Source organism: Eschrichtius robustus, chromosome 1 (assembly GCF_028021215.1).
Source record: "Eschrichtius robustus isolate mEscRob2 chromosome 1, mEscRob2.pri, whole genome shotgun sequence".
NCBI lineage: Eukaryota > Metazoa > Chordata > Mammalia > Artiodactyla > Eschrichtiidae > Eschrichtius > Eschrichtius robustus.
In genome coordinates, this window is record NC_090824.1 from 49,235,247 (window position 1) to 49,345,645 (window position 110,399).

Here is a 110,399-nt window from a genome sequence, read left to right on the forward strand (position 1 = left end):
TCTTTGTCTGCCTTCTCTCAGGAATTATAACCCTACACTGTCTGTTATCTAGTGTCTGACAATAGTTGATTCCTATAGTTAATCCTGCTTTTTAGTCATTTATGGAAGGAGGATTATTCCCATATGGCCAAAAGAGGGAATTTTGCCCCTTTAATTTTTCATGTAATAATTTGTGTTGATAGTTTACCTGACACTCAACTGTACTAAGATTCCTGGGGAAATCCTAAAATCCTAATCTTTTGCTACAGTGTTGAAATCTGTTTGCTAATATCCTACTTAGCGTCTTTACATCTATTACTTAGGTGGTTTAGGTCTATAGTTTTTGATTTATTGCATTCTCTGTTAAGTATATTATTATTATTATATTGTGTTATTAAACTTATGATGGCTTTATAAAGTGGACTAGGGAACATTCTATATTTTTCTTTAATTTAGGTTATTTCAATAACATTAAAATTACTTGCTCTTAAAAAGTTAACTAGAGCTCATCTGTACAACCATGCTATCCTTTTTAATGATAAATCAAAACTTAACCTTTCAAATCTCTTTAATGGAGGTTGGTCTATTTAAGCTTTCTACTTTGAAGGATTAATTCAGTTAATATATTATTTTGCCAGGAAAATATCCATTTCTTTAAGTTTTAAAATTTGTTGTGATTGAGTTTCACATAGTACTGCCCCCAGGTTTGTTAATTGTGAGTTATATTGTACTTTCCATTATATTAATAGTTATATTTCCTTTCCCAGGCCTCATAATGCATGCATATATTTACTCTTAAGTGAAAAAGAAAAGATAATAAGTAATCTCTCCAACAAAAATATTCTATTTCTCACCTATCCTTTCACATTTTTTCTCTCTCCCCAATTCTGAGGTCCTCAGAATACTTCTACTTTCCCATCAGCTCCTTACGCATCTTGTGGACTCTAAGATTCATTTGTTATTTAGTTTAAAATCCTTCTCAAGTATTTTTCTTAGATGGAATATGTGAGCGCTGTATTCTCTAAATTCTTGCAAAATCTTTTTTTAACCTGACAATCAAGTGATCTCTTGGCTGGCTATAAAATACTTAGACGTCTTCTTTTACTTCTAGTAGGCTGTAGACTTTATTTCACATTCTTTGTGCCTTCAAGGCTGCAAAATAGAAATCCAATGCCAATCTGATTCTTTTCTTTTTATAATTAAGTTGTTTCTGTCTGAGAGCTTGTAGATGTTCTTTTTTCCTTGGAGTTCAAGAATTGTATCTGTATGTGCTTGGGTCTTTTTTTAAAATCAATGTCACATATAATTCTAAAATCCTTTCAATCTGTAATCTTATATCTTTATTTGATTCAGGAAAATTATTTTTTTCAGTTGTGATCTTTCCTCCATCTGTGCCTTTTCCTCTTTCTAGGATTCCTATTATTCACAAGTTGGGTCTCCTGGATTTATTCTCCAGCTGTTTTACCTTAATATAAGATTCATTAGATTTCCATCTTCCCAGATTCTCCTGTCTACCCTTTCCAAAGTACTAGTCCCATATTACTTGTAGTTAGAAACAGAATTTGAATAAGGTCATGTTCCAGTAGTACTAAATGGGCAAAACACTCTTAATTTACTGTAATTATTGCATAATTAAAAAGAAAAAAGAATACCAACAATAAATAAATATGTAAGTTATTAAAGGATGGCACAAACATTACAAGTTTAAAATTAAATATTAATGGATTAAGTTACCCCATCAAAAAAAAAAGTTTCCTCAAAATTTCTTTTGAAATAGAACATCACCTCCATTACTTTCAAATAATGCAATTTTTACAAACCACATTCAGCAATATCCTTAATCACAAAATAAATACAGAATATTTTTATCTATTTGTCAGAGAATCTTAAAGTGCCAGAGCCTTTAATCAGCTCCTTTCATTGATTTTTTTTTCCCCCCTGTAACTAAGGATTGATGGCTCTAGAAGAGAACGTGGGGGGAAGAGAGAGAATTCTTTCTCCTCTGAGTGTTCATTCTTTATAATCAGAGACAGTTATGTTAATAATCAAGCATTGTAGTCAAAAGTAAATAGGAAAGCACCTAAATTTTTCATTGGAAAACACTTTTTAAAAAATGGAAAAGCCGCTAGTACATTTTAAATTTGCTCAACTTATTGCTAAAGAACATCATTTGGGTGAATAGTAAGTTTCAGAGGCACTTTACACAAATGAGAACATCTGCAGTCACCCCAGGAATGATAAAATTACAGGGCTATCAATCCTCGTGCTTCAGGGCATGGGCTGATCACCAGCTGGAAGAGAGAAGATAGTCCCTATAGTATTTCTATAGTATCAACTACATTCAGATTTTTATTTCCTTTAAATACAACTCATTGGAGGGTTGTAAAGTACATTATGGCCAAATACTGCAACATGAGGGGAAAATATAAAATATTTTAGAGAAACAAATTCAAGAAAATGCTGAACTATCAGAGAAGGTAAGCAGAATAAGCATGGAAGTTAAAAAAGATCACTTGGGGTATTTATCACACACAGAGCCTGACAGAGAGTAGAGCTCAGCAGTTGTTGAATGAATGAATGAATGAACAAAGAAAGAAAGAAGTCCCAGCCTCACCAATATTTGACCTTCAGAACTTTGCTTATCCTCAGTTTACGCATCTTTAAAATGGGGATAATTATACCCATCTCTTCTTGTTATTACAGAGATTGAACTAGGTATGCATGTAAGTAAATTAACTTACTTCCTGGAACAGTGTGAACACTAAACAAATGATAGTCATTTAAATCTCCTGGGTTTGATTTAGCTAATCCTGACCAAATAGACCTAACAAATCATCTCAATATATTTCATATTTCATAGATTTCATATATATCTGTCACAGGTCTAGAGACTGGGAAGTACAAGATCAAGGTGTTGGCAAATTTGGTAACTGGTGAAGATCCTCACAGTGGTGGTCTTCTCATGGTAACCTCACATGATGGAGGGGGCAAGGGAGATTTCTTGGGCTATTTTTATAAGAGCACTAATCCCATTCATGAAGGCTCTGCCAAGGGCCACACCTCCTGATACCATCACCTTGGGAGTTAGGATTTCAAGATAGGGATTTTGGGGCGACACTTTCAATCCATAGCAGATGTTATACTGTGATAAGCAAAGTTCAAACTCTTAAAAAGAGTAACAGCTGCACACCTTGAAATGTCCAAAGCACTGGCCCAAGGCTACTACAATCAGCCAAACGCATATAAAAGTCATTTGAAGGATTGTAAATTATGAGTGGTACTGACGCTCCTTTCTAACAATTTATTAATTATTAACTACTTGTTATTAGCAAATTCTCTTGGGACCTATTAATTAGATGTATCCTGCAAATAGATAATGTTCCAACCTCGAAGAAGTTCAATGTCTATAAACAGAGTACATATGCCTTTGGATGCTCTGGACTCAACTAGTTAAAAGCTAGGTTAAAAATAAATCACATAGAAATCAACTATACTCCAATAAATTCTTTTTAAAAAATCACATAGCATTTGTAATTACCATAACTTAAAAAACAATGAAAACTTTTTTCCCCAAACAATGATCACATTCTGTTTTTACTGCAATTGAAGGTGGGAAAGATAACCTAGTTTACGGACTATTTCTCCAAGGGCAGGGTTATAAAAAGTCCTTTTTTTTTTTTTTTTCCTGCACAGTAGTGTGATTTAAATGAGCTGCATATAATCAAGTTATCTCTTTTTTGGAAGGCGGAAAATTGGAAGATTTGTTAAAACTTGGAAAGAAATTTTGTCATTTACTTCATGAATCACTCAGCAAAACAGCCATGTGCAACTTCAAATAAGTTATTACCTCAGAATATCACTAAGTCACTTAACCTAAATATGAGTTTTTTGTTTTTTTGGATTTTCTTGTTCGCCATCATCAAATCAACAGTTCAGCAGGCAAGGGGCAGGACCAATTATCTCCAGCGATGTCTGGGGAGAGGGAGAAGAGTGGAGCTTAATATATGAGTACTAACACTAGAACTAGGCCCTCACCATCACCAGCACCTCTCGCACTTCACTAGAAGAAACAGAACCCATCCTTCTGAAAGCTGTGGTAGATGCTCGGGCCACATAACATTCAATAAAGCTATTTGGAGTCACACACTGAGACTCTACAGTGACACAGTGATTCATCTACAGAGCTAGTTTACTAAACTATGGGCACTCAGAAATAAGCAACCCGTTCCTGCCTCAACTGAACCAAAGGTTCTACTGGCCTTGTGAAAGCTCAGCCAGGTGCTGAGCGCCCCGGTGAGAGGACAGCTTTGGGGGGAGGGGGACTGAAGAGGGGACAGAAGCTCTTTTACATGAAGAGGAGATATAGAGACACGTTCACACCACAGGGTAAGAAGCCTCTGGGCCGAGCCTGAATTGAAAGCGTGAAATGAAGGGGGCATAGATTTTAACGAATATACTGAGCCTTTACGTGGGTCGCGTAATTTAAATCTCACAGCAACACTAGGAAATCGATATTGTCAATCCCCTTTTAGACACCAGAACTGGGAGAAAAAGAAGCGAGAAGGCTCCTGCCAGGCCTGCGCCGTCAGACCCCCGGGATGCAGGAGCGCAGGGGCCGGCTTCCGCGGGTTCCTGAGCGGGAGAATAGCCCGGCTGGGGTACAGAAACCTAGGCCTGGGTGAGGCGCCAGCAGCGGAAGAAGGGGGGGGGGGGTCTCCCGCGCGGCGCAGCACGGGCGAGCGGAGATCGGCGCGGAGACTACAGCTGCAAGCCAAACGCAGACGCCGTCGACAGGCGCCAGCCCCCTCGCTGCGGGGAGGGGTTTCTCACGCCCCGCTCTTGGGCGACTGAGCCGGAGGTCGGAAGGAAGCGGGGCGAGGGATGAGTCATCCCGCCTAATCCCTCCTTCCCGGTCCCCTCGCTTCCGCACGCCGGCCCCCTCCCGAGATGATGCAGCCCGAAGCGAAGACTCCCCTCATCCTCAGAATCCTCCACCAAACCCCCTGTGGCCTGCGGAGGAGAGGAGAAGGACGGGACTTGTGGCCAATGAGAGCTTCGCTCTCTCGCCCGCCGTCCAATAAGCCGCTGCTTACAGGCTGGGGCGGGACTAGAGGGGCAGGAGGGGGCGGTCCCGGGTTGGCGCTCGGCGCCGCGGTTCGGTGGCTCACAGAGAGAGCGCCTCACAGGGAGTCGGCGCCTAAGCGACGCGGGAAGGCGCCACTGCCAACGCCACCGCCGCCGCTGCTGGCCAAGGTGCTGGACACGACAGGCCGGCGGCCACCTCGTCAGTTCAGGCTCCGGTTGCAGCCGCCTCTGCTTCGCTCCCAGCCAGGTCCCCATGGAAGAGATGGAAGAAGAGTTAAAATGCCCCGTGTGCGGCTCCTTCTATCGGGAGCCCATCATCCTGCCCTGCTCTCACAATATATGTCAGGCGTGCGCCCGCAACATCCTGGTGCAGACCCCGGAGTCGGAGTCCCCCCAGAGCCGACGGGCCTCGGGCTCCGGGGTCTCCGACTATGATTATCTGGACCTTGACAAGATGAGCCTGTACAGCGAGGCGGACAGCGGCTATGGCTCCTACGGGGGGTTCGCCAGCGCCCCCACTACCCCGTGCCAGAAGTCCCCCAACGGCGTCCGTGTGTTCCCCCCGGCTATGCCGCCACCGGCCACCCACCTGTCACCGGCCTTGGCCCCGGTGCCCCGCAACTCCTGTATCACCTGCCCCCAGTGCCACCGCAGCCTCATCCTGGATGACCGGGGGCTCCGCGGCTTCCCCAAGAACCGCGTCCTGGAAGGGGTAATTGACCGCTACCAGCAGAGCAAAGCTGCGGCCCTTAAGTGCCAGCTTTGCGAGAAGGCACCCAAGGAGGCCACCGTCATGTGCGAACAGTGCGATGTCTTCTACTGTGATCCGTGCCGCCTGCGCTGCCACCCGCCCCGGGGGCCCCTAGCCAAGCACCGCCTGGTGCCCCCGGCCCAGGGCCGCGTGAGCCGGCGGCTGAGCCCAAGAAAGGTCTCCACCTGCACAGACCACGAGCTGGAGAACCACAGCATGTACTGCGTGCAGTGCAAGATGCCCGTGTGCTACCAGTGCTTGGAGGAGGGCAAACACTCCAGCCACGAAGTCAAGGCTCTAGGAGCCATGTGGAAACTGCACAAGGTGAGTCCTAAGAAAACCCACCCCTAACTCCCCGCGCCTCCGATCCTCCGGTTTTGCAGCAGACGATCCCCCTCTTCTACGCACACTGCCTCCCAACTGGGGCGCAGTGCAGGTGCCTCCAATATCTACTTCCCCCGTCTGGTGCATCGCAGGAAGCGCAGGGGACCGTAAACGGCGCACAGGGGAGTTGAACCTCTCCAGAGAGTTGAACCTCTCCAGAGAGTTGTTTCGGGGATGCGTAGAGCGGGTCTCCCGGTGCACGCTGCCTGCGAGCCAGGCTTAGGGCGCCCCCTCCCCGCCGCGGACGTGCAGCTCTCGGCGGCCGCCAGCGTGCGGGAAGGCGATGAGTAGCTGGGCCGATCCGCGGCTGTGCTCAGGGCCGCCAGGGAAGCTCCAGGGCAGAGCCGGTTGTGGGGCTCCGGCCGTGGTCCCGCGGGGAGGAGGTGGGCGCGGCTGGGCGGCGCGGACCGAGGGGTGCTGGAGCTGCTGGATAGGCTGGAGCCTGGAGTCGCAGCGGGGGCGGGGAACACGCCGCGAGCTGAATGCTGATAAGTCGGCGCTGGCCTAAGCCCAGCGGCAGCGCGGTAAGGATGCGGGTCCGGGTGCTTTGCGCACAAGAGGTTTGCGAATGTGGAGTGGGGTGGAGGAAAAAAAAAAAAAAAAAGAAAATCCTGTAGTCGCCATGGCAACACGGCCTGAAGGCTGCGGCCCTGACCCTCGCGGAGGGGATCTGGGCTGGAGTAGCAGGACTGGAGGTTTCTGCGCGGTCGCGGCCTGAAAGCTAGGCAGGTGCATCTCCCAGTCTCCCAGGGTAACCCCTTCCTATCGATCACCCACACACCCATTTGCCCAGAGTTCAACCATTTTCCTCACAGTCAGTAGTTGTCTGTGAAAATTTGGGGACACCTGTTACCAAATTTATCTTTCTGATGTCATTTGATGGTACCTCCGCCAGAGCTAGCCTCAAGAACAGGGCCTTTAACGACTTGTTAGGTGATGCCACTCCTCTGTTCAAAATCCTCCAATTGCCCCCCGCATTTCTTAGATGGTCCTTAGGATAGTCCACCAGGACCTCAGATGGCCTGTTCCCGTTTGGCTTCATCGCCCTCATTTCCTCCCATTCCCTCTGCTTCAGGCACGCAGACCCTCTTGCTGTTCCTCCACCAACACCGGGCCCCTTCTGGACCCGTGGCCTTTGCATCTGATGTTCCTTCAGCCTGCATCTGAACAGTTCACTCTCTTGCCTCCTTCAGATCATTACTCAGATGTCACCCTTGCAGTGAGACCTTTCTGAACCCCTTGGTTCCCTCCCCGCTTTATTTTCCTCGGTAGTACTTAACCACTAACTGGGACGCTATATATTTTAACTATCATGTTACTTTTGTATTTATCTATTGCCCCCCCCCCAACATACACACACAAAATAAGCTTCGTGAGGAAAGAGATCTTTATAATGTTATTGCCCACACTGCTTAGAAGGAAGGAAACCACTCTTGAGGAGATGTACATGAATTGGACTTTTACTTTTTAAATAATCCACTTAGTTGGGGGTGCAATGGGCAAGGCAGGGGTTCAGGACTGTTGTAGGGAGGTTTTCTTCACATCATTGAGTTGCAAGCCCCAGGATGAGGCAGGGCAGTAGGGATGGTGTTCAGGCATCAGCTCTGCCCCACTCAGGGTTTCCTGGCATTCCTTGGAGACCAGAAAGGCTAGCCTTTGAGAGAGGCCTTGGGGTTAAGGAGGGGAACATTGATATTTTATTTGCAACAAGAAAAAATAAAATAAAACATCACCATATTCAGCAATCAGGGAGCTCAACTCAATACTGAATACTGAATGGGATCCATGTTTACAGTCATTTATGTTCTCACATATAGTCTATTAAACTGTATTAGTACTGATGGAGAGACTTAATTCAGCACAAATTTGAGCTCCCCTCCTAGGCACATGCCACTATTTTTTAAACACTTCAATTTAAGTTGTTTAAATGATGTTTAATTTTGAAAGTTTTCAGAACTTTAGTTCATGGCCAATTTTTTCTTCATATTATGATTTCACTCTTAAACTGCTAACTATAGCCTATGTTAAATTGCCCTACAAAACTCTCCTTGGAACTAGGAAACTAATCACCTGTCTGGAAAAAGAACTTAGAGGCACATGCTAATTAGGATGGTCAAACCACTGCATTATTCTTCTGTGAAGAAGAGCCTGTACTTTATCCATTAAGACCAAAGGCAGTCTTTAAATCTCCGCCAAGCCCCATGTAGATTTGAAATGTTAAACCATTTGTTTTATCGGTAATGGACATTGTGAGTAGACACTGTGGCGTGGACAGGGTTGAAATTCGGATGTCTGCTAAAAAAGAATAATGTAAAGCCCTTCAGACATGACATAAGTAGGCTAGGAAGGGAATATTGGTTCATTTTTTAAAAAGACCATTTCTTCTCTGATCTTTTGCACATTTTTTCAAAAGAGTAAATAGTTATATTTTTTGTTCAGTCAATGTCAAGATTATTAAACTGCCAATAAATATAAGGCAGAAGGATAACAGATTTTAACATTCACTTATCATCTGTTAGCTGAACAACAAACATTATTCCACCTTATCTCCTTAATAAGGTAATGTGATAACGTGCGATTTTCTCCTATGTCTATTTATCTTCCATCCTCACAAAAAGCTTATGGGCCAGAATTTCTATGTCCTTCAAAACATAGGAGAGCAAAGAATTACACTAAGTAGTTCTCCCAAAGTTGGGCAGTTAGTTATCCACACAAGTTATCACTAGACCTGAAAGTTTTCATTAATATTTAGTCATTTCCAGTGATAAAGAAAACCCTGTGAATAACTGTTCCCCTCAGAAAGTCATCATCTTACACATTTAAGACAAAATGGCTGAAGTTTATCTTTTTAATGGTATTAAAAACAACTGGTTGAAATTCATTAGTTGTCAATTGACTAAATTAAAATATGTTTCAGATATAGATGGCCTTCAAAATCCATGAAAAATAATGCAGGAAGTGGCCTTATAGGGCAAATATCTGGTGACACTTTTTATTTAGTATCAGCACTTGCTCTATTCCTTATCAAACTTAGGTTGGTATAAAGAATTGCTACTCACACAAAAAAAGATTTTGTAGATATTTTCATATAGGCAATTGGAACCATTATTATTACTTTATAATTTTAGCAATTCATATTTCTAAATCTAACATTATCCTTGAATTCTTGGTGTATTTTATCAATCAATGAATCAGGAATATATTTGTAACCGTTCCTTTGTGTTTGTACTGTTGAGCAAGAATTTTCTTTTCCTTTGTACTCTAAACACTGACTATTCATTCTGAATCTTGTCTCAAATGTTATTTCTCTCTTACCTTCTTTGTTTTAAACAAAGATTTGCAAGTTAAACATTTTAAAATAAACCATCAGTTATTATGCTTTCACCTTCAAAGCCTTCTGGAAAAAATACCTGCTTTGTAGTATGGTGGCATCTCATCAAATATTTGTGTAGTAAATGTGTTATTTAATGTAACCAAAGTGGTGTTCAGTTTTATATATATATATTTAAGAATATATAATATATTATATATATTATAATTATAATTATATATTATATTATAATATATATAATATACATATTATTATATATATTATAATATATTACATATATTATAATATATTATATATATATATATATATCAGTAGTAAATACAATATAATCTAGATGTCCGTATGGTAAATGTAACAGGTAACATATGTTCATGTTTTTAAATTCTTAAAAATTTACTTTTCGTATAATCAGAACATTCTGTGAGCAATGTAAATATGCTTACAGGTTATTAAGGAGAATGTTACAGAGGAATGAATTGTTCCTCTTTGTACTGAGGCAAAAATAGAAGGAACTAGATGAGGTTCTGGGTGCCAGACCTGATGCTGCCACTTACTCGCTGGTTATTTTAAGCAAGTCTATAACTTCTCTGTGCTTCCTACACACAGGATGTAAAGAACCTAAAACTATATTTGTGAAAATATTTTGAAAAAGTAATTTAGATGTTTATAACTTACTAATTTCAGTTTGGCAAAATAGAAAGTTTTTGCGTAAAACGGAAGTTATTGTCTCACTAGTCAACAGTTACTGCATAAAAATCTCATCCCCCAACTTGGGATAATTTGCTTGCTCCTTATAGAGCCCAAGGTGCCGTACAAAGGCTACTCTTAAAGGTGGCCTAAAAGAGTGAGCCAGATCCTCATGGGTCCTCCGAGAATAGTCAGTTGAATTAATCCCAAGGAACAAGGACACACACAAAGATTTGCTTGTATATTAAACAAAGATATTTTGTTTTTCAATTACAAAGCTAAAATGATAACTGATATAATTCAGTTTTGAAGATATTATCACTTTTGAAGCAGCAGAAATTGTTCTTCCTGTATATACCATGAAAAGATGCTATTAACTGGCATTTCAGATCAAATCACAGTTTCCATAAAGTTAGAGAAAACTGTCACAGCCATCTGTCATTGAGTAATAAATATAATGCACAGGCAAAAATTATCCTTACCATGAGTACAATAAATTGCACCTCTCTCACCTAAGCACCTTTCAAAGTGTGTGTATTCGTATAACTTAGCCTTGGCACAGAGGAGGCTAGAACCTATTATATGATAAATGTGTAAGAAAAAAATAGTTCTAAATAATATTGTTTTTTATCAGTTTTATCAGAGATTGTTGGTGGTAAGGAACAGAAACCCACTTAGGGGATCTCAGAGGATTTCATGGGAAATAAAATCAACTCACAAGGAGACTGGACCTGGAAAGCTAGAGATTAAATTCACTTCTGTGTATCAGTCAGCTTGGACTAAGTTATGCTGCAGTAACAAACAATTTTTTGTTTTAAAAAAACAAAAAATTAATTTTTTAATTAAAAAATTAATTTTTTAAATTCTCAGTGAATTACAACAATACCATATAATTTCTTACAATAATACCCACTGAAAGTCAGCTCTGGCCCGTCTCCACATCCTCCTTGTTCTTGAACTTAGGCTGAAAGAGCATGTTTGGAACACGCCAACCTTAACGGCAGAGAGAAGGGAGCAGAGCAGAACCACTCAATAGCACTTAAAGTTTCCACTCAGACATTGCGTGTCTCTTCTGCTTACATTCCATTGGCTAAAACAAACCATGTGGCCAAGACTGACATCTGTGCTACAGGAAATTCGCTCTTCCAACAGAGAAAGGCACTGAGAAGAGCCTTGTAGAGGAGGACAGAGTATTTTGAACAACTAATACAGTCTGGCATATGCCTAACTCTCTCATGCCTGCTCCTCTCTCTGGATGGGCTTCCTTGGGCTGCACAAGGCCTGACATGATTCCTCCAGCCCCAGTGCAGCATGACATTTCAGTTCAAGTATCCACTCTCATCTAATTAGTGTCTCTGTGTCTCTTAGGCCACATTTTGAAGTTTAGAGAAAGAATGTGATTGGCCCAGCTTGAGTCAGGGGTTTACTGATGACTGCCTAGGTCACAAGCCCACCCCTTTAGTGAGGTGTATGCAGTAGACTTGGGTGAGACAAGTGAGGCACTCACCTTGGGTGAAAAACATAAGGGGGTACCAAAAACTCAGTAATCAGGATAAAAAATATTATAAGGCAATATCTTAAAAAACAAAGATGAATACAAAAATTCCATGATGAGCAGAATATCAACGTTTTAAATGTTGATCACTTACAGTGCCATACTGAGCCATATTGGAGCCTGAGTCAGAAGGGAAAATCAGTAGTATTGATCCTATCTTTGTTTAAGATTTTGCTCTTTTGTTCATCATGTATTTTGGGGCATTCATTTTTATTTTTAAAAATACTCCATTAAAATATTAATGTTGACTACTGAGGTTTTTTGGCACCCTTTTAAATTCTGCGTCCAAGGAGAGTGCCTTACTCCCCTCACCCTAGTCCTGGCCCTAATGAACAGACACTTGATACAAACCTGGCTCCTGGTTTCACTGTTCAGCTGGAGGAAAGCCCAGGGCAGAATGCCTTTGTGAGCAGCAGGGGCAGGGAGGCACTGACCGGCGCCTCTTGTACAGTCTAAGAGGAAACCATTCTGAGTGCAGAAGAAAGCCCTTTTGCTCTCCCTGGATCTTCTTCATTTTAAATACAGCACTAATTTCTTGAGATGCTTCAAAAGTGGAGCAACAGAGTTGATGAAGAAAAAGAAGACAGAAAAGGGTACAGAACACTGACAGCTATAGCTCAGTGCTTCCTCTCCCCAGTAATGCTCCACCACCAAGCAGTTTGTGTGGTTATTCCTACTGCTATTATATATTATGGTAAATGTGGCCACCTACGAGCAAAGTGATCCCTCACTTGGCTTGTGTATGAGTGGAGGAAGGAGGACAGAAGGTGCCAAAACACAATTTTGCACTAACTTCAGGTGCCTCTTTAAAAGTATGTGATCGGGTTGGAAGTGGGGGGGAACCATATAGTTTCATTTCAATAATTCCATCTATTTGTTAGAAGAAAAGAGTGTATAGCAACCATAGAGTTTAGTGTTTTGTGTTGTTTATGTTTTGGTCTCATAACGGCAGTATTCTTCTTACTTAGTTAAGTGCTTCCCCACACCACCACATTCCTGCCTCTGCCCAGCCCTTGTGATTCTGGTGGGCTGCCAATCCAGTGCTCTGCCTTACCTGGCCAAGTGGGAGGGCATGTGACATAGGCCTGGCCAATCGTCACACCCTATCCCACTGGCCAAAGTGATTAATTCAAAAAATGAGCACATGAAGCAAGCCAGTCCAATCAGAGTCCTCTTCTGAGGTTTATAGATACTGAATCAGGGACAGAAGAGCATTGCTTTCCTCTGGGCTTGGTGCAGCTAGAATAAAAGCCAGAGGTGTCTGTGTCCCTGCCTCTTCCTCTTCCTCTTACATTAGTAGAAGAAAGTAAGGCAATCCCCAGAGTTACAGAGATAAGAAACAGAGACTTCTGAGAACACTGTTGAGTCCCTGGAACCCTTCATAACCCCCTTCTACCCCCTCCTGCCTTTCCAGTTATGTAAGTCAGCAAACCTCCCCCTCCTTTTTCTCTTTGGCTAGTTTGTATTGGTTTTCTGTCACTTTCAACTGAGATTTAGCACATATAAACATTTGTATCTGAAGATACTAATTCTTATTCATTCTAGGTATCATCTCTAGAATACTATAGTTGGAAGGCTGCGTTCTGATGCCATAAATACAAAAAAAGTAGTTTTGATTCAATGAAGCAGAAATTATATAATATTTAATCTAACTCTGTCTACTCGTTGACCACTGTGTAATCTTCACTAGTTTTTGGCTAGTCTCCTCTATTCTTATTGAGAGATTGCTTACAAAGAAGCCTCAGGGATTTTTTTTTAACCAATTCTAAATTACTCGGCATATATGGCGATGTTACGGTTAAGACCAACAGGCTAGACAGGGAGGTTCTGAAATCAAACTTCTGCCCAAAATCAATTTTCTTTGTTTTCAAAGGCAAGAAACTTCTGAAGACATGCATGTTGTTTTGACCCATTCTCTAGGTTGGAATTTTTTTAAGTGTGTTCCCACGAAGTTTCCATAATTAAATAAGTTTGAGACTCTCTACTCTACACATGCTCTTGGTGGTCCACATTCTGCATTGTTATATCCATATACCGATCGATCCTGAGACAGAGAAACCTGCTTGGTTCAACCTAGAATTTTCCAAGCTTATTTGACTTTGGAAACTCTTTTCTGTTTGTTCGTTTCCTTTTGTTTCAGCTTTCTTGAGACGTTATTGATGTATATATAAATTTAAGGTGTACAACATGATGATCTGATACATGTATATACTGTAAAATGATTACCACAGTAAGATTAGTTAACACTTCCATCCCCTCACATAATTATCTTTCTTTCTTTACAGTGATAACTTTTAAGATTTACCCTCTTAACTTTCAAGTATATAATACAGCATTTTGAATTATAGTCACCATGCTGTACGTTAGATCCCCATAACGTTTATCCTATAGCTGGAAATTTGTACCCTTGGGCCAACATCTCTCCACTTCCCCCCACCACCACCCCACCCCCAGCCCCTGGCAACCACCATTCTACTCTCTACTTCTTTGGGTTCAGATTTTTTAGATTCCACATATAAGTGAGAGCATACAGTATTTGTCTTTCTCTGTCTGACTTACTTTACTTAGCATAATACCTTCGAGGTCCATCCATATTGCCACAAATGGCAGGATTTCCTTCTTTTTATGACTGAATAATATTCCATTGTATGTGTGTGTGGGGGTGTATATATATATATATGTATATATATATACCACATTTTCTTTATCCATTCATCTGTTGATGGACACTTAGGTTGTGGAGGCTCTCTTTGCTTCCACACAAGTTTGGGAGACATCATTCCAGGCAATGACTAGCCAGTAAGTCAGTAAGGAGGTCAGTGTTCTTAATTTCTTGTGTGTGCAGAGTAGACTACTCTAAAACTCCACCCTGCGCATAAATGTCCCTAATTAGCCTATCCTTAAATCTTACGTTAAATCTAAAATATTAAAAGTTAAATTTATGTTATTCCTTAAATATTAAAGTCAGACAAAGAGGTAAAGTAATTATATAAATTTTGTAGTATGTATGTACATATATTTAATATATGTTGCTTCTCTTTCTATTATAAATAACTGAAAAATGATTTTGGACGTCAATAATACTAATGTAATATAATTAAAAATAACTGCTTTGATCTACTTCTGACTACTTTTACACTTTGTATACACGATGTCAAATGACTGACTTGATTGAGTTGGGGGTTTTTTGTTGTTTTTTATTTATTTATTTATTTATTTATTTATTTATCTTTGGCTGTGTCGGGTCTTCGTTTCTGTGCGAGGGCTTTCTCTAGTTGCGGCGAGCGGGGGCCACTCTTCATCGCGGTGCGCGGGCCTCTCACCGTCGCGGCCTCTCTTGTTGCGGAGCACAGGCTCCAGACGCGCAGGCTCAGTAGTTGTGGCTCACGGGCCTAGTTGCTCCGCGGCATGTGGGATCCTCCCAGACCAGGGAGGGCTCGAACACGTGTCCCCTGCACTGGCAGGCAGACTCTGAACCACTGTGCCACCAGGGAAGCCCTTGATTGAGTTTTTCATTAAACTGTGATAGATAGAAATAGATTGTTTTAAACGTTCTTTTATAAAGCAAAAAAGGACAATATTAAAAGGTCCAAACTGGTGCTGCTCCTGTGACAACAGAGCAGAACAATGTGTGAAAGTTAAGAGTAGTACTTTGCCTGTTACATCCCAGCCTTTCTAATATTTTCATATTGACATTCAGGATCAATTTTTAACCTTGGAAAAGGAGTTAGTATAAAATGGCCACCAGCAGAGAACCTAGATTATCAGAGACCATCCATCTAGGTTTTGTCAACAGCATGTCTAATTCATCCCCCAAAACATCTCAAAGCCAAAAACCACTGTCCTGGGGTGTTCTCACGGCAGTTTTATCCCTAACCTGAAACTGCGCCCCTGTCTTAAACTGAGAACTATCTCAGAGTAAGATCACTCGGAAAAACCCAAGCAGAATGCACGGAAGGCACTTGACATCATTGTCAGGGAAATTGTCATTTCACTTCTGTTTAGCCCTGACTTTGCCATCTTCTTAACTTTTCCGGTTTATGTTACAGATACAGCCGTAGTCCCACCTGCCTGTCTAAGTTACCTCTTCCTTCTTGACCTTCATGGCCTTCCAGCTTCCCCACCAGCCCTCTCCCGGTCCACCAGGCCTCCCTCCACCATTTTCTTAGACTAGACCTTCAAATCACCCCACTAAGCTTGCCAGGCCCAGCTCACAGGAGCCAGCCTCAGTAGCCTTGCCCCAGAGCGGCGTGCCCGCCGGGAACCTGGGTGCAGCTCTGCGTTCCAGCAGAGCCTCTCCTGCGCCAGCAGAACTCCCACCCCAGCTGGGTTTAATTACAGACACTTTTTTTCCATAGCTGTAGAAAGAGTTTTCTTCATTTTGACTGATTGATTTTAAGCTGAAAGAGCAAGAAAACTCGTCTTGAATTTCTAGTCATGAATAAAGAAACATCACTGACTTTTCTGTTCTCAACACACCTGTCTCTAGAGACTCATCTACCCCATGGCTTCAACTCCCACATGTACCTACCTGCATGTCTGGAACAGAACCGGTCATTTCAGTGCCCTGCCGCTTCACAGTGTGGTCCCAAACTCTGTTCTACCTTCTGTCCACCCCACCCATTCACCCCCGCAGAGCTCCCATCTTTGTGTTCTAACACTGAACGTCCTCCCACTGTATTATAATTGCATGTTTTAGAATCTCGCATGGGACCCTAATAACTCAAAGTCATAGACTTTTCCTGTATATCTCTGTTTCCCCCCATTTCTGCACTCAGAAGATGTTTTAAAAAGGTTTGTTTAACGAAAAAAAGAATCAGTACGAAAAAGATTAATGATTAGCAACATATCCTAATATTTTGTTTCTCATATGAGCCTGACTGTAATAATTAGACTTGAAAACCTGTATTTCACACTTTTTGTTAAAAATGTACTGAACACTGGGACTTCCCTGGTGGTCCCGTGGTAAAGAATCCGCCTTACAATGCAGGGGACATGGGTTCGATCCCTGGTCAGGGAACTAAGATCCCACATGCCGCCGGGCAACTAAGCCCGCGTGCCACAACTACTGAGCTCTTGCACCTCAACTAGAGAGCCTGCGTGCCGCAAACTACAGAACCCACGTGCTCTGGAACCCGCGTGCCACAACTAGAGAGAGAAAACCTGCAGGCCGCAACTAGAGAGAAGCCCACACGCCGCAATGAAGAGCCCGCGTGCCGCAACTAAGACCCAATGCAGCCTAAAATAAAATAAATAAATTATTCTTTTAAAAAAAGATGTATTGAGCACTTACTACATGCGAGGCACTGTTCTAAGCCCTTTCTAGCCACTTTCTCATTTAATCTCCAGAATTCACATATTTTCCTCTGAGAAAACTGGGGCACTGAGACTTTAAAGGTTACAAAGTTGTACCGGTTGTAAGAGGCAGAGCCAGAGTTTGAATCCAGGCTGACTCCAGAGCTCCTGTGTCGAACTGCTCTTCTGTCCTACCTTCTGATAATCCCAGGAAACATATGACTGCAAAGCACAGTTTTACGGTCTTATAAATTCAATGACATAACTGAGATCTTTTAGTTCTCATGTATGAAAATTAGTGAGAAATTAAAAGTCATTTGTCTCCTAAGTCCCCTTGTGACAAAATAAATTTAAAGAGGAAAATAGGGGGTAGAGGGAAGGGAGAGACAAGTATGTTGAGTGTTCCATAGACCAGATCATCGGAAGTGTGCTGGATACCTCGGCCTTGTCAGAACCAAGCAAGCGACAGATAGGCAGTAAGGTTCTATCAGCTCAGCCAAGGATTCATTGTCCTCTTCTAACAAAATAATCGTCTTAAAATCTATAGGCAGAAATGATATAAAAGAACAAGTAGATTTTTTTTGGCATTTTAAGTATATTTCTGTAAATCTAAAACATTTATAAGTCTATCCTGGAAAACATAAAAATGCATTCAAACCTGTAAGCAGTTATTAATTCTGTTTACTTTCAGTTTTTTCTTGCACCTTTTGCCAAGATGGTTAAAAAAAATTATGTGTATTCCTGTTCAGGAAAAGACCTAACCTGCCTTTTACCGTAAATATAAAAAGGAATATGTGACCTGGAAAAGCCTATTGTTTAAGAATGGATTAAAGCACAACCAAATAAAATGGTTTTTCATAAGCCTTGTATAGAACCAGAACTGCACATTTTATCCTAATAGCTCTGATCAAAGAAGAAACTGTTCCTTAAAAAATTAGCTTGGGAAGTAGAATGCTGATCCTTGTGCTTTGGTGTGCGAATAACTACCTTCTGTCATTAGGCAGTACACATAGATGGTTAATCCTCATCTACTGCTCATTTATTCATTGAAGCTGACTTTCCAGCCAGATAGCATCTATTCAGCCTTACTGAGATTTTTCTTTATTCTCTCTTTACTCTTACTTTCCTTGCAGCTTGCATGTTAAGAAGCAACTGTTTGACACCAAACACTTATCACTCTCTGCCACGCTCCAGGAAGAGCCTGTGAGAAGGCCGTGCTGTTCTGACCTGTGCTGTATATCAGTCTAAGACATTACCTAGTCTCTGAACAAAGCCAGTTGCAGAAAGAAGTAAATGTGAACGTGGGGGATTAAACAATTTCTACCTAAGGCAGGTCTTCATAACAGGCTTTTTGCTTTTGTAAGGAGCAAATGCTCAGAAGGTCAAATATACACAGATTCAGTAGTAATTATAACTCACCCAAAGCCAAAGGGAAGTGACTTTATAACATAATCTACCAGTTTTGATCATCTGTACTTCAATTTCTTTTCATCAGTGCAAGTAATCAATAGCTGATTTTACTATAGATGTGTGTCCGTTACATAGTGCTGCTTACTGAGCGTATTTATGCCATCACCCAGACACACGAATTCATGAACTTGAGAAGATGGTGTCACTTGTGCCATGCCATCCCTACCCCCACGTCTATGAAATGTTATCCCAAGCGCATTAGTCACATAAAATCAAATGTAATATAGGACTTCCATCCAATCTAATAAATCTTAACACGGCACAGGTCAATCTGTGGTGCTTTTAACAAGCAGTTATTATTGATTTTGTTGACCATCAATCATCTGGCCCAGACTCAGCAGGGAAATACGATAAACAGCTTTTAGCACACAGTCAGTGCAGTGTAAAGAAGCTCCATGTTTACATTCAGCTCATGTTATCTGGCCACCTTCTGCCATGATGGAAGCAAATCTGCCGTTGGTGGAGCTAAAATATGATTCAGAATTTAATAAAATTGTCTCTACATTCTACTTGGAGGAGCAAAAAACACGGAATATAGGAACTTGTATGAGCAATGAATTTCCAGGCTAGCTTCAACAAACATGATAAGCAAGTGTACAGAGTGTAACTACCATTCCCTTACCATTCAAAAACGGCACCTTTCCACCTGAACTAAGAGTGGTTGCTCTGGTCACTGTATATAGACATTTTGTGGGAAATGTTTGACTTGACAGTAAGGTCCTGCTATGTAGGTTAAAAAACATATTAATAAATATTGGTATTAATTGGCAAATCAACACACAAATACTTTACATTAATTAAAAAAAACAGCAAGCCAAAGAGAAAATTAGTGCTTCCAGCATCGAGAATATCCTTGATTCTTGTTTTCCAAAGAGGCTGCATCATCTTACATTCCTACCAGCAATGGATGAGGGTTCCAATTTCTCCATAGCCTCACCAACACTTGTAATTGCCTGGCTTTTTGACTAGAGCCATCCTAGTTGATGTGAACGGGTGTCTCATTGTGGTTTTGATTTGCAATTCCCTAATGACTAGTGATGTTGAACATCTTTCCATGTGTTTACTGGCTATCTTTATATCTTTTTTAGAGAAATGTCTATTCAAAGCGTTTACCCATTTTGAAATTGGGTTACTTCTCTTTTATCGTTGAGTTGTAAGAATTCTTTATATATTCTGAAGTTTACTCACTTTTTGAATGACAGGAACAGAGATGTGAGCCTCTCATCTCTCAGAGACACAGGAAATAAAAAGCTGACACAGATATGAGTGGGAGAAAGAACTTGTCAAGACTGGCCTACCAGGACCTACTGCTGCTTCCTTACCCAGTAACCTCTATCAGCCAGTTCTGAAGCAGAGCTCGGATAAGCTCTACCAGGATTGGCTCACGACAAATAGGAAACATGGAAAAATCCAAAAACAGGGGGAGGAAATAATTTCGTTATCAAAATCCCTGAATATGATGGCTGTGCTTCCTCTTTACCTCAAGTTCCACTCCTCCTGACTTTAGTGATGGAGTTCACTTTAGTACAATATTATAAAGTTCCAGTGGTTCTGTGGTTTCTGTTACTTACAGGTTACCATTGTGGTATTCAAAAAAGTCACTTCAGGGTGTCAAAGTGGTGGACGTTTCCCCTACATTTGAGAGTTATAAAATGATAGAATTGGGATCATTCGCCCAACCCCCTCAAAAGTCAGAGAAATAAATCCCAGAGCACTTCAGTAAATTATGTACAGTATGTATTACCAAAAATGCCTTTCATTTCTCAGAACTTATATTAATTATTCTGAACAACCAAGGACCTATTTTCAGTTGCTTCTGTGTGTATGTGTGTGTGTGTGTGTGTGTGTTTGCACGCACATGCTTGTGAAGCTCAATTGAAACACCTTTTCTCTCTTTTGGAGGCCTTCTCGTGCCCCCAGACAAGCATAATCACGGTTTTTTTTTCCACACTCCATGACTACAACTATCAAAGTTTACCTTAACCTTGTTGTTCTGTCTTTAAGGGGAAATTATATATGTCTATACTATTGAATAATGTTCCTTCATTATAAATGATAGTCTTTTTTTAACATTTGCCTTCAGTAGATAGTGCCTTTGCTCAAAGCATCGATCTAATGGTAGGAATTTCAGCATAAAGGCTGGAAAAGGAAGAATTTGTAGGCAACAGGCTTTCCTTTGTCCCTCTCGCGGGGAGAACTGCTGCATTGCAGCATGGCTGTCCCCTGATTGGCTCCCGCCCTGGCCAAAAGCACAAAAGAAGTTTATGAGATGACGCAAAAGAGTCTCCTGTTGCTCCTCTCCCCCCTTCTGGTGCACTGCTTGCCAGCTTTGTTGGCACCTTACTGGCCGCCACCCCTTTCTACTCCTACCCCCCCTCCCCCCGCCCCTGGCTGTGGTCTCCTCTGAATCTCCTCGTTTCTGCTCACCTGTCTGCGGACCCAGCTTTGGTTTCAATGTATGTACCTTCCCTCCAGCCATCTGCATGCCTTGCTCTGACCAGTGTGTTTCCAGTCTGCTCATCTAGCTTCAGACCCTTGATAGCAACTTCCGGGGAGTCTCTCTGCCCAGCCCATCTGGCCTGTGCACCCTCTGCCTCCAACCTAACACTGACTTTCCCAGCCCTGGCTTCCTTCCCAGTAAACGTCCCAGTGCTGACAGCTCCTCAGCTCATACCACGTGGGTAGCAGCTGCAGGGCCGGCACTGATCCGAGCAAAAGATTACTGTAATGTACTTGGCCAATCACCTGTAATGTTAAAATAAGATTCCAACATATATATCTGGGTTGTATAAAAATGAACTCACATAACACTTTTCTTTTGAAACGTGTCATAAAATGATTTAACTAAATACAAACACAGAATCCATTGACTTATAGCCACCACCGAAATGAAATATGGCAGCTATTTAGTAGAACCTGGAAGCTCTGCTTACATTGAAGGCAGGAATTAAAGAATAATTTATAAATTTTATCTGCAAAACTGGGAAGGAATGAATTAGTAGGTAGAAGATTATTACCCAGTTTGGAGGCTAGCCAAAGACTGGTCAATTACTCTCTTCTGAGTGGAGCCAAATAGTTCAATTATATTACAATTTCACTCCCTTAGGTCTTATATTTACTTTTATAAGAACAAAGTCATCAATTTACAATTTACATTATTTAATTTGCATGTTATGAGGGCTTTTGGGTTATGGTCAATTATTAGGTTTTCTAAAACTATGTATAAAAGGTTATTATTGTGAGATGCAGCCATCAAAAATTAATCCAGTGTTTTTAGAGAAATTCTATAGTTAGTATATCTGAAGGGACTGGTATTAAATTTGCATAAATATTAGATTTGAAAACTAATTTCATTTAGTATTTGTTCGTATCACATGATTTTCTGCAGGGATTAAATCGTGTTTATCAGTGGTCTACTAAACCCACTACGTTCCTACTGTTCTTTAATCTTCCCAGCCATGCTAAGGAATTTAGATGGTCTGTATTCAGAGCTCAATCCTCACTGTAACTTCCTCAAGGCCCAGTGTGGGCTGAGTGAGGACCTTACTGCTGTTGAATCAAGTTCAGGATACTGATGGTGTAGCGTGAGACCACTGGCTGTTTAGCCAGCACTGAGATCCGGGTTTATTCAGCTGCTCAACTGGGGAAATTCATACAATGAGGGAGATTTTCAGTTTGATCATAGAAACAAAGCACTTTTATACACCCAGAAAGAGGAGTGGATAATGGTTACACAGATAATGGCGTGTGACCATTTTGACTCCCAAGCACCTCTGAGAAGAATTGGTTCTTGTAATGTATTAAAACAAAGGTCACGGAACAGTTGTTGCTAGAACAGGATTTGCTGTGTGAACTGTGCTATGAGATGTGATGTCGCATCAGTGTCTTTTCCACCATGAACTATTTCCTTGATTTAACAGTGGTCATCATTATAACTGGGTTAGGAGGGCTTCATGCATGTTGAAGTTGAGACTCAGGGCCAGGACTAAAGCCTGGCAGCTCATGATCACCTTACCTCAAACCTTAAAATACCCTATTGAGGCCACCATGTCACCTACCAGAAACATGAGACTCCTTCCTCCCCACTCCTAAAAGCAGTTGATCATGTATGCCATTGTGAAGTTGCCACATCAATGCCTTGTTGGCTGAGAGCAAATGATGGCAAGCATTTTAAAACTATATATAAGCTAGAAGAATCTGAGATGCACAGCAGGAATTCAGGTAACAGACAATAAAATAGGAGAAACAGGAAATAGAATGAGCATGGCGGAATGTAAAAACTAGTCTCTGGTTAAGCCCTTTTATAGCAAGCACTGTAACGAGAGTTAGAACCAAAGGGCTAGAGCCCAGCTGAAGAGGCCTTTTCATGATAAAGCTGTAGTGGAACTGCCTGCATGGTACTGGGCCAGAAAAGTTAGTATAGGGCCAGAAGAGCTGTGTTCTGTTCTTGGGTCTGCTATTATTCAGGCAACACAATGGAGGAGTTAAGAACACGGACCTTGAAGCAGACTGCCTGGGTTTAAACCCTAGATTTTCTACCATTTAACTGCATGAACTTGGGTAAGTTACTTGACCTCTCTGTGCCTTGGTTTTCTCATCTGTAAAATGGAGATAATAATCAGATCGATCTCCAAGGATTGTTGTGAGGATGAAAGGAATGGTAGATACAACACCCTTGGAACAGAGCCTGACCAGAATAAGTGCATGATTAATGTGAGCTATTGTTACCTGTTAAATAGGACAGGAAATAATAATAAGTCATATATGTATATGACTTATTTTTAGGAATTGGCTCGCACAGTTGGAGGCTGAGAAATCCCATGATCTGCCAGCTACAAGCTGGAGACACAGGCAAGCTGGTGATGGAGTTCACTCTGAGTCTGAAGGCCTTAGAACCAGGGGAGTTGATGGTGTAATTCCCAGTCTGAGGGCAGGGGAAGAGCAAGGTCCCAGCTCAAGCAGTCAGTCATAGAGAGCAAATCCTCCTTGCCTCCACCTTTTTGTTCTATTCAGGCCCTCAGGCTGATGCCTGCTCACACTGGGAAGGGCAATCTGCTTTACTCAGTCTACCAATCCAAATGCTAATCTCATCCCACAACATTCTCACGGACACACCCAGAAATAATGTGTAGCCAAATACCTGTGATCCAGTCATGCTGACACATAAAATTAATCATCACATTGGGTTAGTCAGAAGCTGGCCAAGAGCAGTGAGAAATTCAGATAGATCGGACCCCTCTCCCCAAAGGCTTGAGAGTGAGGGTAGCGCAGCCATCCACATTGCCGTCTGCTCTTCCCCAGTGGCTGCTCCAAGGATTCCTGACTCTCACTCACCTCTGGGTGTTTGTGAGGAATTCGGGCCATGACTTCACGGAGAACAGCAAAAATGGAAAAAAAGATTGACAGGCAACAAGGTGCTAAGGACTGCTTCCAAAATGCAGCCCCAAGTGGGCATGTGTTCCTGAAAACTTCATGTAAACAAAACCATATTTTTTTAAATTTTTTTAATTAATTAGTTTTATTTTATTTTATTTTTGGCTGTGTTGGGTCTTTGTTGCTGCACGCGGGCTTTTCTCTAGTTGCGGCGAGCAGGGGCTACTCTTCATTGCGATGCACGGGCTTCTCATTGTGGTGGCTTCTCTTGTTGCGGAGCACGGGCTCTAGGCATGCGGGCTTCAGTAGTTGTGGCACGCAGGCTTCAGTAATTGTGGCACGCAGGTTCACTAGTTGTGGCTCGCGGGCTCTAGAGCGCAGGCTCAGTCGTTGTGGCACACGGGCTTAGTTGCTTCGCGGCATGTGGGGTCTTCCCAGACCAGGGCTCGAACCTGTGTCCCCTGCATTGGCAGGCGGATTCTTAACCACTGAGCCACCAGGGAAGCCCAACAAAATCATATTTTAAATGTACTAGAAACATTTCCTACAAAGAAATCTCCGGTATATATTTTTCAAATGTAACTATCTGTTGTAAATCTACATTGCCTAGATTCCAGGACACCAACAAGTTAATAACAGGCTTTAATTTATTTCTAGGAAAAAAATGATAAACAAGAAAAAGAACTTTAAAAAGAATTACAAGGTACATCCCAAATTCAGAAACATTAACATGGAGTAAGAGTGGGGGAAAGAGTTGGGGAGGGGTCCATCAGGAATTTATGAAAGTGGCAACCAAGTACCAATATGAATAGAAAAAGCAAGAGACACAGAGTTAGAGGCCCCTGTTCTGACCTTGGGTCTACCTCTTGGGCAACCCACTTGGCTTCTCTGGACATCCAGCTTCTTATGTATAGAATAAGGATGTAAGATTAGATGAGAGCTAGAGTCACCCTCAGTGCCAAATTTAATTGGGATCTAGATTTATTGATGTTTTTCTGGCTCATTTCCTGACAAGAGTTTCTTGGATAAAACCGTCTGCTGCCTGCTGCTTGTGCCTTTGTGAAGAGACCCTTTAATTTTCCTAGTGTTTCAAGTTTCTCAGTTGGGGCTTCAATATTTGTGGATCAAAAGAAGATGGACCGGGTAGCTGCAGCATCTTCCGTTCCCCTCCTATTACCCTGGCCTTGGAAGTGCCCCAGGGGTTCCAGAGCCGTGTGAGAGGGAGGCTGACAGCACAGGATGGAATGGGCAGAGGCAGCTAGGTGGGGAGAGGGGAGCACGTGCCCCCCAGCTTTGACCTCTGCTTCTCTGTCCTGGGCGGGACAACCCACTGGCGGGTCTGTAATGACCCCTGTCTACAGATGACACTCATTGTCACCTCCTTGCCGAGAAAGAAAAGGGCAGGGCGGAGGGGGGTGGTCAAAAAGGAATAAAAAAGCTGCTTTGATTATTTACTTCATAAAATGAGAAGATTTGATTGAGAGAGATAAAAGGTGAAAACAAAATGGGTAAATGTGCTTTTGCCTTCTCCCTTACCCACCATGAGGATTTTGAAGTTTGAGTCTTGATGTGGAGTTCCTTATCTCAGTGCAAGAGCCAGTCTGGTGCTAATCTTCTAAGGGGAATGTTCATTTTAGATGCCAAATTTCTTCAATTTCAAGTGATTATTATTTATGCAGAAGAAATTTATCACTGCTGTGATTCAGTGGCACACTGGAAAAAAAAAATGTAAAGCCCTGATTTGTAGGATTTGCCATATCTGACTTCAAGCTATCCTGATGTGAAAGCAATGACCTTGGAGCTGGGATGAGAGTCAGAACAAGCCAGCTCCAGCACACCACCACTCATTGTTAATGCTTTTGCTTTATGTCAGACCCAGGAAGTGCCAGATTGCAAGTTTTCTGAAATTACTTCTAAAATTATTTGAGCCTGCAGCTGCAAAAAAAAAAAAAAAAAAGGAAACGTTACAGCAAGTTTTAGTGGAGAAATCGTGAATGTACAACTCAATGAATTTTCACAAACTGATCACACCTGTGTAATTAGCACCTGCCCCTGCCAAGGGTACAAGTATCCTGGCTTCTAACAGCATATTAATTGTGCCTGGTTTTGTATTTCACGTGAATGTAATCAGACAGCACACACTCCAGCATGGCTTTTTTTTTTTTTTTTTTGCTTATCTTTATGTTTGTTGGATTCATTCGTATTGTTGCATGTAGTTTTAAATCATTCATTTTCATTGTTTTATAGTATTCCGTTTTAGGAATATTCCACAATGTATCCATTCTACCATTGGTGGACATCTGGGCAGTTTCCAGGTATTGGCTATTACGAGTAGTGCAGCTGTAAACATTATAGTACATGTCTTTGGGTGTACGCTCGTAAGCAGTTCTGTGTGTTATATCTCTAGGAAGGGAGCTGCTGGGTCATAGGGTACACGTAAGCTCACCATTAGTCCATGCTGCCAAACAGTGTTACCAGGTGGCGGTGCCGTAGTGCGTTCCCACCAGCAGCACCCCTCATTCTCACCAACACTTGCTATTAATTGTGTTTGCATTTATAGCGGTATCACAGTGTTGTGATAGCCAATGGTATTGAGAAGGTTTTCATATGTTTTTCTGGTCATTTTAATATCTTCTTTTACATGTAGTCAGCTAAGTAATTTGCCCACTCTTCCATTGAGTTGTCTGCCTTCTTATTACTCACTTGTCTTTTTTTTTTTTTTTTAAGTATTTATTTACTTATTTATTTTTGGCTGTGTTGGGTCTTCGTTTCTGCGCGAGGGCTTTCTCCAGCTGCGGCAAGCGGGGACTACTCTTCATCGCGGTGCGCGGGCCTCTCATTATCGCGGCCTCTCTTGTTGCGGAGCACAGGCTCCAGACGCGCAGGCTCAGTAGTTGTGGCTCACGGGCCTAGTTGCTCCGCGGCATGTGGGATCTTCCCAGACCAGGGCTCGAACCCGTGTCCCCTGCATTGGCAGGCAGACTCTCAACCATTGCGCCACCAGGGAAACCCTACTCACTTGTCTTTTAAATTTCTTTTCTTTCTTTCTTTCTTTTTTTTTTTTACTCACAGATACTAAAAACTCCCTAATTCTGAAATAAGCTGCTTTTCCTTGGGGCCCAGAGGTGCTAATTAGAAAAGATTTGCCACCTCTGCTTTCTCTACACTGTACATCCGCCTATCAAGTCATCAGATTTTGTGCATATTTCATAGTGTCACTTGGCAGTATTGTGAAGCAATTTAGGGAAAAGGGCTTTTTAAGAGCAAACAGTGCAAATGCAAATACATTTTCAAAAGAGAACAATTCTTTCTTAAATGAAAGTAAGAGCTGTTCAAATACTCTGTTAGAAAAAAATGAGTTGAAACCTAAGTAATCTCAAAAAAGTAATTCTGATTCCATATTAAATATGAATTTTTTAAAGTTTCCAGAGGTAAGGCTTCTTTTTCCTTTCAATTATCTCAATAGAAAAGCTTTGTTCCGTATCCTCCGTCTTTTTTTTTAGAACCTTGTCCACTAAAAATTGAATTCCTCTTGCATATTGTGTGAGCTGTCTTATTTTTTAAATCCTTATTTAGATATGGGAGTGCAATCTATTCATCTATAAGTGATTCTTTGGCAAGAATATAGAAAATTATAAAGAATAGTTCACTATTTCAGAGCTTAGGGAACTTTCCTTGGATGGCTGGATGTGGGTCAGATACACCAACAGGTTTGCCGTAGAAGCCTAATTACTTTATCCTCCTTCAGTATTTTTTCTCATGTAATAAGACAAAGTATGAAGACAACTATTTTGGGATTGAGAATTAAGTTTCCCTATGAGAAGGCAGAAATAAATTTCTTGAAATATTTCAGAAAGAATTGGGGATATTCCCAGTAATTTGAATTGGATCATAGACCTAAAAGTATAAGTTGGAACCGTAAAGCTTCTAGAAGAAAACATAGAAGAATATATTTTCAGTTTTGAAAAAGCAAAAATTTCTTAAAGAGGACACAAAAAGTGCTAACCATACAAGAAAAAATATATAAATTAATGTCATCAAAATTTTAAATTTTTCTACAAATCAAAAGGCATCAAGATGTAGACTAGGAAAAAATAAAACATATATCAAAGAACTTGAATCTGGTATATATATTCCTGCAACAAAAAGCAAACAATCCAATTTTAAAATGACAAAATACTTTAATAGACACTTTACCAAAGAAAATAGAGGAATGGCCATTAAGCACATGAAAAAGTACTCAACATCATTAATCATTAAATAAATGTGAATTAAAACCACAATAAGATACCATTTTATATTATATTATACATTATAATTATTTTTTACATTATATTATATTTTATATAATTTTTATATAATTAAAAAGACTGACAATACCAAATACTAGCAAAGGTATGAAGCAATTAGAAATTTCATCCATCACTGGTGGGTGAATAAATGATTTTTGGAAAGCTGACAATTTCTCATAGATTTAAACATGAATCAATAATGAATTGATCACTATTACACTATGAATCAATAATACCACTCTTAGGCATTTACCCAAGAATAATGAAAACATATGTCTACAAAAGACTTGTGCAAGAATATTCATAGTAGTCATATTCATAATAACCTAAAACTGGACACAACTCAAATGTCTATGAATAGGAGCATGGATAAACAATTGTAGAATATCCACATAGTGGAATACTACTCATCAACACAAAGGAATGAACATGCAACAGAACGAATGAATCTCAAAAACTTGATGTTGAGGAAAAGCAACTGACACAAAAGAACATATACTGTATGGTTCTATAAAAAATAAGAAAAGTATGATATGTGCAGAGAATGTTATGATGTTGACCTAAGAAGTAATGAAGGAATAAAGAGGTTGGCAAGGTGGTAACAGGAAGATTGGCTGATACAGGACTTCGAAGGGTAGTCTAGAGAATGAGAATTGACCAAACAAAATAATAATATTTAGACTCTTGACAGGTAAGTAATATGATAAAAATGCTTTCTGAAGACTATCCTGCCAGTCAAGTGCATTTTTCTTTATAGAAGAAAGAAACAGAAAGCTAGAAAACCCATTACAAATTCTGAAGTTTTCCAGGCAGGAGGTGATTCACCTGTGTATTCCAGTTTAGTGGAATTTTTTTTTGAGTGAAAGAGCCATAAAAATCTTGAAACTGGGACAAAACATTTCTTTTACAGAATTTATTCCACATTTTCCGCTTAATGAATTATTTGGAACCTGGTTTTAGAGCCTTGCTAGTAACCAGTATTCTAAAGAAACTGCACTGATATCTGTAGCTAGAGGAATATTAAAGTCCCTAGTAAAGCTGTATTTTTTCCCATTCTTCTCATTGTGCCCCCAATTCTATGTCCCCAATTTGTGGTGAACAATCGAAAGTAAATGTTGAAAGACAAGACTACCCCATCATGTATTTTTAGCAGATGGCCTGTAATTTCCTATTACTAACGAAGGCACCTGGGTAAACGCTATGCTTACGGTGTCCACAACTGCTCTTTCTGTAGAACTTAATTCAAAAGTCATGTGGTAACCATGGTAACATCAGGCAGAGTTATAGAAGTAGTGTTTAGGGGAAATGAAAAACCCCAGCCCTTCTTCTCATCTCTGATCTTCTGTGCTCCACTGTTTCCCTCCTTGGAGGAAAGAGCTGATTTCCCAAAAACCATTATGGGGAGGATGGGCTTTGGGCTAATATTGGGCTGGTCCTAGGCCTAGCCAACTTAGCCTCCATTTCATCACTTCTTCCTTAAAAACACATTCTGGGGGACTTCCCTAGTGGCTCAGTGGTTAAGAATCTGCCTGCCAGTGCAGGGGACATGGGTTCGAGCCCTGGTCCGGGAAGATCCCACATGCCGCGGAGCAACTAAGCCCGTGTGCCACAACTACTGAGCCTGCACTTTAGAACCCACGAGCCACAACTACTGAGCCCATGTGCCACAACTACTGAAGCCCATGCTCCTAGAGCCCATGCTCCGTGAAAAGAGAAGCCACCGCAATGAGAAGCCCGTGCACCACAACGAAGAGTAGCCCCCGCTCGCCGCAACTAGAGAAAGCCCGCGGGCAGCAATGAAGACCCAACGCAGCCAAAAATAAATAAATAAAATAAATACATTTATTAAAAAAACAAACAAACACATTCTGACCTGCCCTACAGAACTTGGAGACCTGTGCAGTCAGCCCATGGGTCCCAAAATCCTTGTTTCCTACTAAGATCTCCAAAGAAAAATGCAAATCATCACAAGAATTCTTACTTGTATGTGGAGAGCTAAGAGTATAATTTTTAAGCTTCAGAAACAGCAATAGTTTTCTTATTCTTCAAACATCTTATAACAAATCCCATCCAGAACTTGCAGGGCATAGGTCATTCAGATTTAGTGTGATAGAGACACACCACATGCAGCTGAATTGAAGGCACTTAAACATGATGGAAATGTTCTTCTTTTACATAAAAGTCTGAGCTGAGTGTACCTGTTCTGCTGAAGGAGTCATCAGGAATGTAGGTCCCTTTGGTCTTGCTGCCATCATCCTCACGGCCCAGGATTGCTCACCACCACACCTGCATTCTCACCACCACCATGGCCAGAGTTAGTTCTAGGGCCACACCCAGAGGCTAAGAAATACAGTCTTTATTCTCGTGGAAAGAATTCACATGCAGCTGAATCAATAACCTAATACATACGTGATCTCATTTAGTCTTCCCAACCTGTAACATTGATAGAATAGGCAACGCAGGAATAACTCTTCCCATTAGGTGGATGTGAGACTCATAGCACCTCAGTAACTAGCTCAAGGGCACTCAGATAATAAGTGGTTATGTCTGGACTAGACTAGCGTTTCAGCTCTCAGTTCCAGTGCAAGACTGTGTTGTGCTGTAAGTCCAGGACCCTCTCAGCCGTACTGAGGAAGGTTGAAATGTGCTAGCCCAGGCCCCTAGATCACCATGGGACTTTTCTTCATTTTCACTTGTTTTTCAAGTCTCTTTACTAGGCTATCAACTGTTGTCTCTTGCTGTAATCTGTTTATAGAAACATTACTTTCAATGAGCCATAGACTTTGAAACAAAATAATCAAGGTTGTTAGAATTTAATTTAAAATCAGAGTAAATTGTCTTGGAATCAGGGCCCAACTTTCTCTCCTCTGAGTAAATTATCTTGAATTGATCTTTAGCGGATAACCTTGCGTATCAACTTGGCTCTGTCAACATCTTTTCCAACCCACCTCTTCTTTCTTACTGAATTCCAGAGAGATGGTTTAGCCTGTACAAATTGTTTTGGTCTCAAAAGAATTTTTTTAATTTATGGATTTTTAACCTTGGTGATTTTTTAGTCAACAGACTATATTACTAGAAGAAAGATGAATAAATTCAGATTAAAAGACCGTGATTTTGGTTTTTTAACAAAAATAAAACATGATTTTCATACCTTCTGAAATTTGCTGATGTGCAATGCTATTCTGCCCATGTACTGTATGTCATATTTTCAGTGGGTCACAAATGAACAGTTGACAAGCAGATTTTAAAGATAAACTCTAAGAAAAACATTTCAAATATGACAAAGCAGTATTTTTAATTTAATGTATTTTATTTTAGCAGATACAATATTACTCTAAAAGATAGGGGACTCAAGTTTTAATAATATTAATTATTATGACTTCCCAGAAAACAAATCCCTTCATCTTTAAGAGGAAATAGTGTGACTTGCATTATAACCTTCCTGAAGACAGATAAAAGAATATTTGTAAATTTCTTTGGGTTATTTTAGAAAACAGAAACATTTCAATTCTGTAAAATGAGCAGCACTTCTAATAATCAGGCTAATAACAGTAATAGAACAATTCATTAGCACAGTCATTTGCTGTTGAGACCACCCAAGCAATTTGCTTTCCATTGAAAGTGTGAGCAGCAATTTCTGTCAAAGTGTGGGGGGCGGTTTAGGGTGATGAAATAAGGATCAGAAGACTTAGAGCACAGCATCAATGGCCATGCAGGTATAATATGTCTGAAACCCCATGCTGGCTGCCCAAAGAGCCTTATCAATAAGTGCTCCAAAAAATGAACATCTCCAGAATGATTCTGTTAATGAATGGGAAGTGGGTTCATTTACTCATTTTTTTATCTGATGGGCAGAAGCTAAGCCAAGCCAGATGAATATTAAGGTACAAAATATTGCCTTAAATCTCTATTTCACTGTAATAAATATTTGCTTCTTGATCCCAGAAGCTGGAAACACTGACCTTCAATTTGAAGAGGATCAGGGAAAGGGTTGGGAAAATTGCATTATGTATGACAAGACAACAATGATAGAGGAAACAAAGAAATAAAAAGAAAAAAACTGTTGGCCAGAAAAAACAAGATCTTGGACCAGCCACAATTAAGATCCTTCCTGGAATTGTGAAACTCGAAGGATAATGACATAAGAATAACAAAATAATAATTTTCTTTGATGGTTTGCTGAGCTGGTGCTCCAAACCAATGCTTAGGTCATCTATTTTGTATTCAGAGTGCTGTGCCCCCTGAGGGATAGCTCACTGTGCCCATGTGAGGTGACATTTCCAAATTGCCTGAAAAATGCTGGACTCGTTTGTTTAACGTCAAGGTTTTATACATGAGATTATGAGATCTGGGATCTAGAGTATAGTAGACCTGGTGCTGGGGATTATTCAAAGATTAGTTTGTTTATTTTGTTTTTAGAAATTCAGCTTTGGATTTAGGTAGTACAGTTGCAAACTATACATGTGTATAGAATGAATGTATTATGTGCTAGACTGAGGGCTAACACAAACAATTTGATATTTAAAAATTTTTGAAACCAAATAAATACCAATTAATGTTTTTCATTCCATTACATGATAAAGATTCACTGACTAAAAACTAATGTCTGGTCTGGTTAGAGAGGTTTTAATGCTCTGGAATATTCTAATTTTTTAGCTGGATCAGGGATTATGAATGCATAGGCATTACTTTGTCCCATTGTAAAGGGTTTTTTTCCACGTCTGTAATAAATAGAAGTGAGCAAAACATCAGAGACAAGTGAAATGTTGAGTAGTGAGGTTGGTTCCTGAACATATTTATCTGAATTTATACATCCTAATGAAGGTTGTCCCCTATGGGAATGGAGTGCATAATTAAGCTTTTCAGGCTTGTCTAAAATTGTTTATGAATAACAATTGAATAAGTCTCACGAATTTATATATCTAGTAAAATATAAATATTATAATTTCAAATTTGTACAAGTTATATTCATGGATTCTAAGATGTACATTGTATTAGCTTCCTATCCCTGCCATAAAAAATTACACAACAGAGCCCCAACCCACCCGACCTCGCACCTCGTGTTCTCCCGGGCTCCAGGCGATGCCACTGCCGCCAGCCACGCGGAGCAGCCCCGGCGCATCCTGACCACCAGCAGCTCCGGGGAGGCCCACGCGGAAGGTCTCGGTGGCCCTGTCTGGGTCCAGCCGCTCGAGGTCCATGATGTACTTGGCCATGAGCGAGTGCTTATCAGCCTGGCAGGCGGCCAAGCGGCGCAAGGCCCGGCGCACTGTCCTTCGGATACGCCTCCGCGTCACGAAGCTCAGGCCCTGGATCAGGTCGCGCAGGCGGGGAGGCAGGCAGACCTTGTAGCTGCGAGCGGGGGGAGTGGGGCCCTCAATGTGGAGAGGGGCCTCCGCGGGGAGGGCAGGGACGTACATCAACCCAGACTTTAGTTGAGGGGCTGGAGTGTCGCCTCAGTAAGGGGGCACAGAGACGCACTCAGGGACAGGCATGGGCGTAGGGCCTCTATAGGAAGGGCCGTTGGGGCCCATAAGACAGACAGGGACACACATAGTCCTTTTAGCTGCCTGAAGCCCGACAATGGAGTCTCAGTGGGACTGTGTTGAAAGGAGGGGTGTGGGCTGGGTCACATGAACACACTGGCGGCTTGTAGGTGGGAAGCCCCAAGGTGGGCTTGGACTCTGGCAATGCTCTGGTGGAGCCATGCTGGCTCACTCCCAGGTAGAGGCTGGGCGCCACAGCCTGGAAGCCCTCACCTGATGGTCTTCAGCAGCTCCTCGGGCCGCTGACCCTGCTCGAGGGCCATCTGGGCCAGGTCCAGCACAGCCAAGCTGAGACACTCACCCTGCTCCTTGAGGCTAAGGCCCATCGGGAGGCGGCCGCTGACCAGGTCATTGCGGTGCTGCAGGCCGGTCACAGCCCACCCGTGAGCCCTGATGTTGCTCTGTAGACCCCCACACCTGGGCTGACCTCCACCCCTGGACTGCCACAGGGAGGGTCAGCCGAGGCTGCCCAACAATATAAAAAAAAAAAAAAAAAAAAATTACACAAACTCAGGAATTCCCTGGCGGTCCTGTGGTTAGGACTCCGCACTTCCACTGCAGGGGGCACAGGTTCGATCCTTGGTCGGGGAACTCAGATCTCACATGCCGCACGACCGAAAAAAAAAAAAATTAATTAAAAAAAAATAAACGACAACTTCTCACTAAAAAAAAAAATTATACAAACTTGGTGGTTTGAACAATCACAGGTTTATTACCTTTTACAGTTCCGTAGGTTAGAAGTTCGATACAGATCTCTCTGGGCTAAAATCAGGGTGTCAGCAGGGCTGCATTCTTTCTGGAGGCTCTAGAGGGAAATCTATTTCCTTGCCTTCTCTAGCTTCTAGAGGCCACCCACACTTCTTCACTCATAGTTCCTTCCTCCATCTTCAAAGCCAACAACCTTGCTCCTCTCTGACGATTCTTCTGTAATCATATCTCCCTCTGACTCTTCTGCCTCTGTCTTCCACTTCAAGGACCTTTGTGATTATAATCCAGAATAATCTCCCCATCTTCTGATTAGCAACGTTAATTCCATCTGCATGTATTCATCTATATGAATACCTAACATGTTTGTGCGTTCTGGAGATCAGGTTGTGGACATGTTTGGGGGCCATTATTCTGCCTACCACACACATTTTTTTTCACATTTTATCATTTCTGCAATCAGGATATGACTTACAATCAATGTGATTTTAAACAATTGCTTCATAGTTTAACTGGCAATGCTTTTCTTTCTTATTGGAACATAAAATGATGGTGCTTCTTAGGATCGATGGCATTTAGACCTAATGAAATAACTTATGGTAACTTCAAAGTAATATGCCAAATGAGTACAAATAAGGTTTAATCCTTTCTTTTCTGTGTGAGTCATAAATCATACTCTCAAAATGATGTCAAACTTCTTTCTAGAGAAAGATGAACTAACTCTGTGATGGTCCCTGGACTTCAATTACTAAATTTTAAGATAATGAATTTTTAAAATTCAGGTTGACCATTCATCTATCTTTAGAGATGATGGCTGATTAAACTGACAACTTCTTTTATTAAAGATTTTAAGAAAGCAGACGCTTGTAGATTCATTTTTGCCCATAAATATTTCCTGTACATTTGATAGTCTTTATCTTCAGGTGATAATTTGTAACCCCTCTCATCCCTAAGAATACTCGTTCTGATCAATCTTGCAGTTGAGCTTGTGTGTCTGAGACACTCCGAAAGAGTGTGAAGTATGAACTACAAACTGAGTGTTGAATGAACTTTTCTGCATTTGAATTGAATGAAGCCTCATCCCCTGTTGTCAATGTGTGCAGGACATCGCTTCTCATCAATAAGAGCCTCCCCAGCTCCATAAAGACTAAGCTCTTTAAAAGAAAGTACCAGGAAGAAACAGATAATTTCCCTCAGGACTTTGGGAGGAATTGGGCTTGACACCTTGACTCATCTTGGGACCCTTAAGAGTCTGATAAATAGTGTGAGAGTACCTAAAATAAAGCTCATCGAATTATCATTAATAAAACATTTCATAAATATGAAATGAGTGCTTAGTGCAAGGTATTTTTCAAGATTCTTTTCAATTCTTAGTTTTTTGTTGGTTTGTTTAGTCTACAGATGGTAAAATGACAAGTTCTCTCCATCAGTGTCAGGAATGAGGTATGGGGCTTATACTGTGCATCAATAAAGTGATGTGACCTGTGAATCCTAACTCTCAACACTTAGAGATTTACAGCCAACAATGTCTGTATCTGGGGTCAAAAATGAGGGTTAAAGAGGAACCTGCTTAAGTAATGGAGTCTGAGTGCATAGTGGCAGCCGCTAAACTGAATTATAGAATCTTGGCAACCTCTGTGCCTATGTCAAAACTCTGCTTTGAAATCGGGGACTTGTATCACTTGAAGAGTGATGATATTATCAGAGTACGCTGCTTCAGGCAACAGAATCACTGTCTCCTTCCCATTCAAAATCAAATCCATAGGGATTAAACACAAATTAAATGTTGCTAATAGCAACGATAGCCAAAATACTAAGGGACGAGACGGTTGATGATTAAATTTAATTCTCCTGAGAAGAGGAATTCCAGCAGACACACAACAGGGGGTAAAAATGTTTTGAAGAGTCTTTATTAACTAAAAAGCAATTCCTAATCTTTTTCACAGACCTTGGCTCTTTTGTTATTTGTAAAGTGTCTCCTCAAGTGTTAGGGAGTTGGCAGTTTGCTTTACAACATTTATAGGCCTTTTTTCCACCATACTAATGATTTCGGAAAAATACACGTTGAGAGAATTAATTTAATGACAAGCCACGTAAGGTATTAATAGAATTCAGTAGCTGGATCCTTGTGCCTGTTAGATAAAAAGACCGTAAGTATGGATTGTTTGACTGCTCCATCTTTTCTTCAGGGAGCCTCCATTTATACCTCACGAACAGTCCAAGTTTAGGATGATTTAGCTATTTGCATTCTACTCCTCTGCTAATTACACCCACACTGGCAAGTTAGGTGAATGCATCTCTTCCTGGGTGTTTTCTGTAAAAAATCTCTCACTCTCACTGTGCAGCAGAGGCCTGCCAGGTGAGAACTGCCTGCCTTCACCTCACCCACCCCAAATTCCTCTTCAATCCTTTCCCCACAGTGGTGGTTTGGCTAAGAGAATGACAGCTCCTCTGAGTGGCATTGGGGAGGCCAAGGAGGGAAGGAATGTGAGTAACTGAGAGAAAGGAAAGGAGCAACAACAAGAGAGAGGGGCATTAAAGAGAGAGCACAGGTGAGAGAGATGAGATAAAGAGACAGGAGGAAGGAGAAAAGATAGATACATGTTCAGGGACAAAGGGTTTCCTGTAGTTATCTGGTTATGATAATATTTTTTGTAACTGGCAAATCAGATCATATCAGTTCCTTACTAAAAACCTTCCAATGACTTTCCATCATACTTAGAATTAAATCCAGGCTCCTTACCATGACCTGCAAAGGCTTGCATGATCTAGCACTTAGTGACTAAAAACAATTCGTCATCTCTCACAGTTTCTGTGGGTCAGGAATCAGGAGTGGCTTGGCTTCGTGATTCCAGCTCAGAGTCTCTCACGAGGTTGCAGTCAGATGCTGGCTGGCACCAACGTCTGAAGGCTTGTGTAGGGGTGGAGAATCCATATCCAAGGAGCCTCACGCATATGGCTGGCACATCGATGCTGGTTGTTTGCAAGAAGCCTCAGTTCCTCTCCATCAGCTTCTCCAAGGGGTCTGGGCTTCCTCACAACCTGGCAGGTGGGTTCCTATGGGTGAGCATCTCTGGAGACAGAGAGGGAAGGAGGGAGAGAGAGAGGAGAGAGAGAGAGGAGAGAGAGAGGGAGAGAGAGAAGAGAAAGAGAGGGAGAGAGAGATTGGAAGCAAAGCAGAAGGAAGCTTTATCCTCTTTATGACCTAGCCTTGGAAGGCACATAAGATCACTTCTGTCATACTGCAATGATTGGGACAATCCCAAGCCCCTCTCTAGCTTCAAGGAGAGGGAACATAGACCACCTCTCTTGGTGGGTCACGTTGTTAGAAGTACATCTAGGAAGAGATAAATATATAGATACAGCCATCTTTGAAAAATACAGTCTTCCACGGGGAGGGTTCCCTGTGGTTATATGGTTATAATAACTATTTTATGTAAATGGTAAATCAGGTAATATCAGTTGGTCTAATGGCTCTCCATCAGTTACTTTCAAGAACTCCTTACCTACAAAACCTTACATGACCTAGCCCTTCACTGTGAACCCTTCTTCCACTCCCCTTGTCCCACCACACCCCTCTCCAGCCACGCTCATCTTTTTGACACTTCTCACACTTGCTAAGCACATTCCCTCTCCGCGGATTGGTTTTCTCCCAAATTGTCACATGATTTGCTTCCTGGCTTTATTCAGATCTCTGTTTAAAGGGTACCTTCAGAGAAGGGCCCTCCCTGTGACCCCTCACTACTTGCCCATGTACACACTCGCTTTCTCTCTCTCCTCTCTTTCCCCTTACCTCACTCTATTTTTCTTCAAGGCACTTGTCACTACCTGACATCATGGATAGAGAGCTAGATGGATAGATGGATGGATAGATAGATGGATAGAAAGAGATAGAGATCTATATCTATATAATGTCATATATTAGATACAGATATAGCTTTGTTCTCTTGCCTCTCAGCAGAATATGTGTTCGATGAGGGCAGGAACTCATTTTGTTCACCAAATGAGTTCCAATACACAGAACAGTGTCTACCCCAGAGTAAGTGCTCACTCTGTGTGTGTGTGTGTGTGTGTGTGTGTGTTGAATGAGTCAATGAAAATAAAAAGGGATGGCACCTCTTCCTGAAGGCCATTCCCAAGTTGCTCTGATCAATGTTGGCAGCACTGTAATGAGTGTGTCTGGGAGGCTTAGGAAGGGCAGTGCTCCACAGCATGTACACCTTCTAGCTGCTAAGTCACAGTGAGACCCAGTATAGTCTTTTCAGTCTTGATGAAAGAATAAGAAAAGCCCATCACGGTGCTTACACTAAACTAAGTTAACGTAAATGATAAGACTGAGACGGGATGACTTTTAATTTGTGGATTCAGAGTCCAACCCAGCCCTTTGCTTTGCTTTTGCGTTTGTTGATTGTGCCAAAATCAACAATCTCTGAGGCTTTTTGAAGTAGTGGAGCACTGTTTTAATGATGATATATCAAAGAGTTAAAACTTCAGGGTAAGTAGCATTCTGCAATGGATTTTAAAGGCAGGCTTGCCTTGCGTATCACTGGGTTCAAGGGAAATGGTACTGCTAAGGAGCTGAGAGTTCCGACCTTTTCTGAAAGCCAGCAGAATAAAAGCAAAATTAATGCCTGTGCTTACTCATTTAAGAAATTTAGCAACAACTTGATCAGTGATGGTTCTGCTTACTACAGGAAGCAGGGAAAGCATCAAGACGTCTCTGGACCAGGTCTCCTCACTGCTCTGCTGCAGCCATGCTGAAAGGCTCACAGTTCCCAACCAAGCCGGGCCATCTTACCCCTCCACGCCTTTGCTCACTGGGAATGCTACAGCTCTTGAGCTTTACCTCCTGACGCTCTCTTAACCCACACCCCCCAAAGTAGAACCAGGAGCTGCATTCTGTTAAGTCCACAGTAGCCTGACGCACACCTCTCACAGCACCATAACACTTTTTTGCATTTATGTAAGTTCGCACGCCTGCCCCCTCTCCTGGATCACCAGCTTCTCCAGGGCAGTCTGGGGTCATGCTGGTCTTTGTGTCCCTACTAACTAACCAATGACTTTGACATAGGACACACTCAGTAGAAGGATTTGATGGATGGACAGGCAGACAGACAAATGCATGAACTTTCTTAACAGTGCTCTGTTGAGAATGGCTCTTGAAAATATGAGGGAAGACGTGCTCAGCACCCTGCTGTCATTCTCACTGGGGAAAAGCATCAGTGGCTCTCTTCCTAGACTGTTACATTGACTGTGGCTCCTGTCTGTAAAGTCTGTGAGATGAGAATTCTCAGGACAGGCCTTCGGGGACAGAGCTGCACGACCTCTATATCACCTGCAGTCAAACCCATGTGATGATCCTTCCCTAAGCTGCCAGACATCCAGTTTAACCCTGAAAACCTCTGCATGTGCAACAATTGGAGAATTTAATTTGGTAAAGCTAGATACTCATTTTTCTAACATTAACGATAGAGCCTTGTGGGAGTAAAATTTAGGAAATGGCATCTTGGAGCAAGCTATTAATCAGGAAGGAAAATATTACCTTTCAAGGCCTGAATGAAGGCATGGACTGTACAATGATAAGATTAGCTAAGGGGACTTTTTAAAAAGAATAAATTATATAAGAACGTATATATTCGAAATAGATTGTTCTTTTAGGTGTTTCTTTAAATTACAATGAAATATAAATTTTTGTTAAAAGCTATGTATTTCCATTGAAAATATTTTTATATGAAATGTTGCTAAAAGCTATATACTTCCATTGAAAGCTTAGTTCTTGTTCTCTAAAATGTGTTGCATTATTCTCACTTGGGGAAAAAAAAAATGAATCTCTCAAGATTTTCCCATAGCATTTGGTTGGTACCCTTCTTTGGCCATTTTTCTTACCAGATACAGATCATATGTGCAAGTCTTGCCTGTACTAGATCTTATGTCCCTTGTCCTGTTTGTGTTTGTACAGCAGGGCCTAGACCAGTGCCTTGCACATGTTAGATGCATCCGGAATATTTTAATTAATTACCAGTCAAATAACTGCTGCAGAGTGTTAATTGTCCTCTCTTGATTCCTAACTTTGCAACACTGCTGGTAACAAATCAGTCCCATGATTTCATCATCCTACAGGATGGATTTCTAAGCATTATGTTCATTCCTCAATATTCAGCCATTGCCCAGTGGGCCTGACCTTGCCATCAAAGAGCTCCGGTGGGGACACAGCCATGGAAGAATGAGTGCTGAGGCAGGGGTAGATGAAGGTGCTGTCTGAGTGTGACTGATGGTCTCACCTGGGGCAGGGCAGTCAAGGACAGCATCTCAGGGGAGGTGATGTTTGAGCTACAGGACTCAAGAGATAACACACTATACAGACAAATGATGCTCCCAGTGTGTGCCTCCCCAGGGACATTCCCTTCCCCGTTATCAGAGGTGACTCTGTTCTGAATTTGTATTTATCACCTCCATGCATTTCTTTATAGTCTTACTATAAATATACGTATCCCTGTTTTCCACCTTTATATCAGTGGTACCATAGTGTTCATGCAATAAGAACCAATGATTTACTGGGCACCTAAGATATGCCAACACTGTTGTAAACATTGTACATATACTGAGCCAGTTAATCCTCACAACAACTCGATGATGTGGGTGCTATGGTTATCCCATTTTTACTAAGAAAGAAACAAAGGCTCATAGTCTTTCTTTCATGATTTCTATTAGCTTATACTGAAAATAGAATTGCCTACATTTCAAATTTTATTTAGATTTTATATAGCTGAAACCCTGCTTCATTGATCAAAAAGACTTTGAGATTGATTTCTTAAGCAGTTGCTTTATTGAGATGTAATTCACTCACCCTTTTAAAATTCACCGTTTCAAAGTTTACAATTCAGTGGGTTTTAGTATAGTACTCACAGACTTGGCAACCATCACTACAATCTAATTCCAGAATATTTTCATCACTCCAAAAAGAAGTTCTGTACCCATTAGCAGTCAATCTCATTTCCCCCTCCCCCAGCCACCGGCAACAACTAATGTATAATACTTTCTGGCTCTACAGATTTGTCTATTCTGGACATTTCATAGAAATAGAATCATACAACATGTGTCCTCTTGCATCTTGCTTCTTTCACTTAGCATAGTGTTTTCAAGCGTCATCCATTTTGTAGCATATGTCAGTACTTTGTTCCTTTTTATTGTTGAATAATATTCAGCAATAATACTGCACAGATATAACATTTCATTTATCCATTCATTAGTTGTTGAACATTTGGATTTTTTTCACTTTTTGGCTTTCATGAATAATGCTGCTGTGAATATTTCTATACAAATTTTTGTGTAAACATATGTTTTAAATTCTCTTGAGTTTATACCTAGAAATGGAATTACTGGGTCATGTGGTAACTCTATAACTTTTTGAGGAACTGCCAAGCTGTTTTCCAATGTGGCTGCACCCTGTTACCTGCCCACCAGCAATATATGAGGTTGCAATTTCTCCATATCCTCCAACACTTGTTATTGTCTGTCTTTTTTATTATATTCATCCTTGTGGGGATGAAATGGTATCTCAATGGGTTTTGGTTTGCATTTTAATTTGACTTTTATACGCACAGAGTTCTTAGCATTAAAGAAGACTTTATTTGCTTATTCTAGAACTAAATGTTTTTCAAATCTTTCTTTCCCTTCTATATCAGCCAGGGTTCAATCAAAGAAGCAGAACCACTAGGAGATATGCCAGTTAGTTAGTTAGTTAGTTAGTTAGACAGACAGGGGGATTTGTGACAAGGATTTGACCTCACACAGTTGTAGGAGGAAGTGATTAAGCAGTCTCTGTAAGGCTGTTATCTGAATTCATATCTGATCCTGGAACTTGAAGTCCACAGGGCAGAACTAGAGGAGACTGAAACACACAAGCACAAGCTGGAGCTCATGAGGACGGACCGAAACCCATGTCAGTTCTTCTTGCTTCTGACCTTGGTGACATGATGCAGGTGTCTTGCAGAATCTGGGGCCTTTTGTCATAGAACTAAACCACACACACACCTGGCCCAGGAATTGGAGAAGCTGGAGGGTCCAGGGGAAGGTGGAGCAATTGCTGGCTCAGTGGCTGCCTCATGCCAACTAGTTGAACCAGCAGATAAGTGACAATGTGTGTAAGTTACCAAATGACTGATAATTCCCTCCCCCACTCCAAATCTCCCTCAAGGATCTCTCTTGTGGCCCACCCTAACTGGACATCCAGGAAAGGGAATTCTGGAGAGTGCAGTTCTACTTTCCTTCACACATTTCAAAGCCACCACCGCTTCTCAGTTTCTTTCTACAAGCAGAGAACTGAAAAGTAGTCATATAATTAGTGAGATGCCTAGTTCTATTAACTCTGTATGCACATCCTATAAAAACAGGTAAAGGATCTCTAAGTTATAAATCCTAATATTTGGTTTCCTGACCAAATTTCACATAAAACTTCTGTAGATGGAATTGATCAAGAATGCTTAGGGGCTTCCCTGGTGGTGCAGTGGTTAAGAATCTGCCTGCCAATGCAGGGTACACGGGTTTGAGCCCTGGTCTGGGAAGATCCCACATGCCGCAGAGCGGCTAGGCCCGTGAGCCACGACTACTGAGCCTGCGCGTCTGGAGCCTGTGCTCCGCAATGGCAGGGGCCTCGACGGTGGGGGGCCCGCGCAACGCGATGAAGAGTGGCCGCCGCTCGCCGGAACTGGAGAAAGCCCTCGCACAGAAGCGGGGACCCAACACAGCCAAAAATAATAAATAAATAAATTTATTAAAAAAAAAAAAAAAAGAATGCTTAGGAGTCAACAGGCATTTCAACACTACCCCAGATGGTCTAGTATTTGATTATAACTTGTTCTCTATCTTCTATTTCTACATTTCTATCTTGTTCTTCTCTCCATCGTTCCCACCATTCTCTGCCTTCCCCTCTTGGATGCCCCCCCACCAGCTTGATGTCTCTGCTGTGCTCTGCCCATGAGACCACATATTCTACCCACTCTGGTTTCTTCCTTCCCCAACACCTCTCCTCTCTCCATACTTAACTCTAATCAATTAGCCATCAGCATACCAGAGTTCTGTCATTTTAAATATATAACTAGAAATAGACGGAAGATGATATTCTAAATATAAGACAATTCAGGTAGACAATTCCCATAAAGCTGATTCACTCTAGTAACAACATTCTCAGTCAGAAATTCAGAGGTAAAAACACTATAGGAGTTATAATGTATGCATTTTAGGACCTCATATAAGCAAATTAAGCTGTTAACATTATTAACCATGAGCTTAATATTTTATGCTGGGAATATATATGTGTGATACATATGTAATTAGAAGTGGCAGAAGAGGAGGCCAGCCCTGTGTTCACCCAGAGAAGGTTGAGGCCGGGTCTAGAAGAAGCAGGCAGGTCTGTAGCAGAGCAGACTTGGCTCAGCTCCTGGGAAAGGCTCACGATGAAGGGACACCAGTTCCTCCACCCACACCTGCCAATAGGACCAGGCCTCCAAAGACCTCAGAGGGCTGCTCTTACCCTAAGGAGGAAGATGCCCAATGGAAGGGATGGGAGGAGAGAAACTATCCTAAAAAGATCATTTCAGGTTTGCCTCTGTGGCCAGCACATTTGTAAAACTAATGTAACCTCAAGGTCCCCTTTTCTCACCAAAATTCTTCCCAGTTTTCTCAACATTACCAAAAATTCCCTTAACTACAAAGTCTTTCATTTGATAACTAGAAATAAAAGATTTACAAGGGAACTCTTTGGTTTAGATAAAATTTTAATGTGAATGAATTTCAGTGACAGGATAATAATGGCATATTTGGTCGATCATTCGATCATTCTTAAGTGACTGGTATCCGATCCTTCCTAAGCTATGAGAGGAAGAAGGAGAATTGACATCAGGGGACAGGCTGAGGGGACAAGGAAGGTGCACAGCACGGAGAGGCAGACTTTACCAGATTTGGCCATAATTATCTTCTGCTGGGTGGGGAGAATGACAGGTGGGATACTGAGGAATTGCTGTGTAACACTTGCAATGACATTTAAAAACCACTTAGCATAATGCAGCTTAGGCTGGGGAGGGAGGGGTTGATTTAGCTATCAAGTTCACACTTTGCAGAGGGTCTTCATCACAGTCTTGAATAATCAGCATCCTTATTCAAAGCTGCATACTCATTCCCTTCTCAGTTCTCTGCTGAGGACACCACCTCACTCCAACAGAACTTCCTGCTCCAGCAGTGAGTCCCATGGTTCAGAAGGAAGTGTGGCTTAATGGATTCAGGAATGGAATTAATGGAATTCACTTTGTTAATTATATACTGCTAGATTGATGGCAATTTCTTTCTTACAAATCAGAATTAACCATTATGAGTTGTATAAATGTTATTAGGAAAATATGTTTATAAAGCATTATTTGAAACTCTGAACATCATGTTAGGTTTTGAAATGAAAATTAAAAACCTGAAAATGTTCCTACATATCTTAACATATAGAATAAATAATATATTTTAAATTATTTTTAATTGATAAAATAAGATTACTAAAAAGGGGAAATGATGGTAAAGAGAAAAGAGTATTCTTGGACAATAGCAGCACCTTATTTTAACAGAGATAATAAGCAATTAAATTCATATCATACTTAAGAACAGCTCCGGGAATCTCGTCTTTTCAAGAACTAATAGTTTCTGGAAATAAGAGGAAAGACATTTGGGGGTGAACACTTGTCACTTGCTGTGAGGTGCTCTAAAGTCTATTCCTTCTACCTCGGATGAAAACATCATTGAAATTCACAGGAGGGCTAGGCTGTGCAGCCCACACTTGGCGGGTGCAGAACGCAGCGAGCTGCAGCTCCAAACAGGCCTTTCCCTGTACATTGCTCTGTCTGCGTGATGTCAGCGGCAGATTCGGCAGTCACCTCACATAACCCACCCTTGCTCATGCAAGCTTTTAACAGGCTTTTCTCTGGAAATGATTGCACAGTTATTTAGTCGTTTACAAAATCAACCAATTCCCATGGTGAGATTTATTTCTGCGGGAGTCAAATCTTAGATTCTAACTAGCAGAGCGAAAAGCTGTTGTCATGGAAACCATTCCCATTTCACTAGGCAGGAGCTGCAATTCACTTGCCTGGAGATAGATTGACAAAGACGCAGAGGGAAAGGGTAAAAAGAAATCAGAGCTTAAATCCATTTTTCTGAACAATATTGATGATCGCTATTAATCTTACTTTGGATGGAAAATTGACCTATAAATACTGGATCCTAACAAACCTTTCAATGCTGGGGGAGAGAAAAATCGAAGTATGTTTTAGAAGCTATTTGAGATAACCCAAAGAGTTTCTCTTTTGTCAATGAAGAGGATCATTTATTAGAATAATAAGATTGTGTTTTAATTTGTTCTCAGAATAATTGAAGCCATGGTAGTGAGAGAGAGAGTTATGTTAAGGATAATTCAATGTCCTTATATTTAGGCTTTATAAGTTAAATGTTAGGACTGTCAGAGAAGTAATATGTGGATTTATCATGAATATGAAAGGATCGCATGCATCTCAAACTCATAGTCAAACCAAGCACGTCTGCACACAAGTTCTTCTTCCTACAAACTTATGGCGTCATGAGTTGACCAGAAAGGACATGTGTATTTCGAGCCTCATGGTATTCGTGACTTCCTAAAGGACGGGACATTTCTAAGCGTAGGTGGAGGTACTAGTAGAGGTGGTGTGAGCCATCCCATTTCTTATTCCATAGCCCCAATCATTCCTGCTCCCTCTGAGAAATTACTACTTTTCAGATTAGGCATACATTTCCTCCTAAAGGACCTTCAACCAGACACATCCTTTATTTTATTTTATTTTTTATTGAAGTATAATTGATTTACAATGTTGTGTTAATTTCTGCTGTACAACAAAGTGATCGTTATACATATATATGCATTCCTTTGTATATTCTTTTCCATTGTGATTTATCAGAGGATACTGAATCTAGTTCCCTGTGCTATACAGTAGGACCTTGTTATTTATCAAACCAGACACATATTTTAAATTACAATGATGTCATTGTGAGAGGGCACACAGACCAGAGTTAACAGATGCCATGTGGCCAGATTTCAGGTGCTGCTGGGTATCTGCAAAAGAAGTGAAGTGACAACATGGTCAGAGGAAGGGTTGAGAGATGACAGTCTCCATCCAAGGCAGCAACAGCTCCCAATATCAAGTAGTACAGAAAATTGAGTGAAATATTTCTAGTAGTCAACTATAAGATCCTTGAGGGTTTTGTGGGTATCTGTTTAAATTCAGAGATTCAGTTGAAAGACAAAGTCATCTGAAAAAATACTAACCCCACAGCATGGGGTCTTAGTAAAGAAAGATTAATTATATATAAGGAGTATTTATCCTTGGGGGAAAAATGTTCATTTTAAAATAAAAAGCGTAAAGTATCTCCAGTAAAATATACAAACCTTAAATTTACAGCTCGATGAATTTTTATATATATACAAACTTTTACATTTATATATATATTTCCACCACCCAGATCAAGATGTAGAACATATCCCTACACATAACACTTTCACCATTTTCCTGACTTCCATTATCATGGATTAGTTCTGCCTGTTCTTTAACTTTACATAAATACAATAGATATATTTTTGTGTCTCACTTCTTTTGATCAACACAATGTTTTAAAACTCATTTATGCTTCGTATATATCATTATCTTGAATGTATTCATTGCTAAGCAGTATTCTATTGTATGAATATACAGAATTTATTTATCCATGTTACTATTGATAGACATCTGGGCAGTTTCCAGCTTGGGGCTATTATAAATAAATAATGCTATGAACATTTTATCTAAGTCTTTAGATAAAATGGACATATGGACATATGCTGTCATGTAGGGTAGCTGTATATTTAACTTTCCTAGAAAGCGTCAGTTTTCTCAAGTGGTTTTGCCATTTTAACTCTCATTAGCCTGTGTGAAGCTCTCCATCCTCACCAGCACTCAGTGTTGTCAGTCTAGTAGGTGTGTAGTGATCTCTCTGTGTGTGCCCTTTTTTCTAAAGAAGCTTTTTAAAGAAGCTGTGCTAATATCTGCCTCAATGTTATAAGAGGGTCCTGAGGTCAGAATAAAAATTCAGATATTGTGATTAACACTTCCCAGCCTCCCAACGACCCCATGACTTTGAAAAATGTAGCTTTTCCAAGATAAGTAAAATTTCAAGTGAGCTGAGATTTCAGGGTATATATAAACTGATGGTCATAACAGGTTCAAGTGGAAAGGAACACTGGTATCCAAAACACACGTCAGTTTAGGCTTGAACAAATAGCCACTTGCTCTGAAGAGACCAAAAATCGGTTTCCGGTCCCTATTTTAAAATAGCTGAAATTCAATAGCTGACTCCAGCCTCATGGGGAAGCTTCACTCTTGGTGATTAGCCACAGGGCTATTGAGACAGCTCAATCTCACAGAATTTCTAGTTTATGAGGAGGTCAGGTGCCTCAGATACTTCACATGTGTATGTAAAGGGCTGAATAGCCAATTATTGTTCCTTAACCTTGAAATGTGTCCACAGATTTCACTGGGCCAAATTCTTTGTGGTCGTTCTACTTTTCTTTGGAAGCTAGTCCAATGTCAAAGGGAGAACAGAGGATGCATATTCTAAATACATTTACAATATATAAGATGAAGCAGTCTGGCCATTGCCCAAGGGAGGAAGCATCCAGCTCCTAACTGACTGCCTTCTCAGGTGTGTTAGGTTTCTATTAGCACAACCCTTCATGACTTAAAACAATGCAGATTTTTTAATCTTATAGTTCTGTAGGTTAAAAGTCCAACACACAGGGCTGAGTCCCTTCTGGATACTCTGGGGAGAATCTGTTTCCTTGCCTTTTTCATTTTCTAGAGGCCACCTGTGTCCGTTGGCTCATGGCCAGCTTCAGAGCCTGCAATGTGGCTTCTCCCTGATCCTTCTTCTCTTGTCACATCTCTTTTTCATTGACTGTAGCCCAGAAGGTCCTCTACTTTTAAGGACTGATATGATTAGAATGGGCTCATCAAGATAATCCAGGATGATCTCCCCAAACCAAGGTCCATAACCTTAATCACATCTGCAGAGTTCTTTTTGCCATGTGAGGTAAGATAACACAGGTTCCAAGGATTAGGGCGTGGACATTTGGGGGAGGGGCATTATTCTGCATAGTACATCAAGAAATAGAATCGACACCCAGGGATTGAACCTGGTCACCCTGATAATGGTGGCTGAGCCCTGCTCTCAGTGACACTACCAAGGCACAGGTGCTCCCTTGGAGTGAACATTCATTAATGCTGCTTAATGGTGTAGATGCCACAAGTGTGGCTTTTATTCCTCCCAAAGTGTCACAAAAGCTGAAGAATAGATGGTATGCCACCACTTGTATTTGTTTCCCAGTAAAGTTTAAAGGAAACTTGTGACTTCAATCTCAGTTGCAGGATTGCTTCACTGTGAGCTATTCTTTGATGTTATGAAAAATATTTTTAAAAGAGTTAGAGACCACTGTATCTTGCCATGCAACTCATAACTTAATACTGGAAAAAAAGACACTGAAATTATTGAATGTTCAGAACATAAGAAGAGTCTGCCAGAGCCATCCTGATGTAAGCACTTAAGTGCAAAAAAGCCTCTGCTTTCTTTTATGATCTGGCCACCATTGTGATTTACCTTTGAAAGTATATTAGAGTTGGGAAGGATTCTATTCTGGGTCTAGGAGGTGCAGGATAAGAAGGGAAAAAAATATTGCTGGTTTTCCAAGTTCCATCTAAGAACAGTATTTCTAGTAGGAACAATATTATAAAGAGTATGTGGGTTTCCTACCTCATCCAAATAATCATATTTTTAACTGTAATATATTTTCACAAATTATTTCTCCTCATTAATATCTAGATAAATTATAAATTCAGTTTCAATTTCCAGTTTGATCCAAGGGTTATTTAGAACGGTATTTTTTAACTTCTGAGAGATACATTAAGCGAAGCATTTGGGGTACTGTAATGGGAAAGGAGAATCAAAGTTATTAGTTAATTTTGACTCAGTAATGGACAAATGTAGGTTTACATGGGATGAAGATGGGAAGGTAGCAGCTTGCAAATGGAAAAGCACAGCAAAACATTCAAATAATTGGTGAGTGGGATTAAGATATTAAAAGAAATCACACATTTTTTAAAAAGGAAAAATGGATTATAACAAAGAAATATAAACAATATTGATGGAATGCAGTCAACTATATCAATTAATACAATAAGTGTAAAAAGCCCAAATTTCCCTATGGTAATGAAAAAAAATCAGATTGAGTTAAAAACAAATGTAGTTTTAAAATGAAAGATGAGCAAAGTTTTACAAGAGAGACAGGAGGGTACATATATAGTAGTATCATATGAAATTGAATTCAAGGCCAAAAGAACTAAGTGAAACATAGAAGGATAAGATCTAGTGTTAAAAGGTATAAAGAAGATATAACAAAGAAGAAAGCCACAGATGCAGAAAGCAAAAACTCATAAAAATAAAGGAGAACATGATCCATGTGGGAAATTTGATATCTATTTGTTTTAGAAAATTATAAGTCAAGTAGACAGATAATGAACAAAAATATAAAGTATCTTAATAACCCAATTAACAAGTTAAAGTGTGTTTACAAATATGTTACAAGGGTTTATATTATGCATATCATCTTTATATTATACATATCCTGTCCTGTAAGAAGAGAGTATATTCATCTCTTATGCCCGTTACATGTTTACCAGAAGCTATCGTGTACTTGTGTCTGTCCACAAAATAATGATTATAAATTCAAAAGAGTAGAGATTTTGTGAACCAGACATTCTGACCATAATCTACTAAAACTAGCAACCTATGACTTCACTTCCTCTCCAACAGGCAACCTGAATTTTCCAGATCTCTTTCCAGTTTTTGACCCCTAAGGTAAGCAAACACATGTGGTGAGGCCAGCCTGGTCTGGTCATCAGCAGTGGGAAGAAACTAGTTTCTGTAATTAAACACTTAGGTAGCACCCCATGGATGAGGACCTCTTCTAAGGGCTTCACAAATAATACCAGTGAGAACATATACCTTAACTAGGAAAAGATCAATAAGAAGCTTTTGAAAAAAACCCACCCACCCATGCTGGTAATTTTAAAATGCAAATTTTAAAAATGAGGTTCCATTCCTTGCCTATCAGATTACAAATATAGATACAAATTATAATATTTAGAGTGAGATATACAGACAATAATACTTGCCTATATATTACCTTCAGCAGGAGTGTAAATTAGATGATTACTTAAAGGGACATTTTGATAACATGATTTTTAAAACCCTCTAACTATGAAAGTTTGCTGATCAGCAATTTCATTTTTGGAAATGGGAATAATCAAGAATGTGTCCAAATATTTCCTACATGAATTTCATTTTACCTCTTTGCAACAAGATGGAAACAAACTAAATATCCTAAAATAGGAGATTATTTAAATAAATTATGATGCACCTGCACAGTGGGTTACCCTACAGTTTATCGGTGAATAGCACAGATTCTGGCCGCAGACTTCCTAGGTTTGAAGCTCTGCTCTGCTTCTTAACAACTGTATGACTTTGGACCACTTAACCTCCCTTGCCTTCAATCTCTCACCTATAAAAAATGTGAATAATAATAGTCACCATCTTTGCTGGGTTATTTTGTGAAAAAAGATGAGTTAATATGTGTAAAGCTTTGTGAGAAGTGTCTGCCATGTAGTAAATGTTATCAAAGTGTTATATAGCTATTATATAGTCAGATAGGTAGTCAGTGTACTTAGTCAGATGGAAAAATATTTATAACATATTAAATGAAAAGGTCAGATTTCAAGACATCAATAAGTATATGACATGATCCCAATTTTGTTGATATACACTATATGGAGACATATATAATTGACTATAAGTGTGTACAAAATTTCAAAAGATAAACATCAAGGGTTCATTATCAAGGCTATTAGTAGTATGTCTCTGGTGAGATTGAGGGTTTTCTTTTTTTCTTCTAAGTAAGTCTCTTTATTCTCTGATTTTTCTGAAATGAACATGTTCTGCCTTTGAAATAAGGTGGGAAAAGTTTTTTCTTAAAACAAATTAAAAGTCTTGCTCTTGCCAATTCTCCTCACTGGAAACTTGAAGGGATGAGTAAGAAGTCATTCCCGTTTTGAGCACTTAGAACTTGAGTCTCTGAAAAAGCACAAAGCATTTCTATATGAAAAATAGTTCAGTGCTTTTTTACCTTTTCATGTATGTTTCTAAGATCATGTTTTAAACTATTTAGTGAAAAGTCCCGATTTTAGGACTGAGAGTTTCTATCTGAGGTATTTAAATACTATTAAGAACTGAAAATTTATAGATCTTACATCTGTTTTGCTTGTCTTTAAACAATTCCCTGGCAGTAGCAGACAAAGCAGAATACTGTAATACCACCTGGAAGAACATGATGGACCAGTGCAGATGTGAAGGCAGCCAGGGGGATCCACAGAGAAAATAGCTTTCTGGAAAATCACTCAGAGCCTGCTGGTTGGGGCCCTAGAATTCTCCTAGGAGAAAAGGCAACACACACACAAAGGAGATCTATCCTGTAGACCATCTCCAGGATGTAAAATCCAATATTTGCACGAAGGCTTAGCCCAAGGAAGGCATATTTCTGATTCTCGGCTGTAAATACTTAGTAACTGCCTAACAACACACATGTGGTGGCTTAGAATATCCACAGAAAGGCGTGCTCTGCCTTGGGCAGAGTGGTGTTGACCTTACAGCCTGTGTGCCTGCCACTTTATTAAAGTTTCAAGCCTTCAATCACAACAGTTTCTGCATGAATTCTTTCACAGCTTGCAGCACTCTAAGCAAAAGCCATAGAGACATGGAAAATCAATTTCCACCAAGAAACTATGAACATTGGGGTGAGGCAACAGTTATTTTGCTTTGCGATGAGGTAAAAAGTGGCTCCTCTATTTCATTGCTGAAAAAACCTTCAGTGTTGATTTGCATCTCCATTTTGAGTGTTTTCTGTCTAAGACAGAGAAAGATCTGAAGTTTGGTGGATAAAGGCTGTGCAGAGAACCTCTGGAATCAAACTCTGGCCAGAACTGGCTATGTCTTACTAGGAAAGCAGATACTTCTCATTTTCCCTGAGAAGTGGAGAAGCTACATTTCTGTTGTTAGTTGTTAGAATATTCCAGCTTTCTTCTGCTTTACTAGAGAGCCTATGGGAGAGAACTTTTAAAGGGGACATTATTAAGCTCAGAATGGTGGAAGTTTCAATGAAATGATGGTTCCTTGAGGTAAGAGATTATGTCTACTTTCTTTATTATTGTTTTCCTGGCATGAATCACTGTGCCTGGTCCATGGTAAAAATGGAAGGTTGATTAAATTAATAAATCATGAAGGGAAAGTTATAATTGCTATCTGTATTAGTCAGTTTTACTGCAGTAACAAACAACCCCCAAAATCTCAGTGGCTTATAAACCAAAGGTTTATTTCTTGCTCATATTATGTCATAGGAAGTAGTCTGGAGTTCCATTATACATGTCTTCTTTCTAAGGGCCACAGCCACCATGTGGGATATGCCCTGTGGCATACTGACCTGACTTATACCAGCCCACAGCTCAAAAGAGTTGATGGTGCACATCTCTCCCCAACTCTGTTCAGTGATGCCTTGTTGGTGGCCTAAAATTAACTATGTATTTACACCATGGGAATTGGCAAACACTGAAAATCAAAATTTGTTTGTTTCTTGTTTTTGTTTTTTGAGGGCCAGTTTATCAATACACCCCTGCATCTGTATGACAAAGAGGAAGAGCAAAAGAGCTGGCAGAAAATCACAAGGCCTCTTTAAGCTAAAGCAAATCACATGGCCAAGGGTGACAATGGGGCAGGAACACATGCTCCATCTACAGGAGGTCCTCCAAGTCCTGTGGCAAAGATGGGGAGGGAACAAACAATTGTAAATACTACAATATACCCAACTGTCTAGATAATTGTAATTGACCAAACCCCACATTGGGACATGTGGTATGACAAAGTGTTTTAATGATTTATGTATGTATATTTTAACATAATTCTCATTGTAAAAACAATACTACTTATTAAATGCTTACAGTATACCATGTGTTGTATAGAACTTTATATAGTACATAATCCTCACCACAGTACTATGATACAGGTACTGTTATTATCCACGTGTTGCAGATGAGGAAACTGAAGCCTAGAAAATTGTTTTTTTAGATAGGGTCCCCTGGACACAGATTCAGAGAGTTGAATAGGTATGGTTAGTTGCTCAGTGGTCTCCATAGATCCACCTCCAAGGAAGTGAGAAGGCCAGGATTGAGCAGAGGGAGGAGTTGACCTGCAGGAGCCTCAGCCAATCCTGCAGGGAGTTCTGGAGCTGGGATGACCCTTCAGGATTATTCTCAAAACAAGGTAAGGGGGTCCCAGCCGGTCCCTACCCATGGGACATCCCTGGAAGGGGGCATAGCCTTGAGCAACCCAGTTTGCTATGGCCAAGAGCAATTCCTAGTGTAATTTATCATCAGCAGATAGTCCCAGCTGGAGGAAGGATGCAGCAGCCTTGAAAGGGAACCTGGGCAGAGCACCACGGAATGCACTGTGGTTAGGTGATATGTCCAGGGCCACACAGCTAGTAAAAGGCTAGGATTGAAACCCACATCCACCTGCAAAGGAGGCAAGAGTATACAATGGAGAAAAGACAGTCTCTTCAATACGTGGTGCTGGGAAAACTAGACAGATACATGTAAAAGGGTGAAATTAGAACATTATCTAACACCCTATACAAAAATAAACTCAAAATGGATTAAAGACCTAAATGTAAGGCCAGATACTATAAAACTCATTGAGGAAAACATAGACAGACAGATACTTTAAGGGAGACTAGGGTCATCCTAGGGATGCAGTCTTGAGCTATTAGAAACTATGTTAGTGTTTGTTCAAGTCTTTGTAGGCCAAAATTGAGGCCTATAAAGTAAACAAGAGGGCTCAGAGGAGCCTGGCTAGATAGAGTTTGGTCAAGGAGAGACTCTTTGTCACAACCAACTAGCAATAAGCAGCAGTTTAGTGGACCAGTGCCCTACCCTTAAGACCCCTGTGATACAAGCCTCATCCAAAGCCAAGAGCCTCCCCATACACCACTGATGAGATAGCTCATACACACACAGTCACACACTCTCACACACTCTATACTCACATTCACACTCACATATACACTCACACTCACATTTACATACAATCACACATAGGCTTTTGCACACATGTATGCATACACACTCACATACACAGCCTTGCACACACATGTTCTCACATTCACATACACTCACACACACACACACACACACACACACACTTGCCCCTGGACTGTGTGTTTCCATTCCCAGGCTCAGCTACTCAGTTTGTAGATTGCAGCCTGTTCACTGCCCCAACCCTGCTGTTAGGTAAGAGACAAGGTGGCAGCTCCAAGCAGGCCAGTCTCTGAGGCCTCCCACCCATCTAACTACCGTGAGCTGGGGCTGGGATAGATCCGGGATCTCCCACCAACAGAGACCAGAGGAAAGAGCCCTTCGTGGGGGGAGGAGAGGTACAGGCAGGAACTGAAGTTCTAACTGGAAGGAGAATCAGGCCCCTTGGGTAGCTCAGCTTGGAGGCTCCCCGGGTTCTACTCACTCTTCTCTTCCTTGATCTCATTCTGCACTCAGCCCAGTCCCTGCCCGAGATCTCTGGTCAGCAGGTGATAAAGCCAGCATTGGACCCCAAACTAAAGCTTCTGGCCCTCTCCCATGAGACCCCTCTCTTTGACAGGGGTCCTTTTTAAAGTCACTAAAAGAGCTTCATGAAGGAAAAAAGTTGACCATTTCATAGGGTAACCAGTCTTGCTGTGGCTTACATGTAAGCTGACTGTTAAGCATAATCAAATTCCCTAATAATCATAATCCCCTCCTCAACTCACATCCTTTAGTGTTACACGCTCTCACTATGGGTTGTTTTTGTTTCTTCCTCTGTGGGTGAGGAAAGAACTCTCTTCTCAGGAGGCTGGAGCAAAGAGCACAGCTTTGGAATCAGACTAGGGTTTGTGTTCTGGCTCTTCCATGAACCAGTGAGTGGTAAAACCTTAACTCAGGAGTATCCACACCTTTGAGCCTCTGCAAAATGGCAGGGAGGTGATTGGGGTTAAATAGGACAACTGATAAAAGCACCCATCAGAGTTCGTGGCTCATAAGAAATGACCAATATGTTGACACCATTTGAATTTCTTGTTTTTACTTTTTAATTATATAATGTCAGTAATGTAATGAGACTCAAAAATCAGTATTTCTTCAAGAAAAATTGTTATTCTCCCGGGGGGCGGGTGGGGGGGGGTGGTTCTTTCTGAATCACATTGCATCGATCCTCATTTTTCTCCTGTGTTTTGTGGTGACCTTGGTATCTGGCAAAGAGGTGGCGTGGGCCACAGTCCCAAGCGGGGTGCACTATGTCAGAGCTGCCCAGGGTGGCAGCAAAGTCGTTTTCGGGGCCATCAAGGTGCCTTTGCATATTTGCCGCCTCACCTATTTTGTACCAATTCTTGGTTGACCCTTTTTGACCCATCTCGTGCTTATAACTTCAGATCCCAGACAGCCAGGAAGCTTCCTTTCATTTGTTCCAATTTGTCTCCATCCAGTATTTGTAGTAAATTGAAGGGGGGAGGAATAATGTTCACGGCAGGAAAAGGAAAGAAGATGCGACCTTCTGTCTGGGAAAGCTTGGTATCTGGGAGGATGCACTGAATTCGTTACCGGTTTCCTGAGCCTAAATAATAGTGGTTCTGAAACATCCTCCACAGGGGCTCCCAGACTGAGCTCTGACCTCTTATAACATACACTCCTTTGGGAGGCTAGGGGAGCCAGCCAGGCTAGAAGCTGGAGGGGGAAAAGCCCGGGAGAAAGAAGGGAGGAAGTGGAGTTCTTTGTTTCTCTCCTTCAAGCTCCAAACAACGTGTCATCTTTCTGGGCGATCTTGGTTATTCCGAGCATTCTCTGAGCTCTGGACTGGAAATTTGTCAGTGCTTCTTTGGCTACATCATTTTCCCACTCCCATTCACTTTCTGATCATGACATCTTTTCAAAAGTAAATTGGAAAACAAATATCCAAGAAATCAGGATGTCATTGCTTAGGCATTATAAACAGCTTCTAATGGCTACAGGTACAGCCAAAGATGCCGAAATGAAAACACATACTAAATATTTTCATCTTCAGTGTTCTGGTATAAATTTACAGGGCTGCTCTGTGGTCCTGAATACAGAACATTTCTGTTAGCATAGGGCAGGAATTTAAATGCTTCTGGGAAATAAAATCAATCAAAAATAATGTTCTTCTACATCAGATGTGGCTTATAAATGTAATCGAAAGACTGTCCTATAAAAACAATGCACATATAAATCCTTACAAGAAGAGCATTGTCTAGTGATAGATCGTTTCCAGGATTTTTCATTGTCTCCTGCTCTGTTTCCACAAGGTGGCAAATCTTAAGAGAAAGGTTTCTAGATCTTTATCTTATAATGCAGCTGTTTATCAAATACCAGAACAATCATTAGCCAGGTAGAAGGCCTGAACATAGACACAAAGGGAGGAAATCTGCAAATAAATTGAGTTTTGCAGTTTATGTACTGCTTTGCTGTATAAAATCCAGGGAGTGGTTGAGGCCAGCACTCTTTTTCTACTATAGTATAATTTTCTTCTAAGTATATAGCAGCACCTGGTCAACAATTCTTATTGGGTGTCAGGTCTGACTTACATTATACACACACATTTAGCTGCAAGGCTGGACTGTAAGAAATCAGGTAACTCCAGTTCCGTGCAGCTGAATGAATTTGACTTCTCTACTCAAACCTCCACATGTGGTTACTAGGCATGGGTTACAATAAAAGGGGGAAGAAAACTGTGGTAGCCCAGCAAACTCTGACTCATTTAGAAGGAGAGAGAATATGAGTTCTAAAGTCACAAGAACAAACTTTTTCCTTTAGAATATGATTCCCATTCTGTTGCTCACTCTTCCAGATAAGACTCTCTTTACCTTCTTCATCCCTTGGGCTCCCGAAAAAGTTCTTGAGAAAACTTTTACCCGAAGTTATAGTGCAGCTGGGACCCAGTAATAAATCATTGAGTAGCCCTTTCAGCAACTGTAGGCTCACTTTTTACTTTTTCTTCCTGGGCTGCATCGGTTTAGACTCCCAGAGTTTGAGTACCTCGATCAAAGTACAAGTGATGAAGGGTATCCTCCAAAAGATCCTGTGCCAGGAACCTGCCCTGTGAATCCCACCCCAGTCAGTTCTCAGGTGTTTGTGGGCAGGAAGGAAGAGGGGAGTAAGAGTTAATAACAGCCGACATTCATTAGCATGCACCATGTGCCAGCAGGGTTCTGGACTTTAGACACAGTATCTCATGCGATGCCCACAGCACCCAAGAATCGTAGCGTTCTTCTCATTTATGGATGAGGTAAAACTATGTGTAAGATATGAACAGCCGGTAACTGGCAGCATTTATGAATTTGGAATAGTCCCCCAAACCACTATCCTTTATTAGCAGGAGCCTTCACGCTGATGAATGCCTTAAGCCTTCACAATAATCCAACTACAAAATATCATTATTCCCACTTTTTCCATTGGAGTAACTCAGGCAGAGGTCACTTTCTCAAGGTCACGCTTAGGAAGGGACAGAGCCAGAGTCTGAACCCTTCCAAAGCCTGTGCTCTTCCTGCCCCCCCACAGTGCTCGCACCAAGCCTGTGGCGTGCACACTTTTAAAGAGATTCAGGGGGGCTTCCCTGGTGGCGCAGTGGTTGAGAATCTGCCTGCTAATGCAGGGGACACGGGTTCGAGCCCTGGTCCGGGAAGATCCCACATGCCACGGAGCAACTAGGCCCGTGAGCCACAACTACTGAGCCTGCGTGTCTGGAGCCTGTGCCCCGCAACAAGAGAGGCCGCGATAGTGAGAGGCCCGCGCACCGCGATGAAGAGTGGCCCCCGCTCGCCACAACTAGAGAAAGCCCTCGCACAGAAACGAAGACCCAACACAGCCATTAATTAATTAATTAATTAATTAATTAATTAATTAATTAAAATGAATAATTTAAAAAAATGAGATTCAGTGCCTGACTGGGTATTTAATAATGCAAATATAAGTGAAAAACAACCATAGGACCAAGAGATATAATTTTAAGATTCTGCCCTTTAACTGAAAGGACAGAGTGGATGAGGCACTGTGTTGGCAAGGAGGAGAAAGGGCTTTAGTGTTCAAAGAAGGTGTTGTGGGGAAAGGCAGCGTGTCTCTGTAATTTATAGGAGGGATGGAAGGACTTGCCCAGTCTGCCAGGAGCAGGAATTTTGTACCAAGTACAGTGGTAATGGCTGCAAGTAACGGTAAACTCCAGTACAGGGATTAAACTCGGAGGTAATTTTCCCCCCACCCTAACAAGAAGTTTGGTGGTAGGAGACTTCAAGTGTTGGTTCAGATGCTCAAAGATGCCATTGGAACCCAGGCACTTTCTCCTTTCACCGTCCTCCCTTACCACGTTGGCCTTCTCTTCTTGAGAGTCACAAGGCATCTGCCATAAAGTCAGCAGCGAAAGGGAAAAGGTTGCACCAGCCACAATGGTCCCATGTTAACAGAAAAGCAGAATCTTTCTCAGACCCCTCCAGCCCCCAGCCAACTTCCACTTAGGTCTCGTCAATCAGCAACAGAGATTGGGAGCCCCTGTGCAGGATTCAGAACCACTATTATTTAGGCTTAGGAAACCGGTAACGAATTCAGTCCATCCTCCCAGAGACCAAGTGCCACCCCCCAGCAGCAACTACTTACCTGGACACCTGGCCCCCCCAGCAGAACTGCATCCGCATGTGGACGGGGCGGTGTGGAAAGTCAGAAGAGAGTGCACCTTGCTTTAGGAGGCTAGTGTGGAGAGGAGCTGGGGCAACAGGGCTGCACTTGAGAGAAGGACGAAGACGCTGATGAGGAAGAACATCATCCTGCCCTCTGTATCTGTCGTTACATTTAAGTGACCCCAGAGCGTCGCACAGGCTCTCACCCTTTCCTCCCTCATCCTGTTCTTAACTCTCTTCACTCTTTCTGCCCTAATCCCAGATCAGTAGCACATGGAGCTAAATAATATTGATAAGTATCAGATCACCTGACTCACTGTTTTTTTTTAATTTAAAATTAAATAAATTATTGCTGAATTAATTAAGTAATTAATGAGACAAGGAACTTCCAGGCAGATATCAGCTGGGAAGGGCCTTTGACTGCAATGGCCAGAAGTTTTCACCTTCTCAGAAGGGACAGTCCTCAGGGGCCTCTGGAAGGAGTCGGGATGCTGTTATTACCAGCATCCTCAAGTACAGATGTTGGCTCAGTGGCCCAGCTCAGACAAGAGGAATCTGAGGAGGGCGAGGGCTCCTGGGTCTTGGATGAAAGCCACCCTGTGTGGCCTTGCGGCTGCCTCCTGTGATGAGAGCTCCATGGTTTCCTTCTTCATCTCTGCAGAGCCAGCTCTCCCAGGCGCTGAACGGGCTGTCGGACAGGGCCAAGGAAGCCAAGGAGTTCCTGGTGCAGCTGCGCAACATGGTCCAGCAGATCCAGGTATTGGCAGCACCGGAGGCGGAAAGCACGCCCCGCGGGTTAAGATGTAACTGTGGGGCGGGCGGCGGGGGGCGGGGGGGAGTTGTCTGTCTCTTTTATTTTTATGTTTTGTGGGAAATTTCCTATGTATTTTTTTCCTGATCTTTCTCTTCTAATACATACGAACACACATACGGGCCAACTTCAAATATACCCCTTCTCAAGGTGGTTACGTTTCCCCAGCAGGCCAAAGACACAACCCCTTTTTCCAACTGGTTCCCATCTTCCACACTGAGCTCCTAATTCTCTGCTGCTGTGCAAAGAAAGATACCTATTTCTTTGTGGATGCAGTCATTATTGTTGAGTTTTTTTAATTCTATAGCTTCCCAAAGCACCTTGCAATCATTATATCTTATCTAACGGTAGCAAACAGGTCACATTTTCTTTTTTTCTTCCTTCTTTCCTTCCTTCCTATCCCATAATAATGCTTCTCCTCTACTTAGATACTTAAATGTTTTTCAACCGTGATCCCCTGACAGCTATAATTTGCACAGTGACCAACAGATCAGCTGACATTTGAGAGCTTGTGAGCTCTCTACTATAGCTGAAGGGGAGAAGCCAGAAATTGCATGAGATGCTAAAATAATGACCTTCTTCACTGTTTACTGTTCTTATGTTTTGAGGTTTGCCTCACAGAAATAACCTTAGCTCTGGCCTCCAGTAGATTGGCTTTCTGAGTTAATATTTAACCTATGTCAAGGCAGAAATGGCTTTTTAAATGTAAGCCTGGCTTCCAGAGCATCTCACACTGATTTCTTTGCCTTTAGTTGGCGTGCAGGCCCATGTTAAAACTTTTTATTCCCTAACAACCTAACAGTTGTACACTTCCTTCTGTTTTCCAAAGCAGTGGAGTTTATCAGTTGATCCCTTCTTTGCTTTTGCTGGCATAAAGTGTGCAGCCCCAGGCTTGCCTCTGCCCCTCACCTCTTCATCAGAGCAAAGCTTTCTTTCTGCTTTAAATCAGAGCCTGTATGAAGACAGCTGCCCCCTCCCTACCAATATTACCCTGCTTGGGACATAGAGAGCTCTTCAATGATGTTTTCCAGGAGAGTTCTGTGAGAGCTCAAAAGCAATTGCCATGAACACCAAAACTTAACATTTGTAGAAGTCATTGCTGAAGCAATTACAAATGCACACCTTATACAGGCGTGTATAAGACCTTGCATTTGAGACAGTGACTTAATACCTGTCCATAGATCCTTATATTAAGAGACACAGTTCTTGATGACTTTGGGAATAAATTAAAATTTGATAGGCTAAGCTGTTCCTTCCTTTCCAGCCCCCCAAATTTTACTCAGTTTACTCAGTTGACTGCTATTTTTTCAATACTATTACTGTATATGTGATGAGTATTCAGCTTTCATTTGCTGTAAATTACAATTGTTTTCCAGATTATGGTTTGAGAATCAAAATTACATATGTAATTTATTGAAAGGGTTACCTTTAATGAATGCTTATAATTTAGGGAGAGAATTGCTTAAAAGAAATGTCTGTATCATGTACAGATTTAAATCACGTAAAAAATTTTAGATCCAACATTCAATTTAAACGTCATGGGAAAGCTATAATCCATTTAGAACATGCTTACTGTTCCCCACAAGCTGGTTGGTTCACATCTGATTTTTACAGCAGGCTGATGCCTGTTACGTATACCAGTTATTTTTCACTGCCTACATGCACTCATGACTTGCTTTTTTAATGAAAGGAGCAAGGGCTTTTGCCCATGATTATTCTGTTGTCACTGGATTATTGTTTCATATCGAAGACGATTGCCATCCGCTTTCTTCTTTGTCCCCCTGGATTCGATGATTCTTTCTCCCTCATGCCTCAACAGTACCCCGTTCCCCCAGCAACCAGCCTTTCTGAATGCCACCTTCCACCGTGCACAGCTGGGCACATGCCAGCCCTCAAAAGGATTCATGTTCAGCTCTACAAACTAAAACTTTATTTTACTTGATATAAGTCAAACTGTGGAGAGGATTTCCTTCTGATAAGAATAAATGTATTCAGTAACATTTATTCCTTTGAATCTAAATTTAAAGTGAAACACCACCACTGTGGAATAAAATTTATTCCGTTATTTGTAAAAAGCAAATGTGCGCGCTGTGGACGGGGCTCCTCTTCCTTCCCTTCAGCAGGGATTTCCGCCCCCCGAGTGGACAGGGGTTCTGCTGTCTCTGGCAGCCCCAGGTGCCCAGGCACCTGGCGGCTGAGAGCTGTGCTGTCTCACGCAGGAGAACAGCGTGGAGTTTGAGGCCTGCCTGGTAGCTCAGTGTGATGCCCTCATCGACGCCCTCAACAGGAGGAAAGCCCAGCTGCTTGCCCGTGTCAACAAGGAGCACGAGCACAAGCTAAAGGTGAGTGCTGCACCCTGGGGGAAGCAGAAGGCCAGCAAGCCAGGTTCCCAGGGTGTGGCAGGCAGACGTCCACCCACAGCCTTGGATGGCCAGTAGCCCGGCCGGGGAGAAGCAGGCACCTCCCTTCATTCACCACTCACTCCCTCCTTTACATCACCGATACTCATTGAGGGATTTCTCTGGACCAGGAATTGCTCTGGGTACAGACGTAATAAATAAATAAAAATTCCTGCCCTCCTGGGGCTTATATTCTACCAGAAGGGATAAACAGGAAGCAAGATAAGTAAGTAAAATATGCAGTATGTTGGTAAAAAGTGCTAAGAAAAAATAAGGAAAAATGGGTGGGGAATACGAAGGATGGGGGTTGAAATTTTAGACAGAGTGGCCAGATAACCATGCAGAGGCAAATGTATTTTTGAATTGGGAAATGGAATCTGTACTTTCCAGAAAACAAACAAGATTTGTCTTAACTTCTGAAGCAAACTATGCAACTGAACAGCTGTACAGACTTTGGTCATCACACAGTAGAATCAATTGATTACGAGTCTGGGGCCCTGTTGGCAGGAGGACTGATCTTCCTGGAGACATCTGATACCCCATCTACTGCCCCCTTGGAGCAGGGCAACGACACGTGAGAGCAGGCTGGATAGACGTAGACGGGCAGCGCCCAGCCGAAGGAAGCAAGAAGTAGGCCATCAGGAGAGGGCCACGTACATGACCAGTAGCCTCAGGGTGGCTATCAGAGGGTGGTGGGTGGGCAGTGTGCCATGTTGGCCTGGCATTGGGGTGGAGGGAGAAGTGAGGTCTGACCATTGGTCCTCTGTTGGGGTCAGGCAGTCAGCATCAGGGAGCTTCAGTATTGGGCAACAGTGAGTGGACACAGCCTCGGGGGAGCTGGCGGCTGGTGAGCAGCCCAGGAAGTGGCAGATATCCCCAGCAGGCTTGGAACAGGCTTTAGTCCCTGAAGAACCAAAGGAGGTCCCATTTCTAAAAGAGTGGGGTTCCAGTAGGAGAGCCAAGGGAGAGTTTCAAAATGAAGAACTAAGACAACAGAGCTTACAAGATTTGGGGCCAAAGCTTGGTGGCAGGGAAGCTTCAAGCAGGGCCAGCGCCCAGTTCATGGTTACTAGAAACAAGGCAAGAAACTAGTTGCCTGCTGGGGCACGAGACCTCAGCAAGACCTGCAGCAAGACGGCAATGCTGAGGCCTGAGCAGCGGAGTCACCGTCCTTAATCTGTGCCCAACACACACCAGCACCCAGGGCCCAGGGGACTCTGCTGTGAACATGGGGAGCTGGGCAGCATGAAAAGAGAAACATTTCCCCAGGGAAGCTTAACAGGTCTCTCCAAAGTTGAAGGAAACCCCAACTCTGTCTTCTTCCTTAAGGTTCCCTCCTCTGCTACCCACCTGCAGCTCCTCAAAACACATTTAGATCCACATACCCGCTTCTTCCTTCCCCAAAGCCAGGGCAGTGATGTGGCTGGAATATAAACCTTTCTCCCCTGCCTTTGTGACTTACCCACCTGTCACTCTGAAGGTGCCTGTGACATGGAGGCTGAGCTGTGACAACAGGGTCCAAGCCAGAAAGGGCCTGTGAGGGCTGTGCCCTACGATAAAGTTGGCCGGCCTGACCTCACTGGTGCTGTATCAGGGCCATGTCCCTTTGAGTGTTCCCGATGTGACACAGAAGAGCAATTGCATCAAGGAGAGGCACAGCAGATTCTTTGTTAAAGACAATTGCAGGTCTCGAAGTTGGAATCTGAACCAGGAGTTAGGAAAGAAAAGTGCCCGGGGATTGAATGTTCAGAGAGCCTCAGTCTGTTGGCTTGGACAGCAAACCAAGGCTGGGGATCTTACCGTTTCTTCCAGATAGGCCATTGCTGTTTCGGGGTGGTGGGCCTAACTGGAAGACCCTCCCAGTTTCATCTTAGAATGGACACAAGCCCCTGAGGGGCACCACACCAACCCCAGCCCTGTGGCACCTTTGCAGTGAACTGCAGGTGATGAAGAGAGCCCTGGGTTTTCCTCGGGAGACACCCACACTGACCCGTGTCGTGCATGACTCACAAAGTGCTGACTGAGGGCGGGTTTTACTTAGATGACTTTCTCTAGCTCCTCAGTTTCCAGGCTCCTGTCCCTTAGTGTCTGTGATCAAGTTTTTTGCTTTTGACTTTTGTAAAGGGCCACTGGACTGTGTGTGTGTTTCATGGTAACATATGTAGTCATTCCTAAAATGTGCGGGAGACAAGTGTGGGTGTATTAAAGATGCTGTTTTTTTACCCAGAAAGTTCTCTGAAGGTTGTACTATGTGGATGTTAATCTTATACATTTAGCTGCAACAACCTGGGAAGTGGGTTTAAATCCATAAGCATTTTCATCCAAGATAATTTAGGCCTAAATGAAAATTTCTTCTGGAGTCACCATTTTTTATCTGAATTAAAATCTAGAAGTGCTGTGAAATGTGATTCTGTAGTTACCCAGGAGCAACACAGAATGAGCATCCTTGATGACCAAGCCCTGGCTTTCATAACAGCAATAGCTAACGTTTGCAGATACTTTCTTTGAGGCAGCACTATACAAACTGTGTTACAGGGATCAACTCCTCTATTCCTCACAACAACTCTGCAGGGTTATTATTACTATTATCCACATTCTAGAGATGAGGAAACCATGGCACCATGATATTAAGAACTGGTCCAAGGATCCAGAATTCCAGTCCTGGTAACCTGGCTTCAGAACCCAGAATCTGGACCATGGCCCCCTACTGCCTCTGGCTGGTAGTACAATGCAGAGAGAAGGCATACGGGGATTTACCTAATCCGTTCACCAGTCAGCCAGCACCTACCTAAGGCACACCTGCTAGGAGCTGAGTGCTGGGCACAGGGGCAGGGGGAGGGGGACACAAAGGTGACTCAGGATTATGGGGCTTACAGTCCTGTGGATGAGATCAGTCACACCCACAGATGACTCCAACGCAGGTAGAAAGTGAGTTTCCAGGAGAAGGTGGCCCATGTCAGTAGAGTTGTGAGGAAGGCAAAGTTACTTCCAGCTAAAAGGGTCACAGAGCGCCTCATGGAAAAGCTGGCATTGGAGGAGCCCAAACTCTGGGAGGCGTGTGTTGATGGCGACTTGCGTTCTTGCCTGCAGGGATGGGCCAAGCTGTGCGGGAGGAAGAGGGTGATCCGCAGAGTGCACCCTGGCCTTGCTGCATCCAGTTCGTCGTGAGGACCGATGGATGCTTTCTGTGTCCATCTCCTGCTCTAACACTACTAAAAACATTATCACCAGAACCCTTCCTTTTACCACCCTGCGGAAACCCAGAACTTTTATTGTTATAGTGGAACTTAAAATGTCATTTGAACCACATAGAGTATCTAAAATAAAACCACAGCTGTCTTCGGGTAATGAGCTGGACAGCTGGGATTTTCCCTCTAATAGTGGACCAGCCGTTTTAATATGTAGCCATAAAATGTTAACTTTTTCCTTAATGGACGTCTCTTTTGTGAAACATTGCAGACACTTTCCTGGCATCTTTAAACAGAACACTGGGAACAGTTTGTGTTAAGTCATAGGGTGACGATAGTGGCAACTCCGGGTTTTCTATACGGGAGAGATGTAAGGGCAGCAATCTGGACAGATAGGGGATCGAGGATTGAGAAAACATCATTTATCCATATCAAAAAATGCAGAGCCCCCTGTCTCCCTCTCCTTAGTGCTGCCTCTGCAGGACGGGACTGTGTGGAAATCAGTTATAGGCTGTGCTGTGGGTACGGATGAGGATGGCACAGGAATAGCTGAAATACATCTCGGGGACCCCACGTCCAGCGTCAGTTCATCGGTGCTGGTGGTCTGACCGGCCAGGCACACTGATGCACTCCGGGACCACTGAGCAGAGGCAGCTGCCTGCCCTCATTACACCCTGCCCAGGGTGGAGTTCCCTGCCCCAGATCCCAAAGGGCTACTGAAACGAGAGACAGGTGGCTGGCTGTGGCCCATGGCAGCAAAGCTGTTCTGTCTTCTGTCTCGAGTGATTTGTTTCTCCGCTGTTTTCAGCGGATTGTATGTCACTGCTTCTGAAAACAGCCAGCAAGGTCGACACCGTGACTGCTGATGCCAGCCTCCATGTCTCCCTCCCTCTGCTTTTCTCCTCCTGCCTCTTCCCTTTCTTGTCACTTCTGTGGCTCCTCAGATTTGTGAGAAAAGACTGGCCTTTTATAGACATCGCTTGCCAAGCACAGTACTTCTTTCTGTCTTTGTTGGCTAGCCCATCACTCACGGTCTGGCAGGGGTAATCTTATGGTCTTCCGCTTCCCTTTGGCAGAGTTCTCTTGGGGGCCTGCTTTTTGCTGACAAAGAGGAGAGTTGTATGTGTGTGTTTTTCTGGAAACTTTCTCTTCTTGAGCCATCCAAAAGGCTAGGGGAGCTGGAAAGCAAGTGTGCATAAAGGCAGTCTTTATAATCTACTCATGCCCCTCTCTGAAAGCACTGATTGCTTGAGCAGATTGAACAGTTCTGGTTCTGAGGCAAGATGGAGCTGAGGGATGAGGAGCCCAGATTCTGGGTCATAGAGAACGGGGTGTGAGGACAAACTTTATCACTTACTAGGTCTCTAACCATGGACAAGTCTACAGCTCCATTTCTTTCACCTGTGTGTAAAATAAGGCTAGACGTAGTCGACACCTCACAGGGCATTGTAAAGCGCTTAGCACAGTACTCAAGATATTAGCTTTAGGGTTGCTGTCATTGGAAGACTGGAAATATGGTCTCACTCAGCACACTGAAGAAGTGCTCCTAGGGACTCATTTTCCATAATACCAGAGTTCATATTGTAAAATTAGCCTGTGTGCTGGTGTGATTGTCTCTGAACCTAGGAAATTCTTTAGCGGCTTGAGTATAATTGATCATTGCATAAAATAGTGCACCAAATTTGGTGAGCTATTTTTAAAAGCTGAAAAAAAGGCTTTGAGGCATATGCAGATGTGACCATATTTTAGGAACACTGTCTGAAATATAAATTATAGTTAATGCTGTTCTGTGGTTTGAAAACACACTGGGAGCCAAATGTCTGTTTTCAGGGTGTGGTAAACTAATCAAATGTCAGAAAGCTACTGGAGGGAAAAAATGCTTTTGAGCTTTCAAAAACTATTACTACCTCACATTTGGTACTACTTGGGCAATATTCCCACTATCAGCAGAGTCAGCTGGGTCCCCAGTTTTCTTGTACGAACTGCGTATTTTGTTAACATCCTTCCCAGGTCTTCCTTAGCTGAGTAAGTCTTTAAAATATCTTCATTGCCTGTGATCCTCAGAGGGAATTTGTGACAACACTTAAAATGTGCCATTAATGAGATCTATGCTTTTTTTCAGGAACTTTACAAATGTCATTTTTCTTTTGGTAAGCCCAAAGTAATATCTGAGAATTATTTTTATTTATGTAACATTCAGAATTTGAAATAATTCCACAATCATCTTAAATGTGTTCTCTCCCCAATATTTTAGAATGAATTCATGTGTTGAATAGTACACAACTATGATGATAGGTGATAGGTGACAGGTGTCTTCTTGGTTTCTTGGTTCCCTTGCAACTCTAGAGCCTCTGAAAGAAAAAAAATAGTTATAGCTATTCAAGTATATTCTGAGAAAATCTAATCTTTAATTTCCATGTGTGCTTGGTAGATTAACATACCAATGACATTACTCAGTGAGAATACTGAGGGATAATCATAAAGCTTACTGTTTTATAGAGCTTTCACTTTTACAGAGGGCTTCCATGTCCCAATTGTAGTTATCTATGGAATGCTTGATTTTGAATCCAAGTGTACCATTGGGTTTTGTTAGATTCATTACCATGATTGTCATTGTTATCTTTGTTATTATTTACCATGTATTGCCTGTATGTCCCCATTATGTTAGTAAAAAAATTAGTTATATGGCCATATCATTAAGAGTAGAAATTTACCCTAGGGATATTACTGGCTTACTTAAGCCATTTTGCCAGTGCTTCATGATAGGCAAGTAATCCTTTGATTCAGGTTGAGAGAGAAAGAGAGAGAGAGAGAATGGAAGAAAAGGAAGAAGGTAGTCAGGAAGGAAGGAGGGAAGGAAAGATGACCAAGCTCACAAAGAATTTAAAAGTAATTAGATAGGATTTGACTGTTACAGTCATTTCTAGAAAGAAAAGCAACAAACTAGAAAGAAAAAGTCAATAACCCACTCAATTCCCATAAAACTACTGGCAAGGAGTTCCATTAGTTCATTACAGTGAAGACATTTGGAAAAATTAGGCACACTGGAACGCTTGAAAATTTGCCCTCAGCAGAAGTCTTTTGGGGGTCAACTTTCATAATTTAACCACAGTTATTATTGATTACAAGCCTATCATTAATGGGGAATTCATTCGGCAAATTCTGTGGTCCTCTGCTTCCCACCGTGTAGGAGCAAAAGTCACAGAGGGCCTGTAAGGAATAGAGTGCCCAAGAGGCCCGTGGAATCATCAGGATGCCACCACTCACAGTTGGAACTCACCAAGGTTAGAGGACATACCTTTAAACACCCTCAACCCACTCTGGCAATGCCAATGAAGCATAGTCACAGAACTTCTTTAATGCCCTTTGCCTAAACCCATATATGAGTGACACTCTTAGCTCCAGGAGACACTTAAAGCACACTTTGAAGATGATGGAATAATCCACCATATCTCACATCTTACAAAACACCATACTGGATGCATCACTTTCATTGCGGAACACCATAAATTGTAAATGTTCTCCTGTGTGGGTGGGACCACACCAGGATGCTTCTCTCTCTCCAAATACCTTGTACTTCTTCCTTCATTAACTTCTCTGTACAAGGATACAGTATTCTATACACTAAGAGCATGCTTTGGATATTCCACTCAATGTTTATTGATGGGGTTATTGGCATTCACACTTCTGAGATAGAAAGTTCACAGTTTTACTGTTAAAATCTCAAGCCTTCCTCAAAACAGGTATGTGTTTTATTTATTTAATAGGCCTAAATGATCCTTTTATTGATTAAAAACTCAAAACCTCAGACTTGTCTTTGAAATAATTAGTTGCCAATGTGGTTAAATTAATAACACTAGTACAGAGGATGGTATCTAGAGAATGGGGGAAATAGCTGCCATATTTCCATAAACCATGTGGGAGAATGGTGGCACGTGAGAAATTAAAAATGTTCTTCCTTAATTTAAATGCCTCTAAGTTCCAATGAACGTAATAATATAGGAGATAATATTCTACTCTAGGAGAAAATCAAGAGAATTATTTATTTTAGTAGATGAATCTAATGGTCAAAGTACTTCACCTGTAACTCACCAATGAGTTAATTCCAAGTATCAGTTGGGCATCTTGCTTCAGGACATTATGGAACACATAGAAAAAACTATCCCCACTGACCAAAGGGACCTGTGAAGAATAAATTCTTCAAGACTGTATCTTGAAAGTACTTGTATCTTAGACAGAAAAAAAAAAAATTGCATTATACTTAGAGGAAATTGTTTTAAATGGTGATGAAAATGTATAGATTCTATTTAAGAAAGAATATCTTGAAATATGAGAGAGAGAATGTTAGTATTTACTTAGACTAAAAATTCATTAGTGTTATCCCTCCAGACCCCATGATGAGAGAGAATACTATGAGAAAAAGTATTTATTAAAAAGAAGATTTAAAGAACAATTTTTAAAGAGCCACATGTACGATGGAGAGGTGAATGGAGGTGGAGGAAAGGTGTCAAGGTCAATATTGGATAAAATAATGAAATTCCCCTTAATTAATCTCAGTTCTTGCTGCTCTTTGTATCACCTGAGCTGAGTGGCGAGAGATTGGCCTGTTCGAGATGTGGTGGGAAAATGTAGTTGTGGATAGGCAGAATGAAATTTCACATTTGTACTGTATAAGCTCTCATGGGTTACTCCCTGACACTAAAAAAGTCTAAGCATTCAAAGGGGCACAACAGTCTGTTCTCAAATTCTCCTTTTCTGAAAAGGTACAGTGTCATATCCTGACCCAAGAAATGACCTTTATAAATTTGCCACTCAACAAAATAAAGCTCTTCAAGTGATCAGTAGGACTTGCCATCCAGAAGAGATGGTGACTGCTTATAAAACTGTGGAAGCCTTCTCTGAAACTGTGAACCGCAGATTAATTGTCCCCTGAGAGCTGGTTTAGGCTTTAAGGCACATGAAAAAGGGAAGATTGTTTCCAAGTTCCTATTTGTGTCACTCCTGCAACTTGTACATTTCCTTCTTAAGAAAAGAAAATCCAGACTTCCCTGGTGGCACAGTGGTTAAGAATCCGGCTGCCAATGCAGGGGACACAGGTTCAATCCCTGGTCTGGGAAGATCCCACATGCCACGGAGCAACTAAGCCCGTGTGCCGCAACTACTGAAGCCCACGGGCCTAGAGCCTGTGCTCCGCAGCAAGAGAAACCACCACAAGGAGAAGCCCGCGCACTGCAATGAAGAGTAGCCCCTGCTCGCCGCAACTAGAGATAGCCTGCATGTAGCAACGAAGACCCAATGCAGTCAAAACAAATTAAAACTAAAAAATAATGCTACATGCAACGAAGACCCAATGCAGTCAAAACAAATTAAAACTAAAAAATAAATAAATAAAAGAAACTCCTTAAATCCAGCCAGCTGCAAACATGGTGCCAAGGGTTTCTCCGGAGCATCAGAGCCACTGCACAGAAATGTGGAACTCAAAGAAAAAGTGATATGGCCTGGCTTCCTAAGAATTGTTTTTCATAAAAAAATATAATGTAGAAATAAATAATAATAATAAGTGGTAGAAATAACACAGAGTAAAGAAGGTAGCAAGTAAGAAAGCTGATAAAGACACTCAGAGAGGGACTTCCCTGGCGGTCCAGTGTTTAAGACTTTGCCTTCCAATGCAGGGGGTACAGGTTTGATCCCTGATCCGGGAGCTAAGATCCCAAATGCCTTGCGGCCAAAAAAACCAAAACATAAAACAGAAGCAATATTGTAACAAATTCAATAAAGACTTTAAAAAATGGTCCACATCAAAAAGATCTTTAAAAAAAAAACACTCGGAGAAAAAAATATTTATACTCTTAAAAGATTTAATTATCTGGCTGATTTCCATAAGATGGGAAATCTTGCTAGATTAATTGAGAAACTAAAAGTTAATTATGAGGGACTTCCGTGGTGGCGCAGTGGTTAAGAATCCCCCTGCCAACGCAGGGGACATGGGTTCGAGCCCTGGTCTGGGAAGATCCCACATGCCGCGGAGCAGCTAAGCCCGTGCACCACAATTACTGAGCCTGCGCTCTAGAGCCCGTGAGCCACAGCTACTGAGCCCACGTGCCGCAACTACTGAAGCCCGTGTGCCTAGAGCCCGTGCTTCACAACAAGAGAAGCCACTGCAAGGAGAAGCCCGCACACCGCAAGGAAGAGTAGCCCCCGCTCGTAGCACCTAGAGAAAGCCCGTGCTCAGCAACAAAGACCCAACGCAGCCAAAAATAAAAAAATAAATATATAAATAAATAAAATTTTTTCAATCTTATAAAAAAAAAAAGTTAGTTATGAAACACCCAAAAATGCTGCTTCTGGGAACCCCACTGTTTAATTTTTAACAGTGATTTTTATCACAGGCTACTGTGATCATTGCGAAACGGTTCATTAAAATGCTTTAAAAATGGACCAGCATCCATTGTGGCAACAGGGGGAGTTGAGAGCCAGGAATTTAGGGATGTTGAGTCCTTCCAAGAAGCTTGAACCGTGGACTACAGGAGCCAATGGCAAACAGCCTTGAAACTCACAGACTCTTGGCAGTGCAACAGTGAAGCTTCTTCAGAGTAGTCAGAGCCCCCAACACTCCCACAGCTCCTTTGGCACCAAAAAACCTTGCTTGAGAAGGAAATTTATAGAACATAGAATTTTATGAGGCCTGAGTAATGTATTTATTTCAGCACATTTAGGTCATAAAATTATCATTGAGCTGAATGTTCTGGAAAGTAAACACAATTCCATCTTTTTTGCCTCAAAAGCAGACTTACTTTGGGTTACAGCACTCAGATCCAGTCTGTGCTTGTTATCTGGCCTTTCATTACCAGTCAGTTCTGCATAGTCTAGAGCAGATGCCATTTGGATAGTGAATGGTGACTGCTGAGGTTTCTGCTACCTAGCAGCATTGATGCACTGGCGGCTGAAATGTAAAAACATTTTCTGGGAACAATTTAGTCAAGCCTCCTATAGCAGAAAGGAGTAGCGTATTAGCTGTAGGTCACCTGTGTTGCATTTTTAAGGGTTTAACCTGTGGGTGTTTTTTTCCCCCCTAAGAAGCAGAAACTTAACCTTTCTTTACTTTCCGATTTTAAAGTAAAATAATAAAATATAGTAATTTGCATTCCTTGAGCCCAGACCAACAGACAGTGGTGGTAGTTTGACAGAAACATGCTAGATGTCAGAAGAAAATAAATCAAACAGTGAATTTAAAATTTGATCTCTCCACCCCCGCCAGTCAAAATCACAAAACAATCCTCACATCGAAGTTGGTTTCTTTCACCAATTCCGATAAAGAGATTTTAAAGCCTACATTTTATTTTTTATTTTAATTATATTAAAAGTTTAAAAGCAATAACAAATCAGCTATCAAAATATTAGGAGACTCCAAATAGTCAAAACAATCTTGTGAAAGAAGGGCAAAATTGGAGTTCTCACACTTGCTGATTACAAAATGTACTGCAAAGCTATGAAGTATAATACGGGCATAAAGATAGACAAAAGACCACTATTGAATAGAACCCAGAAATAAACTCTCACACATATGGTCAAATGATTTTTGACAAGGGTTCCAAGACCATTCAATGGGAAAAAGGAAGTTTTGTAACAAATGATGCTGGGGAAACTGGCTATCCTCATGCAAAAGAATGAAGCTGGGCAGTTACCTAAAGCCATGTATAAAAATTAACCCAAGGTAGATCAAAGATTGAAATGTAAGCATTGAAACTATAAAACTCTTAGATGAAAACATAGGGCAAATGCTTCATGACACTGGATTTGGCAATGATTTCTTGGATATGACACCAAAGGCACAGGCAACAAAAGAAAAAGTAGACAGATTGGACTTCATGAAAATTTATAAACTTTGTGCATCAAAAGACAGCAAAAAAACCAAACAACCCAATTTAAAAATGGGCAAAGGACTTGAATAGACTTGTTGCCAAAGAAGATACACAATAAGCACGTGAAAAGACGCTCAGGATTACTAGTCATTAGGGAAATGCAGATCAAAACCACAATGAGATACCACTTCATACCCACTAGGATGGCAATTTTTTTTTTTTAAACAGACAACAATAAGTGTTAGTGAGAATGTAGAGAACTTGGAACCCTGTGCATTGTTGGTGGGAATGTAAATGGTGCAGCTGCTGTGGAAAATAGTATAATGATTTCTCAAAAGAAGAGTTTTAAACAGAATCACCATATGAGCCAGCAATTCCACTTCAGGGTATATACCAAAACAAGAACCAAAAAAAGTGAAACAGGAACTCACACAGATATTTGTATTCTCATGTTCATAACAACTTTATTCACAACAGCCAAAAGGTGGAAGCAACCTGAGTGACCATCAATGGATGAATGGATAAACAAAATGTGGTACATACATACAGTGGAATATTATCCAGCCTTAAAAAGAGGGGACTTCTGACACAAGCTGCAACATGCATACACCTTGAAGACATTATGTAAGAAAAATAAGCCAGTCACAAAAGGAAAAATACTGTATGATTCCACTCATATGAGGTACCTAGAGTAGTCAAATTCCTAGAGACAGAAAGCAGACTGATGGCTGCCAGGGGCTGGGAGTAGGGGGGAATGTAGAGTTAGTGTTTAATGGGTACAGAGCTTCAGCCTGGGAAGAAGAAAAAGTTCTGGAGATGGTTGGTGATGATGGTTGCACAACAATGTGGATGTATGTAATGCCACGGAATTGTCCAATTAAAAATAGTTAAAATAGTAAGTTTTATGTATATTTTATGAAAATAAAAAAATCAGAAAGGAAGATCAACAATAATGAATGGATGAACTGTCAAAAAATTAGGAAGAACTTTAAGTGTCAAAAAATAGGTTAAATAAATTATGATAAGCCACGCAATCAGATATTTATGTAACCAGTAACATTTATTGATGGCGGCAACACGGGAAATGCCTATGATATGGTGTTAAGTGGGAGGAGATAAAATTGTCACATACTATAATTGCAGCTATAACTAAATCTAGCTCGGAAAAAAAACTGAAAGGAAATATCAAAATGCTTTAACCATTTACATTGGAGTGGTGAGGTGATTTGCTTTTGTGTTTTTTTTTTTTTACCTATTTTCCTATTGTTTTTGAAAGAGGATGTCATAATCTTTCATGGAAAATAAATTTATAATGAAAACTGAAAAGAAGGAACAAGGAAAAGTTTTAAAATAATTGTTATTAAAACCCCTTTTAGTTATTACCCATAAAATCCAGAATGGTGGTTATTTTTGAGGCTTTTGCCAAGTAGTATAAATATAGAGGATGAGTAATTGTGGTTCCTAGAAAACCCTTGTTCAACTCTGTGCTTCAAAAACTGCTTCAGGATTTGGGTCACTGAGCAGAGGACACAGAAGATGAACGTTTCTAAAGAAGGAAACTTTTCAAGGACTGCCATGCCCTTGACACTGGGCAAAGACAATTTCCTGGAGACAAAAACTGCATGTTCAGAGAGATGCCTCTCTAGGTTAAGGTAGACTCATCTCTTGGCAAATAGCCTTTGAAACTGCTTTCCGAAGTGAAGCAGTGAGTGATGCTAAGTGGATAATAACTTGATTCTGTATCCGTCTTTCTCTGGCATACTTGCTGTCATTAGCTCATTGTCTTTCAGCAAGTTCCACCTCTAGCCCTACTCTACCACCCACCCAGGGAAAAGAGAATCGGAACAAGAGAGGATCTGGGTTCAGATGATGTCTGCTCTTTAGGAAGAACCGGTAGAGGGCTTCTGTCCCAGAGCAGAAGCTGCAGGTGCACCTCAGGTTACTCAGCTCCTTGACAGGCTCTCCATGACCTCCCACGTAGAGCAGCTCCCAGAAGAGGGGAGTGAGGGGGACCTGTGGAAGATGTCCCTTGAGGCACCAAGGTAACCCGCTTCCCAGAGGTCCAACATCTGCGTGCCTTTCTGATGGGTCCAGTTGTTATAAGCCCCTCCCCATAAAAGCCATTATCCAATCGGTCTTCCAGACCCATTGTCCACAGCAGACATTGCCATGCCACAAATATTCTTATAAATTTATATATAAATTTAAAAGTACTTCAAAGTGTATGTTGTTCCGGTCCCAGTATTAAAAAAAAAAAAGTAGAAACTTTGACCATATATGCAGGAAAACAAATAAAAATTCAGCAAGGAACATAAAGGAAAATTTGAACAAGGGGTAAAATATTTTCTTACAGGAAAGCACTGAGTAAAAATGTCAGAAGTGAGTAGATAGGTTATACAAGCACTTTTATTATTTATATTATTGCTTATTTATACATGTTTTCCCTTGAGAAGCTGTGTGGGTGGGTGTAAGCAGAGGTGACAGTGCAGAGCCCTCCAATGTCAGAAGGAAGGATGGGTAAGTGATCAATGTCAGTAACTGACACCACACAGGGGTTACTGTACCTTCTGGAATGTAAGTCCTAATAAAATTTTATTGTATTTTAAAATTAAAAAAAATATATTCTCATAAATTTAGTTCCATTCCATGATGCTCTTGGATTCTGGTTGAAAGAAGCTTTCCAAAGTCCCAGTTTGCTTTCTTTTCTACCCTCTGCCATTTTGGACCATTCTGTTGTCTCCTCAATCCTAGGTGGTTCGAGATCAGATCTCTCACTGCACAGTGAAATTGCGCCAGACCACGGGTCTCATGGAGTACTGCCTGGAGGTGATTAAGGAAAATGATCCTAGTGGCTTTTTGCAGGTAAGCGTCAACTAGCTTCTGCTTCAGATTCTCAATGCCCCACGAGACTGCGTCTACGACGCCAAGGCCAGACTCCCAACGGCCCTGGCTGGGCATGGGCCCCTGCACAGCAGAACCCACCTTTGTGCGGCCGTGTGGACATGGGTGCCTGCGGAACTTCACTGGCTTCTCGGAAGTCTCTGCCGCCACGTGCTACAAGATTGAGAAGTGCATGGGCTTTTAAATTTGTTTTTGTTTATGTTTGATCATGAAAACATAATTCCCTCTAAGTTCTTCCAAAGCAGAGTTATTGCCTTGCTTAAGAATTGGGTCCCTTTACTAATATCCTGGACAGTTTTGTCAGCTAGAGATGTAATTATACAAGGTTTCTACCTTTTTTGACACCTCCTTCTGGCCAGTAAGTCAGTGATTTCCCAAATAAATTGAAGTTTTTTCAATCCTTGGATGTCTCATGATTTTTTCAGAGTTGTTTTAGTGACATGTTATGATGTCAACTAAATTTTACATAACTTTTGATCCCAGTGATTAAGGGACCTTTTATTAAGGAACGTGTAGATTCCTTCCAACTGACATTCTACCAAAATGGCCAAGAACAACAGAGGGGACCTAAATATAAGAAATGAAAAAGTTCTCTACCAAAGAATAAAGTCATACATGAAGATGATGTGCTTAAAGTGTAGGAAATTCTATATTACAGGTTAGCATATGCAGCCTCTCTGAACTATTTAATAAAACTAATTTCTAAGTCTTGACAGGATACCCACAGCTCCTATCAGAAACTTAGGGCCATTGGTTCTAGTATATTTAACTAATTGCTAACATATCATTATTTAATGTTGTTGGCTTTGAGTTGATAGGTCATAAACAGCATAATCATATATCCAGATCATATATTAGAGCAATTAACAGCAGCTAATTATATATAGTGCCTCCCTCTGACTCCCAAAAGTGTTCAGATTTTCATGATAAATCACGGGTCACCCTCGTCATAAGAGGTTCCTCGCTGCCTGCACAGAGACAGGAAGGGTGTGAGTCCCGAGGCACTCGGTGGGATGCTCTGGGGGGGCCGAAGAGCTCTGTGTCCATTGTGGGGATGTATTTCTTAGGCTGTGGTCTTTGTTGTGATAGATTTCTGACGCGCTCATAAGGAGAGTGCACCTGACTGAGGATCAGTGGGGGAAAGGCACGCTCACTCCCAGGATGACCACGGACTTCGACTTGAGTCTGGACAACAGCCCTCTGCTGCAGTCTATCCACCAGCTCGACTTTGTGCAGATGAAAAGTGAGTGCCTGCGCCTCCCCCCGCCCAGTCATGGCAGTACCCCGAGTGGATCCTGGTGCTGGAAGCAGGATAAAGGCGGCTTGCCAGATTGCAGCAAACAAAAGGCAGCCTCCAGGTTTATAAATCAGCTGAGAGGTGGGAAAGTCCACACACACACACACACACACACACACACACCCCTCTGGTTAATGTTACAAAACTCTGGAGTGGCTCCTATCTTATCATGTAATAGAAATGTACCCTTTTAGCTGGGTGACCTGCCTCTCAGAAAGTCAGATAAATCCAGATCAACTCAATGCTCGCCTCTTTGAGGATCTTAAGAGATTTCACATGCTCAGCATCAGAGAATAGCTGACATAAAAAGAGGAAGAAAGAGAGAGAGCTGTACATAAATAAAATCTTGTTACAGATAGTAACCCAGATATATTGATATAAATCAAGGGAGTTAGAATTGAGACTGCTTCCACAGGAGTAGAGATAGTGGCAAACAATTGAGTGTAGATTAGCGGGAATTTGAGAGGATCAGAGTCAGCCTGCCTATAGTGGTCAGGAAAATGAGAGCCTGGACACAGAAGGAAAATGAAAATATGAAATAAATTTTAACTTTTTAAACTTTTTGGTCCATGCCATTCAGGGATATGGCAAGATCTGTTTGCGATTTGGGGTGGATGAGGGGAAGAACAGTACTTAAAATTATCTTAAGGAAAATAACTCTTTGAAAAAAAGGTAAAAACTCAGACCAAACATGCAATGATATTTTTATGGCAGGGTAAGTAATAGCCCATTTGAAAAATATTTCTGATTTTTTAAAACTTATTGTGAAATAATTATACATTCACAGGAAGTTGCAGCAATATTAAGGAGAGGTCCCCTGTACCCTTCAGCCAGTTTCCATCAGTGGTTACATCTAGCGTTTAACTATCACATAATATCAAAACCAGGAAACTGACATTGGTACAGTGTGTGTGTGTAGTTCGGTGCCATCAGGTCACATGTATAACTGCCTCTGCAATCGAGATACAGAATGATTCCATCACCACAAAGATTTCCCTCCTGCTGCCCCTTTTAGTTACACCCACACGCCTCCCCTCCCCCATCCCCAATCCCTGGCAACCACTGATCTTTCCTCTCTCCCTCTGACCTTGTCATTTTCTGATCTTTTTTAAAAACTGAAGAAATTGATTTGCTCTTTGCTTCTCCCAATTTAAGCATCCGCGTAATAAATAACTTAGAATTCAGTGCCTTAACATTTTTGTTTCTTAAGAAAAATCTGCATGCGTGCTTTTATTAGACAGAGAGAGCCATATAACCCAGCGAGTGTTAGGGCTACAGACTACATCGTGCAGTTACAGTCATTCCTATCCCTGGTACATGTACTTCCCTCATTTTTTAAATGGATTTTAGCCCTCTTTTATTTTCAGTTTTCTCATCTTTTTGTTTCATATGTATTGCTTTGGGATAATGCCTTAATTTTCGAAGTAAGTAGTGTATAGAATATAAATAAAAATGCTTCGTTGTAGTAACAAAAATAGTTAGCATTTACTGACTGCCTACCAAACCAGGCACACTCCTAATTGCTTTCCACGGATTAGCTCATTTTATTCTGACAATCCTAGTAGGCAGCTGAGAAAACTGAGGCACAGGAAGACTGGGTTACTTGCCTGAGCTCACCCAGCTAGTGAGTGGCAGGGCCGGGATTCAAACGCGGGGAGCATGGTTCCAGAACCCACACCTACAACTGCTGGTTTGTGCTGTAAAGTTAATGCCTTACTAAGTGGCTTCTTCAAGGAATAACTGAAGTCTTCTCTTAAACTTAAGAAATTTAATTTTTTGTTGCAGCAGTGCTTTCAAGCTTTAAAATTTTTTTTTCTTTAACACCTACATGGTAGCCTATGATGTGTCACCATCCAAGTAGTATAGAGAGCCTGAGGTAAAGCCCCCTTGATCAGCCTCTCTCTTTGCCCAGTTCCTTCAAGGAGGTAGAATCATTGAAAGGTTATGTCACAAGTAGCTCAGAGGAGAAAATGTGTCACAAAAGGGTAATGTAAGGGCTTTTGGTGGAAGAGAAGAAAAAAAAAAGAGCCAATCCAATTAGCCTTGGTGATGGGGCAGGAGCAGGGGCAGGTAGAGGATAGAAGCCTCAGGGCTTTCAGATGGTTTAATCAGCTGGAGAGTCCTCTCCTCCCCCATCCGTCCTGAGTCATGTCCATCTGCCATGGTGGAGTCCCGGCCAGCTGGCACCATGGTAACTATTGTACTGGAGTGAACTGGCCCTTCATCTGATGTGGGAACTGCAGGCTCACATGTCGTGCATCACAGACCACATTCCTAAAGCATTCTCGCTTGGCCATTTAGGGCTGCACACAGGAGTTAAGTGTGGACATGACTGTACACACAGGAGAGAATGCCACACACGCTAAAGGCCAAAATGCAGAAAACTCTCACAGCAAAAATTCACCTGGAACACAAAATTATCCAGAACAGTTATTTATGAATTTAATATTAGCAGGTCATTTGGTATGAGACTGGATTATTCCATTTTCCTTTTCAACACTTCATGTTAAGTTAATTTACTTCTGTTAAGTATCCCTCTGCAGAGTTCATTTATAAGCTTTGCTTTGTGCTCATTAAGTTTAATTAATTCAGTGAGAGCCCAGTCCTCCTTAGAATCTGAATAATTTTTATCTCTCATGCTTTCAATGGAAAGAAAAAGCCAAAAGGTATGACACAGTAGAACTTGATTGACGGTAGTTAAGACTTCTCCTCCTGGCCCCTTTGATATCTGTTAGTATATACACAACCGTGCCTGGTGTAATGTTCGTCTTTTTATCTTCTTAGGATATTCATAGTCAGTTTAATAAACTGTGCTTTCACAGCTTGCCAGTAAAAATATCTCAAGAAATTACACCCCAATATCCATGTACAAATGGCCAAATTTAAGTAGCATTTGGAATGGTGTTAATCTGACCATTGTGAGACTAACAATACGTTAGTTTCAATATATGATATCTAATTGTGTGAAGTGGATTAGTAGAAAGTTTAAAATATTTTCAAAGTTACTAGAAATATGCATTTAAAGCTATGATTCAAACTTACAACTAGAATATCTGTTTAATTCCTGACTCAAAATCTGAGTATCTCTCTGGTTTTGAAATTTCATCTCAGGTGCCTTTTTTTTTTAATATCAAAGAAGATAGGTCTGTGGTTGGTTTTTAAATATTTCCACTTAGGCCAGCTGCTACTCAGCTAAAATGCATTGCCTAAAATTATTCTCTTATTAGTTAAGGATTTAACTGATCTGCTCTTTCTGATTCCACATCACCCTCAAGCAATTGAGATTTGAGTGGAGAATGCTGGTACCCTCTTTGTTCAAACACCCCTAAATTGTGATGGCATGTTTTCCAGTTGCATTTTGATTAGAAAATCATCTTACCCTCTTTCTAGACTATGGAAGTTGTGCTTGATCTCTCAGGCTTTTCTTTTGTAGAAAACAACTGATTAAACTTTGTTTTCTGTTTTTATTATGGAGTAATAAACACATTTTTCCTTAATTCTAAATTGCTATTTTCAACTCTTACCAGGTCATGGGAAGGAAATTTTAATTTTTTTTTTCCCAGTCTATCAAGAGCTCTGCTGCTTGGCTCAGAATAGATTTCAGATACCTACCCTCTCCCAGAAAAATATTACCCCAGAATTGCCTAAGTACAAAAAGTGTTCCAAGGTTCAGGAGTCAGTGCTGAAATGAAACACCAGTGTGTTCATTCCAGCCCAGGATGAAACATTGACCTAATGGTCTATCAAGCGTTTTTAGCACGTAGATCAATGGCTGTTAATCCCTTGAGTGCCTCTACTCACCTAAGGACACATTTATCTTCATTAACTAATGTTGAATGTTAAAAGCCCTGAGTATGCACCAAGGTCATGGGCAAGGCCAGTATGATCTGAACAGACCCTCCTATAAATCATGGAGAACGAATGCACAGAGCTTTGGCAGTGATGGGGATGAGCACACATGCAGACTCGTGTGAAATCTGTTCATGGTCTGAGGGCCTGGAATTCGTGTCCGCAAAGCCTGTGTTCACGTTTATCCTTAGCAAAGTACTAGTGATAGCTTTCCAGAAACAGCCTGTCCTTCCTCTAAAGTCTAAACTTTCCTCAGATGCCGTTTGTATTGTTCAACCACCATAAAAAGGAAAGACAGTCTACAAAGGAACCTTCAGAGAACATGACAGAGTAAAATTGCTTTCCCAACCACCATAGCTCTTAAGGTGAAATGTTTCTTTAATCTATACCAGCAATTCTGGAGAAGCTTTATTGTTCACATTATAGGAACCAAAAATGTTTCATTCCTCTTGGAATTAGGCCTACACTTTCCCTGTCATTCACTATTACTGAACCCCAGACTGGAGAGGCGATAAAAACATCCAGCCCCTGGAACCAACCTAATGGGCATCAGAACCCAGCTCTGCCACTGACTAGTGGTGAACTCTTTCTGTGTTTCAGTTTCTTTGTCGAATATAGGGATAATAACAGTACCTACCTTGCGGGGTCGTGTTGAAAATTAAATGAGTGAACACATGCAAGCCTCTGCCCACAGTCTGGCCCTCAGCAGTGTTTCCACATCACAGGATCTCTTTTCTCCCATTGTCCTCACCACACTCCTGTGAAACCTCACAGAGGAATTCTGGATGGTTGTGAATGCTCTCAATCTGGAAAGTACTGGGAAGAGGGAAAAGTAAACAAATGTGAAAAACGTGAGGGATAGTTTGAACTAGAATGGCCTTTAAAAGGTAAGACATTTGAAAACCTTGGTATAACAAGCCACTGTGGCAGAATTTAATTTTTAGATGAGGCCCCACCAGACCCCAGGGAAGTCAATAAAACAGCTACCCTCCTGTGTCGAAGAGAATTTTTAGCCTGAAGCTTGATTTTACAGGCTAAAAGGATGCTGAGTACTAGAATTCTGATCAGGTCAGGGGAAACTAGTTCTTGAGGAAAAATAAAGATGTCCAGGAATGATCATGAAGGTGTTAAGATAGTTATTGTAGCTCCAACGATAGGAATTTCAATAAAATAAAACCTTCTCTCTCAGAGTTCAGCCCAGGAGCCGTAATGCTGTCCATTTCCAAAACACAAGAGACAAATCAATTTGAAAATACTTTGGATTCTTGTAGGTCATTTATTTTATACCTAATAAAGTGAAAATGGGTAATAATAATATAACACGCAGTATAAAATCCGTTGTTCTGAAATGCCAGCCTTAGTCTTTGCTAATGAAGCTGTAATTATGTCACATTTCCTTTTATATGCAACATCACCTTGGGGTAAATAAGGAAAAAGAAAAAATAATTCTCAGCACATTGAGAAATAGATTTAGATACATGCAAATGTTTCTGGGTTCCTTCCTCCTCTCTCTTCCTCTCTCTCTCTCTCTCTCTCTCTCTCTCTCTCACTTTGCTTTCTTTGCTTGTTTGTTTAAATTTGGGACAGTGTTAAGATCTGAAGATTAGTGACTGGTTAGACTTTTTTCTCTCTTCTTGGCCTTTTAAAGTGTATCCACTGAGGACTTATGAATGAAGTTCACATGTTTTAATTACATATGACACCATGTATTTCAATTAATCTTTTAATTATACCTATGTCTATATGGGAAATTTGAGGTTTCTTATCAGAGACATTGCAAGTATTTGTATGATTCAAATTGAAAACATCTTGTGATCTTATTCTCTGATTTTAAAATTGATGAAATGTAGACTTGCCTGAAACATGAACAAAGGGAAAATGAAGACTGATAGGGCAGATAATGAAATAGAGTCCAAGAAATTGTTGTTTTATGGAATGCTGTAACCATTAAGCACAGCTAAGAGCAAATATCCCCAGGGAGAATCATTCCATGTCTCTAGAAGCCCTTTGAAGAATGGTTTGCTAAAACTTGTCAGACTTTACTCCACTGTTAATATGTTAAGATGTATTCTGTTTATACGGAAAAAAATTTAAATGACAAAGTAAGTTCCTAACTGGAATAATGACCTTAAGTTAACCTCCAATTACAACTCCTAGATGATACCTATTACATGTAGATGGTCATTAGAATCATTCAAAGGAGTTCTGTCTTCTGTCTCCTCTTCCCAGCCAGTCCTGTAGTCTATGTATTGGACAAGGCAGAGCATTTATTTCCTTTCCTCCAATTCCAGATTTCCTCTGAGGCTGCAGAGCCATTGTTCTCTGATAAGATTCCACCTGAACCCTGTGCAATTGAAACTTAAAACATTATTTCCCTTCCTAAACTGATGACCTCCAATTAACTGGTCATAATTTTGATTTAATTATGTTTGATCTGGTAACTCAGGCATGGTTTTCTTGTCATGTACCAGCCTTCTTAAGTATAAGATAATAGACCTGCTTCCCCTTCACATCACTTATAGTCACTGCTTTTGTTTTCTAGGTAATCCACCATAGAACCTGTTTTCTAAACTGCTGTTAAATGAACCATCTTAGTCAGGGTGACTGGCGAGGAGCAGATTTAATTCAGTGCATGACACTCCAAGTCCAGTTTTGGTACAGCATACCAGGTGTTCCACAGTTAACATTTGTTCATCTGAATGTCCCTGGACGTGGTCCACACCATTCTCTCCTGTGTTAAAGTGCTACAAAAATAAATTCATGTTTTGGTGCTGAAAAATAATTTTAAGCAGTTAGTAAAAACACTGCTTCCAGGTACATAAATTGAGTTCGTATGTTAGGAACTAGGATTATTCATTCCCTGACATTTCTATGTCTGTATGTCTGAAGGCTCAACTAATCTGCAGTTTTAAGTAATACAAGACTCAACACAAAATGGGGGCGGGGGCAGGGGGGTATTGTGACTAGTAACACTGTGACAGATTCTCACAAGGTCACGAGGACACTCTGACCTTCCCTGCCAGGCCCCATCTGTTCCCATACTACTCTAGGCTCACAGTTGACTGCTCTACACCTACAGAAAGAACAGACTTGAGCTAGTGCCTTTTTCAAGGTATAGCTGCTTTGAAAGAATGATGTCAAATTCCTCAGAAGTTTCAAAACTGAGAAATCACTGTTTGTGTCACTTGGTACCAAATTTTCAAAAATCCAGAGCTATAGCTACTTATGTGCACAAAACCTTGAGTGGAATCACTAATAAAAAATGATAGAACCTTAGAAATATAGTGGTTTCAGAGCTATTTCTCAGCATAGGCAGTTCCCATTTTATTAAATGTGGTTTAAGGCTCAGAGTAAACTCGATGATAAATTCATCAGCCATGTTATGGGTGAAACAGGCTTCAGTGGGCTGGATGGGACATCCATTTCCCACGTGAAACACTTCTCTTAGGGGTGATGCCTTCGGCGCTCAAGGGGGTGAGAACAGAGCCGTTATCTCCCCGCCAGTTAAGGTAGGAAGTGCCACCATGAGCTGGGAAAAAGCAGCGCAGTAGACCAGAAACCACTGCCACTCCTGGAGACTCTAGGAGGGATCCGGTTCAGGCGCCCCCCACCTCCATGCACCCCAGGCTAGCTGCTTAGCCCAGCCACTTGGCCTAAGTAAGGGCGTGCTTCTCATTCCTAGATACTGAAAATGTTGGCAGCTCGACAGAAGCCAGGGTTACACTAATTTCTGTTTAGCTTCCTCTCCAGTCCCAGCGACCCCCATCCTACAGCTGGAGGAGTGCTGCACCCACAACAACAGCGCTACGCTGTCTTGGAAACAGCCGCCCCTGTCCACGGTGCCCGCCGACGGATACATTCTGGAGCTGGATGACGGCAATGGTGGTCAGTTCCGGGTAAGTGGAGAACCTACGGCTTGTCAGCCAAAACCGGTGACGACCTCGGAGGACCCACCATGGAGTCTCCGACCCATCCCGGCAGGGCCTGCCTGCTCTTCATCTGAGGCCTGCTTTCTCCATGTCCCATCAAAGAAGGACAAAGGAGTCCCTGAATAGAAACTGCCCCACTCTTCTGAAGAGAAAATATTGATACGTGCAGTACTGCAAGCGCTGGTGTCAGATTGCCGGCATTCAAGTCCCAACTCCCCCACTGGGCTGTGGGACTGTGCCCGTTTGTCAGCTCTCTGAGCCTTCAGGTCCTCATTTGGAAAAAGGGGATGACAATAATAACATGGACTTCGTGCACTGTTGTTAAGAGCCACTTAGATAATTCATATAAAATTCTTAGCATGCTGCAATCTCAGACCCCATTCTACTTAGTATCCCACTGACAAGTTGTCATTTTAAGGCTGTGCTTTGGATGCAAATTATTTTTACTCATTACATCAGCATAATGTTGCAACGTGTACAGCTAAAGAGAGAGGCAACTGCCTAACCTATGCTAAGGATGCATTATGCTAGGATTTATTTTAAGCTTTGGAAATGTCATTCTTCCTCCCTTCCCTGTTTCCTCCCTCTTCCCTCTGTACTGTGGTGAAAATCTGAATACTCGTGATTTCCCTTCCTAAACTGCAAAACCCCTATGCTTTGTGACAGTTTCTGAAGTTATCAGTGGGTTATAAACATAGCATAGAGACCACTTCATGTTTTCAAACCTGTTCTTTACAAATCATACTGATGAATAAAGATATTGCTCAGTAGGTATAATATACTGAATAAATGCCAATAATAATAATAAGCATAATGCTAACTGTAAGTACCCAGTTTTAATCTTTTAAGCCCTATCTGCTAATAACTAGCATTCAGTAAGCTGCCAGACCCATGCTAAACACAAGGCGCTATGCTAGTCAGTTTGCACGTATGACCTTATATAATCCTCACACCAACCTCATAAGGTAGGTATTTTTGTCCCCATTTTACAGAGAAGGAAACTGAGGCTAAAAGAGGTCAATTCAGTGCCCAGTAGCTCACAGGATGAGCTCAGATCAGGCAGACCCCAAAGCACCTGCTCCTGTCCACCCTGCAACACTGCCTCCTGACCAGCCCAGGGCCAGGGTTGGAGTTAAATGGTGGCCTGTTCTTTTCTGCCCCTCAGGAAGTGTATGTTGGAAAGGAGACCATGTGCACCGTGGATGGTCTTCACTTCAACAGCACATACAATGCTCGCATCAAGGCCTTCAACAAAACAGGAGTCAGCCAGTACAGCAAGACCCTGGTCCTCCAGACGTCCGAGGGTAAGGCCCTTCAGCAGTATCCCTCAGAGCGAGAACTGCGAGGCATCTAGAATGGCTGGCAAGCCCGGAGGTAACCCCACCACTGCCCACATTCGCAAGTGTTTCCATGACTTGCCCTGCATTCTGGCACAGAGCCGCTGTTTCTCTCCTGCCTTTAGAGAGCCCATGGTATGTGGACGTGATCAAACCAAAGAGTCCACAGCGGCAGTTCCAATGGCCTTGGCCGGTGGCTTCCTTTGATAACGCTCTAAATAATCTGCAGCGGAAGAAGCTGAAAAGTGAAGGCCTCAATGTGCCGCGGTGTGTGAGACAGATGTATCTAGGCTCTAGGGCAGGCTCCCATTCTCCACGATACACAACATTGGCCAGTTTTGCCCAGACGATTCTCAATTGCTTTGTAGCGCTGGCTTGGGTCTGAGGGCGGGGCCGAGGTCCTTTCCAGCTGCGGATCTTTCCGACTGAACGTGTTTCCAAGGGGTGTGGGGCGCAGGAGCCGTTCCGAGAGGGCCTGTCGGCCACTCCTGGCTTAACCAGAAAGTTCCGTTTCACACGCTGGGACCGAGGCTCCCTGTGGGCACCAGCCAGGAAGAGGCCAGCGCCTCTGCATTACCTCACCATTTTCACCTTTTCCAGTCCCTCTAGGTTTGGTTAGGCTGCCCGGGGCCTCCGCACAAGGTCCATCTCCAGACAACTTTCGCTTCTTGGCTATACTGTAAATATTTTGGTCATCAAAGGCAAGCCGTCCATCTCAGGAGAGGGGGGCTTGGATTTGATGGCCAGGTATAACCTCTGAGGCTCTTAACATTTTCACTCTAAAAGCAATTGCAACACATGAAATTAAACCTATGACGAGGTAGTTGTGGTCGGTGCCAAAGCATTTTCAGACCTTCTGGGTGTCATTTTAATCATAGAAGCCACCCCCATCCCATGGCATTCTCTGTAACTTCCCTCTGCAGAACTGATTATGTTGATTTTGTTCACATTCCAAATGTTAGCTAAAAGAACTGTGCTCCGCTTCCCACAAACCTCAGCATGTGCCAGTCACCCCTAAAATGGTTCACATGGTTAAAAATAAGCACAACTTCAAATCCCACAGCAAGGTTGAGAGGCCCCTAGTCGTGCAAACCACACTTGGGGAGCACTTGTAAGTCTGAATGATGCTACTCAAAGAGAAGGATCTGGTGAAGAGGAAACGCCCACATACCTGTCCCCCTTTGGGTTATAGGGATGTGGTAGCCAAGCGTCCCCTGGGATGATCATTTTAGCAGCTTCTCTCTGGGAAGAGAGCTATCAGCTTGAGAGCAATTGCCTCTTTTCCCAAAGCACCATGCTAGATGCTAAAGCCCTCCAAAAGTGTTCCTAGGTGCAATGCAGAAGGCCCTTGATGGGGATGGCCTTGTTTCCCATGTGTGTACAAAGCGGTTTGACTGAAGAGTGAAGTGCATGCCATCAGAGCAGGGAGACAGTTTGCAGCAACGTTGTTAATCTGTGTCACCAGACCTACGGGAAAACTATTTCTATTCATAATGCATCATGGAAATCATACTATTCTGCTAAAATCAGTTATTAGCATAGCAGCCTGAGCACTTATGTCTCTCTTTTCATCCTGCAGGAGGGTGTAGTTTCTAAGTTTCAATTAATGTTCATAAGATTATGGTGTCTAATAAATTACAGGATTGGAACTGCGATCCTTGGTACCACAGTCACAGAACTGGGGGTCATTTTCTAAAAGAAACTAACGGAACAAGTCCTCTTCCAACAAAGAAACTGTACTGTAGAAATTAATTTCCTCCATGAATTTTATATATTGTGTACAAATATAAGGTATGTATCTAAATACAAAGAAAACCCTATCCTCGTGTAGATATCAGTATTCTCTGTTACTGCACAGAAGTGATTTTCTCATGATGAAATAAAGTTCACACACATACTTTCTCCATAACTTTGGTTTGTTCTATTTGTTTCTCCCTCATTCTAATTCATTCCAACAGTGAGACAAGATTTAGAAAGCAAGAAAAAATATAATGAATAGCTTATTAGGAAAAATAAGATTTGATCAATCTGTAACAATTGAGAAAGCCTGTAGAACTAAAGAATTATACCTCTTTTTTTGTTTTTTAGAAACCAATGAGAAAAATGCCATTAACAGAGTTTTAATAAGTTAACTGAACTTATACTTTATTAATCTTATTTCTTACCATTCCTGGAAAGATTTGCTTTGGAGATTTTTCTTCTTTGCTGCTATTGTGGGTGATGGGATGGTTGGTTTGCTTTCTACTTTAATAAAATCTTTTATGTTCTTTTTAGCAAGAGTTAACCCCTTTCCAAGGTTCAAAATAAAAAGTCTGTATCACAGAAGGGTACGATCTCGTATGTGATAGCAAGTCTAACTCGTATTTACATGCATTTAGTCCAAGGTTTAAATCACTTATCACTCATACTCTCTGAACTATCACAGAACCTTCTGCTGACCTAAAGGTAACATTATGCAGGGGAGATCAAATGTCCACATTGTTGTGAATTCTGACCTTTTTTTTCAAAAGCAAATTTGTTTATTTGTCTATTTGTTGGGCAGTATTTGATAAGTGTCTGATATGGGTATAGAGTGTTGAGCAGAGGTCACCCAGCTGTCACGGAGCTCACAGTCTAGAAGAGAGACAGGCCTTAAAGAAATAGACACGCAAATATTGCATATTTACAAATTATGTTAAACACTGTGAGAGAAGGAAAGGGGACCATAAGGAAGACATAATTTGTATAAGGGAATCAGTCAGGAAAACAATGAAAAATAATTTAATGCAATGGAATTATAAAGAATGTGTTATCAAAAGGGAAAAGGAAAGGAAAACAAATTATTATGTGAGTTCAAGTTTGCTTAGTTCCCTGAAAGCAAAGTTCTTGGAAATGTACCTAAAACAGCCATGAGAATAAGGCCAGTTGCAGATCTAAACCAAATTACCCTGACTTAAGAAGAAACTTAACTGTAAGCAATTAATAATTTTATTGAAATTTTAAAATAAGGCCCACAACCTGTTTGTATATATCTTTAAAGTAATTCATTTAATAGCTGTGATGGCTGTGTCACGGTCTCTGAAACCATCTACAAAAGAGTATTTGTTTAAAATATTATGTGACAAGGCCTTGTTAATACATAGAGTTCTAGGGCTCATTCTGTGTCTGGGAGACTATTCTCCTGCCCCCCACCCCCAAAGAAAAATAGACATGGGTGAGAATAGGACAGAAAAATTTTGTTCATTTTTCTCTGTTTTCCTTCTGCCTATCTAAACAGACTACTTTTTTTTTCTTCTTTTCAAATCTGGAGAAAAAATAAGATAGACCAAAGATAATATTCCTGGTGTTCAAATAATTCACTGAGACTATTATCTGGCTGGAGAAAGGTCTTTCTCTGACTTCCCTCAGCTCTCAGAGCCAGGGAACTGCTTCACGCAGCCTTCTCAGCACAGGAGGAGCTGCAGCCCACCAATCCTTCCGGGGAATTAGAACACAGAGGGTTGCACCTTCTGTGCAAAAAATACACTTTAATCCAAATCTTTGCGAAAAAGATCATTTCACTGGACACATTCTTAGAAGTAGAATTACCAGACTAAAGAGTATGAACGTTCTTAAGCCCTTGATCTATGTTTGCAAATTGCTTTCCGGATAGATTTTACACCAGAAATGTATGAGCCATTCCATTTTTAATATCACCTTAATTCTACTGTTTAGAGTTTAATTTTGACTAACAAGCAGCCTCTTCTGAAAGTAAAAATGTTTCTAACAGAGGGTTTTTTAATTCGTATTTTCATAGACATAATATTCTGATTGTCTTACATCTAATAGCTACATGAAATACAACACACTACAGGGAAAATGAACATGATCTAAAGGGGAGGAGAGACTTCTCAGAGAAGGGAGAGAGAGAAATCCTAACAGAGGGAATAACTGTAGGTAAGGTAAAAACTTCAAAATATGCCTTGAGCTGACTTTGCAAAGGAAGCCTCATTCACTCAAAAACATTAATTGAGCGAGCCGATTTGACGATCACAGCGATGCGTGCAGCATGGCCCTGCCCAGTGCTCATGGGCTTTACTCTTCCTCCTTCCCTGAACTCCATGGCACCTGGCTCAGAGTGCCTAAAACTACGGTACCACCTCACCCCTCGAGAACTAAGATTTCCACCCGACAGTGTAGGCAGTCATCTTACAGTCAAGATGTAAGCAACAATGACCTGTGATTGGTAGGAAAAAAAGGACAAAGTTCAGGCACAGAAGCTCCTGCGTTGTTCTCACGGCAGAGCCCTTCTTGTCACTCAGCTCTCACTCTTTTTATGCACAATTCCGCTGAGCTCATTGACCCATTTGCAAAGAGCACAGCAGACCGGAAACATCACATTAGAAGAGAAAGGGATTTGATATAGACATGAATTGAGGCTGTTGGCAGCACTGAGCAAGGAAGGTAACTGGAAAAACTGTGAACAATCCAAAAAAAGAGAGAGAGAGAGAGACAATGTTCTGTGGCATATGGTCAGAAAGTATATAATGCATTTTAGAAAGATTTCCACCTAATACATTTAAAAGTCAGTATATATTCTGGAACTCTTGATAATGGAGTATTAAGTATATCAGAAGGCTTTATGGAATTACAGTATAAGTACCCCCCCCAAAAAAAATGCTATGGTAATTTTGTGTAGAGCTTCCAAGAACTTTCTTCATTGCCCATTAAAAGATTCCATGAAAAAAGACAGCAATATGAAAGCCAGCAAATATTTTTAGGATACTGAAATCCAGCGGAGGAATTGTATAAAAGCTATCCATTTACTATAAGTTCCTAAAAATAGAGATTCTTTTCTCTTCACCCTAAGACTGCTATATAGACCTTATATCTCTGTACCCATTGCTATTGTTTAAACCTCGCTTCTGTTCTGTTGCTGCAACATTCCAGATTTGCCCTATGTATTATTTCCCATTGCTGCTTTAACAAATTACCACAAGCTTAGCAGCTTAAAACAACACAGATTTATCACCTTACAGTTCTGGAGATCAGAATCCTAAATGGGTTTCACTGGGCTAAAAGTGAGGTATCAGCAGGACTGCGTTCCTTGGAGGTGGTTCTAAGGGAGAATCTGTTCTGTTTCTTTCCCAGCTTCTAGAAACCACCGGCATCCCTTGGCTCATGGCCCCTTCCTCCATCTTCAAAGCCAGCAGCGTAGCATCTTCCAATCTCTTCTGACTCGAACCCTCCTGTTTCCCTTTTATAAGCATCCTTGTGATTTATTACCTTGGGCCCACCTGGATAGTCCAGGATAATCTCCCATCTCAAGATCCTTAACTTAGTCACATCTGCAAAGTTCCTTTTTCCATGTTAGGTGCCATAGTCACAGATTCCAGGGATTATGACATGGAGATTTTTTGACGGGCCATTGTTCTGCCTACCACACTCTATGAGGAAAGTATTATTATTATTATTCCACTCTACATATGGCAAAACGGAGCCTGGGAGAGGATAAATGACGTGCCAGGCCTGGGCCTTTCAGCTCCAATGCCCAGCACAGTATGCTTTGATGCTGACATTAAAACAGTGCTCTTTGCACTCAACCAAAAAGAGGGAAAGAGGGAACACTATCCTAAGTCTGTTTGCTAGATGTCTGAAGACAGCTTGTAGAAGCAGTACTGTGTAGCTGCCTCACATGTTCATCCAGAAACCCCAGGCAGAAATAGGACTTTAACACTTTCAGTCATGTTAGACTTTTGCTCTAAAGAATAATATTCCTGCTTTAAGAAGGAGATGTGGGAATGACTGTCATTTCCAGTATAATATCCAAGCACCTCCTTGGGTCCTGTCCTTTTTTCCGTGTCTTCCCTCTGGCTCCCCAGCCCCCCGGGGTGAGCTTCTCTCCAACGTGGATGCTTTCAGCTGGCAGTGATGGGTCACTGCCTGGGAAGGAAAAGGATGTCAGAGGCACATCTTTGAGGTCCTTGAAAGACCCCACCAAGTGAGGTCTGGGACGGGGAGCCCTGCTCGGGTTGAAACCACAGAGCTATTTATTCACAGAAGCTCTCAGCCCTCCAGATCTCAACTGTGAGGGAAAGTGGGGAGAATAATCAGTGATCATGAGAGAATCAGGCTGTAGATAAGGCTGTAAATTGCAGCATTCTCTGCACACAGGTGCGCAGAGCGCTGAGCAGAAGTGCTCTCAAGCATTGTCTTACTTGAACAGCCGTAAAAGCCATCTCCCCAGTGCTTTCCAGGATTGTTTCATCTAATGACAACAAAAGGGTTGGGACTCTCGAAATCACATCTTAGAAACTGCTTTCTAAAAGGGGACATAGAAGGTGTTATTCATAAAGATTAAAATGCCTTTTTGTTTCCCATTAGGCTCTCAGCATCACAGTACCCTTTCCAGCGTGATAGCTCCTTCTCCCACACATCATAGAAAATAACCCAGAGAATATTCAGTGATGCAGGCAGAATATAGGCCCAGAATGACCCCAGATGCATCTGTTCAAAAGTCTCTTTGCAGATATTTTATAGTGATTTGGGGCCAGGATAAGTGCTGTACTCTTCAACCTTAATGTACTGAGACACACACCCGCCCCGCTTCCCACCAGAGAATATGTAACCTTGTGGGGGGAAAAGAACCTCATCTGATCTCAGCCCGCCCGCCTCGTGTGGTCAGAATCCCAAAGGGGAGGGTGACATATTTGCCTTTCAATTCCTAACCACCGCAGTCCACGGAACTACTCTATATAGACAAGAAAGATTCATCCTCAGTATAATGCAGGGCGTGGAGAATGATAATTAGGTCCTCCACACAATCCTTGGTCACCCCTGAGACCACTGGAATGTGCCCCATGGCCTATAGCATCAACCTTTTATACATTTCCAAGGCACAAAAGAGAGCAATGGCCTTGTCAGCCCCCAAATTTTACCTACCAGGAATTGATCTGCCTGGGGCCCTTATCCTGTCCCATCACAGCTGGCAGTGTGACTTAGATGTGTCCCTTAATCTCTCTGGACTTCAGGGTTTTGTTTGGGGGGGGGATTGTTTTGTCTCTAAAACTATAGACTTAGAGCAGATGACCTCTAAGTTCTTTAGTGTTAATACCCCCTGGTTTTCTTCTGCGGCTTCTCTCTTCAAAATCACTGCCGAAAGCTGTTACTATTTCAGGAAACGCTATAGACTGGCGTAGCTGCCTCCTGCTTCCCCCACGGGTTCTAGTGGGTCTCAGAGGTTGCCTGTGACACTGAAAATTCAACACTAGTAGGAAGTAGCCGGTAAAGGGTCACACAAGGAAGAGCGTATGGTCCACTCTGCCTCGGCTGTAGTTTTCGTGACTCCGAGCACCAGAGCCATCCCTGCAGCCCCAATTAAAAGTATCTAGTTAGAGGGATATGCGTTTCCAGGACAAATTCCTCAAGGTAGGTAAACCATACCTGAACAAATCCGGGTAGATTTTATGAAATCCAAGGTGAGAGGCATCGTGACAGCTTTCAGAGCCCAGAAAAGAGGGGCTTTGCTCCTTTTAATTTTGACACCATGCACGACATCCCAGGGAATTGCCTGATTTTCCATAGGACCGAATTGGACCCAAACCCTATTTTCGCCTTTGGGGAATGTGCTTTGCACTTGACACTCTGGGGAACAGTTTAGTCCTTTGGAATCTTTTGTATCTATTTGAAATATAGAAATTTTCAGTTCTTCTGATGATAGTTCCTTATAAATAATGCCCTGGTGTTCTAAATTGGAGTGGAGGACTTGGTGACAGAGTGTGCAGCTCTCCCAAGGGTGGAAAGAGGCTGTTTCATTTCTTCTTTTAAAAGGAGCTTTTCAGAACAGAAGTGTTTCTCACTTCTCAACTGCAATTAATGCCACACTTAAGAAAGATTATAATACCACCTTTCATTGTAAATTATGTACCAGTGGGACATAACTGTGACTTTGGATGCTTATTAGATCATTTAAGGACACACAACCCGTTCATTTGTTTCTTTGTCTCTTTTAAAGTCTTCCCAACAAAAGCAAATTATTTTACAGCTGGTTTATAATTGAACTGAAACTCATCTTTAACGCTGCTTGTGCAGCTCTTAGTGACATATCTTGCCTTACTGTACTCTGAAATACAACCATCTTGTTGAACCAGCGTCCAAGGACTGCTTAAGTTATGAAGCTGTTCACTACCAGACAGGAAGATAACCAAGAATTCTACAAGAGCACAAAAGAAGCTGGGTTAGCGTATGGAATCCCTGTCAGTTTGCCTTTCCTCTTTGAATTCCAAAAATAATACCTGAAAGACTGTACTTTACATTTCCAAATATTCCACATCTGTAGAAATCTTTAGTGCACTGTACATGTTGGAATCAGTCAAGAAATTCTACCCTCAGAAGTATAAAAACCAATTAGTAGTATAAGATACAGATTTTCTCTAAATACAGTCAGTTCTCCTCCCAACTTCATGTGTCCCATTTCCCAGCTGCTCAGGTCTAACGCAATGTCTGCTAATGAACACATAAAATAAATATACAGTAAGGCAAAAAAGGAACACACCACTTAAATATTATTTTTTTGCCTCAAACCCAAAAGTCAGTAAATAAATAATAAGTGTGGTCCCCAGCGAATCTTTGCTTTGATAATTCTTTTTTTTTTTTAATTTTTTTATTTATTATTTATTTATTATTTTTATTTTTGGCTGTGTTGGGTCTTCGTTTCTGTGTGAGGGCTTTCTCCAGTTGCGGCGAGCGGGGGCCACTCTTCATCGCGGTGCGCGGGCCTCTCACTATCGCGGCCTCTCTTGTTGCGGAGCACAGGCTCCAGACACTCAGGCTCAGTAGTTGTGGCTCACAGGCCCAGCTGCTCCGCGGCATGCGGGATCTTCCCAGACCAGGGCTCGAACCCATGTCCCCTGCATTGGCAGGCAGATTCTCAACCACTGCGCCACCAGGGAAGCCCTGCTTTGATAATTCTTGATTACTTCTTTCAAGCAGAGGCCCCAACTCCAGAGTCCAGCCAATCCAGGTGGGAAGGGAAAGCAGTCCAGGCAAAGGCAAGAGGAGAGTGATGGTCACTGACAGAGTTGAGGGAAAGTGTGTCTTGTCACGCTCCCATTATAAACGCAGTCCCCATCCCAGAATTACTGGTATGCCCGGAGCTGCCACACCAGTATTCCATTGGCATTCTGTTTGCCATTGCTCTTTCCTGCTAAACTTCTTTTGCTCAGCAAAGCTCTTCAGCAGACAGGATCAGTGCCTGTGATGAAACATGACAAGAGATTAAAAATCTTCGAAGGGGCTATTTTTCTTCCTCCAGCGACCTATACATGAAAAATTAATAATAGTTATCCTGGTTATTAGCTATGACCTGAAACGTAGCTTCATATCATGTATTCTGAAAAAAAGCACTAACCCAATTCCTCTTTGTCGTGACTAACAGAATATTAATGGCTGAAAAGCCTTCTCCAGATCTCAGTAATTGTGCTTTGAAGGAGAGGTAAGGAAGTGGGATGTACATCCTTCCTGCATCCTGGGTATAACACAGAATACACTCTTGGGTAGCTGTGTGTAGGCTCAATGTTAGTTGTGTGATTTGGCTAAACGTGGGTGTGGCACCACTGTTCCCAATATTATCTTACTGTCTTTGGTTCATGTCTTTGAACATGTCCAGAGGGGCACGATGAGGAGAGTAAAGATTTGAAATCCACACCCTAGAAGAAAGGTTGGAAATCGATTCTGTTTATCCCAGAAAAGGGATGATTTAAAGGGGACCGGTGACTGCTCTCAAATATTTGAAGAACTAGCGCGCCGTTCTGTAGGGCCCCAGATAGTAATGCTACGATTAAGGAGTCGAGTTCCCAAAGAGATATATCCAGACCAATGTAAGCAATAACTGCAAACAGCAGGGGGCTGCCCGGAGGCCATGAGATCCTCAACCTAGGGGACTTCAAGGGGAAGCTTGTGATTGCTGCTCAGATGTTATCGAGATAAGTGTCTTCCCTCTAAGACTCCTGCAACCTAAGGTAATATCAAGTGACTTAGATGACCTGTAGGCAACTGACCCAACACTTGCACCATGTGCCCGTGGGGAAGGGCACAAAGAGTCTGCTGGGATCAAGTGGAAAGTGCTCTCTCTCTTGCACTTCATTTGGACAATTTTCATGACGAGGTAGGAAGTTTTTTTTAGGAGCTTCTTAGAGAAAATGGGGTAAGAGCCCAGCTGGTAGGGTATGGGAGGCCATAGGTGGGAAAAACTCAAGAGACAGAGATGGAGTGATTGGGTAACATGTATATTAAATGAGCTTGCTTGAATAGAGAGCATGGTTCAAGGTTGAGAGGAGTCAGGGACAATTGGGTCATCAATAAATAACGGATCTACATAAAAGGATAGAAAAGCTAACCATTTTAGTGTCAAGTTATTAATCCCATGAATAACCATAGCTGCCCTCAGCCCCATCCCGCAGAGTGGTGCCATCACCAACTCTAAGTGCTTCTTCCTGGTGCTGAGAATAGAAAAGGTGAGTATGATGGGATTGGATATGCTCCCTGAGTCTGGATTCAGTACACGTCTCTTCACTGGTTTTCAGATGATTACTCGAGAGTTCAATATACTCTGAAATTCATTCTACTATATATGTCCTTTCCCTTAATTTTCAGGGCAACAAGTATTTTAAGTATAATGAATTAATTATTATCACTTGGTGAAAAATACATTTCCAAGCAAATTCTTGTTAAAAATATTTTACTGAGATAAATATAGTTGTAAATTCTCTCCCTAAAAGAAGCCCATATCAGTCTGTGGTGCTGTGCAATTGTCTTTCAAATTTTTCCATTAAACTAAAAGACTAATTCCCCCCTGAGATCATTATAATGTAAATTATTTCTGAACAAGGAAATGATCACACATGCCAAATTACCCAAACCATTTGAAGTTTAGGTAGAAGAAAATTGGAATGTATTATTATTGGGAACACAAAGCCTTAACTCCATAAGTAGCCATTTCTTTTCTCTGAAAATCTGCTTTACACTTTTCTATAAAAAAGAAAAAAAGAAAAAGAAAAAAATTTCCCCCAAGGATAAATCTAAAGCCTGAAAAGCTAATTTTAATATGTTCAGAAATGAAAATGAGACTGGGTTGGCAGTATTAAACTGAAATGCTCCGCCAATGCCCTTGCTCTGAGCTCTTCAAATAGAATCCCGTTCTGCGCACACGTGCTCCACTGAGCATGTGCAGAACAGCATCTGGATAGCATAAGGATGTGTTCAACACAGAGGAACATGCTAACAAACTCAAACCAGAAAAATATTCCCAGGAACACTCTCTGGCCACCAAAACAAAATTATTTTTTCAATGAGAAGAAAGTTCCTTGGTGGTTTTGGACATAGAATACTACCATCATGCCATCTGTATTTCCTAAATTATTACTATCAAACTGAGCTCTAAGAAGGCCCCTATTGGTAAAACATCTGTCTCTGACCAGATAACCCTACTGCATACAACCACCTATTGTTCAACAAAAGAGAAAGGAATGATTTTAGTAATTTAGAGGAACTACCTCTAAATTACTCTAAATGTTAGAACCAAATCAAGTAATTGATATGTCCTTACTCTGGGATAATAGTGATCTTCATGCCAGACCTGACTATCTGAAAATAAAGACATTTTTGCCACAAATGCACCTCAGCACTGCCCATGGTCTGCTTATTGTTAGAGAACCAGAGATGTTCAAGGGCATCCCTAGGGTCTCAACTTAATTCAGAAACAAAGGTAAGGGTCCTTCCCTGATTACTTGTTCAGCCCTATCTTCCTCTCCTATTCAAAGAGCAAGTCTTGAGTGTGCTGGTATAGAAAAACCATCTCGTCCATTTAGAAACGGAAAAAATAAGAGGCAAAAGGGAAAATATGGAACACCAAAGAGTTGGTCAAAATCATCACCTCCTAAATAGAAACTCTTTAAGAGGCCATTGTTGTACAGGTAGTAACATCCAAGGGAGCTGGAGAGGGTGAAGTATTAATCTCCTCTTGGTCATCAATGGGTAAAATTTACCTCTAAGGTTTCTAAATTCAACTCTAAAGATATTTAATTAAACGGAAACTTCCAATACTTTCTCTACCACTAAAAATTGGGAGAAGAGAAAACAATTGCCTGTGATATTTGAAGTATCCTCTGGTCACGGGTTGCGACCTGCCGAGAATTCCCTCCCAGTCTCAAACCACATTGGCAACTATGGGGTGGATGAGGCTTTGTGGAAGTGCATCCGTAAGGCAGGTCTTGGGGAAAACTGCACAGCAGGTGGCGGATTTCTGATCTCTAGTTTGCATTGATCTTACATTTAGACACAGATTCAGAAGAACAGACAGTCCCTTTTCCAGTGTCTTCGGAAAGATTGCCGCTCCGTAGAATGAGTCCTTTCTCCTCCACCCTTAATCTACAGCCCAGCTTCCCCAGGAGATCCTACTTTGATTTCCGGCCCTCACCCCATCAGCTGAGCTTGCATTCCTCTTTACAGTCTCTCAATGCACCGGGTGAGCTGAGCTCGTCTGACCTCTCCTCTCCATCTCTGTGCCTTGAAGGCATCTCTGAATACCTGTTTCGTTCTTGGCGTTCATGTGCGTGCAGGGGGTGATGAGCTAGTCTCTATGTCTGTGGCCTGCTTCCCGTATGAGGAGCATTTGGATGATGGAGCTTTGTGGCATTCTTGTGTGTGTGGTGTGAGGACCAACCATCGAGCTGTGGTCAATGTATGTAATGGTGTCGGAAAGTGATGAGTGAAGTTGTTCTTTTTGCACAAGCTGGTACCACCATGGGAAACCTGCTCTGTCATCACATGCAATGGCATAGCACGCGCAGGTGCTGGCTGAGTGGAGGCTGTGGCCTTAGTATGGAGGTTTGCAACCCAACCCTGCTGTATCCAGGAAACCAGCTGTGTCTGGGAGACTGGATCAGTGCATCCAGCCTGGAGTGTCTGATTAAACATAGACTCAAGAGATCTTTATTGAAAAAATAAAAGTAAAAAACTTGCCAACAGCAGAATGCATCATACAAAGCAGGCAAACCAGAGAGCAGAAAGTGAAAGTATTTCCTGCCGAAGCCTGTGCTCACTGGTCAGACAGTCGGGGTCATGGCTGATTTTTTTCTAAGCAAAGGGGAGGAACCACCACCAGCTAAATCAGAAACCCTCAACTAGCCTAAGGCCCAAAGATGGGAGTCACTGAAAAGTCTGGCCTCCCGAAGTTTCCCACAGCCAAGAGGGTTGTGACACGGCTTCAGGCTGATTTCAGGAAGCTGGACTAGTGATACTATGCCGTGAACTCTGTCTAGCCAATAGAATCTTAAAATATCTAAACTGCAGTCCTATTTGATCTCTTCAGGACTATATTGTAATCAGGGATACACATGATGCACATTTCATATTTCCAAAGGTTTCTTTTTTTTGTTATTTTATTCTGTTTGCTCATCCCACATCCTGGAATGAAGAAGGCCACAGCATGACAGTGCAAAAAGGATGCAGGGACTTCAAGCTCTCTTTAAAATGACATTTTTCTTTGTGCTTTTATGTTTCTTATTGTTTTTCTGTGCGCTATTGGCTTTTAAACATGCTTTGTTATGGAAGTCTTTTCACTTGTGTCTAATGTACTGAAATATTGTTATAGTCTTTGTAATGTATATTGTCTCAAGAATAAAATATGTGGGTTTGGGGATATTTGATGGCTGTATTTGACACCATTGTTCTAGTTGTATCGTTGAAACTTAAATGTACGATGGTGTGTTTAAAGTAGTGTAAAAAAGATTTCAGAAAACTTGTTTTGAAAAAGACTTGCACAAGGCATGATTCATTTAAAAAATTTAAAAGCCCTATTCAGATTCTACAAATTTATTTCCAAAGCTGGATATGAGATTCAGTTTTAAAACTCCAGGTGTCCTGTACTCACTAAGTTCTAACCTGTGAATAGGAACTGAAGTGATAATTGATAGAAACTAAACATAAGTATCAGCCATGAGTTGGAGAAAATGATTATTCTGCATATGAATTCATCCCAGAGAAAAAAAAACTAAAAGTAAGATCATAATCTTTACATTTTGTTTTTAATTTAAGCAGTAGTCCTTTCTAAGGTGCTTTCTTAATTCTTCTAAAATTCTTTTAATTCAGTGTATTATCCTTTATTTAGCACATAAAGGCCTTACTGAATTGAAAAAAAAATTAAATGATCCTTTCTAGGAGATACCCTGGTGCTCATCAAAAACACATTTCCTAGATCAGTCACTGACAGCACTTGAAATTGTAGTTCACACACCTTTGAACATTTTAAGACTAGACTGCTTCATCCACCCTGATGAAACTTCTCATGGAGTAGGTAAGGGTATGTTAAGGAAAGAGGGAGATGGTTGCAAAAGTTGCACAGGTGATTCCAATACATCTCTGAGGTCACTCCCACCCCAATCAGCACCATCCCCCCTCCCCTCCCTTAGGTGAAAAGCACTCATGTAGTAAAACAATCTAAGAAAGAGATGAGGTCATTCTCATATTTGCTACATTTAATTCATGTCATTATTAATAATTACCAGTTGTATTTATTAACATAGGGATTACATTACACATTTAGTTATATAATTATCATGTGACTTGAGCCCAAGTCACAGCAAAGGCCTTTGGGCATAACCAGAGTTAGAAGTACATGGAATAATGATGTAGAATGGAGTTTTATCAAGATTCAGTGATTTCTCCATTTCAATTGGATGAATTTTTCTCATTTTCTTCTGAATATGGAAACTTTCGTGGAAAAGATTAAACTTGGAAGATGATGAAAATTTAAGCTCTACAGTTTAGAAACAATTGGAGGAGACTTTATTAAATGAAAACAAAACAAAACAAAAAAGATGTACTATTCATTTTGAAAGAGCAGAGAGGCAATTTTTACCCAGGCAAGTAAACTAACATAGAATGGGCTTTGGTTTTTCATGAATCAGGCCTCTGGTGACTCTCTTCAGCTGGTGCTTTTTACATGTATACAAATAATTTTTATTGACCTGGTTGTTTTTTCATAGCTTTGATGTGTAGTATCTCTTTATAGGATGCAATTTTGAGACACAATCTGCACCTTACTCTCAATTAGGCAAGTATACCTATTGTCATTGTCATCTTTTACTTATGTGCTTGGTATGCTCCACTCCCGTCACAAAATAAAGGGTGACAGCTTATTCTATGTCAATAAAATTGTCTAATTGTCATTCAAATCCCATTATAGCAGTTTCTCACATACGCAGAAAAATGAGTCTGTATTTTTAAATTTTATGCCTCAGAGAAGATTACTTTTCCCCCAGATTTCTTGTACATCAATGCAAAGCACTCTCTATAAGCAGAGCACTTGTGGGCAAAGGTACTAATCAGACCGATATGGTTTTAAACTGAGTAGTGTATGCAGTTTTGAACTGAGCCCTTTTTCGGTATTAGTCTATCAAAAGAGACATGTTTTCTTATCAATGTCAATTTTGCTTCCTATTTCTCTCTCCCATGCCTTTCACTCGGAATGACAACAGTTGATATTAAAAAGCTGTTGGCAGGTATGGAATAACCTTATTCTGTTACAAATAGCAGAGACCAAAGTGCATGTGAGGTGGCTCACAGATTTGATAAATCAGCCATTTCGTCTGTCCAGAGCATGTTCTGGGTAGGTGACATTTAGAACTCAGGCACAGCGCTGTGTACGAAGACGTCATTCCATCTGCACCTAACGTCCAAAACGTTTTACACGTTAGTTTTAGGAGTAACATGAAACTGCATTTGTGGTGAAGGAAGCAACCTGTCTTACATCCAAGTCACAATCACTCATGAAAATTAGTTTCTGTTGCTGATAGCTTCGGAGCTTTTGAGCTTTCGCTAACACTGAGGAAATTTTCCAAACGAGTAGATATGAGCACTTCTGCAGAAGGGATATTTCCTTGTTTCACTGAGTGTGTTTTATCCCTCCTCCATCTAGGACTCTAGATCCTAGCCTCCCCGTCTCAGGGTTACACAGGCATCTTAGCGCAGCCCTCTCCCCTTATGTCTCTGGTGTACTGTTCTGCCAGTCACCGGGTGAAGGGACTTGTGCCTTCCAAAGTCGATGCCACTTCACTCCCGGATCACCTGGCTGGGAGTGCAGTCTGTGCCAGGTAACCCCTGCTGAATCGGTCGTGTGTCCTCTGTCTCCTTCTGGGCGCAGAGAGCCCTAGCTCCCAGGAAGTGCCCCCCGTCTGCTCATTCACAGCCCCTTCTGGCCCTGGACACCTCCTTCCCGCATGGAAGCATGAAAACGGGACAAGATGCTCCTCTCCGGCCCAGGAGTGTGTTATGGCGTGAGCTCAGTGGGTCCGTCTTAGTAACCGCCCTCCCTTCTGTTGTTCCCAGTGGCCTGGTTTGCTTTTGACCCTGGCTCGGCGCACTCTGACATCATCTTCTCCAATGACAACCTGACTGTGACCTGCAGTAGCTACGATGACCGGGTGGTGCTGGGGAAGACTGGCTTCTCCAAGGGCGTCCACTACTGGGAGCTCACGGTGGATCGCTATGACAACCACCCAGACCCTGCCTTTGGCGTGGCTCGCATCGACGTGATGAAGGATGTGATGTTAGGAAAGGACGACAAAGCCTGGGCAATGTATGTGGATAATAACCGGAGCTGGTTCATGCACAACAACTCGCACACCAACAGGTACCCTGCAGCCCCTACCCCCCAGCCAAGCCTTCTTCACCTTGGCTTCCGGTCGAGAGCAAGAGCCCAGGTTCAGAGGCCTGTTAAACAGAAAACATGAAGGAAGACAGGCAGGCGATCTTTATTAAGCAGAAGTCCTACTGCTCTTGGCTGAGTCCATCCTGGAGTTTTCTTTTATTTTATTTGCATAATGACAGAGACATGAGTACTTTCCTAGGTCCCTCATGGCTACGTTCCACCCAGGGCTGGAAACTAAGAATCCTCGTGCATATGCATTATAGAAAAACCTTCCAGGATTCTAAAATCCAGACTTACAACTTACCAGAGAAACACTGTTGGACAAGATACTTAGTTTTTCTGAACATCGGTTTGCAAATCCACCAATTAGGAAAATCATGTTTTTCCACGTATAAATGTTCCCACGATTACATGAATCATGCAAAAATGCCTCCCATCCACCCGAAAATAGAAGCCACTGTTCTTCTTATTATGATTATTATCAGTACCACCTCTCAGAATAGTAGCCATTCATTAAACTAAGTCGTATGGATGCCAATTTGGAGAGTTTCATACTTGAAGAACTCTCTTATTATTGTATGGATTCAGAGTACCCAGTTTGCTGGGGAAAGAGAACAAAGGTAAAGGTTTTCCTTTAACACCAAAATATAGGCAAGTATAATTTAACCCATGCTATCATATTTTTTCTAGACCTTCTCTTTCATTTGGTTTGTGTTTTCTTCCTCAAATGTATTTGTCACAAATTTCCTAGGTAGAGAAGTGCCTTTTATGGATCCTGGTCCACCTTATTCTCAAAGATTTCCCCAGGATACATTCTCATTGGTGTCTCTGGGAAAAAAAACAAAAATACAGTTGTATTCAGTTGGATCACAAGGAAAGTGAGTCAGGCAGTGATAGGCAGTGGACTCCACTGTCTCAGCTTCTTCTGTATCCTCACCACTGCCCCTCTTCTAGCCAGTAGGACTCCTAGGGCCTTCACTTCCTGTTCCCTTGGATAGTTTCTATACATCTGCATTCACTTGTGTATTATTCACCATCACTTGAAGTGAGCACACATGCCATTCCAGCCTGATATCAAATCCTACTAGATGTATATAAGCCATTGTCTTCAGTAATTCACATTTGGGGGGACCCTCTGTCACCAGATCCCTGATGCCATGTACCACGCTTACTTCTTCCTTTTAGCTTCTTTATTTTGGGGTGAAGGAGTGAGTAATAACACAACTGCCACACTATGCAGAGAAACACTTTCTTAAGGCAGAACACCTCTGCTTGCACGCAAACCGCACGTCACCAGTGCCTTCGTTGCTGAAGCTGTGAATTTCCAAGATGAAATTGATACCCCTGTGTTTTAACCACTATGTGCAGTCTGTGTTCTGCGTGCCGGGGGAAAGAACAACACTCTAACATTCCTGTGCTCTGCTGAGATGAGGCTGAAGTTCAGTATTGCTAGCTCTCAAAGAGGAGAAAAAAGACGAATCTGATCATCCATGCTTAATGGCTTTTGTGAAACCATCAATGGAAGCGTAAGACACAATTCGTGGTCAAATGACAGTCACTCCACCTCCTACAGTATAATTAATTATTTCACCTTACAGAGAGGAGATTCCTCTTCTTCGGTGTTGCCAATTTTATGAAGAGCCTCCAACTTCTCAATTCAAATTCAGCATGCCCCAAATGACCATCTTTCTGGAATGAGCTTTTCTGTTTCATGGATAGCATAAGGGCCCAAATCCAATTTTTCATGCATGTGTTTTAGGTTCAGCTTAAGTGCTTCTTTGACTTTCAAATTAAATCATTTTGTATTTAATGACGTTTAATTCACACCATATGTGCAAAGCGTGAGACCCAGCTCTAGGCAGAGCTCTGATAGCCCAAAGGCTACTTTTTGCCCTTGGCCTTTGATGCTTTGTTTTCTACTAGGCGACTGCGTGTAGAGACCCTGTATGAAGGAGTTCACTCTCAGCAACAGCAGAGCAGCGCGGTGAACCTATACATTCTCAACAGGGGAGTGAAAATTGGTTTTCCAGGGAGCGAGCAAAAGATCTTACTTTTTATATATATAAAGCACAGATATATGTACAGCCCATAAGCAGATACACAGTATATCTGCGGTATTAAAATTGTAAGTGAGGAGGGGCGATTAGGCGGAAAAATGTTTTAAAAGGCTCCTGGGGTGGGGATGAGGAACGATACTTTTAAACAAGTTAAAAAATACTGGTTTAACCATACGAAATGGGAAGCTTCTAGAATGATGACAGGCAAGTGAAACCCCATGTTTTCTTTTCCCACAGAACTGAGGGAGGGATCACAAAGGGGGCCACGATCGGGATCCTCCTAGACTTAAATAGAAAAACCTTGACATTTTTTATCAACGACGAGCAGCAAGGTCCCATCGCGTTTGAGAACGTCGAAGGGCTGTTCTTCCCGGCAGTCAGCCTGAACAGGAACGTGCAGGTGAGCTGCAGACTCTGCTTCTGAGGCTGCCCGTGGGCAGCAAACTCAGCCCCTGCCCACCGAAGGCCCAGACCGAGACGCGGAGGAAGGGGGGGCGCCGGGTGGGATGGACGTGACAAGTGAGATGATTCCAGACCGGCGTAAGCCCCTCGGTTATATTTAGACACAATCTAGTGAACAGCAGGTGGGAAACTGGGATTCTCTGCGTGGCTGGCTAATGATCGTCCCTCTGAGCCCTAGATCCCTCTCTAGTAGAAAGGAAACTCTTGAATCAGCTGGCATGAAAACAAATGAAATGACTGAGGCAAAGCGCCGTGAGTGCCTGAGAAGTGAAGGTGTGGGCCTGAAGTGCTAGCATGACGCTCAGAAATTTGGGGCATTTTCTCTGCACTCTTATCAGTTCTGTCAGGCGCTTTGGGGACAGAAAACACATACTGATGATTTATTGTAAATAAAAACAACAAGTTCTTCTCATTCGTTCACTCGACAAATATCTGTTGAGTGCCTTTAATATGTCAGACACTATTGAAGTATTATGAGTATTGTTGTTTATCAGTGAAAACAAAACAAAAATCTTTCCCTCTTAGGGCTCACATTCTAGTTATAGGAGACAGACAGTGAATAATAAGCACAATTGCTATGTTAATTATATAGTATGTTAGAAGGCGATATCCAGTGGAGAGAAGACCAAGGGAAGGGTAAGGGACCAAGAGTGCCGGGGTTGGGAGGGCAGTGGCCGTCCTAAGCAGCATGGTCAGCATAGGTGGGCCTTATTGTAGTCACAGGTGAGCTGAGCCTTGAAGGGGGTGAGGGAGTGAGCTGTGTGGGGCTTTCCAGGCAGAGGGAACAGCCAGGACAAAGTTTCTAAGGCACAAGGGGCCTCACTTAAGCAAGGAAGGGCCAGGAGGTGGCAGCTGGGGCAGATGAGGGGCCGTGGGAGAGAAGATCAGAGCCATGCGGGAGGGTGTGCCCTGCCAGCCTCTGCCGGGACAGGAGCTTTCACTTCCGTCTTGAGCTAGAACTCATCATCAACTGTGACCCTCATTCAGCAAATGGCTGCCTTACGATAGGATAGATAGGGCTTGAGAATCAAAACACTGCTGGTGATTTTTGCTGTATATAAAACCACGTCTTGGGAGCTATTTTAAAAATCCATTGTTGTTTATCAGTATGTGCAGTAGAAGTGATTGCAACCCAGTGACCTCTGCCCTTCTGTCTTGCTGCAACTAGATGGGTTTTTCTGGACGGCTGAAATCTAATCTATCAGAGTGCAGCCTCTACATTGGACAAAAGAAAGCTATAGATTTCCCTAGAAGTGTGTCTTAGAAAGCCCTCATTCAAAGTTTTCCACATTTTCAGCTGTTTCCCTTGCAAAGAATATTGTACTCGACGCTCTTTAGGGGTTTCCAGGATGTTCTGAGTATCTTTAGAGAAAGACTCTTGGGCTGGGGAAGACAGGGACAAGACAAGAAGGGGAGAGATTACAGACAGCAGTGCATGAAATGGTTCTAGCCTGGTCCGTGCAGCTGAAGTATGAGGTTGGACAAAATTCAGTGAAATATTAAATAAGTGCCCATGTTTCTTCATACCTGGCAATCATGTAGTCCATCCCTAAATGAAAGGCTTATCCTAACTGGAATAACTAGTGGACAAATAATAGGGGAAGGGTTGTCTGCACATCTGCTTTCTGTCCATGGACATGGCAGTGATCACTGCCGTGTGGCCAGCAGGCTTTTCTACAAGCAGATCAATGCCTGTGTCTTCAGTCATAGGAACACAATCTCCCCAGAATCCGTTGAAGAAGCAAGTGGATGCGAACCATATTATCAAGTGTCTCCAAGATTGGGGAGCCCAGCATGGTGGCCAGGTTCTTAGCACAGGCTGAACTCTACTAGAATTCTCTTTAATGTCTGCTAGAATAGACGTTACAGAAAACTGAACAGATCCCCTTTTGAGTGAGGAACACACCCACTGTGCTCTGGGGAGGGGGTGCAGGCGGGGATCCTGCAGTGCCTTCGGGACTCACAGTCTCTTCCCACAGGTCACGCTTCACACGGGGCTCCCAGTCCCCGACTGCTACTCGAGCAGAGCGTCAATAGCCTAAAGATGTGCTGTGGAGGCGCCAGCTGCCTGTTCTTTCCTCCGCCTGAGCGCAACAGCAAGGAGCTCAGCCAGAGCTGGAGGGAGAGGGAGGAGGAGAGAGATGCTGGTCCTCACACCCCACAGCCCCCCTTTCCCTCCAGTCTCTCTACTGCTGTAAAGCCTGCTTTCTCTTCCATGTTCAGCAATTCTAACCAACGGAAGACCTAGACAGCCCACCATGTCACTTTGTTTCCACAGCCAGATTTTGCTTTTATTTACATTATTTTTTTTTATGTAGGTGAGTTATCTTTTCTTTCTCTTTTGATCATGTCATTGGTGACTTACTGAACTGGCACTGCCAAGAGAAAATTCTCCTGATAACTTTTTTCTTAAACTTTCTGTCAAAGAGGTAGGTAGTAGTGAGAGGTAAGGAAGAATGAGCTGAATTTGGAGCTTGCCGTTTAGAATGTTCTTGAATGTTCTTGCCCTGTGACCTCTCATGCAGCGTTAGCTCTGCAAAGCTAGTCTTTTCAGCAATGAAAAGTTTTACTATCCACTGAAGCACAAAAATATCAGCAACACGACTACACAAAGACAGAGGGGTAGGCTCACAGGACAGCTAGGTCATTAGGACAGGCCAGAAAATCTGGTCACTGAATGAAATTGGAAGGTCTCTAAATATAGGCAGGGCAGGGGACTTCATGATTTGGTTCATTTATTTACAAGTTTTTAATTGAGAACCGATTCTGGACCAGGCACTGTTCTAGACAATGGAGACAGAGTGGTGAATACACAGGTGTGGTCTCTGCCCTCCTGGAGCTTATATTGTCCTAGGAGAACAAATCAAAAATAAAATTATTACAAATTGTTATTAGTATTAGGAAGGAAATAAACAAGGGCCAAAGAGGCTCATTGGTAAGATCTTTCAGATCCCCTAGAATGATGCTAAAAATCCATACATTCTGGCCATAACACCAGAAACACACCAACTCAATGCCTTTTCAACTGTGCTATTTTAATTATGGTACCTGCTGCCATTCACCACAGAGTCCTTCTTTGGTTGAAATGATGTCAGCATTCTTATTTGTTAATGCTGCAATGATACTAAGCCTTAAAAATAAATGTGAAAAAAAATTAATGACCAGAAGGAGGAGGACTCATTGTCCGTAATGGAGGATCGTAAGTTGCAGTTCACAGCATTCACATTCTCAGGATTAATGCGCTTGTCTCCGTGTAGACTCACTATCTGTGCCTGTTACAAATGAACAATCCGTCCTCTCTGCTGCCACTCACATCCCAACTTTCTGGAATTGTTCAAATAATGTTTGGGAGGAAATGAAATTGTAGGTCATTGCTATGATGGATAGCAGAATAATAAGCTTATTACTTCCGTGTAGAGATAGACTTATATAAGCTACTCTTCAGATCCTTTTGTTTGACATGAAGTTTTAGAAAATGTAGCACCTAGAAAGAGGTTCTGGTTAGTTGTCTAAATATTTGCCAGGGAGCCAAGAAATTCACCATGAAAAAAAAAACAAGAATAACAAAAGGGAAGAGGTAGGATGGGAAAGCTAACAAATTAAAGTTTGGGCAAAAAGTAATATTTGTAAATAGCCAATAATTTACTTTTGGGCTTACTTTATTTAGATTATTTCTATCAGCTGTGGTGTTTTTCTAGTTAAGTGTACCTGATTTATTGAATAGGTGCTATCCTGTTTGTGTCCACCTTGGTTTTTCTTGGCTACAGAAATATTCTGTTGCAGGCCAACACTAATTTGATATATGATTTATTCTCCAATGAGACTCGATGGCTGGGCCGCTGTAGACTCATAGTTACTCTTGTTCCTTATTAAATTCATCCTGCTAATTAGATTTCTAGTGACCGGTAACACGTAGTTTACACAGAATTGCAGTTATAGATGCATACAGCTACTGTACTAGAACAGATGGATATTTCTGGTGTGCCAATAAATGGTTTTTATGAGAGGACATCCTATGTCTCTTTAGAATTTCTCAGTTTTTGCCTTTTGGGGACGACAATTCGCCTTTGTCAGAGCAAAGTGTCATTGGAAGGTCCCGCAGAGCTCGGGAAAACACCTGCACTTCATTCCATCTCCTCAGGAGCCTTGCACTGTCGCCTAGTGGTGCTGACCTCCTGAATCTTAACTTAGTATGAAACATTAACAGCGAGATGCTGTTGAGGGTCTGCCTCCAAACACTGGGGACTTACCTTAACGAAACTGCTCCTAGAAGCTCCACAAACT

The 110,399-nt window shown here is 41.7% G+C and overlaps 1 protein-coding gene across 20 annotated transcripts; it reads left to right on the forward strand.

Annotated features, from left to right (window-relative positions):
* Positions 1-5,218: 5,218 nt before the first annotated feature.
* Positions 5,219-108,210, forward strand: TRIM9 (tripartite motif containing 9). Of its 20 annotated transcripts, none has more exons than XM_068528056.1 (13): positions 5,219-6,139; positions 60,019-60,114; positions 62,388-62,510; positions 76,369-76,479; positions 77,608-77,761; positions 85,403-85,560; positions 86,759-86,897; positions 99,223-99,411; positions 101,959-102,000; positions 102,425-102,448; positions 103,275-103,578; positions 105,891-106,053; positions 108,095-108,210. In XM_068528056.1, the coding sequence occupies exons 1-13, from the start codon at positions 5,318-5,320 to the stop codon at positions 108,155-108,157; spliced, it is 2,388 nt and encodes a 795-aa protein (XP_068384157.1). In that variant the 5' UTR covers positions 5,219-5,317; the 3' UTR covers positions 108,158-108,210. The 20 variants fall into 20 exon arrangements, with proteins under 20 accessions (XP_068384157.1, XP_068384704.1, XP_068384535.1 ...); XM_068528603.1 differs by having other exon boundaries at positions 103,275-103,524; XM_068528434.1 differs by having other exon boundaries at positions 99,259-99,411.
* Positions 108,211-110,399: the final 2,189 nt, after the last annotated feature.

Coding starts and splice junctions, on each gene's coding strand:
- TRIM9 (XM_068528056.1), top strand. CDS start 5,318: ATGGAAGAGATGGAAGAAGAGTTAAAATGCCCCGTGTGCGGCTCCTTC. Junction 85,561..86,758: donor GCAATGGTGGTCAGTTCCGG/GTAAGTGGAGAA, acceptor TCTGCCCCTCAG/GAAGTGTATGTTGGAAAGGA. Junction 99,412..101,958: donor ACAGTCTCTCAATGCACCGG/GTGAGCTGAGCT, acceptor ATCTCTTTATAG/GATGCAATTTTGAGACACAA.